This window comes from Haemaphysalis longicornis, unplaced genomic scaffold (assembly GCF_048455015.1).
Source record: "Haemaphysalis longicornis isolate Haplotype H1 unplaced genomic scaffold, Haemaphysalis longicornis Haplotype H1 scaffold_4, whole genome shotgun sequence".
Classification (NCBI taxonomy): Eukaryota; Metazoa; Arthropoda; class Arachnida; order Ixodida; family Ixodidae; genus Haemaphysalis; species Haemaphysalis longicornis.
Window position 1 is genome coordinate 155647141 of NW_027526361.1, and position 143738 is coordinate 155790878.

At 48.5% G+C, this 143738-nt stretch overlaps 4 protein-coding genes and 1 non-coding gene across 5 annotated transcripts; 4 read left to right on the forward strand and 1 right to left on the reverse strand.

Moving 5' to 3' along the window:
- Positions 1–15557: 15557 nt before the first annotated feature.
- Positions 15558–17484, forward strand: LOC144180057 (uncharacterized). The gene is made up of 2 exons (XM_077708465.1): positions 15558–15845; positions 17470–17484. The coding sequence occupies exons 1-2, from the start codon at positions 15558–15560 to the stop codon at positions 17482–17484; spliced, it is 303 nt and encodes a 100-aa protein (XP_077564591.1).
- A 491-nt stretch (positions 17485–17975) lies between these two features.
- LOC144180058 (phospholipid-transporting ATPase ABCA3-like) lies at positions 17976–66680 on the forward strand. Its single transcript, XM_077708466.1, has 11 exons — positions 17976–17981; positions 22402–22644; positions 24121–25129; positions 32983–33283; positions 35455–35892; positions 38474–38807; positions 40084–41338; positions 45335–45463; positions 51914–52367; positions 61026–61463; positions 66068–66680. The coding sequence occupies exons 1-11, from the start codon at positions 17976–17978 to the stop codon at positions 66678–66680; spliced, it is 5220 nt and encodes a 1739-aa protein (XP_077564592.1).
- Positions 66681–84487: 17807 nt separating this feature from the next.
- On the reverse strand, positions 84488–84559 carry Trnam-cau (transfer RNA methionine (anticodon CAU)). The gene has a single exon. It is a non-coding gene; the product is annotated as a tRNA-Met (tRNA).
- A 3942-nt stretch (positions 84560–88501) lies between these two features.
- On the forward strand, positions 88502–109565 carry LOC144179449 (uncharacterized). The gene is made up of 4 exons (XM_077707808.1): positions 88502–88788; positions 93110–93252; positions 105056–105169; positions 108876–109565. The coding sequence occupies exons 1-4, from the start codon at positions 88563–88565 to the stop codon at positions 109413–109415; spliced, it is 1023 nt and encodes a 340-aa protein (XP_077563934.1). The 5' UTR covers positions 88502–88562; the 3' UTR covers positions 109416–109565.
- Positions 109566–112255: 2690 nt separating this feature from the next.
- Positions 112256–141228, forward strand: LOC144179450 (uncharacterized). The gene is made up of 5 exons (XM_077707809.1): positions 112256–112725; positions 112783–112936; positions 121626–121728; positions 125705–125848; positions 135541–141228. Exons 1-5 carry the CDS (start codon positions 112403–112405, stop codon positions 136443–136445), a joined length of 1629 nt encoding a protein of 542 aa, XP_077563935.1. The 5' UTR covers positions 112256–112402; the 3' UTR covers positions 136446–141228.
- The last annotated feature ends 2510 nt before the right edge of the window (positions 141229–143738 follow it).

Below are 143738 nucleotides of genomic sequence, written 5' to 3' on the forward strand. Positions count from 1 at the left end.
TTAGCAGTCCAGCACTCTACCAACTGTGCTATCTCCACACCTTTTTAAAGTGCTCTCTCCCCATGTCTCCACCGTTAGACCAAAAGTTGTCCTTGTGGATCCTTTCTTCGTGGTGCCTACCAGCTTTGTAGATTGGTCAAGAGTCTGGAACTCCGAGGGGATAACATGTCCGCTTCAAACAAATCACCAAGCAGAACGTGACACCAAGTCGGTAACGGAAATGAATCTGCTCGAAGTGATTGCCCCAAAGAACAAAGACATGAAAACAACGGAAGAGAGATCTTGCTGCCACGGGTCTCCTCGTATACGACGTGACCGCATACACCGCGTGGATACATGGGCATGATCATCGTTCCCTCCTTCACCTCTCTGATTGATTGTACGGTTCAACGCGCCGACGCAACGCAGCCAATAAGGCGTGCCTTAGTGGAGCGCTCCGGATTAATTTTAAGCACCTGGGGATATTTACTGTACGGCGAAATATCGTACACACGTGTGTTCCTGCTTTTCGACTCCATCAGGAAAGCGGCAACCGCGGCCGGGAATATAACCCGCGACCTCGTGCTCAGCAGCACACTCCTCCACTTCTTCCGCGAAGCGAACATTTTCATGTTCATTTTTTCAACTTTCGTCTTCATCAATTCATGCCTCCTCATCTATGTTGTTGCAAAATAAACGCTAGAAAAAAAGAAGAAAACACCAGTAAGAGAGCTGTTAATCTCCCAGGGTTTCGCCTCCAAAAAACGTGGGTAGACGAGTGCACCGAGGACTCTTCGTACCGCATTTCAGCACGGCCCGCCCAGACATATTGGTGGGTTGGCATCATGTCGAACACAGCTGCATGCCTTAAAGTGTTCCTTCAGTTGGCTATTAAAAATCCTAATGAAAAAGAAGGACGCTAGCACGGGGCCTGGATCGATGATAAAGGACGCACAAAATTTCTGCCTTAATTATTTTGTCAACTTGTTTCAGCAGCTCCAAGGCACGGCAGGGCTCCTAAGCTCGTTATGTGAGGAGGCGTCATTCGTGAGCGAACGCTGCTTTGCAAAGAAGTGACAAATTTATCCCGGTCTGTTCGAACCCAAACAAGAGTGCTGGAGGACAGTTTTTTGTCAAGGAGAGTGCACGAACTGACTTTTCGTTTTATTTTTTACTGACATGCGTCTAGTTCATTCGCCGTTTTTGAGTTAGATGTTTGGATGCACGTGGGGATGTTGCCAATTTCTTTTGTGAGGCCACTTCCAATAAGCCGAATTTCGGATAAGAACAACAAGTATTCTCATCCTTAATTGCGACTTCTCCGTAAAACTAGTTTACTCAATGCAAGCAGCTAATTAACTTGTTGGGGAGTTGAGAACTGATTTTCTGTGGGTGTCAGACACCCTGTCGACTGGAACAGTTTCGTGTCAGGGGGAATGGGAGAAAAACGTGGAAAAAAAAGAGAAGGAGGAAAAGTAAAATATGCAAGACCGCACCAAACACTTTAAGGCCACCATCATCAGAAACAATTTCGGGCGCACATTGCAAGTGGGATTGCCCACAGGATCTTTTCCCCCCATTCAGCAGCAGTAAGCAGTGGGACGTGGCATTGGATAGCTCAGACCTGGCCACCCAAGAGGGCTTGGTTGAACGAGCTGCTTTAGTCACCACCACCCTGATGGCCCCCCGCCTTCGTAACTGTTGTGTTCATGATGAAGTCTCTCTCTCTCTCTCTCTCTCTCTCTCTCTCTCTCTCTCTCTCTCTCTCTCTCTCTCTCTCTCTCTCTCTCTCTCTCTCTCTCTCTCTCTTTCACTCGCTCTTCCTTGATCTTTCAGAGACAGACGGCTAGAGGAATATCTCCACGAACAAACATTCCTGTAGCTAACAACTTGGGTAGATTGCCCTTCAAGGCATAGACTCGGCGAAACTCGGTGAAGCAATGCTGCCCTTCTTAAAAGAGCTTCTTCCGTAGTTTGCGAGTATTGAACAGTAGCACATGACATGTGCTGCGTAATTATTGATGCAAATATGGAAGATGGGTGAGTTGGTACAGGATCTAAGGTTAAGCGGAGCCACAACTAGAGGGTAGTCTTAGTTTCCATCAGTACCTGATCGGAGATTTCATCTGGATTGTATCTGGCGTGGCACGTTCTTGGGCGTGGGATGACCTTTTTGCTAGGACAATGGCTTTGTCAGTGCCCGCACTGCAGGTGAGCGCAGGAAGTTAGAAAATGAACAAAATTCAGGGAAGCTCGCGCTCCCGCACAAGACTTCAATGGAGAGGCTGTGGTGGGTGAGCATTCCCGGACACATAGTTACGTTTCAGTACAATTGTTTATTTGTACAGTTCCGGTGATAGAAATCGTCGTCATATGCATCAGTCGTCGTGTCCTTCGCGGTGAGTGCAGGATGCAAAGGCATACCCAGCATTGTAGACTTTCACCAGTTCTTCGTCATCGACTCGAGGCAGCGGTGGCGGAATGTGCAAGTGGTCTCGAGAACGATTGGCACACACGTAGCCATGTCTCCAATTATCGATAATGGCTTCCAGAAAAAGCGGCGGCTGCGGTAAGCTCTGCCGAGCAGGCTGCCTTTTCACGTTTAGCATTAGCGCTGGAGGTTTTTTTACATGCCCGGTAGCCCTGGATGACCGCACTGGAGATTCTTTTTTTTCGCTAAAGCCACTGCGTGAGCCGGGGATTCTGCGGTTGCCACGAGGCATGCGCTCACGAGCGCTCGCCATTTTCTTGCTATTTTTTTCTGTAGCGGCAAACTTACGGCCGGTAACAACAGCTCCGCAGGTAAAAAAAACAACTTCGCCAAGCTTCTTCTACAACTATCGTTCAAAGAGGACCAGTGGACTTGATAAAAGGTGCCACCCGCCGCGGTGGCTCAGTGGCTAAGTAATGGCGCTGCGGAGCACGAGGTCGCGGTTTCGATGCCTGGCTGGGCCCGCCGCTTATCTGATGGAGGCGAAAAGCAAAAAAAATTCCCTCGCACTTCCCCGAGGGGGAGAGTGTGTAAGTGCGAATGCACGGTTGTTGATTGCGCGATTACGGTGGATATCGTGATCTTAATGAGTAGTCGAGAGATTACACACACGCACACAACTACAAAGAAAGATATTTCACTCGTTATTGCTGGTACCGTTGCCCGGTCCGCCATCATCGTTATCGAGATGCAGGACCAGCGACCGCTCTCGACGACGGCGCGCGCTCAACTAATACCCTCCCGCGCCACGCGGCCGCTACACGAGCGCCCTCACGCGTCGGAATGCGGAGCGCCCGCTACGCGAGCGAGAGCTCTCCCGCCCGAAGTGGAGAGGAGGCGCCTAACACCCGCAGTCACTGAGCGGAGAGAGGAGGAGGAGAGTAGCGCGCGCCCATCTCCCCCCGTTGCTAGGGAAGACGAGGAGCGCGCGCACCCGCAGCTGTTGCTATGCGGACGACGGCGGCGGACGATTCAGGCTCGCTTAAGAAGTGCATTCGCACTTAAAACGCCCGTGAGTACAAGATTTCGGCGCACGTTAAAGATCCCCATGTGGTCAAAATTAATCCGGAACCCTCCACTACAGCGCGCCTCATCGCCTGCGTTGCGTCGGCGCGTTAAACCCTACAATCAATCAATCGATAAAAGGCGCCTCCCGGGATTCTGCCAAAATTGGAACAGAATATCGCAACCACCGATCTTCCGAGGTACTAATGCGATAGCGTTATTAGGTTCATTTTTTTAATTTCGCCGTGGCTGCTAGACGTCCGCTATCAGCCGTACTCATTAACTGTCCACGGAAATACGTCATCGCTGCCAGCTGGAAGCTATGACTGAAGCAGCAAGATTCGAAGGCTGGCGTTAATCGGGGCAAACGAAGTGTGGAAGGGAGGACAATGATACTATGGCGGAGGCAAAATAAATGACACGCATTTTCAGCAGGTGCCGCGCCTGCGCCGTGAAGGTCGTTCAACGCCAAGTCGGTGGTAGAATACTTGACAGACACGGTCACCAGCCATGCCCGCAACTGACGCCACCACATGGAAGCGTCTTTCCACGGGGAGATAAATACAAAATTCCTGTAATTCATGAGCCGAAGTTACAACTGGGTCGCGAGGCACGTCGTAGTGGAAGTTTCCCGAGTAATTTCAACCACCTGGCGATCTATATCGTGCGCCGAAGAGTCGACGCACGGGCGTTTCAGTTTTCTGCTTCCATGAGAAAGACAGCCGTTGCGGCAGGGAATCGAACCCCTCTCCTAGGGCTCAGCAGCGCGATGCCTTACCCACTGCGCCACCCCCGACGTGTTTTCATCGAGACTCATGCCGGCAACAGCATTGGGTCACCTAACTAAAACAGGGAGGGGGGGGAAAGGATTGACGCCAGTCTCTCAGAATTTACGGAAGGCATTTATTGTGAGTAGAAACGAACTAAAATAAAACTCAAACGTCTAATAACATGGCTTTTCAAACTACGTTGCAACCCTCTCATGGTTCGGTCTCCGCTGCAAGCTCCGTTTGGCAAACGACGGAGGGCACTAAGCGGCCGTGTTAAAAATCACCCTAAAATAGGTACGGATGTCCTCCCGCAGAACAGTAACGTAAGGGTGCTCGGCGTGGCTCTAGAGTAAAGCTGCAGAGCCGACCTCACAATCGCCAAAAAAGAGGAAAATCTGTAAGCAATTGCCTCCCTCATAAAACTCCTAACCAAGAGAAGGCAGGAAAAAAAGGAGAAGGGGTAGCCCTCATTTTCCCGCAGTGCCACAAATTTTCCCGCACCGAAAAAAACGAAAAGAAAACACCATCACCAGGACAGCGTATAAGGCAGTCCTCAACCCTCAGTCCTTAGCACCAAGGGAGCGGCTGGGAAAATAAAATCGGGGCGGGCCATCGTATAGAACACAGGTCACCACTCTGAAAAGAAACGACTGCGGGCCTTGATAGACAGGTCACCGATTCAGCGAACACGCATAAAAACTGTGCTCTACCAAAAACGTGGATCCAAACCTACACAAGAACAGGCATATGGCAGGATCAAGTTCATTTGAGGAGACTTTCAAACTCATGAGACCACAGTATATACCGACTCCGGCATATACCGACTCCGGCAGTTGTCGTAGTTAACTACTTAGGCAATCTGCGATTGCATGGGCCTTCTACCTACAGGAACAAAGAAACAAAGTTGGAGACATCGTCTTGGCAATCCGACTAGCGGAAGTATCGAATAGAAGCGTAAACATTATTACAGCCTCTCAAAGGCCATTAGACTGTTTTGTGCAGTCAGGATACCTAAACGCTTCTGCAAGATACTACCTTCCACAATTTAGAAAATTAATAACGTCACCTGGATGCCCAGACTCAGGGGTCTGGAAGAGAACGACGCACTGACCTACAGGCACGGGTACTCTCATACCGTGCTCGTTGCGACCACGACTACCACGCTCCCCTCCAAAAAACTCCAAGAATGCCTTCTCACCCTACGCCAAGGAACAGAAATTTTCTCTGGCTACAAGGGAGTCCCAATACCGAATAATTGCAAACTCTGTGGAGTTTAAACCAACACAAGTGTCTACGAATCTATGTTGGCGAAGATGTTTGGTGAGAACATCACACATTAACTCTGCTATAATTAGAGAAACGTCCATCTTCTTCCACGCAACCTAGCTATGTCCAAGGGTATGCTCAGGGGAAAACAAGTCAAACATTGCATATTCAACTTCAATAAAAATATTGGAGGCAGCTTTGAGCAGCTCGTTACCTCAAGATCTACGCGAGCTGATGAGAGGGCAAGGGAAGGAGCTGCTGCATCTGGCTCCCTAGACTTCAGGTTCCACCTTTGAGCTCCCTACCATATCTTCACCCCCTTTCCCTAAAGCTCAACTATTTTTTCCTTGAAAAACGATCTTCATACACATACCCTCTCTCTTTCTCTCTCTCTCTTTCTTTCTCTCTCTCTCTCTCTCTCTCTCTCTCTGTCTTTGTCTCTCTCTCTCTTTGCAAAAACAAAAATGTGCATTCCAGCTTCAGCATCGGAGAAAAATTACACCCATGTTCCCGCGAGGGAACCCTGATGTGATGCGACGCATCAGGGGGAGCGTTTGGACTGACGCTGGTATTTGATTGCGTCAGTCCACTCGCTGAAGGGACTGTCGCTTCCATCACGTCTTCATCGGAAGATCTTGCACGGAGGTATCGTCAAGCAAAGTCAAGTCAAGTGCGAGAGCGAGCGCTGGACTGGTCCGGCGCCGTGCGCTCCCCCGCTTATATTCCCGCTTTTGAAAGGAGAGGAGCCTGGGAGAGGCGGGGGAGGGGGGGGGGAGAGTCGCGCGCATGCGCATACATGCGCGCATCCAGAGCAGCGAAGCGCACACACGCAACTGCTGTTATGATAATGAGACGGAGTGAGAGTGTTGCGTACAGCTGTCGGAGAGAAGAACGGAAGAGAATTGCGCATGTGCAGTGAGCGTGGGACAACGCCGCGACAACGACGCTGGAGGGACATACCCGCGAGCAAGAGATGCGTCGCATCTAATAAACACTATGAAACACTGAAACTGACACCTTCACTCTCAAACTGATCAGCATTCAATCCGCAGCCGCAACATTTTACACTTACGTTTTAAGCCACAGAAACGCAGAGGGACTTTGTCTCTCGTGGGCGATGGCGATTAAAAATCCTCGCTGATGGTATCATTCTACGCTGACCTTCAGTGCTCGCAAAGCATAGTCGTAAATACAGTAACTGCGTTCGTAAACGCTCCCTGGCAGTCGAAGTAACGCTATCCCGTCTTACATCTTAAGACTCATACGTAGGTGTCACCTGCAACATTTTTCTCTTGAATTCAATCATACGACACTTCGGCTTACTACAGAAAAACTGAGGTCAAATGTGATGCATCGGGTTCTTTTAAATCATGTTTGCAATGAATAAGCATGCACTGGCTCCTTGTGTTGCTGTTTCACCAAAGTATTAGGTAATAATTTTATTGCCATTCATAAAAACAATACATAAGACATTATGCTATTTTTTGTTATCCCTGGGTTGGAAGGGGCCGAGTGTATATATTTATTTTCCAGTAAAAACTTTTGAACCACGCCTCTTGCGAAACTGCGTCTGTTGCCAATTCACGGGGATTTCACGGTGCCGAAGGTGCGTGAAATGTGTTGTCCGATTTTGAGGTGATGGCAGCCGCCATTTGCAGACTCTTCCATAAAATCGCGAGATTTTTACGCAAGCTGAAGTTGGGAAGTTGTGTGTTGGTACGCGTGCCCGCAAACCGTTTATAAAACGACGTCTTCTCAGCGAATGAAAAGCTGAAATACATTAAAACTGCTACCCGTAAACGTCATGAGAAGCACACACAGCCCCTTTGTCAGCCGAAAGCACCTGAGAAATTACACCATCTTCCCGTAGGGGAACCCTGAGTAGTATGCGAAGCAGCCACGGGGTCGACTGAACTTCCCATTAGTTTTCAGTTTGTCGTTTCTGTTGACGTTCAGCTTCACGTGCCTTCGTTGTATCAGTTGCTTCTTGACGTAGTCTGAATGAGTGAAGGACATAAGGCGTGTTCGTAGCACATGCTCCCGTCTCGGTTTGTAGCACCGTGGGAAGAGCGCCACGTACCTCCCGTTGTGGCCAGAGAGTCGTGGGATCGAAACCGGGCGCCGCCTATTTCTTTTTATAGTGGACTGCGCTGACGGGGCTGAAGAGACGCGCATGCGCAGTAGAGTGCGGACGGCGTACAACGACAATGAGAACGACAACGAGAGAGAGAGAGAGAGAAATGACCTTTACTGATTCGTCCTGCGAGAAAGGTGCGGGTCCGGCCACGCAGGGCTTCGCCGCACGTAGTCTAACTACCTGCTCTAGGTAGCGGGCGGAGCCCGAGGCGTCGTGCCCGGCCGGCCGCGCGGGTTACTCGGATCGCCCGCGCCGTCGCCGTCCGCTCGACCCCCGCGGGGGCCTGGAGGCGAGGGGCGCTGGCTTTCCTTTCGCCGTTGCAGCGCCAGAGCTGCCTCGAGCCGCTGGACGGCCCTGAGCTGGTTGCCGTGCTCCGGGGAGCCGATCAACTCGCGAATGTCCGGTGGGAGGCGGTCGCCTCCGTCGCGCGCGCACTGTTTGTCGCAGCCCCACATGATGTGGGCCAGGTCCGCGGGCACTCGCGCACACACACAGCACTCGCTCCGCTCGTAGAGTTCCGGGCACACGTGGCGCACCAGCGCCGGCGTGAGCACGGTCTCGGTCTGTAACTGCCGCAGGAGCACCGCCTCCTCCCGGGACAGGCCGGGGTGTGGAGGCGGAAAAGTCCCTCTTTCGCGTCTGTACCACCGGAGCACTTCGCCGTAGGCGACGAGGGGCTCCCCTGCGTCTTCGTCGTGGTCGTCGTCTGCTTCCTCCCCGGAGTCTTCCGGGGTTTGGTCGAGGCGGGGGGGGGCGCGGTCCGGCACGTGGCGAGGACTCGGGCCGCGGCGTCCGCCTCTTCGTTGCGGTTGTGGTGGCCGTTGGACAGCTCCCGGCCCGCGTGGGCCGGGAACTACCGTATGCTCGTGCTGTTGGCGGCCCCCTCCCGGATCCGAGAGAGAACGACAACGAGGGAGGGAGGGACACAGCCCCGAGAATGAGATGCTTCGCATCTAAAAACTGAAAGTCAATCAGACAAAGCGCCATGCGCGGACATCGACGCTACCATCCGTCAGAAGGTTCACAGATTCCTGACAGCTCTGAATCCGCTCACATGTTGGTTGGTTGGTTGGTCGTCTCATACCATGGCACATACCCACGCGGCGGATTGGCCAAGAAGCTTTCTACCTAATCAGGATGCGACCTATAATTTTTTAGATCTCAAAATTTAGAAAAGAAAAGACAGAACAGATTTTTTAATATATATAATATGAAAGTAGAGTCAGGAAGAAACACTAAATAAATGTGAAATGACTTGCTGGCTAGCAGAAAAACCGGCCTGTCGCCGCAACGTAAGAGTGAAGGGCAGACACAACACCCCTGTTGCAGACTCCTATAGGGCAGAAGCGCCTAATTATAGCACCTCGCAAGTAGATAGCGGAAGGTGGAGGCGTTTAAAGGTTGATTCCAGATGCGTGCGTCGCATTGTGGAGAAGCTGCGACAGTTAAACAGGAAATGCTCTATATTTTCTTGTTCGTCGCAAAAAGGACATTGCAGAGATGGAGCCAGACCAGATTTATAAAGATCCCACGGGAAACCCGACCTGCACATACCAATTCTGCCGCTTTTTTCCTCTTTTTCTTCTTTCTCAACGCGCTCCGCGCTAAGGAAATAGCCTTTAGCAGTATCATCATCATAACAGCACCGGCTATTACCTCCATCGGCTGCGCTCCACCATCATCATTATACACCGCACTGGTCTCATGAAGTAGACCCATGCTCCGATATTGAAATCACGCACGTGTTGCGTCAAGACGTCTTGTGCCGTCTCTTGCCTGGCATGCGGTCTACAAGGTAAAGGTTGTAGGCGTTTTCAAAGTAAGTAGATAACCAGAAGCCTATGTTCATTATCATCAGCAGCAGCATCAACGTCGTCGTCATCTTCGTCGTCATCTTCATCATCATCGCCTGGCCTCGCGCAACGGTGCGCGTGCTGGCAGAAGAAGAAGCCGAGTGACCGAACAAAGGCTTGATTTCCAGCGCTGCACCAAACAACCACGAAAGCACCTTATCCGAGGTGAGCAGAACTGGTATTCGCCGTCGTTGCTCATCCGAGCGCGGAATGGCTTGGGGACGGTTACACGGGCTCGTACAAAAGCTGGGGAAAGGAGCGGCTTGTGTCAGGGCCCGAAGCGAAACTGGCTACTGCTCTGCGCGGCACAGTCAGAACTGGGGTTGCTTATCCGTGTCCCCACAGCGGGCTGCATACGTGAAAAATCTCTATTTGCGGCAAACATGGGGTCGGGTTACGTTTACGTCTCTTGCGTTCAACATGAACGGGGGGAAGCGCCTAGAGGGGCGGCGGGGGGGAAGGGGGGGGGGGGCGCGTTGGGTGTCTTTCCTGTTGCGCGGCATGGGCGGGATGTCTTTGATCGACACTGCAGCGAAGGGTGCAGATACGCGGCCGATATTTTTGCTGTATGCCTGTCAGGTGGTAGCGACCACGACAGGAAGCCATTTGTATACTTCTTGGACCTGACTCTGGTTCGGCGGTAGTTACACGGTACGCGCACTTGCGTTTCTGCACGAGTCGTTTAGCTCTTTCTGCGCACGCGCTGTGTCGCCGGCCGCGTACCGGGTAGCGTGCCATGACTACACCTCCGCTCTGCGAGAACTCTGTTGTTTTCAGTTCATGCCACGAAAACCTCAGCCAGGTGGAAATAAAGGTAGTGTCTATTATCCCGGCAACCGGGAGAATTGCCGTCAGAAATTTCTCACGGCAGCCGCCTCTCATTGACTAAGCACGCTATACGCGGAGATTTTACGGGATACATATTCCCTAAAATGCCACGCTCGCAGCTGTCCCTGTAGCGCTGTGGTATCCTACTTGGTTTTAAACAAGAAGGCTTAGGTTCGAGTCCCCCCTTGCATTGTTTTTTTTTTTTTAGCTTTCAGAATGTTTCGGTCATCGTAATTTTCTCAATACTTCTTTACCTTGGTTTTTAATATATCAAGAGATCGACGCACAGGACTTGTACAATGGGTTGAATTACGTTTAATATAGGTTGTGTTCTGTGTCGTTGGGCTGGGTTAGATTAGGTTTGTTGCAGTTGGTCTGGATTTGGGTAGGTTATGACGCGTTCGGTTAGGTCACGCTAGGTTCGGTGAGGTTGGGTTATGTTGTTACGTCACGTTGGGACGTAATATAATTCAGCAAGTTTTAGGCCAGCCAGCTTTTATGGAAACCGCCGTGAGAATTTCCCGGAGGTAATTCTCACGGCAGCCGTGAGATTAGACGCAGCCGGAAATAAAACTCCTCCGTTGCGGACTTTAGACCCCATCGTGCGCCATGTGTATTTCAAATTTTCACATCTCAAATGTATTCATTTATGTATTTACACGTCACGTTGCAAGGACAGGGGTCAAAAAGCCAACACAGGCGCTGGCTTGACGAGGACGCTACCCCGTGTACACACGTCGACGGCAGCACAGCACTGCCGTTCTCTAATTACAAATCAAGTGTCATATGTTTAAAAAAATTTTAAAAATGAACAGAAACAAGTCGAACCCCAGTCGACCGACCTCAGTCGACCAAGTGTAGGCCCCCAGCATCGCGACTGCTGCGTCGCCTTCTAGTGCCTTTCCGCGGCGTGTAGGGGCTGAGCGCCGCGTAGCTTATTTGGTCTCATACTGTGTTTTGGCTTTGTCTCGCTTCTCTTTGCTTTTTCCCTCCACTGGAAAACTTGTTGCGGTCTTGAAAAAATAGCTTGTTTAGAGCGCGTCAAAAAGCTTGGTGGAGTGCCCGAACACCAGCAAAAGCTATGCGGAAACGTGGTTCTGCGCGCTCCTGGCCGCTCTTACGAGCGCAAAAACGCTAGCATATCACCACTTTGGGTCAGAATAACATTTTCAACGTGTATATTTTATTTGCTATCGCAAATATAGATCATACATTTATTCTCAATTAAAAGAACACTGCGAGGAGCAGTTGTGCATTGATATTTTGCCTGAAATATGCCTAGTGTTTTCCTTTTTCCCAACAATGTTAACAGGTTATGAAGCATGTTTCAGGGTTCAGTTGTTCTGAAACGTTTTCGCTAAATAAACTTCTCCTTCAAGAGGACTTTACTGTTGACCGGATGGCTGAATCGAGGTACAGACGGCCAGACAGGCGTACTTAGACAGACCAAAAATTTTCCGTTTAAAGTAGCCCAAGAAAGACTATCGGCTTCGAAACGGTCTGGAAACTTGGTGAAGGGACCGTGTAAGCTCGTAGCATTGGGAACGGGTGAAGAACTATGTGGGCGCAGTGCTGATTGACAGTGCTATGTGGGCGCTATGTGGGCGCAGTGCTGTGGTCGCAGTGCTGTGGTCGCAGTGCTGATTGACCAAATGGTGGAAATCAAAACTTTTTAGACACTGCTATTTTGAAAAACAAGAGACCTCTGTGACCGTCGTCTATGGTACTCCCTAAAATAAGCATCATGTTGTTGTTTCATTGCGTCTTTATCGTTCATTAGGTAATGTGACATTGGGATAGTTAAGAAGTCTCCTTTATGGTGCCTCAAAATAATAATTCAAGCGCATTTATCGTAGAATGACCGTGGTTGTTCCTCTTCAGAGGTTGGTACAACCGCTCATATCTAAGCGGGAGAAGGGGGGGGGGGGGCGGGATTTGGGGTGCAGAAAAACGAGGTGAGATGTCGTATCCCGAAGCTCCATGATATCAGGAATGGGCGCCTTCAAAATTTCAAATGACATTTGCGCGTGTGCGGGCGCGTTCCCGGGCCTGTTCTCCTTTCCACATCAGCGGCCAACTAGATAACACGGCCCGATCTCGAGAGCCACTTTTGGAAGGCCTAATGCGGGGTCTTTGTCGTGCATTCGAGTGTATTCTGTACTGCGCCCTTCTATGCAAACCGTACCCGCCTCGTAGCAACCAGCTGATGTGCGTAGAGAGGCCAAAGAAACTGATGAATGCCGGATGATTACAGAGTTTTCGAAGCAGCCGGAATCTCAAGGGTCGGTCGTGAAGTTTTTGTTGAGCTCTGTCTCGCAGGCCACAATTTTCGCCAGGCGTACTGGGGCGCCTTTTTGGTTGGAAAAGTGCATTTCAGATGTTGTCGTAGTTGGCATACCGTCGTCGTGTTTGACAAACCTGGCCTCCCAGACGCACACCCACTAGTTGCCATGGCCTATTTCCTTCATTCATTGATTCATTCATTTATTCATTCATTTGTTGTTCAATTTATATGAACGCTTCCCACACTTGAAGGCTTTACAGAATTAGGAGTCAGTCGCAAACAATAACAAACGTGAGCGATATTATTTTAATGTCGCACGGTTGGTGATGGATGCGATTTCGGTGGTTAGGCCATGCAGTCCTGCCTTGTTGTTTGTTTGAAGCTCGCAGCTCAACAAAAAACATGGATGACCACAAAGTAGTCAGAACTTTCTTATTTTGCACTTTGTGTTCGCATTCCCCGTTCTTAACGGAATAATTAGTAGTGGCTTAGATCTGCTATGCCAGGATATACACAGCGTGAGCTAAGGTTCAGCAATCCAGTCCAATCCAGTCCAGTCCAGTCCAGTCCAATTCAGTCTAATCCAGTTCAGTCCAGTCCAGTCCAGTCAAGTCCTGTTCAGTCACTGCTCCTCACGCATGCTCAGCACGGCTCTTCACGAGCAACGTGAAACGGCCATACGCATACCTGGGAACGCGCCAGCACCAGTGCGTCTGCCACGGCGATGACGCACACAATCCAACACAATCCACTTTAATACAATCCAACCCAAGCCAAGCCAATCCAATCCAATTCAATCCAGTCCATTCCAATCCAATGTCCCTCGCGCTTGCGCAGGAGGGCCCTTCACCGCACACGCGAAACTGCTCAACCTCGGCCGGTGTAGCTCACGCTACAATAATTAGCCCAGCTGGAACTTCAACCAACCAACTAGTGCCATCCTTCCTAGGACCACTCATTCAATTCTATTATTCAACTGCCAATACGACCTCCGCCCGTTGGCCTCTGCGGCGTAAGGGTAGAGTCTCGGGTTTTTACGCTTACAGAAGCCTGAGTTTGAGTCCCGGGTATTCTAAAAATTCTGCAGAAATTCAAAGAACTATATAAACAGATGCGAAGCATTCTTATGCCGCTTGTCTTGAGTGCGCTTTTTCCAAGTTTTTGGTTTTTTGTAAATCCTGCCCTCCAATTATCTCGGAGACATTTACGGTAGTATAAAGATTATAACTGACACATTCGCGAAATCTGCATTATTGTGAAACATTCATGCGCTCTACATTTTGCCATTTTCCTTAATTTTTTTAGTATTTTGTTAATTTCCAGTTCTTCAAATTTTCCTCCCACCAATTATCTCCTTAACGTTGTCATTACGATTACATTCCGAAGTACTCCGGAATGTGCATTATTGTGGAAATGCAGGGTGTTGCACTGTTCACCATTTCCCGAAATTATTGTACATTTTTATTTTTTTTATTTTCTCGAAGTTCTATTCATCCAATTATCTCCATTTACGGTGTTATACCTATTTCAGGTTGGACTTCTGCGAAGTCTGTATATTACCATGGAAATGGCACGCGTTACAGGTTTTGTCCTTTTTCGCAATTTTTAATATTTTTATTATTTGTTAATTTTTTTTATTTCATCCGACCAATCCTCTTCATTTGCGTTAATATTTATTTATTTATTCATTTTTACCCTCAAGGCCAAGGGGGGGCATTACAGAGTGCAGCGGGGAGTCGTGTAGGGGGAGCAATACAACAAAGAAATAAAACGAAGTGCAGCGGCAACAACAATTATACATGTTCACTCAACAGCTGTTACATTGTTAATAATGCAGCACGGAAGCGTTTGTTATCTTGCCTGCCAGCGACTGGTCCGGGAAGATGGTTCTATTCGTTGGATGTACGAGGAATGAATGACTGAAAGCATGTGTTAGGCATCTCATAATGCCTACTTTGTGAAGGTGGTCAGTGCGGGACGAAAGATACGAAAGTGGGGTAGTGAGAGCTGTGTATAAAAAGGAGTTGTGGTAATAAATTTTATGAAACAAGCAAAGCGTATTGCATTTGTGGCGAGTAGCCAGATGAGGTAACTGCAAGGAATTTTTCATGGAGGTAACACAAGCTATCCTGCTGTAATTGTGAAGAATGAAGCGAATGGCGTTGTTCTGGACTAGTTCTAATGATTTAATAAGTTTCAGAGCCGGGGTGCCAAATGGAAGCGGCGATTTAAGGTTTTAACCTAACTAAAGTTAAGTCAGAACGATTACATTCGGAACTTTTCCCCCGAGATCTGCATTATTGTTGAAATGCAGGGCGTAACACAGTTCACCATTTTCCGTAATTATTTTATAGTTTTCTGGTTTTCTTAGTTTTTCGAAATTTCGCTCAGCCATGTATCTCCATTGATGGTATTGCAAACGGTTGGAGGTGGAACTTTCGCGAAATGTATAATATTGTGGAAATTGCACGAGTCATACGTTTTACCATTTTCCGTGATTTTTAATATTTGTCTTATTTTTAATTTTTCAAAATATTGCACGAGGAATTGTCTCCATTTACGTTATTGTAAAGAATACATCTGGAACTTTCCCGAAATCCGCATTATTGTGGAAATGCTGGGCGTTTCACGTTTCGCGATTTTGTAGTTTTCTATTTTTTATTTTTAAAAAATTTCGTGCGACCACTTCTTTACATTTACTGTACTATAGCGATGACATGTGAAACTTCCGCGATATCTGCATCTTTGTGGAAAAGCAGTGCGTCACACCGTCCTGGCTGAGGGGGGGGGGGGGGGGGGGGTACTCGGCAAAGAATGCTACGTATTATGATCTTGGTGGGAAGTCGAGCGATTTGCAGCCTTCTCTCTCGATGACGCTTGCGGCGCGTTGTTCATCGGCGCAGGACCTGCACGCCAGCACCGCGCGGGACAGGAAGGTGCGGCCATGGGCGCCCTCTCGCAGGTGTACGCCATCGTATGGAAGGACGTGTACGTGCAGACCATCCGTCGCCACTACCTGGTGACCGCGTTCGAGGTGGCACTCATCTTCCTCTCGTTCTTCGGCGTCGAGCGGGACCGGCCGCTGGTGGCGCCACCCGCACACTGCAGCCAGCAACCGCCCCCCTGCCTCACGCAGCCCGTGGACTACGCCGAGCGCAACGAGACGGACTTCAGGCCTCCACAGATGGCAAGCACGTCTTCTCAAATTAGAGCGGAAAAGTTTGGAAAGTTGGTACTGGCTTTACGTTTGCACATAAGATTGCTGACAAAACATACGCTAGGCATCAACTGAATATTACAAAGCAACTGTTGAAAGGGCCATGCAGACAGAGTAGAAGTTTGTTTTATTCGTCCAGCGCTTGTCCGGCAGCAAACGATGCTTTTGTCACTAAGAATTAATCAATTTGTGTTAAAATTTTGATTCTCCCGCCAAACCGTGTGTTTCTTGAGGTCGTTTGCGATGAACACAAAAGCAGGTCTTCAAGCGAACCCGAATCCGGCACTACGCTTCCAGAGGACTAAAAAGCAATGTTTAAAGTCAACCCTTCCAGATGGCACCACCATACCATAACTGGCCTTTGCCCGTCTTTTCTTTTGTTTTTGGCCGCGTATTTGCTCTTGGCTCGTTTTTGTTACAGCAGAAAGTACTCGCTATGTGAAACATGGATTATACTCGACAAGCAGAATCCCGTAAGACAATATCGCTTACGCCAATCGGCCGGTGTCGTGTCAGACAAGCCGAAAGCGCCATACTGCTGTACAGCTATAAAAGCCTAGTGTGTGCAGTACCAACAACCGCGCGCTCTGGTACTTCTACCTTTACTTGTACTTTTGTAACTTCTGTTTACCGCACGATTCTTACTTCTTTAATAAGAATACTACATGCATTACATTTAGGCAAAAATAGCTCGTACTGCAAGACTATGAGCCCTGCCTAACTTGCGTTTGCTCTTGCGGCCTCCGCCAATCGCAGTGCTGGCTAGTATGACATCATAAGTTCTGTCGCAGGAAATGAGCTAGCGGGTCGCATGTCCATTCCCTTTTTTCCTAATTAAGTAGCTTATTTGAACGAAGTTCGCGTTAACATCGGTGTCAGTGTGATTCTAACGAGGCAATCTTTCGAATGAACCAAACTTGTGTTTTGTCTTCATGGCCCCTTTAAACCTGTGAAATCACTGGAACCCAAAAACACGTTCCGGCAATTAAATAGGTTTTATTTTTTGTTTTGTATTATTCAGCTGATGTCTAGCATCTCTGCATTTGGCAATCTACATTTGGCAATACATCTAACATTAAGCAGAAAATCATGAGAAATGTACTCCAACCCTTTTACACGTACTTGGATATTGGACAAACTAGGACGAGTAGTCGCCCAGGATGGAGCATAGTTTCTACTGCAGTATTTAGAAGCTGATTTTCTTACAGAAAACTACTCACAACAAATGTATATCGACTTCTTCGAGAGGAGAGGGCTCCGTTGTAAAATCGACAAACCAGCATTACTTCGTTATTTCTAGGGAGGCTCAAAAAGTTCATTACAATTTTTTTTTACTTTTTTTTATAGATTTTTTTCTGTATATGTGGGTCTGATATTTTTCATGAAGCCATAAAAGGCGGGAGCAGAGGCTGTGCCCAGGAGCGTTAAAAAGTTCATTCATTGACGCTAACTCGCCTGTTTCCTCGGACTATTGTAAGAAGAAGGAGGAATAAACATTTATTGAACTGTACGCGTTCCTTTGTGGGAGGCCTCCTTAGTCGAGGAAGCATTGGTCCTTTGATGACCGGCGGGCCCTGTCCACCAGTCGTTGCTGGTCTTGAGGGTGTGAGTTGGTAAACTGGTCCTTCCACTGCTCCAGGGTAAGGTTTGGTAGGGGAATTATAGTTATGTTGACCTTCGGCATTCGCACTGGATATGATAGTATTTGGCGAGTGGTAGTTTTGACAAGTCAATGTGTATGTTGTCGGGTAGATGGCATGGAGCGGTGTTCCGGAAGGTAGTTCACAGCTGCCTCAAGGTAACGGCGTCCTCTCTGGTCATCTCGGAGTGTGGTGGGGGTAAATGCGGAACTTTAGGATCGCGGTTAGGATCGCGGTGTAGTTTAGTTAGTAGATGGCGAGGACGTTGGTGCATCTTGGAATACCGTCGCTTGAGGTCATCCATCGGAGTGTCAACGAGGAGAAGGACCTGAATGTGCGCTCTCGGTCAGTGGCATGAACCGCTTCATTCCCCTTGAAATTATTCTTGGCCTGGGGTCCGGACTACGTATAGTTCCAGGGGGTTTATAGTCTGTCCAGGAGGCGACTGTCTTGAGCAGAAACACAACCTAGTTGGTGATTGAGATAGGCGGTTTTGGAGTCTGAGATGAAGGTGAGGTGTTCTGAGCCCGTGGTGGCAGCGAAGTCGATGGCGATTTCCTCTTCACTCTCTGTCTGGGATTGGGATTGTGGCCGATCTGGTCTCTCCGTCATGATTGCTGACAACGCTGGTGGCATGCGCAGACTTTTGCGAGTACCTGGCAGCATCTGTACCTGGCAGCATCTTTTGGCTCCGTAGGATTTTCTGAGGGCGATGACCCTAGCTGTTCTTCGGTACGCATTGAATACGGAATGCATAGTTCTAGCGATGGGAGGGATGGTGATAAACTGGCGTAGGAAAGGGGGATGCGATGTTGATTGATTGATTGTAGGGTTTAACGCGCCGACGCAACGCAGGCGATGAGGCGCGCCGTAGTGGAGGGCTCCGGATTAACTTTGACCACCTGGGGATCTTTAACGTGCGCCGAAATCTCGTACACACGGGCGTTTTTCCTTTTCGCCTCCATCAGAAAAGCGGCCGCCGTGGCCGGGAATCGAACCCGTGACCTCATGCTCAGCAGCGCAACGCCTTAGCCACTAAGCCACCACGGCGGGTTACTATTCGAGGTCTCCTGTGCGTCGTTCCAAAGGCGACGTAGCGTATGGCGACTCGTGGTTAGTTTGAGTCTTTCGGGCTGTCTGGACTTCTAGGTTTCGAAGTAATGCAGCAAAAAAAAACATTGTTCGCCTCAAGCCGTTGCTAAGTAACATTAAACTGGCGCCGAAGTTCAGAACGGTCGTGTTTTCAAAAAAAAAACGTGTAGTTTATTTTGCCTAACTACATAACGGTCTTGTGGCTGTCGAAGGACATGGTATTACTGGAGTGTAAAGAAATTTTACGTCTCCAATAAGTCGCCCTATCCAGGCAGTAGGAAACTGCGGGCTTCACAAGACTTTGGCATTGGCGGAAGTGTTGGAAAAATTCCATGTTGGTTAAAAGTGTGGGGATCAGCTTAGGATCACATTTGTACGCGTAAATAGTAAACTTTGATTGTGTTTATAAAACTATAACTCAGTTCTTTAAAATACATGATTTCGCGTATTTTTACTTGGGGAGCAATAATGATACTGTAGAAAGCAAGTTTTGGCGGCTGGTCATTTCTTTACAATTTAGTTTTGCGCACTATCTGCCCAAAACATCTTAGTGTGCCATGTATACTGAAGATAACTACCTAAAAAAGGCACACTAACTGCACCAAGATAATGGAATCCCCGACTATATTGTGAAAACCATAAGAAATTTCACTGATCAGCGTATATTGTATAAACTCCCTAAAAAAATGGTGCGCCTGAAGTAATTTCCTGTAACAGCCTACCTTGTCCTCACCCGCGAACACTGTACACCGGAGTCGTGAAGATTAAAGCGGCCTCCATACACGTGCTGTGGTGTGGCTGGACATGCTAATGCACTAAGACATACGGTATCTCAGTTGACACGCCCTGACTGGAGCTTACTTGCTGTAGTCCGGTTTTGTACAGCCATCTCAACCGTCCGTTTTCCCTGCATTTCTTCATCTGTCGGGATGGCCGTCAGGATAATGAAGGTCTCGTGCACTGGAACGTGCCACGAGCCAATAGAATTGCAAACAGCAATGGCATCAACTGCTTTCGAAGGTCCAGCAAGAGAGGGCAACACTGCTGGAAGGATTGCGCCTTTCCCTCCCAATCCGGGGGATCTATGAGCAGTCTACCGATATCGGTACGCGCACGTAAATGTTCCTTAATACGCCGTAGAAATCTTTAAGAGCAGTAGCTTTGAAAACATGACACACTTTGAAAAACTCTCACTTTCGTAGAGCGGCCCTGTATCTTCTTAATGGGCTGAAAACCATGTCGAATGACGACAGCGTTTTGGCTGTCCCTTCCCGAGAACGGCTCCTCTGCTCTCCCCTCTTACCACTCACGCCCTTCGTAAGTTTTTTCTGCCTTCTTCCATCTTGTTATCCAGTCATTGCCTCTCCCTGCTTTTCTCTGCCTCTTCTATTCCCCGTTTATCTTCCCTGCCTCCCTTCCAGTTATCTCCATCCATTTAGCCGCCAACTCCTCTGTCTCCTTGTCCCCTCCCTCCCCTAAGTACCTTCAGCGACGTTTATTCTAATTTATACTCCTCCCCTGAACCTCATTCATCCTACTCACTTTCGGCCTCTCATCATCATCATCATCATCATCACCACCAGCCTATCTTCGCCCACTGCAGGCGAAACGCATCTCCCATTAATCACCAATTACCCCGGTCCTGTGATAACGGTGACTCATTTATTCGCGCAAACGCCTTGATCTCATCCGCCCATCTAATTTTGTGCCGCCCCCTGCCACGCTTGCCTTCTCTAGGGATCTACTCTGTTACCCTTAATGACCAACGGTCATCTTGCCTTCGCATCACATGCCCTGCCACGTCCATTTCTTCTTCTTAATTTCTACTAATATGTCCTTAACACGTGTTTGTTCCCTGACCCACTCCGCTCTTTTCTTGTCCCTTAATGTCACACCTATCATCTACCGCTCCATTGCCCGCTGAGTCTTTCTCAAATTAAGTTGAACCCTCTTGGTGAGCCTCCACGTTTCTGCCCCGTAGGTGAGTTCCGGTAAGATGCAGCTGTCATACACTGTCTTCTTCAGGGACAATGGTTCCCTGCCATTCATTCTCTGAGTATGTCTGCCGTATGCACTCCACCCCATTCTTATTCTCCACCCCATCCTTCTGATTATCTCTGCCTCATGGTTGGCGTCCGGGGTAACAACTTGTCCTAAGTGGATATATTCGCTTACCACTTCCACTACCTCGCCACCTATCTCGAACCGCTGTGCTGTCCCGAGGTTATTGATCATTACTTTAGTTTCCTGCATATTAATTTTCAGGCCGACTGTTCTACTCTGTTCAATGCGGAAAGCATGCTTTGTAGTTCGTCCCCCGAATTACTTAGCAAGGCAACGTCACCAGCAAATCTGAGGTTGCTGAGGTATTCTCTATTAACCCTTAATCCCACCTGTTCCCAATCCAACGTTTTGAATACTTCTTGTAAACATGCTGTGAATAACATTGGAGAGATTGCGTCTCCTTGCCTTACGCCCTTCCTTATAGCTATTTTACTGCTCTCCTTATGGAGGATGATTGTAGCTGTGGACCCATTGTAGATATCCCCTAGTATTCTTACATAATGCTCATCTACACCCTAGTACCGTAATGCCTGAATGACTGCTGAGGTTTCGACCGAGTCAAATGCTTTCTCATAATCTATGAAGGCTATATATAGGGGTTCGGTATACTCAGCGGACTTCTCTATCACCTGATTGATCGTGTGAATATGGTAGACTGTTGAATATCCTTTACGAAACCCTGCCTGTTCTTTAGGTTGACTGAAAACTAAGGTTGCAGAAATTCGGTTAGCGATTACCTTGGTAAGTACCTTGCAGACGACTGACAGTAAGCTGATCGGCCTGTAATTTTTCAAGTCCTTCATGTCACCTTTCTTATGGATTAGGATGATGTTCGCGTTCTTCCAAGATTCTGGTACACTTGCGGTAATTAGGCATTGCGTATACAGGTTTTCCAGTTTTTCAAGTACAATTTCTCCGCCATCCTTCAAGAGGTCTGCTGTTATCTGATCCTCACCAGGTGCTTTGCCCCCTTTCATTTCTTTCAAAGCCTTTCTTACTTCTTCGGTCGTTACTGGTGGGATGTCTATCTCCTCTGAACTACTGTCTCGTTCGGCATTATCCTGGATGTCCCGGCTACTGTACAGGTCCCTATAGAACTCCTCGGCCACTGTGACTATTTTATCCCTATTTGTGATGACATTGATTTGCTTATCTTTAAGTGCATACATCTGATTTTTCCCTGCGCCAAGACGCCTCTTCACTGCTTTCAGGCTACCTCCGTTCTTTACAGCGTATTCGATCCTCTCCATATTATACTTCCGTATGTCAGCTGTCTTACGCTTACTAATTAACTTCGAAAGCTCCGCTAGTTCTATTCTGTCAGCTGCGGTGGAGATTGTCATAGTTTGCCGTTTCCCAATTAGATATTTCGTCTCCTGGCAAAGTTTACCGGTATCCTGTCTAGCCATCGTGCCCCCTAGTTCTACTGTACACTCCGTGATAATGCGTGTAAGGTTATCGCCGGCTTCCTGTGTCGTAAACCCTGCTTCCTCGGTAAGAGCTGAAATAGGTTCTGCAGCGCGATCCTGAATTCTTCTAATTTACGTCTTACTGTTAGCTCATTAATCGGCTTCTTTCGTACTAGCTTGTTACGGTCCTTCCTCAAATGTAGCCTAATTCGATATCTCACCATACGGTGGTCTCTACACCTTACCCTTCCGAGCACTTCCACATCCTTCACGACGCCAGGGTTATCGCATAACATGAAGTCTATTTCATTTTTATGCTCCCCATTCGGGCTCCTCCACGTGCACTTCTGCCTCTCCGGTTTGCAGAAGAAGGTATTCATTATGCCTCCTTCGGCGGGTCGGCCGGGTACGTATGCTGCGGTCGTGATTGCGGCGACTTCCGGGAAGCTGTGCACGGCTGGCAGCGTGCGGGCACGGGACCCAGTACAGGCCGAAGAGCTAGCCATAGCGCTGGCGCTCGCGAACCCCAACTGCACAACGATACTGAGCGACTCGAAAAGCGCGATTATGAACTTTGCCAAAAACAACGTGTCTCCATGCGCGGCCAGGGTGTGCGGGGCCCTCACACAAAGAGCAATGCCGGTGGTGCTTAAATGGTTCCCGGCGCACATGGGACCAATGAATACAGGAGAGAACCGCAACGAAGGGGCAGATCGGGCGGCGCGTGCGCTCACTAGCCGCAGCGCAGACCACAACCCCCAACCCGCGGAGGAAATCAACGACGAAGACATGGAGCCAATTACCTCCTACAAAGACGTGATGAGCTGGTGCCGTGAAGGTAGGCGGAAATACCCGCCGCCTCACAAACAGCTCACCAGGCAAGAGGCAACGATGCTACGGCAACTACAAACTCGCGCAATGTGGACACCTGTAATCGCAAAACATGTGTGCCCGGACTTATACACAAGCGACGTATGTGCGGTGTGCGGTGCCGATCGTGCCACTATGGCGCACATGTTATGGAACTGTGCAGTAGAAAACAGTGCTACGGACGTGCTACCGCCACGCCTAGCAAGTGCTGTAACACATACCGATCTTAACGCACAGCGGGAGGCTGTCCAGTTAGCGCTGGCGGCCCTCAAACGCCAGCAGCCGACGGTGCTGCCCCCTCACCGGGGTTCGGGCGCCTGTAGGTAAAGTGCAGGCCTTAATAAAGTTGTCTCTCTCTCTCTCTCTCTACTCCCTCTTTTTTCCTTTCTCTATAGACCCTACTCTTCTCCCTCATCCTCCTCCTACAACAACAGTCCACTTCACCTCACTATTCTATAATACCATCGCCACAGCTAATTCTCCTTCTACCCCCTCTTTACCACCTACTATCCCCCCTTGCATCTCCATTCACGTAATTTTCCTCCAAGACCTTCTCTCGCGGTTCCTTCCTTTCTCTAATCTTTTTCCGTCTCCTCTCCCCATCTCTCTTCAGCCCGGACCTTTTTCAGCAACATTTTTCCGCCTCTTCCTCGTTTCTTCCCTTCTCTCAATGAATTCAACTCTTCCTCTCCCTTTCTTTCGTTGCACTCACCTTCCCCTTTCCTCTATCTCCATCTCTACTACCCATTCTCTTCTTGCTGCTCTCCCGCTCGTTTGTCTACTCTCACTCCAATCGCACTTGTGCCCTCCCCCCCCCCCCCCCTCCCCAACACACACAATCATTTTCTTCCGAGACGTGTCCTCGACGTCGTCACCTGTTCGCTACTCGCCGCATTCTCTTCCCAGTCCTCTCCTTCGGTTTTATCACTCTCTGTACACCTCTTTCCCTACTTTGCTTCACCTTTACACTACTTTTCCCCTGAACGAACATCCGCTAATTCCATGCGGATCTGTAACGCGCTTACCAGTAACATTCCTGGCTGACACGAGGCACACAGCCAAGCAGGCCTACAGAACTGCGTTAGAACGGTGGTTTGGGCTAGTTCAGTAGGCCGACAGACAGACAGCCGAAGCAAACTTTTGTTGTTTAGGTATCCAAAAAGCTATTCTTAAATGTGCGGTGCAGTGCAGTTACTTAGTGTCATTTTTTTGCAGATCCTGTACACGCCCCAGGCTGGCAACGAGAGATTGGTGAAGGCGGCGTTCGTGTCGAAGGAAGGACGTGGCGTTCGAACCCAGGGTTACAGCTCCGAGGAGAAGATGTTGCGCGCCTTTTACAAACTTTGCCCGATGCCCAATAGTGGGCCTGAGCAGCGGATCATCGCGCTCGTCTTCGGCTCCCCCAACGGCGCCAATGACCTCGAGTTCACGGTGCGGTACTTCGACCAGGCCGAGTACGTTGCGAGGCGCGGCAAGGCTTTTCCCAGCTTCGCAACGCTGCCCAACCCCGTGTCGCAGCGCGAGAGCGTCGCCTACTGTCAGATAGCTCTCGTGCGCGCCAAGACAGCGGAGATCCTCGCCAACGCCACCAGGGAGGGGAAGACCGGCGCACGGCGACGCCAGTACGTCATGACGTCGCGGCGCATGAGCGAAGGCCCGTTGCCCGTGGACGCGGAATCGGAGCGTTGGCTCATGATTGTGCGTCTCGGCATCGGCTACTTGGTGCCCTTCACCGTGCTCGTGACGCGCCTGAGCGCCGAGGCTCAGTCGGGGCTGCGCGAGAAGCTGCGGCTGAGCGGCCTGAACGACGCGGTCTACTGGCTGGGCCACTTCCTGTCAGCCATGTTCATCGGCCTCGTGAGCGTCGCGTTCATCGTGACCTACATGGCGTTCGTGGAGCACCGCGACGGAGACCTGAGCAGCAGCTTCCTGGAGGGCACGGACACTGCGGTGGTGCTGGTGTGCATGCTGCTCTTCAGCCTGCACTACATCACCTCGGCCATGGTGCTCTCCCTGTTCCTGAGGCACGCCGGCCTCTCGGCGCTCTTCTCCATGGCCTACTGGGTGTCGGCCTACGTCGTGCCCTGGCTAGCGCTCGAGGACACTCGGGGCCTGGCGGCGCATTACGTCCGGCTCAGCCGCGCCACCAAGCTGGTCACCTCGCTGCTGCCCTGTGCGGCCCTGCACTGGTGCTTTCGCATCATCGGCTGCGCCAACCTAGTCGGTGAGAGCAGATTTAAATTGATTGATTGATTGTTTGTAGGGTTTAACGCGTCAACGCAACGGAGGCGATGAGGCGCGCCGTAGTGGAGGGCTCCGGATTAGTTTTGACCACCTGGGGATCTTTAACGTGCGCCGAAATCTCGTACACACGGGCGTTTTTGCTTTTGGCCTCTACCAGAAAAGCGGCCGCCACGGCCGGGAATTGAACCCGCGACCTATGTTCTCAGCAGCGCAACGCTTTAGCCACTGAGCCACCACGGCGGGTAGAACAGATGTAAAGCCATGCACGGATACCGCAGGGAGGTGTCTTAACTTTCCTAGGTGCGTTTCTTTAAGGCGATGAGGAAGTGCCATCATCAGAAAAACGGGGCTGCCGATTACGATACTTCCTAATGCAAAATTTGAGCGCAGCTGTTTAGGTGTTTCGACTGTGCAAAATATGTTGAGGCAGTTGAGGCATTTTAGTGTTTTATACTTCACTCCTCATGCCTAACCACTGACTTGGCGCTCTTTGCCCACGTTGGCCTTGCGCCATAATAATCCACCCATCAGGATCATCAGTTGAGGCACACGGACATTTAGGTACGATCAAAGACCACTTTTATTCTTCACACATTTCTTCTTCTTGAGGAAACACTCCTTTTCGAGTGCTTGATTGTTATGAAGGAGGCTTTCCGGCCGGCGAAATGGTTCGACTTGCTGCAGCAAAGCATTGTTCTGAAAGATGAGTTCAATGCAAGTATTTCACGAGGTGGCGACAGCCTTGGAGGCACTACCAGGGAGGGGAACGGGATGTTTTCGAACACAAGTTGTACACAATTCCTGTTTGTCCTGCTATCTACCTTAACGTCTCAGCAACTAACATCGGTGTAGGTCGGTGGGCGGTTATGCGAGGCGCAGGAAATGCACTGTGACTGCTGAGCGCGGTAGGCGAGAAGTAGACAGCGACTACCAGGAAGCCGTTGTCGAACTTTTCAGAAGAAAGATCACCAAGTTTATCAGACGTACCAAAGGTTTCGAAGCGCATTGCTGACGCTCATACGCAAGTAGATAGCCCCTTCCGCCATCATGTTGCGGTCTCTGAGAGACGCATAACTGCTGCTTCAGCGCCGCGTACCTCTGCATTATAGCGTTCGCGGCGCTGAGCGTCTGCTCAGACCGCCGGTTAAGAGCTGCAGACAAAGCATTTCCTTCGTCTCTAAAAAGATAACGCTATAGCGTTATCTCCCAGCGCCTCGCCACCGCCTAGAGTAGAGAGTTTTAGCATAGGGGTCAACGCACGCTCACGCTACGGCGGTGGGTCATGAGGATCCGACTGCTCCTGCCCGCGCAGGGACAGAGAGAAGGTCGCCCCTCACCGGAACGAATGCGCGGGCTCGCCGAGCCATGGGTGCCCGTCCCCGCGGAACGAATCCGCGCCGGCCCAGTCGGGTCCCGCCACACGCAAACGTACAGAGCTTTATTCGACGAGATTTAGGGGAAATACCCAAGGTGGAGTAAGTTTGTGCGAAGGAAAGTTCGACATGCACCTAAATGCAGCCATGCGGCTACATAGAAAAGCTATACAGCTTTCTCAGAAGCTTCGCAGTTGACGAAAAATTTGTCCTGGTCCAGGATCAGGACCAGGACGTATTTTTCTTCAACTGCGAAGTTTCTGAGAAAGCTGAATGGCTTTCCCATGTAGCCGTATGGCTGCATTTAGGTAAATGTCAAACTTTCCTTTGCGTGAAGAGTTTTAGCTGAGCGGCTAGCGTACGCTAACGCCACGGCAGCGGGTTGCCGAGGCCCGGCTTCGCATGCGCGCGAGGGGACGGTGAGGAGGTCGCCCGTCACCCGAATGAATGCACTGGCTTGGCGAGGCATGGGTGCTCGTCCCCGTTGAACGAATGCGCACCTTTCCACTCGGGTCCCGGCACCAGCCGCCGAAGCGTTTGCGTACGCTAGCCGCTATGCTAGAACTCTTAGCGTAGCAGCTATCCTACACAAACTCTACGGCGGCGGCTTACCGGGACCCGACTGCGCATGCGCGCGCGGGGGCGGCGAGGAGGTCGTACTTCACCGCGGAACAAATGCACAGGCTTGGCGAGGCATGGGTGCCCGCCCCCGCGGAACGAATGCGCTCCTGCCCCGTCATGTCCCAGCACCCGCCGCCGTAGCGTTTGCCTACGCTAGCCACTATGCTAAAAAAACGCTTAGCATAGCGGCACTATGTAAGGACCGGGCGGACCTGTCACATATACTGTGGGCTTGTCCTCAGGCGACCCAAGAAGGCCGTAAGATCGTGAATGACGAGCAGTGGGAGACCGTGCTGCTCAGCTCTGACCCAAAAGACCAACTCTGGGCCGTCCAGTTGGCTGAAAACGCCGCCAGGGCCCAAGGGCTGCTGGCCGCCGTTTAGGAAGGAGGCCTCCTTACAAACAACTGGAAAAAAATAAAATTGTCTCTCTCTCTCTCTCTAGCATAGCGGCTAGCCTACACAAACTCTACGGCGGCGGCTTACCGGGACCCGACTGCGCATGCGCGCGCGGGGACGGCGAGGAGGTCGTACATGACAAGAAAGAATACACAGGCTTGGCGAGGCATGGGTGCCCGTCTCCGCAGAACGTAAGCGCACTTTCCCAGTCGGGTCCCGAATCCGCCCCCGTAATGTTAGCGTATGCTAGCCACTACGCGTAGCTTTTTCTCGTGTAGCTTTGTCTCGCGTAGCTTTGTCTCGCGTAGCTTTAGAACACCGCCCTCTACCTCACACCTTCATTATACTTTCATCCTCCGCTTTCCGGGGTCTCTCTGCGGTGTACTGTTCGTTCGCTCGGAGACTACGAGGCCGACAGCGACGCAAAACCACAGCAGCGGTTGCTTAAGACTGGGCACTACAAAAGCTATACTGCTGCGTTCGCCTTGCAGAAAAGTAGGACAAAACCTTTGGTCTGAAAAGATTCTTATAGTAAGAAACGTAAATATCTCAGCAAAACAGACAGGCTTTATTTCCAGGGCCATGCACTGTGCTGGTTTAGCTGCCAGTAATAAAAACACCCCTCTGGTGATACAAAATTTCGGAGTGCACTGAGGACTTTGCAGTCTCTGAATTATCAGTCCTTGTGTACCGCTGCTTTTTTTAAAAACCAGGTGTCCGTTAGGCATGTTGAACCCTCTAACTGAAGTATCCCGGCAAGCGGGCTCATTTACAATAATTGTTACTCTAATTAAACAGTCAGATTCGCAACCTGTACATTATTTTGAGCAAGCAATATATCACTCGTATCTCCAATTCAGAGCGTTTATTCTTTCTCGCCCTTGCCCTAAAGGAACAGCAATGTGCAGTTTGCAGTACCGTGTATACGAAATTTCGAAGAGCAATGAACGTCAGAGACCCTGAATTTTGTTCCTTGTGTACACACCGGACGGCTGAATGTGTGACGTGTAAGTTCGGCATGTTAAACCCCAAAATGGAAATGTCAGCCGTACAGAGGCTACGTGGTAGCTGCTAATGTAGTGCGAGGTACTGCGTCTGCGTTATTTTGTGAGCTCAATACAGAGGTAGTCGCTCGCTTCAACTCGGTGCATTAAATCCTTTTCACAATCACCCAGGAGGAACGCATAACACAACTTTACTAGCATTTGGTCACGTCGGCAGAACCGCAGTCCCAGCTCACCCTCGGTTTTGCCAAGAAATGAAAATCCAAAATCCAACATTAAACAAAACTGATTTGCCTTCAGGTTGCGTAATCGAAATGACGTCTGTGCAGTGTATAGAAATAAAGCGTCCGTATGGCCTGGTTATTGTTTACGCTCCTTTTATGGGACGCGCGAAGGTTTGAAGCAAAATATTATAGCTCTCTATTCCTAATTCTTAGTAGAAACGCAGAGAAAACGCAAAATATAAACAGCAGTAGGCAAGAACTAAGTATATATGAGCGAAAACATAGCAACACTCTCAAGAATACAGCAGAAATTCGCAGAATTGTTTACTAATGCGGAGCATTCTTACGCCGCCTGTTTAGAGGGCGAGTTTTTTAGAGCCACATATGACTATGAGCAGCGAAATATGTTAAATTATATAATTATTTCTAAGTTTCCTTTTTATTTCTTTTCGCCAATGGGGCACATTTACACCGTTCTAGAAATGAGGCGTATTTACTGCGCATTTTTTTTCTTTTTCGAAGATGAAAGGCGTAGTGCGCGGTTGGTCCGTTTTCGCTATTTCTTATTCCTACTTCGAAAGTTTTTTTGCGGACTTTCCTTGTTTAGACTTCGGTTTTCGGGGGAGATGTTTAATATACATATTTTTTGTTCTACCATATTATTTATGTGAACATTTTATTTTTTTTATTGGTTTCCGTAAAAGTCTGTTTGTTCACTTGTCTCCATTTACGCTATTAATCGAATAAAGCGTTACTTCCGTCAAATCTGCATTTTTGTGAAAATGCAGGCCGTTAAACGCTTCACTCATTATCGTTTTTTATCATTATTTCGAACGTTTTTTTCGGAATTTCTTTAGTCTTCGGTTTGGGGGTAGTTGTGTAAAATGCAAATTGTTGATTTTGGAAAATCGTTTGTGAAAAACTTTGCTTTTTCTGTATTTCGTATGTTTTGGTTTTTAAATTTCTCTTCTACGAATTATCTCCGCCTACGCTGTTATAAAGCGTAAAAGTGATACTTCTGCCAAACCTGTATTTTTTGTGCGATTGCAGGGCGTTACACGATCCAGGCTGTTGGGGAGGGGGGTGCTCTGCAAAGAATGTTACACATTACAGCAAAGAAATGGAAAAGCCTTTCAACATCGAGTAGAATTTAAAAACTGTGTACAACGCTTATCGTACACGCGTATATCTGTAATCAAAAACAAACATATCGCACAGGATACACTAGGACTAGAAGAGCACTACAAAATTATCAGATACTAGCGTAGTACCGGGCCATGCCCGTCTGGGATACTATAGCAATTACACCAATAATACTTCAACAATGTAGAAATTTGGGCTGGTTGGCGCATTTTCAAAGACAGCGGAAACAGGGCAATCAACGGGACAAGGAAGAACAAAAGGACGATGCTCTATGTATCGCCTTGTTGTTGCTTGTCCCATCATTTACGCTTTTTCTGCTGTCAGTTGTTAACTCTTACTTGACGTAATTAGGCAGTTGACGATGGGGTTGTGCACAATTAAGAACTCCTGTCTCCTTTCAATACTTGGGCTCCTCCCGGGTGCGTGTAGTAAACGGCTGGAACTCGCGTTTTATTACGTGCGGACTAGCTTAGGACCGCACAATTTCCGTCCGCGTCCGTGCGCATAGCATTTACAATCGCAAAAAATCACACAGGCACCGGCCGGATTCGAGCCTGTGTCCGGTTGACCAGAGAGAGTTGGAGTCCGTCGTCTTACCCATCGGGCTACGACCGTTTTTTTTATTACATTTATTGGGATACGACCGTGAGTTAGTACCCGAGAGTCAAACGGCTCACTTCCTCGCCTGTAACGGTGCGGAGTACCTTAGGACCTCCCAATGTCAGTCCGCGTCCATCCGTGCGCACACCAGCATCAAGCGAAAATCAAGCGAAATTCGATTTGAGCCGTGAGTTGCAGTTTCACTTAGGGAATAATCAAGGTGCAACTCACGGCTCAAATCTAATGACGGTCGGGGCGCAAATCGGATGTCACTCAGGGTGCAACTTAGATGTCGTTTCGAGTCCCCGTACTCCGCGCCCTCGCCATCATCCACGGAGTGGAGATGCTGCCATTTCTGGAACTATCCCGAAGCAGATTGTACCAGGGTGGTTGGCTCAAAAAAGCACTTACTCAAGTATTATTGAGTAGTAGGTGCAAGGACTTCCCATCAGTCACAGTTTTATAATAAATAACATGGGTTGCTACGGAAAGCTTGTGGTTGCCGCAATTCCCAACAGATGGCGACCGCTATGCTGCGCCAAAAAATTTACCTGACGTCTGATTCGAACGAATGGTAATTTTAAAAAATTCTTCTTGTCAAATTATACTCTCCGCTGGTAAAAATCCTCAAACTAGTTTTTGGACAACTTAATATGCAGCTTGCATAGCAAGAACGAATAGGATATATCAAGGGCTGGATAGTAATGTACTCTGCTTATTCTTCCTATTTCACAGCTTTTCTGAAAAAAAAATTGTAAAACAGTTACCTATATGTATCTGCATTGGTTACCTATATGAACAAAAACCTGTTCGATATCTCAATGGGCCTGCGATGAAAACAAAAACTTGTAGAACAACCATTTAGCGCTTCTCACTCTTTCAGAGGTGTAATTGTGGAACAATTCAGCACTACTGAGCTTGTACACCACAACGGAAATGAGTTTCCCGAATTTGCAGTTTGTAGAACCAGCAATTTGGCGTGGCGTTCGCATCAAATGTTAAGCATTTTCAGGTCGTCATTGGTGCAAATTTCGACCATACGATTCGCCCACTTAGCGGCGTTGCAGGGCGGCATCACCACTGGTTTTGGGCATTTCTGTGAGCAACATTTATTCGCATAAGCCATGCGATAAATCAATGAGCTAAACATTTCTTGGAGAATCTTTAACACCCATTGTGTTCCGAAGTGCAGAATCCCTTTAAATATTGTTACAAAATGGAAAATTTCGAGAGTTGGTTCGTATTCGTGATATACTGTAACAGCGCAATAAACGACGAGGGACACTGGAGAAATTCACAAGACGGGGCTTTTGATGAACGGACCACTTTGTTCACCCATGAAGACCAGCTGACACGATAAGTTGTTGAAGATTATCATACCAACAAGAGGCGAACCGGTTGTGTAAGCCAGCCTTCTCTAACGCTGCACGAGGAGGAAAAAGCTTTTTTAGATGCCACCTGACTCCGTGAGTGGTTATGAGGCCTTTACGCGGTTTTATCAGAGGTTTAAAATTTTGTTTGTTTTCACCACATCAGATTGTACGTGTCGGCTATAAATTTGTGTTCCTTTTGAATAAAATACCAGTTGCGAGTAAACAGCGCCCGTCTTGTGAATTGATTCTGTGTTCCTCGTCGTTTATTGCGCTGTGACATTACATCATAAATATTGTTGTTTAGGGCGAAACGTTCAAATCACTTTTGAGATGTTCTTGCAGGCTATCAGCAAAAAGCACTTTGATATGTCAAAAGTTGAGCGAAATAATCCGTGATTGATGGAGTATGGGGCTTAACGCGCCGAAACTACGCAGGTTATGAGGGGAGCCGTAGTGGAGGGCTCCGTATTATTTTTGACCATCTGGGGATCTTTAACGTGCGCCGAAAGCTCGAACACACGGACGTTCTCGCTTTTCGCTTCCATAAAAAAAGCCTCTGGCGCGGCCGGGAATCGAACCCGCGTCCTCGTGCTCAGCCAGCTAGATAATAACGAATTTGCGAAAACATATGTTCCCCCTTTTCCTCGCTTAGAACAATTACAGAAAATCCCGTCTCAGTGAGCCCCTATGCTATGACACAAATGCACTCCCGACATTTCAATTCCAAAGGTATAGCAGTATTGACTGGGCGTTGATGAATCAGTCAGGAAGCCGGTCGGGCCGTTCTCTTTATAGGTACAGATTTGCCGAGCGCGAGAAATGGATCACTAATAAAGTGATACAAAGTTCTTGCGAAAGATTTTAAGATGGGTAATAATTATACACGACGCGTCTAAAGGTTTCGTGGCATAAAACGGATGCGGCATGGCCAGGCATGTAGGCGAAAAGACGCATAGCACGCGGAGGGCAGACAAAATATTAGTATCTGTGGTACCATAACAGTGTGAGAACCTGGGCTGGTTGTACGTGCACTTTTTACAGGTTGTACAGGCTGTTGTGTAACCTGGGTGGCTCGCGGCGACCGTTTCTGAGTGCAGGCGAGCCATACAGCATGTCCTCCGTGACCGGTTACGTTCTGGAGCTGGACAACGTGACCATGCTTGAGGTGTGGGTGGTGATGCTGGCGTACGCCGTGACCATGTGCGTCGCCATCTGGTACCTGGGCAACGTGCTGCCCTGGACGAGGGGCGTGCCGCGGCCGCTGCTGTTCCCGTTCACCGCCAGCTATTGGATGCCCAGCGGCCAGGGAGAGTTCAGAATGCTGAAGCCCGCCATACCTGACGGCGTCCACTTCGAGCCGTACCCGCTGGACAAGCATGAGGCCGTCTTCGTCAACAGGTGACGTCACGAGGAGCGCATGCGCTGTCGAGCGAGCCGAAAGGGGAGGGGCGGGGGGACACATTGAGTAGAGCAAGAGTGCCTTACAACAGCTTGTTCATAATGCCAGCTTCGACAATTTTATGATGTGACGACTCACGGGCTCGTTTGAATGTTGACGAAGGTAGAGGGGAAGGATAAACGGGATATTCAAGGGCGAACTTGTCTCTTCCAATCCACCGGTCCTCCTGTATGGGAGCGAACTAAAGTTACCCGTGTGAAAGGGAAGGGGTTTTATGATAAACCAGCACCCTTATCGATTCGATTTCGTTAACACGGTTCCATGCTTTACAAATGGAAACTAAAATTATTCCACGACCGAGAACTTGCAAAGAGGCTCCCAACAGAAATGATCTGGCAAGCCATGCGCCATAGCAGTTTTATCACTCCCTCCGCACACTCCAACCGCATCGCTAGATTATTTGTGGTCGTGATAAGCTTACAGTTGTGGTCGAGAAGGCTTTGTCCTTAGCTCATTTGCTAAAGCATAGAAACCACCGGCGCGGCTCCTCTGGCGGCCGAATTTTTATTGCAAACGCGACTTTTTCCCGATGACAGTTCGTAATTGTTTGTTTGAAGCCGGCCGCAAAGTACGAAAAGGCTACTGAAAAGGCTGCGCAAGTTAGAACAAGCAAATGTGGAGTTTTTTAACAGGCAATAAACGGCAATTTTTAGTGTATTTTACAGCCGGAGCAATCAAGGCCCGTTGTGACTTTTGAAATATTTCCTTAATACTTCGAGTAACAGTGATAAACTGCTGATTCTTATGCCGCAAATGTATATCCCTTGTGCGCCATTCTTAGCACTATAATTTGGCATCGCGCAATAGCCGCGCTATTCTCTTCACAAACGAAACTCCTGACAAAGGGAACATAAGGGTGGCGTTTCGTTTAGCGATCCCACCGTATTTCAAGCCGCAGGTACGGGTTGACATCGTAAAACCTCAAAGGTAACATTAAGCCTATGCTGCAGCATGTGCCGGGAAGTTGCTGCTCTCATTTTTTCAAGGGGTTACAGTTACACAGGCTCATTGTAACACAGCCTCACTGGAGTACTACTGTACAAGACAAGGCCTTATTGCGAAACATTATACGAAACTCAACCCCAACCGCGACAGGTGCCGCTGTTAGTGTAGCAAAGTTTTTCACGCTCACGGAGTATACAGCACAGAGCCGGAGTAGTTCATTGGGGCTTTATAAATATGGTTTGATGCAGATTGTTTTTCTGGATGAGGAGGGTAAAGTTAACAAGGCGGAGGGGAAGCGAGGCAGGTTTATCAAGGGGCAAAACACACGGTATATTAACGGGACAAATAAAGGTAAACTGCACACATGAAAGCTAGGCTGATATAATAAGAACCGTCTAACAGAGCAATAAGTCCCGTGAGAAAAGTCCCACTGCCACAAGTTCTCGCTCACGTGTGGGTCCCTGTCGGTGAGTGGCTCGGTGCGCAGGGCTCGGTGTGATGGTCGTTGGCGCTGCCGTAGCCGATAGATGCCGTGTCGTGAGAGGCACCGTGCGATGCCGCGACGCTGTTGCCTCCACACTCGCTGTTCACGGAAGTGGGCTGCTGTGAGGCCACCGCAGAGACGGCGTTGCCAGTCCGCAAGGCCAGGAGGGAAATGTGGCTCGGCTCTGAGTCTCCTGGGCGTTCGCGTCCAGCAGAGAACTCGCCGAGAGCCGCGTTCCTCCTGCCTTCAGCTTGTCACCCCCATTCCGCCTCCTCTTCCTCTTCCTTCTTCCCCACGTGATCCTCGTCGGCCACGCCCGAGAGCTGCTTCTTCGTCACTTCCAAGCGCTGCGACAATCGCCTCCTCACACATAGATATGTGATGATTTCAAACGATATTCAATGGAAGCGAGTCCTGGTTGTCACAGCTAAATTGTCTGTGAATTTTTATAGCCATGTATGAACCACATTTGGGGCAAAATATTGTATTGTTTGGTACAACAAATTCACGCTGCCCTGTCTTGTTTCTCAACGTGTGAACACGAGCAGACAGAAGTCGCTCGTGCGCAAACGTGAAACGAAAGCGGGGGTGTAGAGTAGTAATGATCGCAATAGTCCTTAAGCCGTAGGCAAACACAAAAGCAGCCCGCGTTCTCATACGACGATTGACGCTCGGACGCAGGCTGGGGTTTGAGAGGGAGCGCAACCACATTCTCCGGAACACCAGCTTCAAGGCGTACCCCGAAGAGCTGCTCGTGGTGGTTGGCCCGAGCGGGGCTGGCAAGACCTCGTTGGTCCGCACCATGACGGGTATGGACGTCTCCAGCGCAGGCCAGGTCATCGTCGAGGGCTTCGACGTGGGCAGCCAGACGTGGAGTGCCCGCAGGAACATGGGCGTGGTCCTGCAGGAGCCGATGCTCCTGAGTGACATGACCGTGCACGAGCACCTGCTCTTCTTCGGCACCGTAGCGGGCCTCCTGGGAGAGCCACTGGTGAAGCGTGTGCTCGAGGTCGAGGAATTGCTGCACCTGAAAGGCGTGGCTGACACGCAAGCGGCTGACCTGGGCATCCCTGTCAAGAAGAGGCTGGACCTGGCTGTTGCCATTCTGCCGCAACCGAGGTAGGACACTGCGGTTGATTCAACAGTTCAGCACAATGAATGACCTAGACTTGTTTCTGAGTGGGAATTCCGCGTTCACTTGGGGCCTCTGTGAAGAGGTACAAGGGTGATGGTGATAGTGTAAAGACTTTGCTGTAGCGATTAAAACCAATTAGTGAGCCCGTGTGCAGTGCGCTTAAAACGCTGCTCGGCTAGCGCGTAGTTGTGTTCGTTAACGAAACAATGTTCTGTTATCCACTTTGTACATAACGCTGTCTACTCTACAATAAATACAGTTTTCTTTGCTATTTCACCCCTCCGTCGTCGCCTTTTGGTCTTCTCCTCCATCGTCATTATCACCGAAAGCCAAAAGCGAAGGCTTCTTTCGCCGCTAAAACCTTAAACCATCAGCGAGGTTTCAGTGACCTATTCAGTATTTGATGTTTACTGAAGAAATGAACTCTTCAAATTTTCGTGTTTACGAAACAGAAACTAGCTTGTAGGCAAAGAAACACACACTCGCAATCGATAAGCGCAAAATTTTGGATATCAATGTGAGGCTGATTGTGAAGGAGTTTACAGTATGTCGAATTTGTTGATACTACAGTTGCATGCAAGCAGCGCTGTTAGTACACACTAAGGCAATCCCGTAGATATCCTCTACCTCAAATTTCTTGAGAGACCAATTCATGCCGTCACCATAGAAAATTCGGTAAATGACAGAAGCGTACACACCCTTGAACCAAAAATACGATTTGCGCAGTAGCGCTTCGCAATGCAACACGGCGTGCTTGCATGGAGTAATATCACACCGAAAACAGGACTTTTTAGTCAAACAGTGTATTTGAGATCGTCATTTCCCAACATTTTATTGTTGGCCGCACGTATTAGCCAATCAAGTGCATCGTTAGGAAGCTAGACCATGGCATTGCCTTAGATCGAAGGTCTGTGGTTGTCGATAAAAAAGACCCTGCTACCGCTTTCACCCTGTCTGGAAGCACGGCGAAAGCTATTACCGCCTTCACCGGGCAGTACTGCGTCATTTGACCGTAGCGCAGTTTTGCCTTCCAGTTTCGGCTGTTCATTTCTCTGGCATTTCTCTGACCCTGCAACACTTTCGATGAACGCTTTCACTCTTTCCTTCGCGTCTGGACGCACTTCGAAAGCTACCGTTATCGCCAGCACGGAGCGGCACTGCGTGATTTGCTCGTCGCACCTGATACGCCTTCTGTTTCTGCTTTGTTCTTGTGGATTTATTTTTTAAAGTTGCTATCGAAAAGCGTTCATTGCTGCAACTGAAGGACAACCGGCCAATAGCCTCTACATGGCCTCAGTGACGTAATTCGGGCCGTCGAAGAACGTCAAGACCGGAAAAGAGAGAAAAAATTTCTGAGCGAGTTTCCAAGTTATCTGATGAGCACAGAGCAGTACTTTGCGACCCCCTAATCAAAGTACTGGGTGTGTTGGGTGACTACGTTCTTCAAGCATTTAAGTTCTTTGAAAAGTTGAAAGAAGTGTTGCAGGGTCTCTTTAAACTCGCTAGGAGTGCCTCTGTTACAGCACCAGAAAGGAAGCCGTCCATTTGCGATATAGCCTGGGGGACGTCACTCAGGCGGGAAAACAGGGCTAGGACCGGGAGAGAGGGAAATATCTTTTTGGGCGAGTTTATGTTATCTAATGGGCATACGACAGTTAGTTTTGTCCGAGGTTCCCTGTGACCCATTGTTGTACAGTCAGGATCAATTTGAAGGTTATCGCGGGAGCGCCGACCGACGGAGACAAAAGTGCCATTATGTGACACTTTTTAGCATAAGCCACAACAGGATTATGCTAGGTTTGCTTCTGCCTTGGCTGTTCCTTGCAGTGCGCGCACTACCATCAGAAGCGATAACGGCCACGCTGGTTTCTTTTTTTTTTTTATTCGTTCCTCCCGTCATCGATATACTTCCAACTGATACGCAGCCTTCTCAGGGCAACTATGCCGGCATGCCAGAGCATTCTAGTATAAAAAAATGGGTTTTGCTTCCGCAATAGCGCAATGCCTCAAAAAGGAATGAAGAATAAGAATGTGGTAGTCGGCCTTTGCAGAAGGGGGTGAGCGAATTCTATGCAACAGCCAAGGGGTGAGGGAGAGTAGCATAATCTCGTCTTCGCCAATGAAAAAAGTGCCACGGAACGGCGCTGTCGTTTTCCTTGGTCGGTGCTCCCGCCATAACCTTCAAATTGAGCCTGTCTATACGTACTGAATCGGCTCGTTGACTACGTTCTTAAAGCAATCTGGAAGTAGGAAAAAGTTGAAAAAATTGTTGCAGGGCTTGTTTAAATTACACTGCGAAAACACAAGATGGAGAAAGAGCCACAGTATAAATGCTCGCTGTATTTGACTTACTGCAACAAGCTGCAGCCACAGAATTTCAGAAGTGCAAATTTAGTTGGTAGCATCCTGTATTGCTTTTGTTTGCAGAAGGCCTTGTGCCAAAACTTTTTAGCATCCTACTCTGCTTTTGTTTGCAGAAGGCCTTCTGCAAAATCTCGATACGTAGACTACTCTGTCTTCCCAACGATACTGCTGACAGCGCGTCGCATCCTCCTATGCCGGCAGGGTGCTCATCTTGGACGAACCGATGTTGCGCATGGACGTCACGTCCCGATTTATTGTCTGGGAGGTGCTGAAATCCGTGAAGCAGAGAAGCTGCGTGATCATGACGAGCTCGAACATCGATGACGTCCTGGTGCTCGCCGACCGCGTCGCCATCCTTGGCTTCGGAGGCCTCAAGTGCTACGGCACGCTGGCCTTCCTGAGACAGCGCTTCGGCTGCGGCTACAACCTACGCGTGAACAAGCGCCCCGGGTTCCAGACGACACCGTTCATAGCTGCCCTCAGGGAGGTTTCCCAGAAGGCTCGCGTCCTTCAGGCGAGTGTCCGCCTCAAATCGGTACATGCTTGCACTAGGCCCTCTGCCACCTGAAGACAATGCTATACAGTCAAACGCCGCTAAAACGAACGTTTCTACAGCAAAATAGCTTGTACAACGAAGCACGCTAATTTTTTGGCCGCAGTCTTATGTGTTGTGACCGCCACTACAGCGAAGGCTACAAAAGCAAAATGACTGTTTAGCGAATAAATTCATGCGTTTTCAATCACTGTTGTTGGAACTGTTGTTGGATAGCGAACACGCCGAGCCGCACAGTGGTAACGCGCAGCTGATACGTATGCCGACGACCGATACTCCTCCAGTTTGGCCATGGAATTGCAGGAATCGATACGCACGTGCAGTGCGTGTTGCGGCGCATAATCGGTCGTGATGGCCTACGATTACGTCTCGGTGGATGGCCAGGTCCTGGTTTGCTCTGACCTTACAACTGACGACTACGTGGAGGCCATCATAGGGAAAAGGGACGCCACAAACTATTAGGCGAGCAGGGATGCAGAGCTTGATAAGGAGCCAAACCTTATGAATACCCGTGAAGCGGTAGCGACGTTTGATGCGCCCCAGATATGTATATCGTCACTCCATGACCTCGCGCCGCAGTATGATGTGAACCTGTAAAGCATCAGGTCGGCGGTGGTTGCGCATTCAGTACGTCATACTATTGTGCTGAAGAAAATTGCTGACTTTTTTTCGCCTTTTGGAGTTTAAATCTCGGGAATATAAGAATTGTTTCTCTCAGTATGTTTATTTGCTTTATAGTGAGTCAGTGAAACTGGCGATGCATTAAGCAAGTGACATGTATGGCGAAAAATCATCGCTGTCCTACGCGCCTTGTTATACAGGCGTATGACTACATCTAAGCACTCGTAAATCAAAGCTCCTGTACAGATTCTCCCACAGCCACGAATAACCAGGATAATGAATACAAGCCGCGAGGGGTCCCCACCCACTTCCCGCCGATTTCTGTAGGGCGTCACAGAAACTCCTTACAGCGGTATGTAATGTCGCCCCGTAAAAGTAAAAAAGCAAATCATAGTTGACGAAAGATGATGCAAAAGGCTGAGATAAGTATATTAAAAACACTGGCTATCCAATCAGGACACCACGGAGACATGCGTGCTCTTTTCTGATGTTAAAGAGGCCGGAGTATCCTGCCGGGACTGCATATAAAAATGCCACATATAAAACGAAATACGCCAATTCTGAATTAGCGCAATTGCTGTATGCTTTTTGTCACCTTGACCATCCCATTTATTTCTTCTGTTCTTTTTTACCTCAGGACCGCAGGAACATCTGCAATATTGTCCTAGGTGACCGCGCCGAGCACGAGGTCGTTTCGAATGTGCTGCAAACGGTGGAGCTTCGCAAAGCAAAATACTCAATCGCGTCGTACGCGGTGAGCGTCATCACCATCGAGGACATCTTCGTGCGCGTCATTTTTGATATGGACGCCAGCACAATACAGGACAAGCGGCATGCGGCCGAGGACAAGGCCAAGCGGGAGCTGAACAAGCGGTTGGCTGTGACCGGTGCCACGATCGCCGAGGGGTCGGACAACGTCGTCTTGATTGCCACGGCGGCCGTGGGAGGAGTGACGACTTCGCCGGGGGAGCAGTACGAGTCCTCCCTCCAGATCGAGGAGCACGTGCGCGCCCTGTACTACAAGACGGTGGGCAAGCCGAGCACGGGTCAGATCTTTGTCGCAATGCTGAACAAGCGACGCCACTACCTAATTCAGACCATGGCGCCATCGCTGGCGGGCTTCCTCGTACCGACGTTTTTCATGTTCCTCGTCTGCTACTATGAAGCGAGCGCCAGCGAGAAGTTCTTTCTTCACTTCTCTGCCGACCGACTCGTCTACGACCTCAAGGAACTGCACCCGCGCGCCGAGGTTCTGCTCTCGCACGACAGCACATCCGCCCAGCTCGCGAAGTCGTTTGACGACACTGTGTCTGCGTCACACCACGTGCGCGCTGTGCCCAACATGACTGAGTATATGAACCAACTGAAGCGAAACAGGCGTGCTGTCGAGGACGCCCTGGTCGGAGCGCAGTTCGTGGATGACGGCGATCCCAGCAAGCCCGCTCGAGCGATTGCCTGGTACCATGGCGATGCCTACCACACTCAGTCAGCCTCCGCCAACCTTGTGGGCACTGCGCTGCTGCGCTGGGCCTCCAACGATCCGGAGGCATCGATGCTCTCCATGTTGCAACCGATGAGGCGCCAAAACCGCAGCATCTACTCGCGGTCGCTGCGCGGGTACAAGGCGGTCGCCGAGATGCATACCCTCTTGTCCACTCGCCTCATCCGCTTCGTTATGCTGCCAATGGTGACGTCGGTGACAGCGGCCAGCTTGGTGCTTTTCGCCATCGACGACCGCGTCAGCAATTCGAAGGCTATGCAGTTCACATCAGGGGTACCACCGTCCGTTTACTGGATGGCCAACTACGTCTGGGACATCCTGATGTCATTCATCGCTCTCGTTTGCGTTTTCTTCCCGGTCATGATTTGCCATACGTTGTTTTACATGATTGGTAAGCAATACGCATGCTGATAAAGTTGTGTCGAAGGCCAAACATAAAGTTGCCAAGAAGTTCCCGTTTTTAACAATTATAATGTTCGCTAATTAGCCACTTAAGAACAAAGAAGACATAACTGGCCGGACGACTCCCCGCGGTGATTCAGTGCATAGGGCGTCCTTTTGCCTAAAAGCAAAAACGCCGAGCCCTCTGTGAAAGATCTCCAAGTGGCATAAAATACTCTGCAGTCATCTACTCAGCTAAGCTCTTAGCCTAGGTCCTTGGCACGCTTGGCTTTTTAAAGAGACCCTGCAACACTTTTTAATTTTTTTTTAATCCTTAATGCTTGCAGAACCTAGTCAACCAATCCGTCCAGTAGCAGTTACATTAGGGAGTTGCAAAGTGCCTCAGCCAAATATTACTGGTCTTTGCCCATCTTAGAAACTTAGCTACCTAGAAACTTGCTCAATTTTTTTTCTCTGGTCTTCGCGTTTTTCGACCGCTGAAATTACGTCATGACAACGATGTAGCGGCTATTGGTCGGTCTTCCTTAAGTTGGCAGCAATGAACGCATTCGACAGCCTGTTTAAAAAGAATGCCACAAAAGCTTGGCATAAACGGCCGGCTTATCGGCTGCGTCGAGCAAATCGGGCAGTGCCGCTCCGGGCTGCCGATAACTATAGCTTTCGCAGTGCTTCCAGGCGCAAAGGAAAGGGTGAAAGCGTTTATCGCAAGTGTTGCAGAATCTGTTTAAGAATTGAAAGGTATAAATAGCTTATATTAAAAAGGATTATATAAAAAATATTATATTCCAATTCCTGATCACATGAATTACGCTACGCAGAAAAGGGTTCCGCAGATCATGCATTTCGTAAATATTTATCACCGTGTGTATGCCAGAACTATGTCTAACCCCAATACAGTATAAAAGCTCACACAGCATAAAAATATAGGTGCTCTGCTCCGGAGATGTGGCAGACAAAAGTAGGTCTCTAGCAAAGCACATTGTTGGACACGTTGGTACATATTCAACACAAATACAACCCCAAAAAACACCACGCCAAAAAAAATGGTGGCGCAGCAAGCGCTCCCTTACAACTAGAATCTTTTAGGAGCGTCGTCTCAAACCTCTCTTGCGATGTGTGCGTGCAGAATTTAAAAAAAAAAGACACTAATGGAAATGGGGGGGGGGGGGGGGGGCGTATTCAAACTAAACCCTGAAAAAAAGTTCATTTCACTTTCACGCAGAAGCACAGACGTGCCGCTGACCCACTGTCCTCCCTTTTTCGCGGCTGCGTTATCGCTCCGGTTTCTTCTTGAACAGTTCTGCAGTATCTCCTTGAGGCGTTCTCCTTTACACACCGAACTTTACGACAGGATACGTCACTACACCGCACCATAAAAGAGAGTGCCACCACTCCCACAGCACAGCAGGCACGCCTCATCACGTCGCAAGCCCGCGTAATAATGAAGCACGTAAGGTATACGATATGCCACCTACCGAACACGCCCCAAAACACATCACAGTGTGACGCAGAACCATTCCCAGAAGTAAAGCCGACACATCAAAACATTTCATCAAAAAATACACTAAAAGGTACACATAAGAAATGGGAACCCTTTAATCTACCAAGGACGCAGAAAAGCCAGAACCGAGCACTTAAGATGCCATCGCATTAGACGATTATGCGTCTGAAGCCAGCCACCACCTGCGGCAGTCAGTACTTCATAGTTGAACCGCAGCATGTTCAGCCATGTTCCCATACCAACCTCTGTGGAAACCAGGGCTACTGTCGAAATCTCACAGAACCTCCACACTCCAGTGAAACCATTACAATACACACAAACATTTAAGGATCATTTACAGCTATTGGTAGCAATAATCAACGTATTGCTCGACTAAACAGGTGCATACACACCCAACAATCCTCGATTGACCCAAAGACACCAGGGTATGGATGAGAACTACCGAGCAAACGCGGCAGCCCGAGAGTGCAATACGCTGGTCATTCCAATCTGGCTGGGGAATCCAATCCAGGGGTCGCTGGCCAATGCCAGTGACACCCGGGTGACGAGAGGAGTACTGTCACCATGAAATAATTTCCATTTAGATAGCGAAACACGCGGTTCACAATCTCGATAATCGGTGTTAATTTTTCCTTCGAAAAAAGAAATATTCGCTGGTTCGAAATCCTCTAAGTAGCTTTCTAACGTAACAGGTTATAATAAATCGCCATGAAGAGAATTCGAAGGTGGGCGTGTTTTTCGACTACGCGAAACCTTTATGGTCTTGCATCTCACCAGATAAGAATGGCATCAAGATCCATTTATAGTATTGTTAGAATAGAGTCGTCTATATCGCAAAGCTGAGAAAAAAATGGCTGGCGATTACGATACTCCTTAACGCGATATTTTGGCGCAGCAGCAGTGCGCTGGCGTAGCAATCACTCGTGGGTTCTCTTGACGGCAGCGATGATGAGCCGCTGCGTCGGCGGCGCGAAGTGCGTCTGAAGAAGAGACCGCGAACTGCGTCTTAGGAAGCGAACGCACATCATAGTCACGCGCACGCCCCCCTCACGTTTTCCCCGAGCGTCGCGCCGTCGAGCGCTTCGTGCGGCACAGCGTACTGCCCTCTGCCCTCCCCCACCGCACACTTTTGTTGGAGAGCGCTGGCTCGCGCCACCACGGCGAACCGCTCTCCCCTCCCAATTTCCCCGCACTCTCCTCCTCTGTTTTCTTTCATCGTTCGCATTTTCTTTCACTCGTCGCTTTTGCCATCGTTCACTCGGCAACGACGACGGCGACACGGCTCAGCCCAGAGACGGGCGACAAAAGATTGAGCCCTAAAACCGCTTGACGGAGCAGCCGCACCCCCCCCCCCCTTAGCAGCTGTACAGCACTTGCTATAACATACGCTCACCTTCGCTACAGTTAGGCAAACAATATAATAATGACAAGCAACAAACTTCTTCTAAGTGCTTCTAAGCGTGGAATGCCACATCTGCGATTCGACCGCTTCAATAACGTTAACCTATTGATTACACCATACTAGTGACAACGATCACCACAGAGGGTGCCTTGTGTTGTTTTTCTTCATTATGAATTCGAAAAAAAACTTGCAACTTCTGCTCACACTTCATGTCTTTTCACAAGCATAAGTTCTCACAAACGACACCCCGCAATAGATGCTAACTTGATGTTTCTGAGTAGAGCAGAAACTCACATTACGGACTAAATTTCTTGCGTATCGGTTACAGAGCATTTGTTCGCGCATGCTATCTAGCTAGAAGTTCAGAAAAGTGGCATTACTTCCCAGTGATTTTTGTTCACCATTTACGAACGCGGTCTGCTTCTCTCTCGAAAATGCATCATCACGAGTTAGCAAGCGTCATGTTAGGTGAGGCGCTCGTGTTGGAGACAAGGACAACGTGGCGGGAACATACCACGCAGTGCTCGTGGCGGGAATGCGGGCTGCGGGGATTGGGATTGGTGTGGTTGCGCTGAGTGGACAATAAGCGGCAAGCCGTAAGACGGAATGACGTGGGTCAAGAAGAACCGGCCACGTGCAAGTAGCTCGAGGAACCAGTCTGGAAAGAAGAAGAACGCCGGGAGGAGGGGACTGAGCACGTTCGAGGAGCGCGACGTCCAAGTGGAAGATTCGAAGCTCGTCATCTTGGGGCCAAGGCACGACTCCTGACCCGTGCAGGCGCGCAACTCTGACGTGCACCGATCATGGACGAGCTTCGACTCTTCGACTAGATATCTAGTTCAGGATCTTTGAAAATATCATTGCTGCGCGATTATGTGGTCGCAGAGGCATAAGGGCAACAGGTAGCGCTTGTCTTCTTGCCCTCCTGTCTCTGTCCTCTTTAGTCGTGCACTGTCTTTCTATAAAATAGCTAGGACTGTTGGCAGAGAACCATGTGCACGGCGAGGGTGGGTCTGTGCCGTCTATCAATCTTGTTGTTTTCCAGGTTAGAATATCATCTCCTCCTGTTTCCGTTTATGCAGCCCCCATAGTGACGTGCATCTTCTTGGCGTACGTTCACAGCATCATGGCCTTCGTCTACTGGTTCTCCTTCTTTATGGACTCCATGGTGGCCGCTTTCATCCTCGTCACCATCGTCAGCTCCCTAGCTGGTTTGTGCACTATGTCGACTACGCCAGCCGTAAACATCCCAGTCTGAACATTGGCGGGGGAGGGGGTGTCGACCATGGGTGTCGCATCGGAATGTACTCGCTTGAGATGAGCGAAAGAAACCTCGCATTGGTCGTAGGGTTTCTTTTCTCACTCTCAGTGCTGCTGCTTTTCCTTTGGTTGGCTCCTGGTGTTTGCACGCACCGGATTTTGTGTGTGCTAAACTTATGATTATAATATAAAGTTTCACATCACACAAATAGTCTCAAGGAATGCTTCAAAATACGTTTGTTGTGGGGTTATGCATCGCCTTCTTCGCACAATCCCATGAGACGCTCGAGGAGCGAGAGCCGCTGGTAACAGGCGTCTGCTCTGCTTTTAGCAATCTTTCAAACAAACAGAACACTGGAAATGTTGAATTGAACCACCGAGAAAGTGCAGGTACACAATATATGGCAACCCTTTTTTTCTCATTCGCGAGCATAATTAGCAGCCTTTGCGGAGAGATGTTAATTAGTTCATTTGATTTTAAGCCATAACGTCATTTGCATATGTCGGAATACACTAGGGCCGCAAAAATGTGAGTGAAGGTGAACACAATCTTCCACTTCCGGGCACCTGCAGATTTTACAGGAGCCTTATAGACATCATGACTATTGTGAGGTTCACTGTGAACACCTAATTATCGTAATTGAATTATTTTGGGAATATAACGTACCGAAGCTACCTCTGGGCTGCGAGTCGCGCCGCGAGATCTCGGCCACCGGGCGTTGCCGAGATGTCCCATACTAAAAGTACCTAAACTCGGTCTTAGTAAAAGCACCTAAACTCGGTCTTAGCGTTTAATTGACATATTGTAGCATACCCTTTTGAAAGAAGCATCGCAGACGACGAGGAAGAGAAACCTCCGAGCGCGTGCGGTGATCGCTTGTGGACGACGACAAAGAGAAAGCTTTGTGCTCGGCTCGGCCAGCCGTTTTCCGCTGCACTACTTCTCATTGGCTCACCATTTTGTGAATACATTTACATCGTCCCACTACATCTCCGCGTCGCCTTGTAACATTCTTGGTGAGGTGCAGGATAGCGTGGAAGGGGATGTTCGTTGTGGGGACCTGTCGACCTGAACCCTTGTCGGATCGGAGAGCTAATTACGCACACAGGGGAAAGACCCACGTTGTCGATTTTATCGTGGACGGCAGCTTATATGGGGGACACGGTGCCTATCTCTCTCCGATCCGGGAGGGCGGGGAGGGGGGTATGGCACCTCAGTAGAAGGGGCCATAGCCTTCAGTTCTCGGCTCCCAATCTTGGTCATATCACCCCTGAAGATGGAACGGGATGTTGTATGCGTGGAAGACGTGCGCGTAGGCTTGCATCTTCACACGAAGATTTCGCTGCTGTGTGCGGAAGTCAGGTGAAGTAGTAAGCTACAAAGCGTCCTTTGGCCTCCTCGAATGGTCGACATTCCTTAATGATGGAGTCCACAAGGGCACAGTCTTTGCAAATAAGAAAATTCCCTACAATATGTGGGCCACTTTATCGGACTCCGCCATGGGGCTGCCAGCCCTCGAGCAAAGGGCCAAGACGTCCTGGATGTATGCGACGTAATATTCGGTCGAGGCCAGGGCGCGGGGTGCCAGCTCCTTGCGGGCAGCAAGCTGGCAACCAAGTGGCTTTCCGAACTAGTCTCTCAGATTTGTTTTGAACACGTCCCCCAATATCATCTGTTTCGGGATAGTTTCGATAAAACAAGAGTTTCGATAAAAAAAGCTATACTCCGTCCGTGAATGTCAATTGACACCACACGGAAAATCTGTAGCGTTTACAACTATCATGACTAGAGACCGGAACTTTAGGCACGAAGAATCAAGGTTTTAGACGCCTATAATAGGCACTGAAAAGTGCTATTTAGCCATTTACAGGCACCAAATACTGTCGTTTAGGCGCGTATGGGCTCAATTTGTATTTTCTTCGACAGCATATTTTAAGACAATTTTTGTACTTGCAGAAAAACAGCGGAGTTTCGTGAAGTGGTAAAGTAATGTCAATTAGCTTTGTGAAAATTATCCCCTCAAGAGTTATTCTAAGAGAATTGCGTGAAATGCAGGGTGACTCGTAAGAAAAACTTAAAAACCACACCAAACCAGACCCATCTTAATGATTTGCGGCTTCAAGTTCTACCTCATTTTAGTGGATAATTGTGCCCGAAAAATACACGCAACGTTCGCTGAAGTTAGAGAACCGTGCTTGAACTTCGGGACGCTGCATTACCTCATTACATAAGGAATATCACAATATTTGGTTCTCGGTACCCTGGGAAGTGGTTTTAGCACGGGGAATCCAGGCATTGTGTGTCAGACTGAATGGCAGATTGTCAGACAGGAATGGCTCCATCAGCAACCTTTCCTTTAGGGATGGCTGGGCAGGTCATTTAGCACAGGGAATAAAGGAATTGTGTGCCAGACAGAATGGCAGACTGTCACATAGGAATGGCTCTATCAGCAACCTTTACTTTGGGGATGGCTTGGCAGTTCTTCTAGCACAGGAATTTCAGAAATTTTGTGTCAGACAGAATGACAGATTTTCATACAGGAATAGCTCTATCAGCAAACGGTCCTTTTGGGATGGTGGCAGATTAGTCCTGTACCTTCAAAATCAGCTCAGAATTCTTAATCAGAGTGGCGCCCAGACTGTCAGCTGAGCTAATGTTTTCTGCTAAGAGTGTGAAATAAGCACGCAGATATGCCTAGTCACCTTCTAGTGTAGTGTGGTGTAAATTATATTGGCTGCGGAGCTCTTGTAGTACCCACGGCAAATGTTTTTCTCGTAATTTTCAGCACCTAGCAGAGGTTTTGAAAGGTAACAATAGGCTCTAGTTGAAGAGGCACAACTGGTAACTGCTGCTTGAAGACACAACTGCAGACCGAATAAAGATCTTAAGTGCAAATATTTATTCATTGACAGAGCAGAATGACCCCTTGTGCTCTTCACAGCACCGATGAATGCCATATATAGTACTGGGACGGACAATGATTCCGTACAAATTACCAAGCTATTCTGTTCTGCAGAAGCAGATGACTAGGGAAGTGGTGAGAATAATATCATTTTGGAAGTAAGCACTGTATACCGATTATCAATATTCGACAGCACGCATTATTCTTCGCAACTGACTCCCTTATTGAAGGTTTCCAAATGCCCTTGAAGGTCACCTAGCATAGCAAATGACGGCTGTCCCGACTACAGTACTTCAAAAGTGCCGAGATGCTCATTCCCATAATCTCCGTTTCTCGTTCCTTCTGTGTTCTACACGTGCTGCATCTTGCCGTCCGGCGCTGTTCCCGTAATCGGCGAATGACTATGCACGTGAATATTGCGTACCTTTAAACTTCGGCATGTCAGATTTACACGTGGTTTTCCCTTATGAGGCGCCTTTGACCTGAATGACATGTGCGTGGCAGCGTCCGGTTGATATCCTTCATATTTTTTCAGTTAGCAATGAATAGGGCACTTGAACAAAAGTGTTCAACGTTGGTTCGCGGACACTGCGTGTCAGACGGCCAAAACAAAACCGCTCGTGTGGACAGGGGTAACGTTGGTGACGGTGGCCGCGGTGTGGCTGCGTACGGGCTTCTGGCATCTCGGCCGATGTGGCGATGTCGAGGTGGCGGTAGCTCCGGCACGGTTTGCGTTTACCGGCTTGCTTGGCACGGCTAGCGGATTTTTCTTGCAAATAGGGTGCGACAAACACTACATTGCGTGCTTCTGAAGCGTACACAGTCCTCGAAGACCATCGACTCGGAAAACTAAAAAAGTCATATGTAAAACAGAAAAGACATTTTTCGGTGCTAAATAGCCCATATATGCCCATATATTCAAACTGTATGCTTAAAAGCCCGTATACTAAGAATCGCCACTTATAGACAAAATAAACTATTGCTGAAAATGCTCCTCTCCTCTTAGATCATGCTTATATGTTAAGTAGGCTTGATACGGACTCAAGGGGAAAATAGGCATTTTGCCTGAAGTTCCGTTCTGTAATCATGACCAGCAAATGAAACTCTTCCTAATGATAGTCGTCCGAGTGGCCAATGTCAGTATATTGAACCGAATGCTTGTATTGGCGGGCTTCCGCCGTCCGTGGCGTAGGCCTGAAATCCTCCTGTGGATTCTCCTTCTGGGTCGCGGCTGTCGCTCGCCGTTCGCACTTGGCGCGGGAGCGCCCGCAGGAGCGTCGCGCTCTATCACAACCATGATGATGATGGTTTGATGATTATGGCGCAAGGCCAACTGGGGCAAAGAGCGCCAAAACAATAGTCGTATATGAGAGGGGATACCTTAAACGCTAAGTAAAATCAGCAAAAACAAAAGTAAAATCACAAAACGACAATGAGCATGGCTGGTGTATAGGGCCAGATTTCATGATGCGTGATAGGAAATGAGGTTTAAAAACTTGACTTCTGACAAATACTCAAACACACGTTTCACGGAAACAATGGCATCGTCACCTAGAAAAAACGATGGATGTAGGGGAATATGTTGTCTGTAGAATTCTGGAGCCAATCTGGAGCCATCTGGAGCCAATCAGCGTCGTCGCTCGTATCGCGCCACATTGTACGAGAAGTCACTCGCCATAGTTTCTTACAATATACACCTACAGACGAATCTGGCGCTAGCGTCTATGCGGCTCACATCAAGGCCGTCTTTGTCGCCATGGGCCGCCATTACATCATGCGCTCGCCTAAGTTTCATCGTTGGCTTGGATTGAGACGTTTTAGGGACAGCAAATTTAAACAAAGTGCCACAAAACACAAAGAATAGTGTGCAATTATGTAAGTGGTAAATAAAACAGGCTGTTCTAAAACTAAGAAAAAAGCATAAAAAGCATACTTTTGCCGGAACGTTTGTGCCTGCTATTTTTCAGGCCAAGATGTTAATATTTGGGGGTGGAACTTATCAGATATTTTTCGTTTATTAATGTTACCATTATTTCAGATAATGAGTTGTTTGAAGAGTTTGGCAAGTTTTTTGAGCGTGCCTATGAAAACCTCGCCTTCGTGTCAACCGGTGCACCGACCGTCAGCTACAGTTTAACAAGAAAAAAGAAAACGTGGCGTTAAACAATCGTGGACGATGACAAGACAGAACGGATTCAGGCGCCGGTATCTGTCGTATCTTGTCTTAGTCGAAGTACGTTTTGTTTCTTTTTTCGTCGGCTACAAATTTCGCGGCGGCATATTACCCGCTCAGTCATACGTACAGCCGGTAAAACGCTTGTCTATAACAGCGACTTCAACTTCAACAAGCTACATCAGAAAACTTCCAAAACATACTCGTTCCAAACATGTCGGAGGCAAAAGCGAAGGGCTAAGACTTCAAAATTCCGCAGTAGTTTTATTCAAAATCCGCTCCGGCGGGGCAGGATAGGGCTGAGAGTACGAACCCTGTGTTATAGACAAGCCTTTTACCGGCTGTACTTCGACTGCGGCATGGCCAACTTCAAGTGCGGTCAAGCACTGCCCGCGGTTTCGCCGAACACGGCTACCACAGAACAGGAAGGATTTCGGCTTCCTGGTAGCTCGTAAACGTGTTAATGCATTGTGAAGAAGGCAAATCCCCAAAACCCCTTCAGAACCCATTTGTCATGACAAGCCCAAGCCAAATAGCGGGGTCTTCTCATAAACCCCCATGACGACATGGATTACCAGGCGCAGTTTTCTCTCTGGTATACTTATTAAGAAATTCTTATGTCGCTCCCTAGCATCGCCGATGATTCGTCAGGCAGTTTATCTTCTAGCGCTGCATGTTTAGGCGGCGAATGGTTCACTCGGCGAAAGAGCTCGACGCCGTTGAAGAAAATCAACGTTCCCGCTAATCTAAGCAGCATGATCTACAAAGGCCGGTCGCTGCGCTCGCTTGCCGGCGAGCGAGCGCAGGGCTCGCGAACGCGTCCGGACAGGCTGTGGATATACAAAAAAAAACATCTACTAAATTTTCGCGTTCGGGTAAAGCTCAGCGAAACGAAAGAGTTTTTGTTTCGGCCGATCGATGGTTCTGTGTCCTGATCTTGGTCGTTGCACTTCGTTTTTGGGAAAAAAAAAAAATCTTTGTCATCATTGCGTTTTGATTTTGGGCGTTTTGGTTTTCACTGAGGTCAAGCTTCACGTGTTGTTTTCTGAGGGAAGGGACTGGTTAATTTTTAGAGCGAAATTGTGCATAGTTATTTTCCTGTGGTGGTCAGTGTCCATCTGTCTACGCATCCCGCCTCGCGAAAAAAATTTCGTCTGCATTTATTTGCGAAACTCTCTGTAGCTCCTAATGTAATGTGGATGTTTTGAAAAAATATGCCTAAATTAGCGGATAAGAGGAAGCTATCATTACGCCGGGCTTTCTTACTTGCCGTAATTAGTTTGCAGTGAATTTGTAAATGTTACAGAATGTTCGTCTGCTGTCAGGGCATGGCCGCCTGCACGGCCCAGCATACGACATGATCATTATATCACATTGGCCAAGCCATGCCACCAGCACTGTACAGCTTTGGTACTGCTCCCTTCGGACCGCTGCGCTTGCAGGCACAGTTTCCACCCTGGCCTACCAGCTGTTGGTGATCGGCTACGAGCCGGGTACTGAACGGCTGACGACCGACTCTCCGCGGGACCCGCTCGTGTGGGTGCTGTACCTGCTGCCGCCTTTCTCGTACACTTGGGCGCTGGTCAAGACGGCTCAGAAGGGCCCCGAGGACCGCCTCTGCGCCGGGTCACTGGAGGATGTGCGGGATGTGTGCGCTTATCTTCACAACAGTCTCGAGAACAGTGCCTTGCTGCTGCCGAACCTGCGTTACTGCTGCGCCCACTTCTACGCATCCAACATGACGGAGATCCGCTTGCTGTCCTCTTTCTCCTTCCACCGGTAATTGATTGATTGATTGATTGATTGATTGATTGATTGATTGATTGATTGATTGATTGATTGATTGATTGATTGATTGATTGTAGGGTTTAACGCGGTGACGCAACGCAGGTGATGAGGAGCTCTGTAGTGGAGGGTTCCGGATTAATCTGGCTATGTTTATTGTGCACGGAAATCTCGTACACACGGGCGTTTTTTCTTTTCGCCTCCATCAGAAAAGCGGCCACCGCGGCCGGGAAACGAACCCGTGACCTTGTGCTCAGCAGCGCGACGCCTTTGCCACTGTCCACCGGTAATAAACTTCGAAGAGGAGCCCCACTGAGTGCCGAAACTTTGTTTTATCCGGAATCTTCGCGTTCATGTTCTTATAGTGAGTGCACCGCCCATGCTACTCCCGTTATTCGGACCCCTTAAGTACTGCCTGTCACCTGAATCCACACCGTAACTAAATTGTGAGCCTCTGTGTCGGCGCCCTCATTTGCGATCACCGGACAATACATCTGTTCGCTCTCCTGGGTGAAAGGCGAGATGTCTAGCAGCATTCTACTGTTCTTAAGTTCTGAATGCAGGTTTGTCACATCGCTGGTCCCTGGAAATTGCAGTATACAAGTGGGGCATAATAGTTTCAGTGGCACTAAAAACGGAATCCAACGCTTGTTTAGACGAGACGGCACTGACGGAATAGTGCTATAACCCACGGTAATAACAATAACAAGCAGCATGATCTACCACGGCCGGTCGCTGCGCTCGCTTGCCGGCGAGCGAGCGCAGGGTTCGCGAGCGCGTCCAGACCGGCCGTGGATATATAAAACATGTACCAAATTTTCGCGTTCGGGTGAAGCTCAGCGAAATGAAAGAGTTTTTGTTTTGGCCGATCGATGGTTCTGTGTCTTGATCTTGGTCGTTGCGCTTCGTTTTTGGCAAAAGAAATTCTTTGTGGTCATTGCGTTTTGATTTTCGGCGTTTTGGTTTTCACTGAGGTCAAGCTGAGTCAGAAAAAGCTAAAAGTACATCTGAAACAAAAAAAATAGGTTCTCACGACAGTTCTATGGAGGAAACGGATGTCACAAATAGTGCCCCACGTGTACAGTTTTATATGGGAAGTGTACTGAGCAGTTTTCACTACGCCTAAGATTGAATCCGGGCACACCGAGCAGTGGGGGCAATGGTTGATTGATTGATTGATTGTGGGGTTTAACGCACCGACGCAACGCAGGCGATGAGGCGCGCCGTAGTGGAGGGCTCCGGATTAATTTTGACCACCTGGGGATCTTTAACGTGCGCCGAAATCTCGTACAGACGGGCGTTTTTGCTTTTCGCCTCCATAAGAAAAGCGGCCGCCGCGGCCGGGAATCGAACCCGAGTGGGGGCAATGGGGCTGCGGGGTGGAGGGTGGGGGGGCGGGGAGGAGGGGCGGCTTTTGTTTTTCGGCGTCCTCAGAATAGCAGTATTTTCAGACTGGCCGTTTTGCGGGCAGCCCTCCAGGGCCCGCTTCGAATGGGTTATCGCTCTCCGCTCTACTCTTTTCAAATCCTTCTTCCTCATTGAATGGCAATTTGTTAAACCAGCCTTTTTCATAGCCATCTCTCAATAACATCCGCTGCTGCTTTGGAGGTTCTACAAAATCTAAAATTTTGGTACTTGTGACGCTAACATCTGTAAGCAAAACATTTGGATATATCAAAGGGCGTGACACGTATTGCCTTGTCCTTAAAAACAGACAATTTACTCGAAATTCAGACTTTCCTTATTGATTGTTGGTTAGTGCGAAACACCCAAAGCAAGTAAGACCTTGGTATGCGCTCGCTATAATAGCAAACAATAGGAGCACACCGCGGTACCCTTTTTAATGCAAGATATACCATAGCATTAACGACCTATTACCGGACGTCCTAGCTCATTCTCCTTATCCCTTGATTTTGTCTCATTCGTCTCTATGTTGCTGTGACACCAAATAACCGCGTTCGCATTTCTAAGCACAGAGAACGGTTAGGGCGAACACACTTTTATGTTCGTCTAATCGACTTACATAATTATCACGCTAAATTAACTCATGTAGGCTTCAGTAAATGTCTTAATCACGCGACGCACTACTGCAAGGGCTTTTCAGTCAGCTGATGTCACCGAGGGGTAGTGTTAGTGGTGGATATAGTAGTCTCGCAATTCTGCGCTATCTGGTTCGAAACACGCAGACTTACAATGATTAAGTTTGCTTTCAACTTAGTTACCCTTGTTTTTATTGCTTCAACCGTCAGCCGTTTAGTGTGCGCCTCAAAGCCGCATCGATATCTCAGCTGGCAAGGAAGATCATGAGAAATTTCTGGAAAATATTTCTCGCATTCTCTTCACCCTTAGAGTTGCTAAAGCATTAAGTAATGTTGAGCTCTTTAGCTCCTATGCGACGATAGGAACGCCCTGTCAAGACTCCAAGCTTTTAGACCTGGAAGTTACGCTGGAAGCTTGTATCATCCGTTGGGCCTCTGCTAGTGTTTATGTTCTGGACTGCAAAAAGTTACGCTCACCCTTTTAGAGGCCCCTTAGGTATTTAAGGTCAAATATTTGACTTAGTTTTTACGAATTCGTAGCAACATTACTATGCAACAACGGCTTCGATATTTAAAGGGTGGATCGCGCGTAGAAAAATAAAACAAAAAGTCAAGCTTCCCTTCAATCTAGATTCGCTACAAGCGGCAGAACGTTCAGCGCGAAAACTCGAAACTACTTTTTGACATTTCTACGGGTAACATATACTTCTTATAAGCGAAAAGTGTTATATGTCTTACCGCACCTGCCGGATATTCAAGAATTTGCGATAACACAATTTCACCCCTTTGGATTGGTAAGCGTCACGTTTTCAAGAATCACGCTCTGTGAGACCATACGCAATTATAGGAGCGTACTTTCGAAATTCTCGAGGTCCAGCTGTTTGGCTGAGAATTGTTGAGCCATCCGGTATTTCGGTTAGTTCTTGGCTAAAGTAATTGACTTCATAGGTATGAATATTGCAGCATCTCCCGTGGTACAGTGTGAACTTCCCGCCAGGTACATAGTGGTGTACCTTCCCGTTTGTCCGTTAGGCGGTGCTCGAAAGCAAGGAAGAGGATGAGGAGTGCGCGCCGAACGAAGGGAAAGAGGAAGAAGACCGTGGAACGGTTGAGGCTAGCCAGAGTTTGTTGCTTGTGGGCACAAGTTCGCCTTGTCTAATAAACCCAGTTTGCCTTTTTTATTGTAACCATCGTTACAATATAGACTTTCGAGTTAACGTCGAAGATGCCTCATAAGTCTGTTCGGCTACAAATAAATGTCAAATAAACACAAGTGGGTTTATGTATCCGCAAGTTTTTTCTTGCCATTGCAAATACACAACTTAAATGCAATGATGCTACATGAGCAAATAGTTGACTAGGTGGCGCACATTATGAATCTTACAAAAATTTGGGGGTTCAACCTATGGTTCAACTGGCATAACATCGGCCAAGAACAGTTTGCTCGCTTTTGCTTCCGCCACTACCAGGGATTTCCGTGTAATAAACGCTAAAATACATGTTCTAACATTTCACACAGAAGGAACAGAAATGGCCAGTTGGTCAAGAAAGCGCTTGGTGATCAACAATCGATCGTACCAGCTGCACGTTGTGCAGAAGCTAATTCAAGCCCCATAAAATTTGTGGCTTAGTTTAGTGACCATTAGCGCGACCGTTTTGGCCGCGAGGGCCACCACTGGAGAGGGCGGCGCTGCGATCGTTTCGACGTCACTTGTAGGATCCCCGTTCCTACCTTGCCGACCTTGACGCATAGTTGGCTTGCAGCGCGTGACATTTCGTTCAGGACGCGCCTTCTAAGTGTATTTTCGTGTTAATTTTCGGCGTGTGAAGTCAATTGTCAGTCCGTGAAGCGTAGTTTCACCTCCTCAGGACTTTATAACCGTGTCAACCGTGGTGGGCTGCCCGCAAACGACTTTAGCGTGGTGGTGTATGCAGACGTATGCGACCGAAGCCAATGTAAGCATAAGCTGCAGCTCGTTTCCCCGATCAACATTGTAGGCTACGACGATCGCCGACCTGAACTTCTAGATTTCGCTTGTTGTTCGCTAGAAATGGATGAAGCAGGAAATCATGAAGCGTTTACTGCTCACAGAAACGCTCCGCACACACCCCCGCCGTGCTGCAGCAACACCTTGTTGCCACTTTATAAAATCTGACTAATCGCGGATAAGGAGTTCCACATTCGCGAAAGTGGATGTTATTGTGGTGAAAATTTGTGCTAGGTGGTGTCATTAGCTGTGATTTTGAAAGCGATGCTCAAATAACAGCCCGCAGTGCGCGGGCGTCAGTCCCGGCACCACCGGCCTGTTCACGCACGCTGAGGCGAGCGGCCGGAGGGTGGCGACAACTGCGCGCAAAAAACGGCCTAGGCGGTTGCAGGTATTTTGATCCTCGATCGCTTAGATCGCAGTCACCGTGGATACAAACTTCCACATACGAGAAAGGGAGTGATAGCATGGTGAAAAGTTGCGTTAGGGACTGTCATTCCCAACTGTAACGATAGCGGCGATGAAATATATGCCGCGACGCTAAGCCTGTGCGCTGTGCATGCTCCGCATTTGTACACAGCAGTACGCTGTGTACAAATGCGGAGCGAAATCAAGCAATGAACGTTTTAGTAATCACGCACACAAATCTCGCGTTCACTTGCATTTTGTTTTTCAACTTCAACGAACAGCGGATTGTTCGGCTGACGAATTTTTGGAAGAATACAGGATAGGCTAAGGCCCCTAAAATTAGGGACCTTAGGATAGGCAGTTAACAAGCAATGAAACGTGCCGTTGGAAGAGTGGTATGTGATAAGGCCCTCTGATTTCAGTTTCTGCTTTATTCTGCAGGCTCCCTGTGCCATATGACGTATTTCGAAGAAGTGCTTAGTCGCGGACGCCGATTATATTTTAAGCCCGCCTACGCGCTGCTCGCGGAGCATGTACTATTTAGCAGAGTAATGTTTGCGGGCGCTCACTCCACGACAAGACGACTCTTTGTCGTGTGCTTATCCGGGAGTACAATTATGCATTATCCATCGTACTTTCGTTGAATATTCCCGAAGTTAACACACACTGGCTTGTAAATGGTGGGGATCAATATCTGAGGTATGATATTGTCATACGTAACTGGCGTACTGTCCGGTATATGAGTGCTCCGCTGATTATGTAAGCGCACAAAACCGATTTACATAGTAGTGTATAGCCGTAGCATGAACATCTGAGGAAACGGTGGTTACGGAGGCACCGCTAGTAAATTTCAGGGCAGTGTAACTACTATCAGCTCCATGCATACGCCGGTTCCGCGACGCTGGCTTGTGACATACACCTGGCGCTTATACAGACCGAATACACCATACTAAGATCGAGTCAGAAACATTTACACCCTCGTAAACACACCCCATCTGCGAACAGAGTGACTGCTCCACATAAACATAGATTTCAAACGCCCGCAAACGGTAAATCTCAGTCGTGAAGGTGCCGCAAAAGCAGCGGCGACAGTGAAGAGCGGGACGGAGACTCCCGCGGCTGCTTTCGAAACGGGCCGCTAGGGGGATTTCAGTGGCGCCCCTACAGGCCGCGCTCGAGGCGTATAGCGGCACTCGCGATCTTACATTTCGTTCACTACTCGATGGTAGGCTCGTACTTTTGTGATAACGGTAACTTTCCCGACATGAGAATTACTACCTCGGTGAACTATATGGTAGCCAGTAGGTATTCGATACCCATGTTTCGTCAGTAACTTTAATCTGGAATAGTGACGCTGGAACTTCTGAATGTTTCGAAATTGCTATTCATGTGTTTCAACGTATACCGCTAAAAACTTTATGCATATATATCTGCATGGCTGCCCGCATTCAGGCTAAAACTGTTCATGTTCACAGGGTCACCTGTCACGTGGTTTAGGGAAAATCTTCAAAGTGCTACGTATACTCACACATTTCACAAGCATTCGTGACAAACTGCTGTTGTCGGCAGCATAGCGTTATACGTACTTTGGGGAATGGCTGGAACACCCACACGTAGTCACGCATGACTGTTCAAAACGACCCGTGTTTTGAACATTTTCGCTTCGCGTGTTACGAAAGGTTGACGTATCATTGCTAACACGCGTGGTTATCTAACGGATGCTTTTTGGGGAACTGATAAGCATCTCTGCAGATACGCGTAAACATTCCTCCGCGCATCCTAGCTTCAATGGCTCGTGCAATCGGGTATATCGTGCAGCGACGGAATCCTGGTCGAAGTGCTGGTGATGATCATCGAAGGCTGCGTCCTTTTGCTGCTCCTGGTGGGGCATGAAAACGGCTTCCTCCGCCGCTACAGGGCACCCCTAGCTACAGCCGAAGAACAGCCTGCGCGTGGACCACAGGTCTTGCCAGGACAACCTGTCGTGCGCCGAGGGGCAGTCTCTCGGCCCTCAATCGCCTCACTAGGACGTGCAGCGAAATCCCTGCAAAAGATTCCAAGCTCAGTGCATCCAGCCGCGCCACTACAAGCATCCCAGTCCACACGGCTCTCTGTGGCAACTCATTCGGGCACTTCAGGAAAACTGGGTCCTCCACAGGATGTCATCAATGAGGCAAGGTGCGGCGACAGCGCGCGAACGATTACTGAGTGGGCTGTGGCGTTGCTTGAAAGATGGCGACGAGGCGTCCGCAGAATTCGGCTGGGTAACAATACCAGAGTAGATGATACTTCTGACGATCTCGCAGACGATAACCACACGCCACCAACCGATCAAACGAGATCGCTCTCCTGGCTTGCGGGTGTAAGTAAATGTCCATTAAGCTGCGCGCATATGATATTTCGCACATAAGGCATCAAGGAACACCATGTTTTCATAACACCACGTGCATTAAAGCCCGTAAAGATGTCCCTAATTCCGCACAAAACACCCCTGAACAACCTTCCGACAGCTCGATTAAATTGTTTGGCACTTAGATTAAATTGGTTGGCACTTGTATTACATTGGCTGGCGCTTAAATTAAATTGTGTGGCGATTGGACTAAACTGAGAGGGAAAACCTGTAGTTTAAAATACGGGAAATCCGTATTCAATCATATGAATAACATAAACGCCAGGTTTTCTCCTGTAAAGCATACTTCTGAGCATGCTGCGGCGTGTGGCACGAAGACATCTTGCGGCCAGTCTGTCTCATTTAATTGCTTAAACCCGTTTCAACGCAAGAGACGGCGCCACTGCCTCAGAAAGCACGCGATTGCTCGTCCCACTGGCGCTTCTCCGGCGCCCAATCTGCGCGCACCATGTGGCAATTGGGAGACTTACAATCTTTGAATATACTGCATGCTTCACCCCTGGCCAGGTTTCACGTTAGTGGAGATGACCCGGTATTTTCACCGAAAGTCAGGAACCATCTCCTTCGTGCCTTCGGTGCAATTTCAGTTCGGAATATTGGTGTTATCCTTCACGCAGATCCCTTCAAGCGTTTCTAGATTGGCGCACCCACATGCGCGCGTCTGTTGTATGTCTGAATGAGAGAGAGAGAGAGAAAATGACATTTATTGAAAATTTCCGGCGGGGAGGCGGGTCAGGCCACGCAGGGCTTCGCCACCCCCTGTCTATGTACTAAGCAGACCCCGAAGCTATGCCTGGGCACCGGTTCATGCTACTCGGCGAGTCCCCTCCCGAAGGAGGGTCTCCTTTTCGCCTTTGCCGGGCCAGAGCAGCCTCGAGCCGCTGGACTGCCAGCAGTTGCCGCTCGTATTCGGGCGAGCTCACGAGTCCTATAATGTCCGGTGGTAGCTCTTTTGGGCTCCCCACTGCACTGTGTCTTCCACATCCCCACATGATGTGGGCCAGGTCTGCAGTCACCAACGCGCACACACTGCACACTGCACTTTCGTAAGTTCCAGGGCACACGTGGCGCGCGAGCGCTGGAGTCAGCACGGATCCAGTCTGTAGTTGACGGAGGAGGACGGCTTCGCCCCTCTTGAGCCTCGGGTGAGGTGGCGGCAGGGCGCGTCTTCCCGCACGATTCCAGTGAAGGATGTCCCCGTAGTTGGTCAGGGGCTCCATGATCTCCGCCGCAGACGATGGGCAGGGGGGCACCGCACGGTGCGCGAGCTCGCGTGCGATGCGTCCGCCTCCTCGTTGCGGTTGACGGTGCCACCCGCAATGCCCCCCACGTGTGCGGGGAACCAGCGGATGTGCGTTGTAGTCTCCTTGCGTGCTTGAGTGTGTAACCATTGAAGCTACGCAGTATGCTGTTTCATTGGCCATCTTACATCCGCATCAAAGACGCCGTTTGTATGATATGGCTACTCATTTTGTTTGTATTATTTTTGGGGATTCTGTTATAGGGGTTAGATTAGCTGTGTTTGTATGTGCCCATTCTCAGTTCACCAATACTCATAAACTAATGCGTCATTTTAGATCATTTAATGGTTAAGTACAAGAGCATTCAAAATTTCTGCATGTGCTTGATATCAAGCACACCTGCAAACTTCCGTCATTTAGAGCAATATTCACCTCTCCAGTTATTTAGAGTACACCGGGTTAAAATAATTCCTATTAGCGCTCTCCAGGGGCGAATTGATGTTGCAAAGTTTAATACCCTGCCGAACTGCTATTTAAACATAACCGGTTTTCTTGTCCCCTTGCAGGCTAGTGCAGAGTATGGCTCTAAAACCGCGGAACAAGACCCCGCTTGTGGTCGTCGGTTTGAACAAGGAGGTGGGAGGGGTGCCCGTGATTCGGGGCCTCTCCTTCCACGTGAATCCCGGCGAGTCGTTCGCCATTGTCGGCCTGCGCGGCTGCGGAAAGACGACGCTGCTCAGCCTGCTGTCCGGCACTCTGGAACCGACATCGGGGACGGTCGTCAGCGGGGAGACGTCGCTGGACAACGTGGCCGAGTGGCAGAAGCGCATCGGCATCTGCCCCACGCACGACAGCGTGCTGGGACGCCTCACGGTGCGCCAGACGCTGCGGCTGTACGCCAGCATTCGTGGCATCCAGGCCGCGGACGTCGAGCCGCTCCTAGAGCACGTTTCGCTCCTCTTGAACCTCACTCAGAGCATCGACATGAAAGTTGACGCCTGCAGGCGAGTGCGCATGCGCTGCAGGCGCTTGTATGCGTGGTGAACTCGTTTTTTTTTTACACGCTTGCCACACCTTGCTTGTCAAAGAAGGCTGGTGGTACGTTGACTTTTGGATAGTTGTGGAAGAAAGTTGGGGTGATCTTCATTCTCAGCCCACTGAGAGATCAAGTAACGTTTCTTTGAGACACTGGCGTAGTGCATGGTGTGCGAGGAAAAATCAAGAATTGTTGCAAGAAAGCCAGTGAGAGTTAAGTAAGCAAGGTAGCTGGGAAAAAAGCAAGTGAGGAAAGAAACTAGCAAGACACTTAGCTTACGAAGTCGAATACTTTTTAAACCGATCCTTTCTTTGCCTCTCCTCCCCCATTTTGCTGGGGCTGCTGCTGCTGCTGTAATGTTGCTCACACATGTGGCAGGCGCCCTGCCTGAGATAGCGCAAGCCTCCGTGTATCTCGGCCGGTGCCGCTGCACAGCCTTGCATAGTTCGTACCCCCTCACCACCGGGGCATTGCGAGGACCACCATAAAAAGACCCTTTAGAGGTTTTTTTTACAAAAACCACCAGATAATGCAAGCCTGCGCGTATCTCGACCGCCACTGTGCAGCCTTTCACACTTTGTGCGTTGCTGTGCGCTTGGAGCTTTTTCTTTTTTTTTTTTTTTGAAGAGCGCGCTGCCCGTGCGTGCGAAAGGGGCACGTAAACACGCGCCAGCAGACTGTTCCTCTATGCACACGCAGCTGAAAATTGTGGCCAGCCCTATTACGCTCGGTTCAAAACGCCCCATGCCCGCTCAATTCAACCGAAATATGTTACGGCACCTGTTCCGTTATTTCAAACGTGAAACTTCAACTTCCCTGCACAGTTTTTATAACACACGGTTCGAATCTACTACAAGCTTCGCGTCACGCAAATTCCAACGTATGCTTGAAATCCGTAGAGATTTTGTATGTCATCATATGTGAACAGTAGTACTAAAACGACGATTTATATTCGCAAAATAACCAAGAACATGTTCAGCGGTATATAAATTCACCTATAAAAACGGGAAGAGCACGCGAATTAAAAATATACTTCATACCACACCACGATGCACAAATTGAGATGAATTTTTTTTTCGTGACAAACTTGGCTGCCCCGGCTATTTTTATTTGGGTTTCAGGATGTTTGTATCTCGACAGCAGCACACTCATTTGGAATTGACCTAATACTCTTTGGGACTTAAAAACTGATTTGAATTCCACGCGTATTTGCATGCAAGCACACGAAAGCCTGACTCGTGACGGTATTGTATTGGGAAGTGCCATTTTTTCCTATACACAGATGATAGGAATGGATGAGAATACAAGAACTTACCTTACGCTAATAAAAAAATCTATAATATTTATATGGACAACCAAGGCCCGGTTACTAATTCTTCAACGTCTTTCTCCTTTTAATACAATCCGTCTGTTCACGCTGCTTCCTACGTTGCAACGTGACCAACTCGTTCACTTACAAACTTTGCCTAATGACAACTCCACTTAGTGACTTTGCCACTTTGCTTGAACCTTGTAGTGATCCGGTTTCCGTTTAGCCCACACTTCATGTTTTTGCTCTGCTCTAGCTCCCGTGTGCCATAAGTGATCCTGCTTTACGGCAGTTTTAATATTTTAGTGAAGTTCTACATTGAAATTCCTGTAAGCATTTTTTTTTACTGCTCAGATTATGTACTAGTAGCATTGGTGCGCGTTAGAAAACTTTCATTATGTTTTAGGTACTTGACTGCCATTGAGAGAACAAAGTTTAGCTTAGTTCCTCAGTGATAATTTAGCAAAGCAAGAAAGCAAGGAATTTTTTCAACCAGTGCTTATGACCCGTGCTTGTGCTCGATAGAATGAACGACCTCTCGCGTGTACCGTATAAACCGGATTATAGGTCGACCCGGTATATAGGTCGACCCCCTACCTTGAGGTGGGAAAAGTTGACAAAAAAAAATAATTTGGCACAGAAGCGCACTCACAATGTATATATTTATTTTCGACGCCCGTCTGTCACTGCCACTCACTATGCCTGCCGAAGTCACTCGTCCGAGCTCTCAGAGTCGCCCGAGGATGACTGCTTCGCACTGTCATCTTCCATGCCATCAGGCGCGTTGCTGATGGAGCACTTCCTGAACACTCGTGTATCCATGTCGTCGGGCAGCGACTGCCCAGAGAAGGACACCCAGCTTGACACGGTTGCAACCGGCCCGTACAGGTCTTTTTGTTGTCGCCGGCTATCCACTCATTGTACAGTTCGCGGAGCCGGTCCGCGCATGGCCTCCGGAGCGATCGCGAGCGAAGTTCCCGGACGAAGTCCGCCACTTTGTTCTCCAACTCGGGGTGCACCGCTTGACGTCCACAGAACGACCGGTTTCGGGGGTTGCACGCGCACAGCCTAGCTTTCTGGCTCCGCCAGTACCGCACACTTTTCTCTGAAACGCCTAACTGGCGTTACGCCGCCATATTCCCATTCTGCTCGGTGACGCAATCGCCGCCAGCTTAAACGCCGCGGTGAACTGGCGTCGACTGCCGCCACTTATCTCGGAACAGAGACGTACAGAAATGTACGCACGCACGCGTAATAGACGAGTAAAAGACGAAAAACTAGAGAAAAGCGAAATCAAATAAAGGCCTGATAGAGCGAGAGAGCAGTCCGACACGAATGGCGATTGGCGACGGACTACGCTTGCACATTGTTGCCAGACAACGATTTACATTCTGCCAATGACCGCTATATAAGACGAGGGATGACTTTTGTGTGGATTTTTTTGGAAAAAAACTCGACCTATATTCCGGTTTATACGGTGGTATATTATGGTTTGCTGTCATTTTGGTTTTTATTTCTTCATTTTTCTTGTCGGTACACTTAAAAACAGCGTATATTATAGCAAATGAAAACAATTTTATTATACGTACATATATATGGGAATCCGCTTTAATGTAAATACTCGGAAGTGCACTGTTTCTGGCGTGGTTTTTTTGTGTGCACATGTGTGAGACTGCGAGTAAGTGTTTAGTTATTTACAGTATAAAGTAGTTGACCATATCAGCACATAGTTCTGCATAACCAAGCCTTCTGCAGTCTGAAGATGGTCAAACCTCCACAGCAAATTTTCTGTGACCCCTTCACCTTCAGATTAAATAGCGCGCATCTTTTGGGTGCTTTATAATCTTCATTCTATTTAAACAGAGTACACAGCACAAGCGCTGAGTTCCAACTTCAGCGCTTGTATTATGTACTCTCTGCTTCGTTCTGGTCAAAAACATGTGCGTTACTCAATCTTCAGTTTCTAGTCATAAACTAGTCAGCCTAACATGGTATTTGATTAGATTTTCCCAACGTGGGGTATATATGCCTTGCATAAGTGCTCAATTCTCAATTTTAAACAGCCAGGGGGCGTTAAACATTGGGTTAGATAATGGCTTCATTTTGGACATTGTTCTGGTCATTATAGCTAGCAAGTGAAATTTATAAAGTGTACAACGTATCTGCAGTACATCGCCATGCATAGACAGATGAAGGAAAAGGGTTCAGAGGAATCAGCCGTTTATGCACACGCAGAGTCATTTCATGCACTGTTTTAGATGTTAAATTATATATCACATAAGTTACATTTAGAGCCGATGCAACAAATTACGTTGATGCTTGCGTAAGCATTTATAACCTACGAGGGCAATATGTGCATCAGTATGGAACAATGTAGCTCTGTAGTCTTTTTATCACCGCTAAGAGATTCAACCTATCGCTGTATAAATATTCTTTCACTAAATCAAGGGCTGGTTTCATAACAATTTTCTGGCACACATGTAACCCTGCATTAAGGTTTATAATGACCGAGAAGATATGATATGGGCATAGACAGCTATGAATTTATATCATATCCTTATTACATTCTACATGGTTTTTCATTAGGGAACAAACGTAAAAACTCATTGCATCTCCAGCTGCTTATCCTTCTTGCGGGCGTGAGAACTTTGGGTAGCGCATACATTCAGTCGGCGTTGGGTATACGCCTAAACGTTCGGTCGGCGCATACCGGATTCCCCTCCTTTATCGGCAACACCGAACAGTTAGGTTGTTCGCGTAGCAATGGCACCACCGTAACATCGTTGGTAAAAAGCCATGTTTTTTGCGCTACCTAGCTGATTCGGTGCTGCGAACACTGCTGCCAGCTCTTCGCGTCAGTTGCCATTTTATTGTTTTATTAAGAATTATTCCTGATCAAAAATTTACCTTAAAAATTGTCTAATGCTTAGAATTTAGTCTAATGTCAAGAACGGGAATCACGGCACCGTATGGTGATTCACTATCAATTTTTGGCAGGCCATCGGGTGTTACTCACGTGTACGCAATACAAACGAAACAGTGCGCAGCAAATGAAACACTGCATTAGGCACCTATTGTGGCAATTTCTTGGGCTAGGAATGTTCCGGTTCTGCTCATTCAAATCCACGACTGGGCATGTAGCATTTATTCCCACGGCACAAAGCACCCTACCCCATTGTTTATGACATTAGGTCGCATGCACGAGGAGTTTCTCACACTGCGCATGCGCAGCGCGGATGGTAATCGTTCCTTCGCAACCGCAGCGCCGTGACCCGTCGCAAGCTGGCAGTGGCCATCGCCGTCATCGGGCTTTCGCCGCTCGTGCTGCTGGACGACCCGGCCACGGGGCTCGACCTGGAGTCCAAGCGCAAGATCTACCGCACCATCCTGTTGATGCGGCAGCTGGTCAAGACGGCCGTGCTTGTGGTCACGCACAGCGTGAGCGACTGCGTGGTCATGTCCGACCGCCTGGCCGTGATGCGGGACGGACAGTTCCAGTTCTTGGGCAACACCAGCGAGCTGCAGGAGCGGCTCTGCGCCGGCACCGTGCTCCTCGTAGAACTCAAGCTGGCCACTGCCGCCGACGTGGACGTGCTGAAGCGAGTGCATCTGCTCGTGCTCCAGGCGTTTAATACCGCCGCCTACAACGGCCGGCTCGGGCACAAGCTCGAGTACTCGGTCACGCCGTCCGCCCCCTGGAGTCAGCTCGTGCTCAGGGTGCGGGACTTGCGCGATCAGATGGCCGCCTACGCCGACGACGTCTTTCTTACCGAAGTGACGCTCGAGCACGCGCTCCTCAAAATGATTAAGTACCACAGACCCACGGCGAACACGCCTGCAGATGACGTCGTCGCTCTGGGCGGCGCAGTGGCGTGATTACAACCGGCCACTTTATTTATGATAAGTACGATTGTGTAGCTTTCTACGGGAAATGCAGCCGTCTGGGAGGTTTCTTTTGAAGTGCCTTCCAAGCAGCGTAACCTTAGGACTGGTAGCCGGACTTAAGATTTTCGTTCTATTTTCCTGCTAACTTCACACTTGCTTTCAAGCATTTTGGAACAGCACTACTGTGATGTAAACAGCATGAGCAACTTCTATTCGACCTTTTAACGCTATCTATCTACAGCTTTATTGGTTTCTTCGTTTGAAATACTTTTTTGCCGGTAGAACTAAAGAATAGAAATGCATTTACACTGCAAATGTCAATTTACTTGCGTCACCTTTCGTCCTTTGATAGACGTAAATAAACGCCTAAATCAATCGCCTCCTATTTTTTTTCGTAAACATCTAGGTAAGAAATTGCACAACGGATGCTTGATCCACATTTATAACCTATTTGTTATATTCCTCTAACTACGATTCACGTATTACGAGTATTTCGTAATTGCAGCAAAGATTTCATGCATTCATCTGCTTCGCTGGCGGTGAAGATTCGTCTGATAAAGGGCGTGACATCCGTGACGAAGAAAAAAAGGGAAGGACGGCTATTCAGGGTGTTCGAAGTTTCTGTTCTCGGGAGGTGGCGCCGCCATCGGCGAGAAGGTCGTCCTACAGAGGTCGCCACCTATATGTTACCGGGAGAAACGAACAAAAATACATGGGTTTGTGCACAGGGTATGGCGAAGAAGCGGTTTTATTTAAATTATTAAATGGAGCATTAAGAAGGCACAGTAAAAATGAACAGCGCTCATTCCTAGGACTCAATAATGTCGTTTCGAAATGTATAAACTCGTACTCCGCAGTGCGTGTCGGCGTAAGGACGAGAACGGCGCCGTGGCGGATATAAATGAATGGTTTGCATGTTAGCGCAGACTCGTTCACGCGTGAAAATTTACAGGGACTCTAGTTCTAAACATTTGCCGCAGAAAACAACCAGCACGGTGGGAAAAGAAATACAGGACAAGCAACGAACTTTAGCTAAACATCTATTGAAGCGATATGAAAATACATAGCCAGCCGTCGTACCAAAAACAGAAAAATGAACCCTATAAAAGCGCACAGTCTCGCAGGCGCGCGGTCTCAGGTGCCCGTACAATCATCACGGACTCTCAAGAAGCGTACCGATGTTACCAATCGGGATGAGTGGACCCTCTAGCACATAAAATATTATCAAACCGATCCCCCAACCGAAGGGTGCTCACCAAATTTGCCCACCAACAGGCCCGCGTACTGACCATCCAGGCCCTGGAGGGTACGGTAGAGCTTGCCCCACATCACTACATTTCAAGAGATTACTCAGCACTACAGGCTTAGTAGGAGAACATTCGCACTCCCACACCCAAGCCACACAAAGGATCGGGAAACAACTCTATGACTTATCAATCCTGTGTGGCTTTCTGGAAGTCTGCCGCCAGAATAGAAAGAGGCCCACGTCACCCTCATCTCCAAACCCGGCAACCAGCAACTACAACGACAAACCTCCACCCTGTATCGATAACCTCCTGTATTGGAAAATTAATAGAAAAAATGGTTCTCACTCGCCTCGAATGGCATCTAGAGCACGGGAACCACTTCCCCCACACCTTTGTTGGGTTCCGAAAACATGTCAGCACCCAATACAGAGCGCTTCCGTATTAGAGAAGAGATGTTTGAAATCCCAAGCACCGCCCAACTCCGCACTATCGTCGACGTGGATAAGAAAAAGGCTTTCGATAACGTTGCCCATGACGCGATCCTCCAAATCCTTCAGGAAACTGGTCTTTGCACACGCCTTTCCAATTATATCACACTTTCTATCCAATCGCACTGCCCGGATCATTCGACCCGACAACCAACCGTCAGCCTCCTCCTCCATACGCCGTGGTACGCCTCAAGGCTCCATCCTATCGCCCATTCTGTTTAATTTATGAAAAACCTGCCCCCAATTATTTTTGGTTCCTGATCTCCGTCATGCCATTTATGCCGACGATATCACAATTTGGAGCTTGGCAGTCCGGGTTTTCAGGGGCGTACCCTCCAGGATGGCTTGGATATAATTCAAGCTCAAGCAAAATTCGTGGGCTTGGAATGCTCCCCAGAAAAATCAGAATACGACCTTGTTCTTAATCAGACCAATAAACAGACAGACCTCCATTGCTCCCTCATCAGCCTCACTGATTGATTGTAGGGTTTAACACGCCGACGCAAAGCAGGCGATGAGGCGCGCCGTAGTGGAGGGCTCCGGATTAATCTTGACCACCTGGGGATCTTTACGTGCGCCGAAATCTCGTACACACGGGCATTTTTGCTTTCAGCCTCCATCAGAAAAGCGGCCGCCGCGACCGAAAATCGAACCCGCGTCCTCGTGCTCAGCAGCGCAACGCCTTAGCCGCGGAGCCACCGCAGCGGGTTCATCAACCTCACTGTCAACGGCTATCCAATCCCCCGACGTCTACACATTCGCATCCTCGTCTTTAAATGGCAACAAGATGGGAAGAGCACAGTATGGACCAAAAGTAGTATCAATGAGATCAATTTATTCAATAACATGCTTCGTCGAGTCACCCGCCACAACACAGGCCTCAAAGAACACGAGCTTCGCAAGACAGTAAAAGCAACAATCTTTTCCAGAGCCCTTTCCTATGTTAAACTTACGAAAACTGAAAACAAATTGTAGATCGCCATCCGGAAATGCCTACGAAGAGAGCTCGGTGTGCCCATGTACGCCCCAAACGATCTCTTTGCCGACGCGGCCCTCTACAATACTCTTGAGGAAAAAGTATCCATGCACATCACTTGTCAACAGCACAGGCTTACAACGCCAACTCAAGGCCCCGACATCGTGGCTGATATAGGGTTTGCGACATCTCACTTATCTCCTATACCAAAAAAACCTCCGCCTCTCTATTTCGCCTTCAAAATCCGCTCTACTCGTAGTCAGTAACAAGCGTGGAGTAGCCCCGGACCCTCAGGTACAAATTTTTGGCAGCCTTATACCGCACGTTGACACCCTTCGGATTCTCGGTCTCACCTTACATTATGCGGGCAGCTCTGTACCGACTCTGCGCACACTTCACAATCAGATCACTCAGCTATCCCATCTCCTCCGCCGGGTCGCCAACCGAAGAGCTGGACTACACGAGCATCACCTGCTCCGCATCATCGATGCTTTTGTTATGTCCCGTATACTATACACAATTCCGTATTTGCAACCCTCGCCATCTCAGCTCTCGTCCCTCGAGGCCTCCCTCCGCACACTTTACCGTATCGCTGTGGGAGAACCCCCCTACGCCGCCAGCGCCACCCTTCTGGAATTAGGGATATATAATACTCTTGAAGAACGCATTGCGTGCCATCGCCAGGCCCAACTCGAACGCCTGCAGACTTCTGCCCAAGGTCGTGCTATTCTCAATACACTTAACTACCCCACTTCGCAACTACCCCCCATACCACCGGAGCACCCTCCTTGGGCGACTTTCACTAATTTACGGGTTGAGCCTTTGCCCCGCAGCATGAACCCTGATCGACATCCTGCTCGTCATGCACTGCGCGCTCAGGCCCTCTCCAGACGAATTAATTTTCTACTCTCCCATGGTTCCATCGTTTACTTTACTGACGCCAGCGACATCCCCTCAAACTCAACGGGCACGGCTTCATTTCTCCAACTCCCTTCTTTAGACACTGCCACGCTTTCCTTTCTTTCCCCACCGGGTTCGACCTCTCTCGAAGAATACGCCATTGCCCTTGCAATAGAGCACGCTACTCTTACTGTTCCTACCAGCACGCCAGTATATATCTTCTCCGACTGTCAGTCAGCCCTTCGTAATTTCGCTCACCATGAGACTCACCCACACACTACTGAATTCGTCACTCCGATACTTGCACTGAATCCTCGGCCCCGCTTCACACTGGTTTGGGTTCCTGGCCACGCTGGCATGTGCGGAAACGCCTTAGCAAACGCGCTCACCCGAGTACCTTTCCCGGGTCCGCCCATGTCCTGGCCAACCTTGTACCACCCGCCGACGGTTCGTACTCAACACCGCGCTTCCCGCCGTTACCAATTAAATGACCAACGCCTATCACGTACTCTGTACCCACCCCCCAGTTCCCGTCTAACTCGTGAGGCTGCGTGCCTCATTCGGCAGGCTCAAACCTCTTCACTCCCCTCCCATAACATTCTTCAACGCATCTATCGGCGCCCTGGTCATCCTTCCTGTCCCACCTGTTCTTCCTACCCATCCATCCCTCATTCTTATTGGGACTGCACCCCGCCATCACTTGACCCATCCCTCGCCTCCATCACCTTCTGGGAGCTCTGGTTGTCTCCCCCGCCGACAGTAAACATCCAGGCTGCCCAGGAAGCTCTCTACAAACACGTGCACCAGATCCGCACGGACATTCTGGAGTACTACGTGGATCCGGTGAATTGAACTTTGAAATTAGGACCTGGACTTAGGTCCTGCGGAAAATAAAGTTTGTTCTCTCTCTCTCTCCACCATTGGACACACTTCCTAGAATAACGGTCAAGTCCATCCCGCGTAACATGGACCCGTCTTCAGGCTCCGGCAGGCTCGAAGCAGAGCCCTCATCTTTCCAGACCATCATAAGACACACATTACACAGACGCCACATTTACCGACAACATATCCACAACTGTCGCGGTAGGTCCAAGTGAAAATATCATCCATCAACATTGTAACGTACCTTCTTCTACAGCTACTGAAATTCAAGCCATAGCCGATACGATCATGCTGCAAACCCATTCAACTGACCAAATTACCATCCGCAGGGATAGTCAAGTAGCCCTCTGAGAATTCGCAACTAACTCATTACCTGCGCACATTCATCACGAACTGGCATGCTACATGGCAGCCCACAGTCACCTGCACGTCTTTCTAGAATGGGTCCCCAGACACCAGGGAGTTGTAGGTAATGAAAGGGATCATGCCCTTGCTTGTGCGAATCTAAACCCTGCCCTGCGACTACAGCCCTAAAGAAGAACGCGCCGCCCATGCATCGCAGGGTTCAGAGTCAACAGCTGAAGGACCTTGGCAGTTCCCGCCACAATCTTCCTCCTCCCACTTCTGATCTTACACGCCGCGAAGGCACTTACATCCGCCAGACTCAGACTCGCTCCCTCCCTTGTGACCTAATTCTCCACTATATATTGGACCGGGATGGCACTCTCCACTGTCAAGTGTGTGGTGCCTTTCCCGGCGTTAACCACACATACTGGACTTGTCCTCGCGCCACGCGATCACCTCACTTTCTTCATTCACACATTTTACCATCCCACATTCCATACTCATGGGAAAGCTGGGTCGCTCCTCCGCCTGACCTTCGCCCCATCCTTTGGCCTCACCTCGCCCGGCACACTGCCCACGTGCGGGGCCCTGACACCTGCGGAATACCCGCCTGAATGCATTCCAGGCCCACCAGAACCCCATGAAGTTTGATCTCTCTCTACGACTTCTTCAATCAACTACATATCCTCATCACACCCGACTTAACCTAATGTCCCCAAGCCAATATTCAGCCCGATGCAGATTCTGCCAGCAGCTAGGAGCACTCAGGCACATTATTGTAAAATGTAAAGTTATGCCAGAATATTCTGTGGGGTGATAAAGCGACAGACGTTTGAGGAAAATATCTAGCAGACGCCATTGATAGGCTGGACCTCTGTGTTGCAAATGATGGAACGCCAACCTTCTTCAGGCCTCCTAGTGCTACCAGTTCCATTGACTTAACCCTGATTTTCACTGATATTCAGTTAGGATGGAGAGTGGCGCCAGACCAAATGGGTAGTGATCATTACCTTATCTTTATTGACGCAGCAGGATATCGATTACGGGCCTCTCAGATTGTCCAGCTTGTCAACTGGGACAAGTACCGATCGGAATTAGATGCGGCTGCCGGCAACCTATTAGGCACCATGACAGCAAGCAAGAAAGCGGCGACTACGCTGCTCAAGATACCGAAGCACTTCCCGGTCCCTTACTCAAAGCTTAAAAACCTCTGTGCGGCACGAAGAAGGGCGGAGCGTCAGCTCAAGCGGAAGAAAGATTTGGCATTGAAGACGACTTTCAATAGGTTAAATTCAGCCATTCAGCGTTACACAAATAAACTATGGCGAAACCAATGGGCTGCATTTTGCGCAACATTAAGTGTATTTACTCCATCGCCACGTATCTGGGGAATGGTGAACTCCCTTCTTGGCAAAACTCGCCCTGTCAAGCCGTTTCTGGCAATGGCTCTAATCAAAGGCAAGACTTTACCATCTCTGGCTGAGGAGTTCGCTGACGTGTACGCATCTTCGACATCACCATGCGTAACAGATGTGTCACTGCAATTACGCAGTAGTGCATCAACGGCTTGCGCGTACTCCTCAGTTTCAGCAATAGATACCCCATTCACGCTGAGGGAGCTTCCAGCAGTTCTTGCTAGCTTACGGAAACGGTGTGCAGCTGGCCCTGACGGCTTCACGAACCAAATGCTACTTAACATGCCATTGGAGTCCCAGCATAGCTTCCTGGGATTCTTTAACCATATTTGGACGACAGGCGACATTCCGTCATCGTAGAAGCTGGCCCGGGTGGTACCGGTGCCTAAACCTAACAAGGATACAGCAGACCTCTCATCATACAGGCCGGTGTCGCTTACTTCTTGTGTCTCACGGCTCATCGAAAAGCTAGTCTGTGTCAGACTGATGTGGTGGCTAGAGCATCGGAAAAAGCTTCCTGCCTGTATGACCGGCTTCCGTCAGCGGCTGAGCGCCCAAGATCTGTACTGGATTTGGTCCGCCACTTGGAACACACTAAACTTTTTTACACCCTTTTTGGCCCAAAAGGGTGTAAAAATCTTGTCCCATGGCTAACACCCTTAAAAGGTGTTTTGGCAAAAAAAGGGTGTATGGATGAAAAAAGGGTGTTGAGCTCAACACCTTTAAAAAAGGGTGTTGAGGCGCTCAACACCCTAAAAAGAGGGTGTTGAGTCTCACACCCCTTTTTTCTAGGTTATGGCATGCGCAGAGGCAATGTCAAACGGCGGAGCGCGCAGCATTCAACACAAATAGCCAATACGTACAAGTTACAGTTAGAACACGGGATGCAAGCGGTACAGGGAGTGCATACTCACTTAGCAATACATGTGCTGTTCTTGCTTTTATACCCAGCAGAGGAAAGCCCCCAGATGGAGTCGGTGGGCTTGTCGCAAAAAACTGATATTTTAGCGCTTATTTTGGAATTATGGATTTTACTACGAGAATATACAAATAAACACGCGGATTTGCAAAAACTTTTTAATTACGCGGTAGTTTTTCTGATCCGTAACTTATAGAATTTTATTAAATACCATACAAATCTTCCCTGCCACCTCAACACCCTTCAAAAAGGGTGTTCAATATTTCAACACCCTTTGTCCCAGAAGGGTGTAAAGCTACAAATTAGGGTGTTCGAAACTAAGAAAAAGGGCGGAAAGAAAAAAATGTGTAAGAAAAGACCGATAACGAAGAAAAAAGGTGAAGACACCTCCAATTTTGGAGGCATTTTGTACCTGTTTACACGGGTGGACTGAACATTCTCTACAAGCGGGCGGGGGGGGGGGGGTTGTACCTCACGATGTTTCCAGCAATATGAATTGGCATAATTTATTACCACTGAAGCTCTTTAAGCTTCAGGAGGTAGTTTCGGTGGCATTAGCAAAAAAATACAAAGAAAAAGAACTGGGGCACCTGTAAAGGGTGCACCACCGCAGATAGGGTATTATAACAGTGAAGTCGGCTTTCGAGCTTGTTAGAGTGTGAGCACAAGGGGCGTATGCGTATCCGCACCTCTTACTGTACCATTTCAAAGGTACTAGTCTTTTTTTGTATTCTAAAAGGTAAAAAAATTCGCGCAGCTTGTAATAGTGGTGCAAGGCTGGAGAAACAGCAACGCTGGGGGCCGACCTACCTTGTTTCCCTCTTGGATCTCCTGGAAATGGGGAGGGGGGGAAGGGGGGAACACTGGAACAGCCTTGTAAAATCCGGTAAGTTTGGCCTCATCCCTGAGCGGGCATCCTGGCTTAGCAAGAACATTGTAAAGCTTAGCAAACATAACAAAACTTAGCAACACCGGAAGAAACTAGGTCGACCCCCAGCTCCGCTGTTCTTTTTTTGCAACTGAACACCTATTTCACACCGTTTCAACAACCTATAGAAAGCCAAGCGTGTTGCAGTTGGTAAACATCCTTTTCGCCACACGACTACAGTCTTCTTAATTTTTAAGGTTCAAATTGGTGTTTCACGCGCCGAAGCTAAACTTGGGGCATGTGGTGCACCGAATAAGGAAACGAGCGATCATTGGATAGGAGCAATTATTTTTTTTGCGTTTGGAAATTTCTTGCGAGTAGAGGAGTATATGAGAGGATGTCTTCTTCTTTACAGTGCTATTATGCATCCGAACATGGCCTTATTCAATGAACAGCTGAACACCTTTTCCACACCCTTTCAACACCCTAAGAAAAACCAAGGGTGTTGAAGTTGATCAACACCCTTTTTTTCAAACAAAAAGGGCGTACAGCTCGGTAAAGGGTGTTGAGACTCAAGAAAAAGGGTGTAAAGGCCTCCCAACACCTTTTTTCTACTTATTCTACACCCTTTTTGGCTAAAAGGGTGTAAAAAGTTTAGTGTGAGCATATGGCTTGCCCACCGTTGCTGTGTTTCTTGATGTGGCTAAGACATACGACTCTGTCTTGCAGAGAGCTATTTTGAGTCATCTGCAAGAACTCGAGGGGACAGGACACCTACTTCGCCTCATTCGAGTCTTCTTGACCGACCGCTTCATGCAGGGGCGGATAGAGAATGTTTTTAGTTCAAAAAGAACTGTAGTACAAGGCGTATCCCAGGGCAGTGTTCTGTCGCCTATTCTCTTCAATGTAGCCATGGCAGCCCTGCCTTCTACGCTGAAGAATCATCGGTCAAAAGCTCGTATGTCAATATATGCGGATGACATCTGCATCTGGTTCACCGGATACGAGACAAAGCGATTGGTTGTAATAGCACAACATGCTGTTTCGTCTGTTCAAGCGTATCTTTCAACTAGGGCTGGCACTATCACAGGAAAAATGGTGTTTTGTTCTATTTCCTGGTGTACTACGCAGGTCTGCGCGTCTAAGGATACAACTGAATGGCATCCCCATCCGCCAAGCTACTCATGTACAATTTCTAGAATTGTTCTCGACCATAGTTTGAATTGGCGAAAGGCCGTCGACTCTATGGTTTCCTCTGTGGCGCCCAAACTTAATGTACTACGGAGAATTGCCGGTGTGACGTGGGGAATCACCCAGCGTCTATGGTCAAGTTGCACGAAGCCTTGATCTTGAACCGCATGCTCTGTCAGCTGCCTCTGGGATAGTGTTTGGGACGGAGCAAGAAGGACAGTTGTAGGGGTAAGTGGAGGGAGAGATGTAGTGGAGTATCGTGGTGTTGTAGAATGTGTTGGTCTGCAGTCGACGCCAAATGCGAGCCGCCTGTGTGCTGAGGGATGGGTGAGGAGGAGAGTATTAAAGCCGCAGTTGGCGATAATGATATAGGATTTCAGTGTATCGGGGAGGGACCGGGGGATAGATGGAGCGTTCGGAAAGGTCCTCTTCCGTCGACGAAAACGCCCGGAATGTAAGAGCGCGGGCAGCGGCGTGTGCCGCCTCGTTTCCCTCGAGGGAAGAATGGCCTGGTGTCCATACAATTTGGATGTGAGGGGGATCCTTGATTGCGGATAGTATCTTCAGCGCTGAGGGAGAGATGCGGCCTGTACAGTAGTTGCGGCAAGCCTGTTGCGAATCTGTGAGGATTGCCACGTAGTTAGAGGAAGCCGTGGTCGCTGCTAGAGCGATGGCTGTCTCTTCAGCCGTCGTGGTGCTTGCGTGGAGAAGGGAGAGAGAAAACCACTTTATTTTACAGCTGGGATTTGGGGGGGGGGCCGAAGCCCATACGGCTTCGGCGACCGCAAGTGCCCGTGCGGTGAGAGTTTCCTGCACCGCCAGGTCCTAGCTCCCCAAGGCCGGTTCCCTGTGATGGGGTGTGGGGTAGGACCCGCCTTGGTCCCACGAGAGTGTGGATTGTGCATTGAACATCCCTCATATGCGCTCGAAGCGTTGTACACCTATTGCTGAAGCACGATCACTGGTGCTGGAGCATTTGGAACGGGAATACGGGGACTCTCTGCACATATACACTGATGGGTCGGTTGACGCAAAAAGGGGAGTGTGCGCGGCGGCTTTTTTCATACCCAGTTTGAATATTTCGTGGGCTGCCAGGGTGACACCTTTGGTTTCATCTACAGCGATTGAGTGTGTTGCCATAGAAGCTGCGTCGTGCCAACTGCCTCGTTTGAAAGGCAAAAAGTCGCAAAATTCAGTGATTCAAAGTCAGCCCTTCACCTGTTGCAGCGGGGTATACCTGTTGAAATGACCTGTCAGTGATTCCTAGTTCTACTAAAGCGGCTCAAGCATGAAGGCTTTACCGTGCAATTCCAGTGGACCACGTCGCACGTCGGTGTAGCGAGAAACGAACGTGCTGACAGCTTAGCCAAGGACGCTTTATCATCTACAAGAATGGTGCAAACGCGGTGCGATTTCCAACGCATACAGAAACAGACCGTTCGCGAGCACTTCAGGCAGCTGTGGTGACCAGTACATCAACCAGTCGTGACAAAAGGACTGAAAAGAGCCAAAGCCTGTCTGCTCCACCGAGTAAAAACAGACTCAGCCCGTACACCAGCTTGGCTACATAAAATCAACATTGTTTCATCCCCTTTGTGCCCCTCGTCCAGTGTGACATGCTTCCATTGATAACTTCATTATGAACTGCTACAAAACCAACCCTGAGCGGACGAACTTTTTCGTGATCTCCAGAAGTTAGGAGTGCCCCATGCTACATCGGAGGACATTATTTTTCCTAGGCACCAGTGGATTGTGCGAAGAGAGGTGTCTCATCTCCTACCCGGATTCTTGCAGTCCACTGGACTAAGTGAGATGTGGTGACATTGTGTGTCATTGTACTGGGGGCGATTAGGCGGAGCAAGCTATGCAAGGCTAAGTCCGCCTCATTCAGCAATACTTACTACTAGTACTACTACTACTACTACTACTACCCCTAATATCACCCCCCCCCCACCCAAGATCAGTGGGAGATACTGCTGTCTAGCCCCTCCCTCCCGGGCCAGCTCATCCTCGTCGAGAGGGCAGCCGTGGTCAAGACGGTGCATGGAATCCCGTGAATAGGAAACCACTTCCACATGATGTTCTGATCAATGCTCATAATAGAATTTCTCTCTCTCTCTCTCTCTCTCTCTCTCTCTCTCTCTCTCTCTCTGTCTCATGCCACGTTTTTGTCTGTGGTAGGCCTCTATCACCTCCCTGAATCTTTTACCACCGTTAAAACAAGATTGCGGTGTCATTTAAGTCCGCAGCGCCGATCGAGGGAAGGGTATACAGGCTTACCACAGACGAAAACTGACTCGTGCGCTTTCCGTTAGCGCGCTTTCCGTGCCATTCTGGATGTTGAAGCTGTGTATCTTGATGGGTGTGGTGCGTGAGACTTGTGTCACTAGATAAGGTATCAGAGTACCGCTATTGAGGCACGCAAGTGAGCAACGGCGACCATTTTGGCGTTTATCAGTGTTGCGAGAGAGCGGCATCTAAGGCCTCGCCGCCAACTTTGACAGGGTAGTTCGTTAACAACACTGCCGAAGATACACTAAAACGGCATCTTCGGACCACGCTTTGGACACACTTCTGCTGCTGCTGAAATGCTGCTACACGCGTTATTCGCGTTCAAGTGGACGTCAGTCGCGCGCAGCCGCGGAGCAGGGAGGACCAGTTAAGTACATCGGAGTTGACCCACTAAACGCATAAACAAACTGGTGGCATTCATGAACCGTCGCCGTGTAAACTAATGTCACGTGATGCGGACTGAACAATGACCATGGCGGCGGCACGGAACAGTAGGAGAACAGAGGGCCGATACTCCGTAACCTTATCTAGTGACAGTATACGTGAGACCATGCGCCTGCGCAGATTCTTTTTTTTCAGGTTGCATTTTCGCGCGATAGCGTCATCAGGCTCCTTTTTTCAAATTTCTCCGTGAGTGATAAAGGTCTGCTATCAGGCGTGCTCAGCACCCGTACACGGAAGTGCGTCATTGCAACCTGAAACTACAACTGAGGCAGCCAGAAATGAGGGCGCGCCTGAATATGAAATTCGGAGCAGCGAACATCGGAGTGTGGAAAGGTAGGATTGTAGGGGAGACAAAAGAGAGGATACGTGATTTCAGCAGGCGCTGCGCCTATAGGTAGTGAAATTCGTTCTGCACCCTGTCTGTAGTCGCGTGCATGCAAGGTGGACATGGCTTGCACGCGATGCAGCTTCGTGTTGCAGCGAGATTAAGCTGCCATTGACAGCGCAGGTGGATGCACCAAGCTGAAGGAACAGATACAAGCTTTTCATTTCACTTATACCGGGGACAAAGAAATAACAGTGGAAAATTCCCGGGAAATAAATGAGAAACTAAGAGCAAATGATGAAATGTCGCCGCTTCTATACAATCCTCTTTTGCTTGTAAAATACTGGCAGAAAGGGGTTGAGAGGTAAATTCTCCGCGATTGTTTTAGGCAACATGCGTCGGAGCACCATTAAAGCTCTTCGCCTATGCATCCCACTTTCGCGGTGACTCGAGCGTTTACAACGGCCTGGAGAGAAGCAGCTCGCAAAATGCTGAAGCGTCCGATGTACCCGTGATTATCATGCAACGTCCGCTGCCTAAACGACCGTGTATTCGAGATTTCTGTGCGCGTCAAAGAGGTGGTCAAAATTAATCCGGAGCTCTCCACTACGGCGCGCCTCATCGCATGTGTAGCGCCCGCGCATTAAAGGGACACTAAAGTGATTTGCAACCATTGCGGTATTACGAGCGCAAATTGTAGTCTGGAATCTGTATGCCATGTTTCGGCCACTCTCGCTGCGTCTAAGCGAATTCACTCAGTAGAAAAATCGGCCGCGTAGCTTCTCCTTTCGTTGCAAATGCCGACAAAGACGATAGTTTTTCGTGAAAATTTGCAAAGTAAATGCCTCCCTTCGTTTTCCCGCTCACCTCTCATGCTGTTCACTCCCGTCACACTCCTCCCAAGGTAAACACGCTAGAGATTTGCTCAAGCCAATTTAAATTTACCGCGTCCACCGGGTGCCTCGATGCCAGTGCTGCGTACGGCTGAGACCCGCGTGAATCGAGGCGCCCACTTACGTTTATAGAACCACGTTGCCCTACTCCATAGAGTTTCTTCGTAAGCATATAGGGAGGAAACTCCACCTGGTAATTTGATTTCATCACTATGCATTTACACGTCTACAAGCTACGCAGTAGCCGAAATCTTTCCTGCTCTGTGCGGATTCTCACGTCGCCCTTAAAGAATTGAACCAAACATTTTCACCTAATTATACGGCCACGAATATACCACATGTCATACGAGACCTTCAACTGGAAGGCATCGCTATCCGCATCGTCTGGTCCCCGGCACACACGCCTGGGGCACATGGCAACCACGCGGCTCACACCACCGCCCGGGAGAGACTTGACACACCTCCAGTGGTTTCCAGTGCCCCATTGCAACACCTACCACGACCTAACTGGCAACTTCACCTGCGGAAATTCAAGCAGAGAGTCGCAAGAGGCTTCAAGATACCACCCCGGTGGCTGTACTGGGCCCGCTTAAGACGCTAACATGCTCGGGGGAGGTGGTAGCTAATAAGGTTTACGCTAACACGGCCCTAACCCCTCATGTACTACATAAATGGACCCACGGAGCCAGCTCGCACATACAACGCTGCCCGTACTGTGACGAGAAGTGCATCCCTAACCTGTACCATTTTGGTATGGCACGGTGCGCACTTCAGGACCGGTCACGAGCCACTATTGGACCTCGGTTCCCCACCCGGAGATGAAGAAGCGCACCTTCAACGCGTTCGAGGGGACCCCTCAGTGCTTGAGAAAGTTATTGAATGCGCACTAACCAGTGGTCTCTACAAGCTGGTGTAATAGCCTGGACCGACACCTATAAAAATTGTCGCACCTGTCTCTTCACGGTTTTTGCGAACTACATGTTCGCGGTCTTCAAAATGCTATCCACCATTTCAGGAAATTGAAACTTGAACAGCGTTCTTTTTTCGATTATTCCCTCCCTTCCTTCATGTCCCTCTCCTTCCCCAACAGGGCATTCATGCCCCTCTGATAAAAAATTCCCCGCATTTCCCCGAGGGGAAGAATGTGCAAGTGCGAATGCACGAGTTGAATTTGCGCGGTTCGGTAATGTTCGCGAAAGAGGGATCACACACACACACACAACTACAAAGAAAGAAAGATGCATTTATTCACAGACACCTATTTGTGTTGTCGTTGTACTTGATTGCTAGAGCGGATCTCAGCTTTGAAATTTCGTGTCAGTACTCCTTTAAGCGGGTGCATTAGCCCTTCTCACGCCCGATTCTTGGCCAATCCCCCACGTGGGTATGTGCCATGTCAGCGGCCAGGCAGCGCGCGCCCATCTCCCCCCGTTGCCAAGGAAGACGCGGAGATTCCTGGCCAATCCCCCACGTGGGTATGTGCCATGTCAGCGGCCAGGCAGCGCGCGCCCATCTCCCCCCGTTGCCAAGGAAGACGAGGAGCGCGCGCACCCGCAGCTGTTGCTATGCGGACGGCGGCGGACGCTTCAGGCTCGCTTGAGAAGTGCATTCGCACTTCGCACTTAATAAAGGCATTCCTCCTCCTCCTGCTCTGTGGTAGCCGTGAGCCGTGGCAACTGCGTGTTCGGTGAACGAGCAGGCAGCGCGTGATCGTGCCTGACGTTCGTCATGGCAGAGTCGAAGAAACGTATGACTGAGCGGGTAATATGCCGCCGCCGCGAAAGTTATAGCTGACGAAGAAAAGAAACCAAACGTACTTCGACGAACGCAAGATCATACGACAGACACGGAAGCCTGTATCCCTCCTATCTTGTCTTCGTCCACGACTGTCTAACGCCGCGTTTTTTTTTTTTGCTTTGTTTTTCAAGTATGAATCAACTCGCTCAGCAACAAGTTTTGTTAAACAGTAGCTGTCGGTCGGTGCACTGGTTCACCACGAAGGCGGCAAGTCCATAGGCACGCTCAAAAACATTTCCAGGCTCTTCAAACAACTGTTTATTTGAAATAATGATAAAAGTAATAAAATGAGAGTCTCTAATAAGTTTCTCCCAAAATATTGACATTGTTGTTCACTACCATCTTGGTCTGCAGAATGGTAGGAACGACTTTTCCGGCAGAAATACGCTTTGCTTCCATTTTCCTTAGCTTTAAAACAGCTTGCTTTATTTTCCACAGTTATAATAACATACTTTTTTTTCTGTTTTTGTGGCACTGTGTTCAAATATATGGCCGCTAAGACGTTTCAATCCAAGCCAATAACGAAACTGAGGCGAGCGCATGGTATTATTGTAGTGAACTAGTAGTTCACTATAGTTAATGGCGGCCCATGACGACACAGACGGCCTTGATATGAGCCGCATAGACGCTAACGCCAGATTCCTCTCTAGTGTATATTATAAGAAACTCTATGGGTTACAACACCGAGGCAATCGCCGCCTCCAAACTACAGTAACGGCTGACACAGTGCCTGCGCATTAAAATGTTTTAACGGGCAAGGCGCGCAGCATTCCAGGCGCATAGCATTTCCTTTGGGTTCGCAGCGCGGGCGTTGGCTTTAGACTTGGCCGCAGTTCTAGCGCGTGCCAGAACCAGCGGTCTACTTCAGGAGAGACGTGAAAGCCTGCGTACGAAAACGATCCAGGCCGGCCAGTCATGGCAAACTTTCCGCGGCAAATTAAGAAATAGATGTGAGGTGCCGCCAGCCGAGTGTCCGACGAATGGAGAGGGGCCGCCAGCCCTGCTGTTTCTCCACTCTTGCACCATTAGTGCAAGCTGCGGCAATTTTTTAACACGAAAGTGTTTTATGCCTTGATACACCAAGATTTCACCCACTTCATATCCGCCCCGGAAGTGACGCCAGTACAACGAAGCAAGCTGCCTGTAAAGGGTGCACTCCTGCACACAGGGTCTTCTTGCGGGAAAGCAGCCTTTATACTAAAGAGCACGTTATACTTAGGGTTGTTCGCTTTTTTATATTTTAACACGGCAGTGTTGTATGCCGGCATACACCTAGATTTCATGGACGTCACATCCATCACGGAAATGACGCCTGTACACCTTTGCCGAAGCGACACGCCAGCAGGACGTCGCTCGCCAAGCACACCCACAAGACAGCCACCGACCCGCAAGTCATGCTGATTTCGCTGCAGATTTCGCTGCGCATATTACTTTCGTGTTTCACCGATTCCTATGACAGGAATCAACCACAGTTTTTCAATTACACAAGATATATTTCCGAATTACACCGAGATATTCTTTTTTCGTCTAATGGCGCAAGTTCAGAACACGTCTTTTTTTCATTTGAATTGACGTGGTATAATCGAGTTTTGGTTATCTATAAATTGCGCAAGCCTGATGTAATTTTCTTTTTCTCCCAGTCTTTCGAGGACGTAGGGAATAGATACGAATCTATATAATTGCTTAATATATTGCGATCCCCACTTTTGAACAGAATTGTCTGTACCTGCATTTTGACTGAAAACATTGATGTAGGTAACCCATGTTAAACAAGTGGTAAGTATATGTGCAACTGCCGCTTCTATTATATCTGCAACATGTTTCACGGGCCCTACTTGGACGTCGTCAATGTGTAGGCGTCTGCTGTATTGTTTAAGTTTAATGTAACCTACAATATCTTTTCTTGGGTTGTCACGGGCTCGGATGATGTTGTATTCTATTACTGAACACGTATATAATTGCATGCATCCTTCAATGACCCGTCTGTTTCCATATTAGCGAAAAAGTGAATAAAAGCACTAGAGAGCGCTGCTCCAGTTTGTTCTTTGGCATTATTTTCAGTAATAAAACTTGGTTCTGATCACTTACTACGGTGCAGGAAATGATTTAACCGAACCCAATTAAACATTCTTTACGTCTGGAATTCCCAAGCAGCATTCTAATGACGCAGCTTCAACTTGATTCGGAAATTTCAGGTTCCCACTCGAAGGATTATTATCGTATATATTGTCACGGTATATATATATATATATATATATATATATATATATATATATATATAGGAGGTATATATATATATACCTCCTATTTGGATAAATAACTTCCAACTGTAACCACGCCTTTCATTTCTGGTTTTAAACCTACATATACAATTATTTTGGTTGTGATTATATCCACATTTAAGCACCATATATCATGAAACCTGCCGGGACGGGCAGCAGTAATGTATTCGCCTTGGCAATTAAAGCAGCGTATATGTTCCTCTCCATTTTTTCTTTGTTTCTCGTTTCTACGATTTCTAAAAACTGTGTCAATGAGTTCTGATTAATTAGCTCACCTTTTTTTTTTACTTTGTCTAATAATGAGATCTACTGCAACTTCATGGACAGGTACTCGGAGTAACCCGGCGTTAATTCTTACGCGAGTGACGGTTAAATTGCGTGACCGCCAACAGCGAAGTACCATCGATTGTTTCCTTCATGAGAGTTCGCTCCAATTTCTTTAATCCAAAAAAAAAAAAATACCTGAACATGCAAAGAATGAATGTACGTTGTAGCGATCATAACAACCAATCCTGCGGTCGTCCTAAAAAAACGTAGCAGAGCGTGGTTTCGATCCACGGACCTCTGGGTTATGGGCCCAGCACGCTTCCACTGCGCCACTCTGCTGGGCGTTCATAATGGGAAATCAACAGCTGCGCACTCTAACAGCTGCAGCGAAAAATAAAAATTTATATGACCGAATTAAAAAGACGAAACCTAGGTAAAACAGACGGCGGGTTTGAATTTTCGGCCTAGAACACTGCATTGCGGGATATAGTCTACGTATTCTCTGTGCATGTGCTTGCATAGTAGTTGCACTTCCCTTTGTTTGTGAGAATCAGTGGCGTACGCAGGACTTCTTTTTGGGGGTGTCCTTAAACAAAAAAATGGGAACATGAAAATGAGAAAAAGAATGAAAAAAAACGAAATAAAAAACAAGAAATCGATTAAAAATACAAGATCTTGGGAATGCGTTGCATACTTTTCTTAGAAAACCGGGCTAGTTGGTACAGATTCATCTTAGCGCACAAATAACGGGAAAAAAGGGAGGAAAACACGTACTGGACAAGCGCTGATCATTGTCCCATTATTTGGGCGTTGTGAAGATGTATAATCTACTTAGCCGTCCGATCATGTAACGAATTTTCTTTTCAGGGGAGTTTCAAAATGGCTGACCATTGTGTTACAGCGGATGCCGAACAAGTTTATTGGGTGCACATAATTCCAACTGAAAAACAAATAAGATGTTTTTGGATAATCGGCTAATAGACAGTGCTGTTCTTATCTCCCTGTCCCCTGTGAACACCGAAATTTCACGGGGGCCCCCCTTCAATATTCGTTTAAAGGATTTACACCTAGAACGACCGCGGACAGTACAATGGACCTTTTTCCAGTAGTGCTCTGCGCATGCGCTACTCTCTCTCCCAGCGCCTGATCCGCCATTATTGGGGGCAAAATGTAAACAAAACATTAATGCCATATTGGATTAGCCGGTTGCGAACACCGAGCCAGATAAATGTTGCTCTGTTTTGTGAGCCCTGAAAGCGGCCGACAAACAAACAATAACAATAACAAACCAACAATCCCGCCACTCTTTCCAGTGCGTGCTGTCTTCGAATTGGCTGGCGTAACTGATTTTCCACTGTTGCGCGCGTCAACTGCTCTTTTCCGTGCAGCGAAGGCAGTGTCAGTTCACGGTTTTGCCTGCTTTTCCTGCAGTGCGCAAAACTTGCAGACATTTGTCCTGTGCTGGGGCGGTAATCTCGAGTTTGTCCGTCTTGAAAACGTCCGTTTTGCGTCCGTTTTATTGTGACGTACTTCCAGTTGTAGGCGGGCTTTGGGTTGACGTTTGCACAACTGTTCTTGTAAGCACCTTTTGAACGACTAAACCTATTTTATTGTTCCGCCAGCGAACCAGCAACAAGGCGCCGAAAAATCGTCTGCCCCGAGAAGCCGCGGCATTGCTCCGTCGTGCTTGCATGGCGTCACATCTGGGTGTTGGCTTTTAGCCAATCAGGGCTTGCTCAAAACGGACACTTTTGAAACGGACACAACACGGACAAAGCACGAGAACACCGCCCGTGGTTCCCAATGTTTATAGAAGTATCTATAAACGTTGCGGGTTCCAACATCCCGCGTGCACCTCCTCGACTCGACAAGCAGCACTCGCCTAGCGCAGTTCAGGCGCCGTCAGATGCACTGGTGCTGCACTGCCTGAACTGGTTCACGTGGTGCAGTTGAATCGAACGGACCCGTCGTTTCGGGCGGCGGCAGGCATAGAGTTTCTTACAGTATACACTAGAGAGGAATCTGGCGCTAGCGTCTATGCGACTCACATCAAGGTCGTCTGTGTCGTCATGGGCCGCCATTATACATCGCGCTCGCCTTAGTTTCATCATTGGCTTAGATTGAAACGTTTTAGTGACCGCAAATTTAAACAAAGTGCCACAAAAACGCGAAGAATAGTGTTCAATTATGTAAGTTGAAAATAAAAACAGGCTGTTTTAAAACTATGAAATAAAAAAGTAAAGCGTATTTTTGCCGGAACAGTTGTGCCTGCTATTCCGCAGGCCAAGGTTGTAGTTACAAACAATGTTATTATTTGGGGGCTAACTTATTAGAGAATGTGATTTTATTAATTTTACCATTATTTCAAAAAATAAGGTGTTTGAATAGTTCAGGGGTGAGACAGCTGCGCATATTGCGCCTTTATGATACAATTCCATTTTCCTGCGCCGAGCTGCTCCAACAGCATGAAAATTGCGAAAATTGCGCCAAACTGCTCCAGAAGAGCCTGAAAGGCACGGATTTTGATGCTCATGTCAGTTCCGGCGGGGACGAAAGCCTCCCGCATCCCGGTGACCGCTTTATTGTCGGTCAACAAAAATGGCAAACATAAAAAGACTGAAATGAAGCAAACGATAGATTCTAAAACACGACTGGCTTTCTGTCCGGGTTCGCTGAAACGGCCTTCCCGATTAGGCATCGCTGTGGCTACAAACATGGCCGCCGAAGGAGGCTATGGCCTGCTACTGCCTACTTCACGCGCTCACTGCGCATCGCCGATATTTACCCTGGTTTATTTTACGGTATCAGCTGGGTTCCAGTCTATTCATTCTATCAATTGTGGCTCTGAACAGTGACGTTAACGCGGGGATATGGTTTGAGATTGGTGCGATATTACGAGAAGTTGCGCGGCTCGTAAAAAAAGTTTTGAAATGTGGGGCCTACGACTTCGGCGTGGTTTGACCTTGAGTGCGAAATGCGGGTCGTGAATTGAACTTTTTGGCTCGTTGTGGTGTTCTAAAATTCTGAGGTGTTGCTGTGCTTCGAAGCGCGATCGCGAGCCTCGGCCCGGGAGGGAACGGTCGGCACGAAAGCTGCGGGCTGTGCTGCGGCGCCGCAACCTGTCCAGCAGGACTGCATGGTTGCCATAGCACGCGACTAATAACACTTGATGTATGCGAAGTGAAATTTAATTCCCAAATCTAGGTGGCTAAACAGTAACGCTACTCAAATGATCATCGGGTGGACGTGCGCCCCACGGACTGCAACGGGTAGGCTGGGCTATGCGACCGTTATCTCGAAGTTGCTCAACTGTTGCCGCGACTACACTCGTTCATGCAACGCAGCCTGGGATTACAAAAATAATAATTTCAGCATTACAACGGCAAGAAAACACGCCACAATTGCAGTGCCCTTAAATTTGATAATGTTAATGGCAGTTTTGTTGTCAGTGTTCCGTACATCCGCAACACAATATCACTAGTTCGGAAAAAGGTACTGCAGTTAGAACTTTGTGATACTCTTAAAAAATTATTTCGCTTAAGTCTGTTCCAGTGTTCTGGGTATTCAAAACTGATTGGAATGTGTACTGGATTCTTCAAATTGCTGAAATTATGATTTTTTAAGCTCACAAGACGATGTATTAAATGTCCCCCCTACTTGCTCCAAATCAAGATTCTTCTGCTCCAAAATTGAAATTTTGCTGCTCCGAAAACTGCTCCCAAATCTCTTTGGGCTGTCTCACCCCGGATAGTTTCGAAAGTTTTTTGAGCGTGCCTATGAAAACGTTGCCTTCGTGGTGAACCGGTGCACCGCGACCGCCAGCTAGTTCAAGAAAAATGAAAACGCGGCATTAAACAGTCGTGGACGATGACAAGATAGGACGCATACAAGCGCCCGTATCTGCCGTATCTTGTCTTCGTCGAAGTACGTTTTGTTTCTTCTTTTCGTCGGCTACAAATTTCGCGGCGGCATATTACCCGCTCAGTCATATACGTCCTTCGACTGCGGCATGAGCAACGTCAGTTGCGATCACGCATTGCCTGCTGTTTCACTGAACACGGCTACCACAGAAACGGGAGGATTTCGGCTTCCTTGTAGCTCGTAAACGTGTGAATGCATAGTGAAGAAAGCAAATCCCAAAAACCGCTTAAGAATCCAGTTGTCATGCCAAGCCCAAGCCAAAAAGGATGTCTTCCCTTGAACCCCCCCGACGACATGGCTTACGAGGCGCAGTTTCTTCTCTAGTATACTTACTAAGAAACTCTATGGCGGCAGGGCGGCAGCCGCGGCAGCCAGCTTCGCACACTTCGCAGTCGCAGCGGTACAGCAGTAGCTGTAGGAGATGAACAATAATCTTGGGCAAGAGCAATCGTTGGCAAGTGCAGAAGATGATGCCGACGAAGAAGCTGTCATTCGCAAGTACGTCAAGGATCTGGCGGTGGCGGGAGAGTTCTGGGTGGGAAAAATTGACGACGAAGCGGCTTTGGAATCGCTCGAGCGGGAGCTCATGACTTTAGGCGTCTCGTTCAAAACGCAGGCGTCCTACCGGAATGCGACAGACAATTCGGGTAAGTATGACTTCTTTTTGAAGCGGGGAGACCGGTTGACGAATGCAACAGGTACGGTGGAACTGCCTGTAGGGCTGACTTGTCGCGTGCAACGAGACAGCAAAGAAAATGAATGATTTTTGGTAGGTGCATAGTGTGTTTGCGTCCTGAGACGGGTTCGTTAGAATTCGTCACAGTGTTGCGCACACCTGCACATTAACATCCCCGTTCCTTTTGTAGCTACTATATTGTAAAGCTCCAACTTGTTGCCCTAGCTTATTGAGAATATTGGCTGTAAAGGTTGCTATTTTTTTCTTTCGAGGGAGAGCTAAAAGACCTTCTCAAAGTGCATACAAGCAATGCACATTTGGGATGTTGTGCTAAACCAGTGTATTGAGCAGTTATAAAACTTCTCCTCGAATAAATCTTGAGGCTGCATTCCTGGCGCTTCAGTTGTTGAAAAGCTTATGCAAGGGTCTTCTAATTTTGCTTTTGCATTGCTTTTTCAACATAACAGATAGCAAATTGTGAACCTTAGACCGTCCTCATAAAAATGAAGGCTGCCAAAATTCTGCGTCAAGAAGAATTGGCTTAGAAACATAGAATATGAGGGCATGTGATGGGTATGTTAATAAAAACGCAGTTGACACGCACCTTGTGACGTGACATGACCGCACAAGGGAACATGACTTGTCACTAAAAAACAGCGATGGGTTCCTTTTGTCTACCCATTGTAATAGCTACAGAGGCGCTGAAAGGAGTTGTTTGTTTGAGGCCAAGGCGCAGTTTAGGCAGCCTGGCTGAGCATGCATCTCTGTACGGTCATAGAACGGATGTGTGTGAACTGTGGTGGTTTTATGTTCACTCTCACGCGTGAACTATGGTGTCTGAGTCTCGTGCCACGGACATTATTGTAAAGGACTTTCGGTGCGGTGTACTAGTTGTTTTGTGAACTTGTATGATCTTCACTTCCTTTCATCGGTGGCACATTGCGTGAATCCTGTGCTCTGTAACTTGTGTTGAATAAATTCTCTTTAAGCTACAGAGGCGCTGTGTTCTTTGAGGGGATGACCATTGTAGGCAGAATCCATGACTAAACTGAGCGTGACAATTTGTAGGCGTGCCATATCAGGAAAGCAGGTGACAAGTGGGCCAGTGATGCATCCCCTATGTTTGCGTGGCAATGGGGAAATATTTTTGAATCTCTTTTAGCAAAAGCTCGTTAATTCGAACTCGAAGGGGGCCACAAAATTGTTCGAATTAGCGGGTGGGCGCTAGGATGAATGAAAATCGCGCCACACTGCGCAGGCAGAAGACAAAGAAGCCACCTCTGGACTCGTTATCACAAATTAGGCGCTACCACACGTTTGTGGCAAGTGATTTCGTAAATTATGTTCGTGGAGCTCGAACAGCAAACAAAATTAATCGATCTAATGTCGAAATAACGACACTGTTTATACTTGAAAACACATTTATTTACATGACATGACAGGGTCGACGCAGTCAAAATTCAATATACTCGGTTGATTACTTCTATTTTGGCCTGACTCTAGAGTCGACTTCTTCTGCGAGGAGTGAAGTAAACCAGAGGATCCCAGTTGGAAGTAATCGTTCTGGATACCAATGCTTTCGAATTATTGGGAGTTTTCTCCCATTGAAATATACAGGACTGTGCTTGGACCAGGGTGCCAGTTCTAATTAACCGAGTTCGAATGAACGAGATTTTACTGTAATAAGTTAATTTTATAAAAACCATGAAATTTCCTGCAAAATACGGTAAACACAAGTGCCAGTCCCGCCTATTCTTCCCAAGCCCGCTGTCAATTTTGGGCTCTCATTTGTTCCTATAGAAACATGGTGCTACACATCTGGGGGGATCTTCAAAATTGTAAACAATCAAAACTTCGAGTATGGGTGGAATAGCTCTTATTGTTGGATTAATATTCTATCGGAGATTCTGATACTCAGTGAAATATTGAGTTTTGTCCGAATACTCGGGCGTGTTACAAATACTTGGGTTTCCATCAACTGCCTTACAAAAAGTAGGGTTGACTAGCACTTTCACCAACACTGATGTTGGCTGTCGTGCTCGTGAAGCTGAACACTGCTAATGAGGCTAAGTAGTATAAAGTTATAAATAAAAACAGAAATTGTGAGCAGTATAAATTTAGAAACCAGATAGCCAACAACGACTAAAAGAAAAATAGCAATAACCAGATTTCACTTTTCCACCACTGATGTGCTACTACTCACATTCACGTTAGTGAAATGGTTTTCAGTTTTTAAGCTGAAACTGTTTTGTGCTAGGTTCTGACCAAAATTGCAGGCATCTACCGAGTTCTGTCGGCAGGGGTTCACATGTGCTCGCTTGACAGCTAGTGTAAGATGCTCTGCAGGTCTCAGTATAATGTGGGCGTCTTGCGAGCGAAAAACACTGACATCGCCAGCTAGGATGACTCTTTTGTTATGCCATATTTCATTTGCTACTCACAATTAGTTCGCAGTGAAGTCGAAAACGCTACGGCATTCCCGTCTGCTGTGAATACATAGTTGTCTACAGGGGCGTAGGGCTATAGAAAATGGCTGTAACTCTTGATTTGCTGGAACAATGTTGAGACAGGCTATATGAAACTTAGAAATAATTCAAAGGATATATTCAAAGGAAGTCTAACTAAAGTATGAACTTCAGACAGTTGGTTCTGCATCACATGGCGAAAAAACAGTGCTTGTGCTGCGCTCATGTCATCATATTCTCTCCTTAGCCATTTTTTAGCGCTGTTTTTTTTTTTTTTTTTGTCAGAGGAAGTGATGTGTATGTCTTCATTCGATCAATATAGTAAGCCAGCATACATAACTTAATACTTATCCAACAATACGCTCATCTTCCATCTTCACTTTAGTGGAAGGGCTCTAAATTTATTTTTTCTGTTTCCATTTACAGCTGTTTGAAAGTGCCCACATTCGTGTGCAGCGTTGAATGTTTTAAATAAATATGAAATAAGGTATCCTGCTTAGTAGCACTGCAGAGGAGATTTGCAGAAGGAGGAGGAGACAGGTGATCCTCAATTTTGTCTGCACCGTTTGAAACAGGGGCAAGCACTGTTTTTTATCGACGCTTAATCTTGGGCGAGTTGGTGATTCACTCTTAGGTGAAAGACAATCTGGACATGAAAACAAGAAAAAAACAGGACATTACGTTGCCATGTCTTGTTTAACCCTCAACTCGGTGAACCTCATTCCAGCCGCAAAATACGTTTTCAAACTGAACAAAAGCGGGAGATACTGACAAACCTTCAAATTTTGCGCTACAGTGGCCATGCAGACAAAACACAAGTTTGGTTCACTCGAAAGGTTGCCTCGTTAGAATTATACTGGCACCACCTTTAACGCACACTTCGTCTAACTAAGCTATATAATGAGTTAAAAAGGGAATGGCCTTGCGACCCACTAGCTCATTTCCCGCAACAGAACCGATAATGCGATACGCGCCAGCTCTGTGATTGACTGAGGCTGGCAAAATGAAACGCAAATTTTGCAAAGCTTATTTGCCCAACGAGCTATCTGTGCCTAAATTTAGGGCCCGTTCTTTTTATAGCAGTAAAAATTGGGTGAACAACTAAAGTTACGAACGAAAACGTGAACACCAAAGTGGTTAGTGTGGCACTTCACCAGCTGCCACTGCCTAACACAGCTGTCGGGCGCGCTTGACTTGTCTGACGCAACACTGACCAACTGACATAAGCAGCCCGGTCATTTAACTCACCATGTTTGTCGAGCCATAGTTTAGGTTTCAGAAAACAATTTCTATGAACCCTAATAAAAATACGGCAGTTGTAGAATCCAGCCAGAAGCAAAGTGCAAACACTGGCACTTCAGCAGTATGGCAGTACCGTCTATGAAAGAGGGCGATCAACAAGATAACCAAACGGCTGTCTGTGAGATGGTAGCAGCCCAGGTCAGCAGGCTATCTCAAGTTTTAAGTCCTTGCTCTGGATACGTCATTGTCGACATCACGGAAATGCATGATTTAGTGGAAAAATTGAAATTTTGGCTTAAAATGTTTAATTTCTCGGTGAATAAAGCATCGTTTGCTGCTGGACAAGCGCTGAGGGCACTATAAAACACCAAATCTTCCGTACTTTGTCTGCATGAGCCATTTAATGAGTGAAACTTGCATTCATTCTGTCTTCACGGCCTCTTGTAAGTGTTTCGAATACGTGTCCCTAATCAGCCCTGCGCACAACTCCTCGTGTTCAGAAAGTCGTTTCCAACGATGGCCATGCAAAACGGCAGAGTTTCTCTCGGTGCAGGCAAAACAGTCATAGGGCCCCCCTTTGCCCAGGTCGGTGGTTCTTCTCCATGGATCAGGGCGTTGTGCCCATTCACCTGGACATGCCGTTCAGGGTCGTTTCCAAGATCATCAAGGGCTGCCTCTTCGGCAGGGACCGCCACAAGACCGTGGCCAGGAGGGCCGAAGCCTTGGCGGTCAGTATCGCCCTCCACTCAGCTTGTGAGCTACCAGCTGCGAGTGAACTAGTGTGTATGTCTCAGCCTTTTCTCACGACAGAAATGCACCTATATTTGTATACGACATTTCTTCTACCTCTTTCTTGATGCTTGTATTATTTTTGCCTCAGTGCGAGACTGGTGCTTTTGTTTTTGGACTGAATAGTCCACAAACAGCGCCCTCTCGGCAAATGTAGTAACCTGAATAAAATAAAATAAAATTGAACACTTTCACTAGAAACACTTATGAAGGCAAAATACAATTTCATTAAGTTTCATTGAACTAGCCAGTTGTAACTTGCCCAGTGCCCTTCGAGCTGCCGAAGATGTTTTTTTTTTTTACTTTAAAAAAATGCAAGAAATATTGCAGAACATTTAAATTTTGCACTGGAATGTCGAAATGTGGGTCAGCTCTAAAATTGCAGTTGTCAATGTGTCAACTGCACATTAGCGTTCAAGTGATACGATGAAATGGAACCGGGGGCCCTGCTACAATCACCCAGTCATGTTTCCAGACAGTGGGTGCAGTCTCATAAAAAAAAGGTTCCGTGACGTTGTAGTGACATCGCCGGAAAGTCGCCACTGCTACATATGTTTCCTTTGAGATCTAGATCAGGGCTCTCCCCACGGTGGGTGACAGTGGAGATGCTGCCCACTGCTCTGCTTCACTGCCCACTGCCTTTGGTAGGTTGCCCACCATTCCCACTGGACAGTTTCAAATGCACGCCTGAGGATCCAGAAATGCCCGCTAAGAACAGCAGCAGCGGGTCGCACCTCCCACCTCCTGGTTACGTGGAAAGGAGTCTGAACAAGTGGCTTTGAAGTCTCCGATTGCCAGCTGCATGCAAGTCTTGATGGAGTCGGCAGAGTTTGCTGCTTCCTTATTTTGTTTAGGAGCTTCCACTTTTACCACGCTGTGGCACCACAATGCCCGGTATTTAACCAGTGTTGCTCAATTTTTGTGATGAAAATTTGAAATCCTTAAATTTCTGCTTTCCTCTTCTCCATTCTCAATATGTCCACCTCTCAAAAATTACTGGGGAGAACCCTGATCTAGATTATTTGGTAGAAGTTTGCTATAAACTTCACATCATTGTTATTTGATAAAACAGTCATTTTAATTAACATAACTCTTATTTTGTTTTCATGACCGCTTTAACGGAAGAATTTTGACATAAGGTTAAGTGCATCTTCACTTCACAGTTGTATTCCAGTATACGCATCACATCGGTTCAATCCTCGAATCCACTTGACAAATCAGCATGTGTGCGTTTTTGCGGCTTCGATCTACGCACCATTTCACGCTACTCCGTCCAAGAATGAAGTCGGAAATACATAGCTTAGGGGTGACGAAGGGCTTAATACTTAACCCGGGTGCTGTGGGCAGACTCGCGCTGTTTTTAAATGTTTTTGTTAGTGTAAAATACAGTGAAGAAATTCACTTCTCGAAGAGGAAATCCTGCTGAAAATTTTTACTGAGGTAAAACCCCTTAGTGCCCTGTTCTACGGAAACTCATTGTAGTAGTAGTAGTTAGTTGTTGTCCGGACCAGTAAATGGCAGCCGCCTTAAAGAGCAAGTAAAAAGTTTGGTGGCTACAAGGGGGACGTCTGACGGTACAGTATTCGCGCCAAGAGAGAGGAGTGCGCGAAATGCGATGAAAATTTTTGCGCTGCTAGGGGCGCTGCAGTGTACAGAGGTGAGCTCTGATGAAAGAGCCAAGTAGGTTCTGAACCATTGGGAATGCTTTGAATAAAGCCTGTGCTTGGAGTATTTTTTTGACCTGCCGTGGTGGCTCAGTGGCTAAGGCATTGCGCTGCTGAGCACGAGGACGCGGGTTCGATTCCCGGCCACGGCGGCCGCTTTTCTGATGGAGGTGAAAAGCAAAAACGCCCATATGTACGAGATTTCGGCGTGCGTTAAATATCCCCAGGTGGTCCAAATTAATCCGGAGCCCTCCACTACGGCACGCCTCATCGCCTGCGTTGCGTTGGCGCGTTAAACCCTACAATCAATCAATCAGTATTTTGTTTGTTTTCGCCTAGGTTCATTTTACCGAATAGCGTACAACAAGGTTGATGGCACGCAAGTGTTTATTGTTACATCAGCTATATTGTTGTGTAGCCAGTACTGTTGTGACTAGTTGGTTGGACTATGCTTGTTCAAGTGGTGGTTTCATTGAGCACTGTGTATACATTGCTTTGCATATGTACAGGTTTTATAACAGTGCAAATGAGTCTACAATACCCAAATTCAAACACTTTTCAGGATACCTACCAGGCCCCTGTTAGCAGTGAAACATTTTTTTGTCAATGAAAATTTGCTAAATGAACGTAAGCTGTCGATGGTTCAACCCTTAGCAGTTCAGAACTTTTACCCACATTCTGGCCGTTCCGAACTGCAGCCATTTTGGCAGTTTCTGGTGCCATGAAAAAAACACAAACTGTGCAAGAAAAACTCGCAGGATAACTAAATGATGGTTCGATTGCTTCTACGATGTTTTGATGCGCCGATGTCGTTGCGTGTAGAGAAGCCTTCTTGATGATCTACGTTGGTGCCTTGATGTTTGCGGCACTGATGGTACGACAACCATCTTTTAAAAGGGTTTTCCAACTGTATATTTAAACAGATGAGACGTGCAGAATATTTACTGACTGAAGTTGAAGTTAACGAAGTAGGAGGTAAAGGGAGAGTCTTAGCCAGCTACAACTTTGGGCACGCGGCACCCCCGTCAGTGACGGACCCGGGCCTATGGGAGACCCTCGTTAGGTGAATCTGGCTTGCTCGGCCATACGCTGACCGTGCATAGCGTATTAAACCCTGTAGGATCTGACCCTGAGAGGTTGTCTCACGGTTTTGATGGGTCACTTGGGCTCCGCCAGGCGTGTAGCCGTTGGGGGAAGGGTGCCTAGGCCTCCCTCCCGAAATTTTTATGGTTGGGGGGGGAGTTCTCGAGCAGTAGGGCTTTTGCCACCCCACTTTCCAAGAAGCTTGTCAACAGCAGATGACCATGTGCAAAACTGAGATCTTTCCCTGCCCTGCTCCGACGGCACTGAGTACATAGTCTGAACGGGCCGCCGTGTAAGCGGCGCATCACAAAAGTGCACAGGAAGCCGCACGCGACAGTCGGCGCCCAATAAACAGAGGACGGCGGCTGGGCTCCCGACTTTGCTGCCACTGCGGCTCTTCCGCTCGGACCACCCACACCTTTCAGCTCCCAAACATGCCCTGCCTGCGATGCCCTCGACAAGCACTATCACTCTCTGTGCGAGTGCCCGGCACACCCCTTCCCTCCCAATCCCTCTGGGAGCAGGCACCGCACGACCTGGAAGCATCGAGCCAAGTCTAGGTGATGTCACGTAAGCTGTCTTAGCCGACCTGGGGTTGACCACCCAAGCCTGCCGTCAACCGAGTGCTCCCTCCCCTCACCACCCTCAGCGACGAGGAATGTCCTGGCGTCTACACAATGATGCATCGACGACCCGTGCCGCTGCTGGACATAATTCGCTTTTAGGTGCAAAGTACCTTAGCACCGCACAATGTCCGTCCACGTCCGTGCGCACAGCATATAAAATCTAAAAAATTCGCACGGGCACCGGCAGGATTCAAGCCTGTGTCTGGTAGACCAGACAGAGTTAGTGTCAATCGTCTGACCCATTGGGCTACGACCGTGAGTTAGCACCGGAGAGTCAAACGGCTTATTCCCTCGCCTGTAACGGTGCGCAGTACCTTAGGACCTTCCAATGTCCGTCTGCGTCCATCCGTGCGCACACCACCAACAAGCGAAAATCAAGCGAAATTCGATTTGAGCCGTGAGTTGCAGTTTCATTTAATTTATGGAATAATCAAGGTGCAACTCACGGCTCAAACCATATGACGGTTGGGGCGCAAATGGGATGTCACTCGGGGCGCAACTTGGATGTCATTTCGAGTCCCCGTACTCCGCACCCTCGCCATCATCCACGGAGTGGAGATGCTGCCATTTTTGGCAACATCTCGGCCACCCAAGCGCCCGCGAATGCCGCCTTAATGACCCGAAACATTCCAAAGAGCTGGTGACAAAGTCCTCTCACGGCGCCTTCCTCTTGGCAGCAGGCTTGATGTTCCTATCTGCTTCTTTGGGGACGTACCATGCATCGTTCTCCTGCGCTTTGCGGTGTGGTGGATAACAGCGGTGTGGTGGTTCAATAGGACGCCACTGCAAGAATACCAGAAGGGATTCCAAATGTCCTCCCAGTGCTTTAACATCGGTGGTCCAAAGGGCTTCGACCCTAGGCAAATTGCCTCACCCTGAGTCAACCTGTCGTTCACCTGCCCGAGAGGGAAACATGCCCTCTCTGAGTGAGTGCGTGAGTGTCAGTATGAGCGCCATGGATTTTTGTGATTGGTGCGTTCCTGACAACAGCGGGAGAAAGTGGACAGAACTACGCGCTCTGCCTGTTCACTCTGATCAAGGATGTGAATACCGTGGAATCTCGTTAAGCCATACCCGCATAAGCCATAGTTTCTTTCTGTATGTAATTAATTAAGCCAAATTCCCGACTCTGTTTCCCTTTAACCTAATGCATTTGGATACACCTTAGTGCTGGTTAGTACGTACTTTCTTCCCGTCCCTGTCAGGTAAAGTTAAGGAGGTTTGACTATCCTTGTATACATTTTTTTTTTCTTTCTTGTGCAACTTGGTCCTCATGACTGCCCCGGCATGATGCCAACCACGGTCCATTTTGACCACGCTTCCCCGGTTCGCAACAGTGACCACACAAACCCTGGCAGTTGCGGCAGCCTTCTGGCCCGCCCCTCTCCCTTCCCCTGATTCCCGAGCTTAAACAATGCTCTCTCTCTCTCTCTCTCTCTCTCTCTCTCTCTCTCTCTCTCTCTCTCTCTCTCTCTCTCTCTCTCTCTCTCTCTCTATCTATCTATCTCTCTCTCTCTTTCTCTCTGACTCTATCTCTCTCCCCCCCTCCCCACCTTCACCAAGCAAAATATGCCACACGGCGTGACAAAGGGCGCCACTGGTTCAAATTCAGTGACGAGGTCTATCACAGTGCAGGCCAAGACGCACTGCCATTCAGCCCGTGCTTGGGCTGGAATATGTTGCGTGTTTGCCCTCTTGTGTGTGGTGTTCTCTGCGTTCATCATTATGAGCACGAAAAAAAAGCAACAAGGTTCAATGCTGACACGCTACTTCAACAAGCTTCCGAAGGCAAGCTTTGTAGATTAGTGCAATTTTCCATAAGTGCGAAAGCGTAATAGAATGCGTCTACAACCGCATCAACATTACTTATGTAGAGTTTGCTTCCTGAAGCAGCAGGCAGTTTAGGTTTTAGACGTATAATTTGAGGAGGACTTGAGCTGCTTACTTGTTACTTACGAACGGTAATATTTTTTAGCATGCAGTGCCTCGGCGGTCGTGCGAAGAGAACGAGACGGCTACCAATCCGACAGCTGCGGTCGTCCACAACAAAAAAGTCGCTGGACCGTCGTCTTCAGAAAGGCTGCCCGTGAAGCTGAATGAACCGCCTAATGAAAATGATATTGGAATATACGTAGGCTGCCCGACCCTTCCCGAAGACACGAAAGAATGTGTCTACACGAGCATGTGGACACCGCGTTCTAGGCACGATTTCGAGGTGTCTGTGTCAAAGGACGGAAAAAGACTAAAATTCCAGCTGAACTGGCTGCAACGTTTCCAGTGGCTTGCCTACTCATGTGTCCAAAAAGGCGCCTTCTGTAAGGTCTGCGTCCTATTTTCTATAAAAACTGGAACAGGAAAAGGTTCCCATGAAACTGCGCAGAGCCTCATCATCTCACCCTTCTTGAAGTGGAAAAATGCCCTTGAAGTATTCGAAAACCACATGAAAACAGAGTACCACAACGATGCAATGATCGCTGCACGGTCATTTTTGGAAGTGGCTCATGGAAAAATGTACGACATTTATCTGCAGCTACACAAGCAAGCAAAAATCAAATAAAAAAAAAAAGGCAATGCTGCAAACAGTCATTGAAACGGTACTTTTTTGTGGCTGGAATGAAATCGTGCTTAGGGGAGACAGAAATTCTGGCAGACTTGCACTAGAAGAACCCGCAAAAAACGATGGAAACTTCAGAGCACTGCTACGCTACAGGGCGAGGGGAGGCAATCAGATTCTTGCTGAGCACATAAAAATGTCTGATGGAAATTTCCTCTGCACAAGCCCAACAATTAAAAATGAGCTGATTGCGATAATCGGCAAGCAAATTCAAGATCGAGTCGTTCAAGCTGTGAACAAGTCTGGATTTTTTTGCGTTCTCGCCAATGGCACAACTGATGGGACACAAACTGAACAGTTCTCCCTGTGTGTACAGTATGTGGAGCATGAAACGATGAACATCAAAGACGGTTTTCTCACTTTCGTACCAGTTTCAGATCTCAGTGGATCAGGTCTGGTGGAAACGTTAGAGGCTGAGCTTGTTCGCCTCGGTTTAGACCTTCATAGCATGAGAGGTCAAGGTTATGATGGAGCCGCTGTCATGAGTGGCTCATTTCGTGGAGTGCAGGCCCGGACTCGCGAAGTGTATCCTTTAGCAGTGTACTTGCGTTGCTATTTGTATTCACTGTACCTTTGCTTGAACGATGCATCTAAGGTAAGCGACATCTGAAGCGCTTTCGCAACGATTGGTGAAATTCGTACGTATTTCAGAAGCCCCTCAAAAAGAATTGATGTTCTCAAGAAGCACCTTAAGTATTCGTCGCGTGCATTTTCGTGCCTTCATAAGTACTGCGAGACTAGATGGGTTGAGCAGTATGAAGCCGTGATTCTCTTCTGAGATGAGCTGCCTGCCTTTTTAGAGTTGCTGGGAGTACTTATGGAAAGGGAAACGGAGAAATGTGACGGCTTCTGCACTCCGCACTCATCTGTGCAGCCCTCAACTTTTCAATCTCCCTCGCAGTGAGCGAAAGGCTTTTGAGTCTTACGTTTCATTTGCAAGGCAATTTTGTCGACCTTAGCATCGCCCTCGAGCATATCGACTTGGTGCTGAAACAGCTTACTGACATCAGAAAGGTTCCGATGATCAGTTTTTTGAAGCAGATGAAGCAGATTTTTTATTTATGTGAAGCAATGCCGAGAGGACTCGGCGTTCAGCCAGAGATTCCCAGAAAAATCGGTTCACAGAAGTACAGAGAAAACCTTGCTTCCTCTTCTCCTGAAGAATATTACAGACAGACTGTTTTTTGTCTGGTATTTGGACGATCTGCGGTCTGCATTGACTGAGCACTTTACTGGTCACAGGGCGATGTTGAGCAGTTTTCAACTCGTGATGCTCGCGGCGGCCGCTTTTCTGATGGAGGCGAAAAGCAAAAACGCCCGTGTGTACGAGATTTCGGCGCACGTTAAAGATCCCCAGGTGGTCTAAATTAATCCGGAGCCCTCCACTACAGCGCGCCTCATCGCCTGCGTTGCGTCGGCGCGTTAAACCCCACAATCAATCAATCAACTCGTGATGCTGAATTATACCGCCAACAGCAGCTTTGAGTCGCTACCGTCGGGAGTAGCCATGTACCTACATGGCACGGGAAATCTCGGAGATCAAGGTGGAGTGGAAGATATGGAAGCAGAAGCGGCAAGCAACACCTCCAGAAGAGCTGCCAGGGTATGCGACTGAGGCCATCAAGCAGTGCAACGCCAGCTTGTTTCCAAATATCGGCACTCTAGTCAAGATACTTGCCACACCTGCTGTCACCACAGCGGCAGCTGAGAGAAGCTTTTCGATGCTGAAGTGCCTCAAGGCCTATGTTTGCAACAGCTTTGTTGAGCAATGGTTGAATGGGTTGGCTGTGATGTCGCTCCACAGGAAGTCCATTGACATGAGAAATGTAATTGCATCGTTTATGATGAAGGCACGGAGATTTGTGTTTTAGGCTCCAGATCTGAAGGTGCCAGAGGAGCACTACATAGCATTCAACGTCAGACGTTGGGTGCAGCTCTCGAGTATGCTTTAATAAAATGCAAACTATAGCCTACCGCCCAGTGCACTCCGGAGTGTAGAGGCGGTACTTCTTTGTCGAGCCCAGACTGGTCAACAACTCTCGCCAGCACTGTTGCACATCATTAACCCACACCCATATATTTCCCCACAGCCATACCGCGTACCGCACATTGTATATGGGTCGTATACGACCCATACGACCCATCATGCCCTGCAAGAGGCACAACTGAGCACCTCCTGTGGAGTTGCCACACTTTTACAACGCTTCACGACAGAGCACTTCAGTGCCTCGGTGGACATCGACCTCGCACTTTACAAGAGTGGATCGATCCGCCATCGCACATCGGCCCATCGGGCACACTTTGGCTCCGGCATGCCTTTCTTCAGTACTTTAAAAAAGAAGAAGGACCTGGCCGTTTCTTCGCAGAGTCGGCCTCGAGACCACCCCATCTCAAAGAAGTGGACACCTGTTCCCCTCTTGCACCACCTTTAACCCACCTTATTTCTGCCACAGTGGTTTTAACCTGTTATAGGCAGAAATAAAAATGTACAAAAAAAAAATATTTTGGCTATTTGTCATTTTTTTTTTGGCTCTGAGTAACGTAGTTTTATTTTTATTACCGGAATTTGCTGAGACATATAGTCTGTATAAAAACATTGTACTATTAGGAAGATCCCTTTCTAAACTAAAGACGTAAAACAATAAAATAGTTCTTAAAAGCTCGTATAGTTTATATACTGTGATTTTTATGCAAAATAATTACTGAAAAATGGGTGCATTCCTCAAATAGTCAAGGCCTTCAGCGAGTGGGCCCCCCTGAAAAATGTTCTTGGCTGTGGGCCTGGGTAATAGCTAGTCTTGGGTAGTAGCTAGTTACTAGTAACGCGTTACCGGTAACTGGTTACTTTTTTCAGTAACTTGTAACTAACTAGTTACGTTTAAGTTACAGGAACTTGTAACTTACACTGTTGCTTTTTTACAAAGTAACTGTAACAGGAAATACTGTTACAGTTACTAGCTTTTTTTATAGAAAACTATCCAATAGCAAGACTCGTTAAAGGCATACGTACAGTTTGTGTTTTTATTTTTTTCTGATTTTTTTCTCTACTCTTTTACCCTTCTGCAACATGGATCTCGTCGTAGTTTAGGAGAGGAGGTCATTAAGAGGATGGATTATTTTTCGTGCAGAAGACCGAGGTTGGAGGTCGGTGTTAGTGGTGTCTTAAACTAATCCGTCTTCTTGAGCGAACAGAAACAAGACAAAAAATAGAAAATAAACCTCCGCAAACAGTGAAGCTCTCGGATGTCAACTATGTTCAAAGTTATAATGAGTATTGCAAATAAATTCCCCGATGCCACGAGTGCATCAACAAAAAGGTTCATGCAAGGATATGAGGTGTACACAACGATTGTTGGTGTTATGCCTGAGTGCGTCTTTTTTAGGTTCCCCTCGTCTAGAGTTTACCACGTGAATTTCGACTACCCGCACGCCTTCGTGCATCTATACTAAACTCTGTCATTTGGTTTCTCATCTACTACTTACATTTATTTCTTACTAGCATGACTGCAATGAAGTCCAGTGTCAACCTGCTCTTATTACAGACTCCTCGCAAAATTTCTCGCCTGAGCTTATTCCACAAACTGTACCATCATAATGAACTACGCGATGAATCAACTCCCTCTCGGTCATATCTTTCCCATCGCATTGATTACGCTTATAAAGTAGGTTTCAATTCATGTTTTACCAAAGTGTTCATGCAATCATTCATACCACGTACATGACAAGGGTGGAACCGCCTTACAGCAGAAGTTGTATCAATTACTGATAACCGTATTTTTCCCGATGCCGTAGCTAACATTGTATGATAAGGCGAAGTTATCTTTCTACAAATAACTGACTACCCTATAGTGTTTGTATTGCAATTACCTACTTTATTGTGTTTGTACACTAAAATTGTAAACACTCGCCTCTAATGCGTTCTTGCCCTGAGGGTAAATAAATAAAAATAAAGTGATGGAAAAGTAACGACGTTACTTTTTCTCAGTAACTGTAACAAGTTACTTTTAAAAATTCTGTAAACTGTAACAGAGTTACTTTTTTGGCTTCGGTAACTGTAACTTAATTTTTACTGGTAATGTGCCCATGACGCACATGCCAATCAGCATCGAGTGGCAGTCTGATTCGTTGCACTGCCACGTCCATGCGTAAACTGTGGCGGGCAGTGCCCCCATAACCCTGAAACGGTGCTCGCGCTCCCACCACCAAAAAAAGAAAAAAAGGAAAAGAGAAAAAGTGACAAGTGCAACACAGCACTGAGAACCCCGTGAGAACATGTGCAAGCGTCTGGGGCGAGCTTTGACGTACGTGTCCCGCAAAGCCTGTTCCCACATCCGTCACTATGCGCGCAATGTCTCGTCCGAGACAGGACCACCACCATAAACCAGCGGTCACCCATAACCACCCTAATGAACATGACGTGCCTTCTAGGCTACCCGCCAGGGACAGGCAGTCCCTGGCAGAAACCACACAGGACGCGCGACCGCGACAGGCGTCGCATTCCCTGCTCACCCCGGCTGCCACTGGAACATCTTCGCACCTCCTTACTGTGCGCATTGACGGTCCAACAAAGACAGACCCACCACCCTAAACAGGCCGCCGTCCAAGCACAGTTGACAGTTCCATGCTCCCGTGTTTTCAGTAGCACGACAACCTACTTCGTTTTACAAGTGTCCCGCCGGCTAAACCCACACGCAGGCAGCATGACCCAGACGCCGCTTGCCCGTCACATGCTGGCTGGCATAGAGTCATCTATTCATTGATTCCCCATTCAGGGAACCGCCACTTCGCAAGCGTCCGACACTCGCAGCATCGCTGGTGCCTGAAACCTTACAGGATATTTATTGTTCCTCTTGCATTCTGCTTGAAACTCCTTTATTGGTATTTGAGCAGCGTGTGAAACCTCTCAAAGCGTTCTCAGCGGTGCAGGCCTGGGTTTTTTGTTACTGCAGGTTTTGCAGAATATTACAGTTTCCCTCCTGCCTCCTTTTGTTTTTCTATCGCTGCAAACAGCACAGTCCTCACTGCTTTGGCATAGGAGCTCGTAGATAAAACGGTGTGTCCCATTTAGCCATTACTCATGCTCTGTACATGCAGACAGGCTGCGCTTTTTGGCTCGAGCCCTCAGGTCACCCACCAGCTGTTGGATGAGGTTGTGGCGGTACTGCAGTTTTTCTTGCTCTTTCTCGCTATGATTTCTGCAGCTGTGTGCGCCTCCAAATAAAACTATTGACAATGGAAACTTACAGATGCCAGGAAGAAAGGCTTTCACCACCTATTCACCATCTTTCGACAAAACGCATAGCTCACAGAGTAATGATCCACACGGTGCTGTCTCCACTACCGTCGTGGTCTTCGTCACTCGCTTCTGTTGAATCACTGTCATCACTAACCGATGGAGGCATGCAATTCTCTTCCTCGCGGAAGTCATCGGTTTTGCTAAGTGCAGCACTGTAGAATGCATGTGATGGGAAAGCAGCCATGCTTCTCAGCAAACAGCGTGCACGTAAAAATGCTCTGAAATCCAGAAAGCTCATGCTGAACATAGTGCTTTACCCTGGGCCAAAAAGAATAAAACTTCAGCAAAGCTCACTTATCTCTCAAGAGATGGCGAATCATCTACTATACGAAAATTGCAGGCGCATTACGGTGAGAAGGACCACAAAATTTAACCTTGAACACCCAAGTCGTGCGAGGCCTGACAGCGGACCGCAAAGGTTTGAACGTGCTTTTTTCTTTTTCTCGTCTTTTTTTGCAGAATGGGGTCGACGAGAGCCTCCACAAAAAGAAAACAAAGCCGTACGGAACCAAGAAAATAGGCTGCACGGCAAAGTTGCACCTGAAGGTCATCGACACGTATCCCGATTTCACGGCAAGTCGCACTGAAGGAATCCTCTCCTTGCTGTTGTCTTTCTCCTTGAAACACGGCTGTTGTCTCGGTGGCACGTGCCGGTGGCATCATCTGGTTTGCAGTTTATTTTTGGTTTCCAACAAAAGCTTGTGAAAAGGTGTGTCTATTTTAACCTTCTAGGACCAGTTGTCGCGTTTTCGCATCACACCAATTGTAAGCCGCGCAACCAGAAGAAAGAATCGGTGGCTGCAACGAAATCTACACAATGATGGCAACATATGAAACAAGTGGCATCATGTACCTAACTTTCAGTAAAGTGCTGACTCCTCCTATTATTCCGGTTTATGCCAATGATCACAGTTCCTCTGTGGCCATCCATTTACAGTTGTATTTGCTAGAGGAATGTAAGTATTTTGATTGCAATAAAAATGTCGTCACATTAGGTGCTTTGTTGAAAAACACCCGGAGTTGCCGTTAATAATTTGTTTCTGAAGAAATTTATCTTGTACTGGTCTATTATGACCTCTTGTTTTGTTTTTGTGCCATAGCCGTAAGTTTCTTGTGAAAACCCAAGCATGTGTAAAAGTTCTGTGGATTCCTCATAAGCAGACCAGCAAAAGCGGTAGCAAAAATATTTTTTCACGCCTTATAGAAAATTCAGGCTAGAAGAAGTTAGATTTGTCATCTTTAGGCTTTTAATGTGAACACTGGAGTTGTATTTTTAAGGCGGCCATGAAGAAAAAATACAGTTCTGTTCACGTTGAAGCAACTAGTCCTTGGTAAATCATTCAGTTCCATTGCAGCCACGAAAGATGTTTTTTAACTGAAAAAAAGAAAAATTTGCATGAAATATTCAAAAGCTTAGTTACAGTTGAACCTTGTTACAAGAGATGCTTGGTTTTAACAGACATTTGAAAATGGTTTCGTTAGTTTTCTTTGTCCACCATGCTAGCAACATCACATACAAAAGACATGGTTACAAGAGACACTCTGTGACTAAGGGCAACTTTTTTGGGTCCCTGGAGTAAATTCTCCAACTATTTAAAAGAGGCACAAAGAAAGGGGGGGGTCCTTATATAAAGGACCTGGAAAATTGCCCTGAAGATGAAGCTTAGGCCTGCATCCAAGAGACCGCAGAGACTCCAGAAACGTCTGAGGAGTTTGTGCTTGCAAATGTGGATTGCATTTTACTAGTGAAAACCAGACGCGGACGAAGAAGTACATGGGACACTCGCTAGTCTGGGTACGCCAGCTTTATGCTATAGCGTGAATTTTTGAACGCACAATGGAGAACGTACCTGTACGTCAGTGACACTGCATAGGGGAAATGCGAAAACATACCGGTACGTCAGCGACAGCGAAAGGGTTATTTCTGCCTGGCAGGGGTAATTTTTAACTGTGGATGGAGTGAAACAGCACAAAGTCAGCTTTTAGGAATGCTGCCACATGGCTGGAGGTTGTTTTGTAGTGCGAAGCACTTTAGGAGCCCGTCTTGACGTCGTAGCTCGTTCGGGGTCACGGTATCTAGCCACCACAGTCACGTAGCATACTGCACCCAAACAGGGGCTTCGAAAAAATAATCGCTTTCCCTGGTTGTGATCGAACCTTGGTCCGTTGCATTACGAAAACGATGTCAATCCCATTGTGTCACACAGGCACACGTTCTTCACAACGATGCGACGGGCTCATAATAGGCGCTAATAACGGCCAGAGATAGGAAATGAAGACGCGAACGTCGTGTACTGCAAGACAGCTGATTGCATGGCCAGCCAGTTGGAGCTTTGCATTCATTTAGTTCAACTGAATTACACAAACAGTTACTGGAGTGCCTGCACCATGAAGACCTACATGCTTTGCTGTAGTTAAAGGGCAAAACATAACAGGCACTCGCGTTATGGCTCTCAGAACGAAGATGAGAAGCAGCTTGTAGGCAGCTGTTTAGTGGAAGCAGTGAAAGTAGATTGTATAGTATGTGTGACAGATATGGCTTGTGTGTATGTATATAATCATTGTCTTTCAAGAAATATGACTTTGTAGTGGCGCTGTGTCATATTACGATGATTTGTCGCCACTTGTGAACGTTTTAACGAGTTGCTTTCACAGCTTAAGAGATGGCGCTAGGTATAACTGCTTGGTTTGTCCTCGATCAACGCTCCGTGCCGGTGCGCACCGTCGTGGCGCACTGTGCACCGCACCGGTTTTGGGGGCAACCCCGGTGCATGTTTATCGAGGACACTATTAAAGTTAATAGCGGATTTTCGCAGTGCCGGCACCCAATATGCTTTTTGTTTGCTTATTTTGGCAAGAAAACTACTACCGTATTTACTCGCGTAATCCTCGCACTCGCGTAATCCTCGCACCCCTAATGTGAGCCACCAAAAATTGGATTTTTTGGTTCCTCGCATAATCCTCGCACCCCCAACTTTGCAGCGGCGAAAGTTGCCTGCTCGCGAAACCCGCATGGTGCACGCGCTCTCCAACGCGCGCCCTCCCCTGCCGCCTCTCCATTCGGCGGAGAGCGCTGTGTATCCAAGGCCATCCAGGCACCCTAACAGCCTGCATGGCTACTCCCTAACAGAGTATTAACGGCATTAACTCTATGCTAACACGCTACTCACACTGTCCTTGAGCCGGTTTCGCGTGCGCGCAACTAGACGGCGTTCACGCAGCCCGAGATATCCGAGATATCCGCGGGAAAACATATCCCAAAGCCATGTCACCTCACTGTCATAAATCCGCTGTCGTGTCACCGTCGTGGTCCCGTCATAGAGAACAGCCGCTTTCAAATTGAAAGCGATAGAGTACGCGATCGAACAGGGCAACCGCGCCACAGGCAGGCACTTCGGCGTCACCGACTTGAACGTGCGTTACTGGCGTTACTGGAGTAGGGCACGCACATGACAACGACGAGATAGGGCGCGCGCCAGAAAGCAAAGGCGGTACTAATTTCATGATCGCTGATCGACGGGAGACTGTTTACGTTGTAAATAATAAAATAAAAAGAACTAGCTGCTGTTGGCAACACTGAGCTTACATATACAAAAAACGACCGCTACATTTAGCGGGACTGGCAAAAGCCAAATTGGCAACACTGTGCACCGGATTTTTTTTTTCCCCGCATAATTCTCGCACCCCTACCTTCGCATTGACTTTTCCGAAAAAAAGTGCGAGGATTATGCGAGTAAATACGGGTATGTCTGGCAACAATTTCGGCATAGAAAGGGTCGTTGGAGCAGCCAAGTCAGTGCTGGTGGCTTTTTTTTGTGTGTGTGACAAGCGCAGAGTAGCTTATTTCGCTGTCGGATAAACTAAGCATAACTAACACTCTCAAGCATGGCGAAAAACTGGCTGACATTGCGAAAGAATGGGCCTGTCTGAGTAGATGGTCTGGTTGACTGTCGAGAACAATGAAGTGCTAGACACATGTACGACGGGCGCACGTGATTTGCCTGCGACTGATCGTTACGACTTATTGTTAGGACCGGTTTTGGCGGATCCTAACAAAAAGTCGTAACGATCAGTCGCATGCGAATCGCCTGTGCCATCGTACATGTGTCTAGCGCTTGACACTGCCAAACACGCGACTCCGGTGAGATTGAACAGCGCTTTCAAAGAAGCCAATTGACGCACTCGGCAGCCAAGTCTGGCCCCATCACAGTATTTTATGTAATAAAGAACTCAGGTTCAGTGAAGTTCGGCATTTATTTATGGACTCCACCTTTCGCAGGTCCAGTGCGAAGGCGTGCCACTGTACCAGTTCAAGATCTCCAAAGCTGCCGCCGTGTCGTGTCTCACTCGCGCCCTCTCTTCGGGTCAAGAGGTGCGCTGTCAGAGGCTCATCTACCTGGCCATGTCGCGGAGGTCATGCCACAGCGGGCACGGATTCGACGACCTACTCAACAAGAAAGTCCGACGGAAAAGAAGATCCTCCTCGACCCCGCTCAGCCTGACCCAAGCCAGGGAATTCTTGGAGGAGAGTGTGGATAAAGTCAAGGCGATGTGCACGCAATGCACGGATGTCGAAAAGATCGAGGCAGCAACCGGGCTCTTGGTCGAGGCACAGAAACTTCTCGCGGAAGGGACACCAGCTTCAACGTGCGAAGACCTGCAAAACTCGCCGACCAACGAACAATTCTCAGGGAAGGGAAAAGGACAGCCGGCTGGGTGTGCGCGTTTGTGTCCTCTCTCGCCGGTTGAGAAGCAAGTGCCGGAAACTATCGCAAGTGGTGGGGAAGTGACGATATTGCTTCAAAGTTTGACGAGTTGAAAATGGATTCAGTGTGGACCTCCAATTTGCACGTCCAGCATGGTTCAAGTGTTGGCTGAAGGAGAGAAGAAAAATGCAGAGGGCGTGTGTTGTATATAAGCAGGCAGAAACAAAACGACAATGCAAGATATAAAATGAGTCACTAAAATTGTGATGGCATCATTTGTTGTAATAATATCGTACACAGACATTTATTTGAAGGCACGCATCAATTTCGTGTGCTCTGAACAGTACAGGCAGGCTTGTTGTGCCGTGAATGTTGAAATTTGGGTGCTAGGTGTTGTCTGGCAGTGACAGCAAGGCTTCTGACTTGAGACAGTTGAAATACGTATTGCAGGCTAATGCAACATAGGCTCAATCAAGACTGCAACATATTTCATCGGCACTGACAATGGCACCCCATATTGTGAGAATTTTGTGCCCTGCCCGTGCATTTTTCAGATCCTTTGCTTTTGTGCGTGATGGTACAGCAAGGTTTCGCATGAAACCAGAATTTGGGGTTTATACTACCTTTTGCAATGAAGTGGAAACCTAGTGGCTGGTCGTTTGTCAAGGTTGTTCTCGCAGTGTATAGGCAGTCGTGATTTTAAAACGAACCGTTCTTAATCTCGCGGTGTTGGTAACAAAAATGCATTGCAGAAAAGCCAACTTTACACAATGGATTTGCACAAAAGGATAATGATGATGAAGCATGAAGCACATTGAGTAAAAAACGCTTCCCGGGGTCTGAATCAAACGGGTCCGCCGTGTTACGAAGCCAACGTCTATTTTGTAGGGCTATTGTGACACAGTCAACGCTGGGCGGAGGGGGTGTTACTCAGCTTTCTTTAGAGGAATTCGTTTGCTTTTGTCTGAGTTTGGGCTTTAACTCGCAGGCGGGTGCACTTTTATCATTAACGCTTTGACTTTGATTGCAGCGGCCTTGACTTTGAGACTTGGCCATTTGATTTTCGCCCTCAAGAGCGCTTCGTGTTTCAACCATCGTCATTGTTGGGCGCAGATTCGAACTTTATATTGCCGAGCTTGCTTAGCCTACTGCGCATGTCCACCAATTTTCACCGCGGTGAGAGCAAGTGTGTTCGCAAAGTGTTCCACAATTTAGGTGGAATGTTCTGTGTAAGGCTGAGTGTTTCATTTCGGTGTTGAGGACAGGTGGTGGTGCTGTTCCATGGCATTTGTTGACCCACTGTTGTGGCCAGGTCTGGGAGGCTGAATTGTTTTTATTTGTCAATGACCAGGTAAGTACGGTCGCTGAATTCGGTGCCACACATATTGAACCCTAAAATGCTATGTTCATAAAATATAAGCATAAAATGAGTCGGCAATTTCCTTTAATACAGGGTTCTAATGCAGCTCAGTGATAGTTGAAGTACCTTGCGAAACTATATGTTCTCCTCCGGTCTTTGGGCTGCTTGCGGTGAAATTGAAACAATTGAACACTTTTTCTTATACTGCCGCGGTTTTTCTTTCATTCGGAAACTGTATCTGGCCGCCTTCCTCTGTCGATGCCTGTGCTCCTTTCGTTCGGGCACCCATCCCTGGGGCGGCCACGTGTATATCGGAGACAAGACGCATGTCCTGCTAACCTGGTCAAAATTTTTTTAGCCTTTTCTCCCAAAAATGGCATCAATCACCGATTCTTCCCTAGATATATTATACAGTGTGTTGCGACGATAACTGGAACACTTTAAAAAATTTTCCTGAGCGATCCGCCGCTCTGTTCACGCTCAAACTTCACACAAAGGTCGCATTTTGTGGTCTATTTTGTTTGACATCGGGAACAACAACGGTAGTTACCTGTTTATTCTGAAAATAAATAAAAACGATTTTCGCCTATGGGAAAATGGCGGCGATTTGGACGTGCGAGCCCGAAAACCGGGTTTTCTGATCGTCTGTTAGCTCATTTCTAGGTGCATTTTCTGATCGTCTGCTGCACCATTTGGCTCCGTACGTGAATCCCAAACATGCGTTTCACCCTGCAGGTGGTTCTGTCGTTCCAACATCAACTTGCGCTGGCTCGCACGTCCAAATCAGCGGCCATTTTTCCATAGGCGAAAATCGTTTTTATTTATTTTCAGAATAAACAGGTAAGTACCGTTGTTCCCGGTGTCAAACAAAATAGACCACAAAATGCGACCTTTGTGTGAAGTTTGAGCGTGAACAGAGCGGCGGATCGCTCAGGAAATTTTTTTAAAGTGTTCCAGTTATCGTCGCAACACCCTGTATAATTCGGCAGCCGTTTACCCAATCCCTACAAGCTGATTGTGTAGGGCTGTGAGGTGGGCGTTTTAGCCCCCAGAAAGCCACCCCGTTTTTTGGCCAATCCCCCACGTGGGTATGTGCCAACAAGAGGAACAACAGCAGCACCTAGATTCCTAAGCCGGATGTATGAAGAGAAATGAAATTAGCACCTCACTGTCCAAGAAAACATAACCTGTAACTTTAAATAGACGCGGCCATTTACGCTTCACACATTGAGCCAAATAAAAAAAAAGCGGGAATTGATCTACCACCTAACGAGTTATCTCGTCGCCTGACAACCAAATGCGACCCTATTTCAAGGCATGCGCATTTCTTGTAATGTAAAATATATGACCCACCATACACATATTCTTCGTGCGATGTATGGGAGGCCATGGAGTTAATACTACTGGGAGGGAGAGAAAGGGGCCATTTCCCGACGAGTTTTTGTAGAATTCCTGATATCAAAATTAGCCGCTTTGATGCGACACCGCAAAGCAAAAGGACAGACACTACTTCCAAAGTTTGATATTTATTTATGTAAATGTTGTACTCGTTTTTTCTGTTGCGTTTTCGGGGTTGTGCCACGCAACGTCTGTTGCGATCAGTTTCGAAAGGCATAACCGTCATCGTCATCACCACGCCGTTGTCTGCTTCGAGTCGCACGCCAAATGATTGTTGTCGTCCTGCATTGCTCTTAAAAGAAAAAAAATAAGACCGCTCGCATCCACACATCACGCACAGCGATGAAGGAGAAAAAGAAAAAGGAGGACGACAGTCGTGGGAGCACAACGTCGTCGAGCGTGCGACGACAGCGCGGGCCATACGGGCCGAGATGCAGCCCGAAACAGTGGCAGGCTATCCTCGACTTCATTTCGGACGAGCCTGCGATGGGCAAACAGTACAGCGAGCTCAAACCAGACCTGAGGGCGAAGCTTTGGCAGAGGCTGGCCGAAGTGGTGAACGACATCGGGCCGGCCAGACGGTCGGTCGAGGACTGGAGGCGGCTGTGGTACAATCGAGTGGCGACCGCCCGCCTGAGGGTCGCCGAAGCGTTCGCGCAGCACAGGTAAGCTTTCGCACCTATATCGGGGTGCGGCCTCTAAACTCGAAATGCCTACGACAGGCTGACGGGCGGCAAGCCAGCGGACGCGCCGGCGGTGCTGGCTGACTCGGACGTCCGTATTACCAACATCATCGGCGTCGACTCTCTCATTGGCGACTTCGAAGTGCCCGTGACGAAACACCGTCCCATTGCCCCCGCACCCCCCGCTGCCAAGGTGAGCCCTTCGAGTACAGCGTACGCGCGTGCTGGGTCACGTGGCCATTTTGCATCGCTTAATTGTGAGTGCGTGCCAACGTTTTTAGATTAGGTCGGTGCGTGCGTTTGCTGCCACACGCTCGCCGAGCAGCGGAGCCCTCAAATAATAGCTACCCATCTCAAACGTGCACTTCCTCTTGCTGCGTTGCAAAATTCTTGTCGCCAACCCTGCGACCAAAATGGGATCCAAGTGCATGTTTCGATTTCCCACTGCACAATGTGTTGTGCGACTTAAAAGGAGCAGCTAATACGGATTTCTCATTGATTTTTTTTTTTTTTCAGCGGTGAAGTTTGAATTCATACCTGCAGGCTTAATTCTGTGTAAAGCCCGCATTCCTACTCTGCAGTGCCATTTCAGCGGCCACTTATTATGTCAAGTAACTTCTGAGTGGCTTTCGGTCTTTGTTCGTGACAGTTCACATTTTCGGAAGTCGGGGAATTAAACCGACCAATTCGCTTATTTTAGCTCTGTAGCAGGGCGCTTTCATGCTGTCGCAAGAAGCAGAAATATTTTCACAAGAACTTCGAACAAGCTTTGTTGATGGTTGTAATTCGAGAAAGACAACATGCTACCTTTCTTTGTTGCACAGGTTTTTTTTGGGTGAAAGCGCTCGGACCTCCTCGGTATGCAGAGAGTCCACACACATGGGTTGTCACCTTAATTTTGAACGTTGCCACCTGGTCGGCCACAGTATGTCCATAGTGTTGTCCTTATGACGCACACCACATACGCCTGTTCAGACAGCGATGCTTTAATAAGTGAATTAGGAACGGTCCACTGTGGACTAAGCTGCAACGAGTATCCTAAATGCCTTATCTGCAAAACGGAGCCGATATTGCAGCCAAGAACACAGAACAGCTAGGCATTCCTTGCACGCACAGCTGTCTTCTATATTCCCCCAAACCTGCAAAGTGCTATCATGCGCATTTTCGAAATACGACACGTGCATTGCCCACATTCAGACCAGCCAGCCACGGAATGAGCTCATGAATGTGAAAGACAAGTTGCTGTTTGACTTGTTCCTACTAGTCGTGTACAGAACACCATGCCATCAAAACGCCGTTGCAAAACAGATACAAAAGAAAAATTAAAGCCGTTCCACTCAATGTGAAAGCTGCCGGAAGTGCAGAGCAGTGATTCGTCATAATGGGCTGCAGCGCTGTTATCCGCTCACTGCTGCCACCCCATGCAATTCGAATTTCCTGCCTTCGCAGTGCTCGCGCGCCCCCTGTCTGAAACTGCGTCAGTGGGAGTGATTCTGTTCTCTTTGTGCATTTCTCCCTGCACGTGCCAGCGTTGCACTGCCACATTTTGTTAATACTATCATAAAAACCAACCCAACGGACGTCCTTAACTAAAGGAATGCGGCGCTGCCGGTTAATTACGTATATTTTTCCTCAAATGTACCTATAGTTTTTTTTGCACTGACCAACGGGAAGATGTATGACAAGCGCCAGCTTTTCACCGAGTTTCGAACGCTTCTGACTATATAAACCGCTTGGCTTTCGAAGCCTCTGGGGTACGCCGCGAACAACAGCAACAGCGTTACTCCGGGACGCCGCCTTGGTGCTCTGTATACTTGGGTCGAGAGAGCGAGCTAGGACGACAAGGTGAGCGCCTAAAGTGCCCTGCACTTAAAACACCATTGCCATCAGTTAAACATTGGCGAAATAGGGAACTTTTCAAAACAGACCAAGGAATACCAATGTGGTGTTAGAAATAAGTTCATACGACAAACGCCGTCGCCGAGCATGCACATGCATGGTCTCACGATATTGTTGTGGACGGCGCCTCTATTTTAGTTTTGGGAAAAATTGGCCGTGATGCGCTTGCTCCCCTGTGAGTGTCATCAAAAGACAATAGTCCTCTAAATCCCCTGTCACGCCACTCCTACTCCGCTCCCACCACTTCCCCTCAGCTCTCTCGCTCCTCTAGTGAGCAATTGGATGGGATTTGTTCGATGCAATTCAATTTTCCTCGCTCTCACATTGCTCACAAGCTGTCGTGTTGGGGGAAAACGCATCTTTTCCTTTATTTTTTGTTTCTTCTTATGCCTTGAACAGAACAAGTGGGAAATCTGGCATTTTTTTGGGCGCTTGCTTTTTTTTTGTTTCATACGAGCTGGAATCTCTCTGTGTCATTTTCAACGCGTTTTATCTTCTTTGCTATCGCAAGAACCAACCCAACTTGTATTCTGATCAAAAAGAGTGTCTTTCTTTATGGTTAAGTACTCAACGTTGTGGGGAGCGCCTTGGCGCACCTTCTAGCCTAGAGGGTGTTGCCCGGAGCCCCTCGTCGCGAGCTTCCCTCCCTTGCCCTCCTCGTCGGTGCCCGAGGGATGGCGAGTGGACGGGTAGGAACGGGCGGTGGTGCTGAAGAGCTGCGCGCAGGGACTCGAACTCGGGACGCGGAGTGTTCTTGGTTGGCGTGTCTGTGTGTGTATGCCCGGACGGGTGACAGCGCGTTGGAAGATGTAAGTAAAGAGTTCTTTCACGCAACCGCAGTGTGCCTCATTCCTTGGCATGCCGTAGAGAGCAGGCCCACATCTGGCGCCCGAACGTGGGGCTGATGTCAAGCCCACCCGTGGACATTTGCTCTCTGCGGCTGCCGGGAAGGGGCCCACTGCGGTTTGGGACGGCATTCCTTTGTTCCGGGAAGGAAGCGCCATTTTGGCAGTGGGAGACCAGGGCTTTGAGCCGTGTAGATACATGTTTGCAAATTAGTTTTGAGGCCAGTGTTTTAGTTTGCTTAGGTGTTACGATGGCTGTAGATGCCTGAAGTTTTTCTTGCGTTCTTTTTCTCTGTTGTTTGGGTAACGGCCTGAGTGGTTACATTGCGAGTGTATTTAGCGTTTGTAGGGATATTAGTCGCTTGTGTATTTTGACGTGGCCCTACTGTGGTTTTTTTGTATTTTAATGTGGCTGTAGTTCAGCCCCGTTGGTCGAATGTATTGTCTTGACGTTCGTTTTTTGCTTCCATTATAGATTTGTGTGTGGAGTGTGTTTGTCGCGTTGCGTATGCAGTTAGCGCGGCTTCCTCTGTATTTCGCGTCTACAGTTTGGCGTGGTTGAGCCAGCTTTTTGTTGGGTAGTTCGCTGGAAATGGCTCCTACCACAAGGAGAGAGACGGGAGAGAAGGAGGAGCCGCAGGGCTCGGGGGGAGACTCAGCGGCCGCTGCGCAGGAGGCTGCTGGTCAGTTGCAGCCCGCAGATCTCGCCTCAATGATGAGGCAGATGACCGGGATGTTCGCGGAGATGACCCGAATGCTCGGTTCGGCGCTAGCTGCTCCCACCGCGGGTCCTGTAGTGCCGGTCTCGAAGCTGCGTTTGAATATCGAGGTTCCCTCCTATTCCGGCTACGGAGACGTGAAATCCGTTTGCGAATACCTGCAGCAACTAGATTCGTATCAGACTGCGGTAGGCGCATCGGATGATGACGTGTTGAGGCAGGTCTTGCCCGTGGCACTGGTAGGAAGCGCTGCGCGTTGGAGGCGCTGCCAACCGGCTTTCGAGTCGATGGCAGATTTTAAGGAGCGCTTCCGCGCTGAATTCCTGCCACCCGATTACGAACACCGTATGAGGGACGAGCTTGCCCTTCGCACGCAGCACCCTGAGGAGAGTCTCCTCGAGTACGTGCGGGCAATGCAGGAGCTGTACGAACGGGCCGACCCCGAGGCAGACGACGCGGTCAAGGTAGCGCGCGTGTGCAGGCAATGCCACCCGCGTTTCAGACCGTACCTGCGAGGCCGGAGTTTTCGCAACTTGGAGGCCCTCGCACAAGAAGCCCGGGTAATTCAGGCGGATTTACTCGCCGAGCTTCACTACAGGTTGCCGCCGAGACCCGAGGAATCGCTCGAACCGGGTTGCGCCTGGTCGGGAGGGGGAGCGGATAACGGCCCCACAAACTCCTCGGTCGGAAGCAACGCAGGCGACGGAAGAGGGAGGCAGGACGAAGCAGCCCGCTTGTGCTGGTTTTGTCGCAAGCCTGGCCACTTCTCCCGTCAATGCCCCGAGAAAATGCGTAGCACGCAGGGAAACTCGGATCGCCGGCGACGGTGAAGGACGGTGGCTCGTCGTCGCCAGCGGGAAGCGAGAAGAGGGGGCCAGACAGGGGGGGCGCGAGGGAGCCCCCAGGGCACCCAGAAGCTGGCGTCGACGGGCAACTGGCCCCCTTCGCATGCAGGGCGCAGGAAGACCCCTCTTCGGCTGCCCCATTCATGCGAGTGCAATTAGTCGGTCAAGAACTTTTTGCACTGGTCGACACGGGCTCGACGGTTTCTCTCATCGGGGACGAAATCTTCGAAGCCTGCCGGAAAAGAAGAATCCGGGTCAGGCCCGCCGAGACACCCTTGAGCTTAGCAGCGGGTTCGGCAAAAGCAGACGGAGCTGTGAGACTCACGCTCGGTTTTGATAGCAGAAAGCGCAGACAGCGTTTTGTTTGCTTGCCTGGTTTGTCTGTTCCAGTCATACTGGGCAGAGATTTCCTCTCGAGGGAGGGTGTTGTGCTCGACATGGGGAGGAACGGCTACCAGTACGGGCCGCAACCCCCTTTCTTTCCTTTCGCGAACGCGCCGATGCACGGTTTACACCCGCACGGGGCAAATAGACTCTACTGCGCTGCGGAAGGCCAGGGAGAGGCGTCAGGAAAGAGGAGCACTGATGTAGAAGCGATCGTCGCATCTTTTTCAGGATCCGATGATCAGCGCCGAATGTTGGCGGAAAGTTTGCTCCCCTTATCGGAAGGGGGTGGCGGAAGCGCGCGCGCCGAGTGCAGTGGTTTCATGGGCGGCGCGGGCCACCCCGAGAGGGGGAAGAAAGGGCCGGACGGAGGAGTCGAGGCCGGCCGCAAAGGGAAAGCGGAGCGGCATCTCGCAGCGGCGCTTTCTCGCCCCCCGAGAACAGAGGCAGAAAGGAATCTGTCTTGGGGGGAGGTAGTGAGTAAGGAAGAGCTCATTGAGGCCCAGAAAGCAGACGGTCTGTGCCAGCGGGTGCTGAAAAGGCTAGCGGGAGGCGTAGCTTGCACCGGTAACGCTGAGGGGTTTGACGCGTATCTGCTGGGCGACAATGGCTTATTACTTCGCTACTTTCCCCAACTGGACGACGAAGAGGCGGTTTCATCCCCCTTTCGAGTCGTGGTCCCGAGGAAGTTGCGGAAACGGTTCATGCGGTACTTTCACGACTCAGCGCTGGCAGGACATGGCAGCGGCAGTAAGACTTACGACAAGTTATGCCGTGTCGCGACCTGGCCAGGCATGAGGAGAGACGTAATGAGCTATTCCCGCGCTTGCCCTCTTTGCCAGGTAGCGAAGCCGCGCGCTGGGAAACCTGTGGGTTTCATGAAGCCGGTGGAAAGCAGCTACCCGTGGCAGATTGTAGCGTGTGACGTAATGGGACCCCTCCCAAGATCCGCGCGAGGAAACCAGTTCATTCTGGTTATAACGGACCACTTTTCTAAGTGGGTGGAGTTGTTTCCCCTTAGAAAGCTAGCGTCGGAGCGGATCGTAGAGAAGCTGGTGGAGACATTCACTCGTTTCGGCTTCCCCTCCGACCTGATCACTGACAATGCTTCGTATTTCACAAGCAAAGTCTTTTCAGACTGTTGTCGAGCGCTGCACATTCGGCACAGGAAAACGAGTCCTTATCATGCTCAGAGCAACATCACTGAGAGGGTGAACAGGAACCTGAAGTGCATGCTGGTTGCGACAACCAAGGAGCATAAGGACTGGGACGCGCGTTTGCCTGAGCTGGCTTTCGCGACTAGGACTACCGTAAATAGGTCAACGGGTTTGACACCAGGTTACCTAAACTTCGGTAGAGAGATCGCTTTTCCAATGGAAAATGCACTGCAGTACGCGGCGGCGGGTAACGCCCCTTCTCTGTCGCAGTACGCGGCTAGGCTCCGGGAACGCCTTTTGACAGCGCAACGCACGGCTCGGAAGAATCTCGACGTGGCGCGCATGGAGCAAGCCGAGCAGTATAACAAAGGCCGTCGTCACCTTGTGTACAACATCGGTGACCTAGTGCTAAGGAGAACACACCCACTCAGCAACGCTGCACGCGGCTTCACTGCAGCGCTCGCACACAAATGGCAAGGGCCATACAGAATTACGGCGCAGACGACTCTGCTCACGTATGAGATGCAGTCGCTTGAAAGCGACGAGTTGGTGGGTCCTGTGCACGTTAGCGATCTCAAGGCCTATCATGTTCGCACTGGCGATGACGAACAGGTGGTAGCGGAACCAGAAGGTGGGAGTCCCGCTTCTAATGACAGAACGGCCGGCGATAGGGTTCGCACCCATCGTTACGACCTGAGGGTGCGGTAGTGTCTACCCCCCACGGGTCCGGGTCTCACGTGGTTCTACCACGGAGCAACCCGCAGCGAAGTCACCGCTTCAAGCTTCATCGCGCCACCTGTGCGGTGGTGCGAGGCGTGGTTTTGTGTCTGGCCGTTACGATGCCAGCCTGGGCCTGCCGACGGCGGGCCCTCCCGGTGCGACCCGGGAGCTTCGTGCCACCGGCCTGGTGGTGCGGTGCGAAACGTTCGTGCCTGGGCGTTGCGAGTCTGGCCTGGGCCTGCCGACAGCGGGCCCTCCCGGTGCGACCCGGGAGCTTCGCGCCACCGGCCTGGTGGTGCGGGGCGATACGTTCCTGCCTGGGCATTGCGAGTCCGGCCCGGGCCTGCCGAGCAGAGGGCATTCCTGGTGCGACCCAGGAGCTGTTGCCACGGTCCGGGTGGTCCCGCCGCCCTTCGGAGATGCGAGGCGGCTGCGTTTCGCCTCCTGGTCGACGGCGGAGTCCTCTTCATGGGTTGGAGGCCTGCTGAGCTCCTCGCGGAGCTGTAACCCGGGCGTGGAGGCGAAAGTTGGCGCAAAGCCTACAGCTCGTTCGGGGGCTTCGAGCCTCTACGAGCGCCCGTCAACCGGGTTTGCCCCGGGCTCATCACGGCGCCTCCGGTTCCGGCGCCGAGCAGCGGAGATCGGGACGCCGGGGCGCTGTCGAGAGGAGCCTGGCCGTTCGGTGGAATCCTGCGCCGGGCAGCCGAGAATGCGCTCCTGCGGACGCCTACGTGGTGACGATGGCGACAGAGCGCCATGCTGCCACACTTCGGCGGGTGCCGGCCCACCCACAGGTGCACAGGGCGGCCCCGGGCGCCGACCAGCGGTTCCACGTGCGCTAGGAACCCGAGGACGATCTTAATTGACGGACCCGTACCCCGTGTTTGAGGGGGGGAGAGATGTGGGGAGCGCCTTGGCGCACCTTCTAGCCTAGAGGGTGTTGCCCGGAGCCCCTCGTCGCGAGCTTCCCTCCCTTGCCCTCCTCGTCGGTGCCCGAGGGATGGCGAGTGGACGGGTAGGAACGGGCGGTGGTGCTGAAGAGCTGCGCGCGGGGACTGGAACTCGGGACGCGGAGTGTTGTTGGTTGGCGTGTCTGTGTGTGTATGCCCGGACGGGTGACAGCGCGTTGGAAGATGTAAGTAAAGAGTTCTTTCACGCAACCGCAGTGTGCCTCATTCCTTGGCATGCCGTAGAGAGCAGGCCCACAACGTTTCGTTTCAGATGGGCCTGAGGTTTCTCTTGCCCTAAGCAATGGAGACACAGATGACTTGAGCCATCCATTTTGGTAGTTTAGAACAATTGCGCCCATATATATATCCTTTTTTGATGAATTGTTTTAACTGTTGGCTGTTAGGCTCAATCGAGGGACAGACAGACAGACCGAAATTTTTGTGTTTCAGCAGCCCAAGAAAGACTGTCGTCTTTCAAGAACATACCATCCCTGTGGCTGTTAGAATCCCTTTTCATTCAGTCAACTCTGGCTACAATGAACCAGGCAGAAGGGGCTATAGGATCAAGACAGGTCTATCCATCGTCAAGACCTATCTTGTCAGCCTCAGTAGACAAGGTGCCCGTATGCGATTCCGAAGCATCGAATAAATTTTCATACTTGATTAATGTTCGTGATGTTTTTCTTAATGGTTGAAACAAGCAGAGCTGCTCATTGTTGTCTCTTTGAACTGAAGCGAACTAAAAAGGGCGGTCTAAAAGAGTTGCGTGTACATTGCAAGTCAGCTAGGTAGTACCATAGTCCTGCAATGCTTCTCTGGTCATGAAACTCCCGGCCAAGTTTCGTACGGGGACAAAGGCTACCGCGAGGGGTGCAACCGCAGATCGGAGGGCATCGGTCGGCCGCTGCTGCTCTGCAGCCAGACCGGCAGGCAGGAACACGGTAGCAGCATGGCCATTCGCACCAAATTTTTTCGCCACTCACGAAATGATAAGTCCATTTGAGTGGCCCACAACACGTAAAGCGAAAGCGCACTGCTGATAAGGTGGCGAACGTCTGTTTTATCTTACTGCGTGGTTCGTTCCCTGCCATACGCGCTCTGACCACGCCTCTGGCTGCCCTCCGATCAACACCAGAGCCGCGGCGCGGCAGCATACGAAGCTGTCCCATAGCGTGATGGCGAAGTTTCATGACCAGAAAAGCATTTAAGGACTCTGGTAGTACATTGATTGGGAAATTGACTTTGCAAAGAGAAGTGGGGTCGGAAACTAAGATGGGGAAACGGGGAGACCACCACTGCAGTGTTGTGGCTCCACTACATGACGGTCAGTGACTAGATCCGTGGTTCTTTGTTTCCCAACCAGCCGGTGACTGAAGCGCCAAGCCAGACGGACGGACCGCACCAGCGGTACTTCGTGTTGCTGAACAACGGCCTTGTGGCAGAAGCCACTGCTGACGCGTCACTTGGTGAGCTTTGTAATACATTGTGTACCTGCTTTCCAATTGCTGGATTTTTATAATTGAGAAAATACTCCCTCAGATTAGCTCTACACATTCTTTTTGTAAGTAAGGGTGATTGAATACCTTTTAGGTCGGTTGAAATGCAGAGCGAAGCCTGTCACCCCGTTTAATTTTAGTTCTGTGTCACACTAGAAGGGCCCGACCTGCAGCGGAAAATTTGAAATGGAATGACGTGGTTTTCTGCGCTGCCTGTGTGCAAGCGAAAACTCGCGCACTGTTACACAGCGACAAAGCAGCGCCTCAGTGTTCTCAATGCTCTAACGTTACACATTACCGTAGACTGGCCAATGCTCTAACGTTACACATTACCTGCATTACACATTACCGCAGGCACCTGTGTTAAGAAATGCTCGCAGCTTGATAAGACTGAGGATCTGCGATTTACAAATTTTTTTTTACAGTCTTTTACCCTGAAAATTGGTTTTTCTTCAAACAAAGAAAATTGACTTCTAGCTCCATTCAGTTATTTTATATTGGCTTTAAACCTGCTGTAGCCTTGCTGGAGCAAGTACTGTTCCCCACTTCATTTTTGTTTTTTTGACAGAGTTTTTTGAAAGGCTTTTGAATTTACATTCTTGGACTCATCGTGGATAGGCCGTGGGTAGTCCTCGTACGAGTCTACATAAAAAGCCAATGTTGGATCGCTTCTCAGGAAATCCACAGTGATTCCAGGAATGATAATCGAAGGGCCCAAGTGAGTTTGATGTTGCTTAGGACGTTACGCCCAACGTCAGGGCAGCCTAGGGTAGTAAAGTCTAACTAAGGATACATAGCGCATATGCGCAGGGATGGACAGGCTAACGTTTGCTCTTGGGATTTCTTGTTTCGTTGGATTTTTAGCCTTACAAAGTGTTGTCCGTTCACATGGAAGCACACATAACTGTGGTCGCGTATTGGCCAATAGTTTCCCCGGTAACTTTAGTTTTGTACGAAGTCCCAAAATCCACACAATATGACCAACACAACACTACGCACAAACGCTCACCGTTGCTGGAGCCAGAGACCAATGTCGCAGACCGTGCACAACTCTGGGGGTGTCAACACCAGTGAAGGGATGCTAATCTTTGCAGTCTACCTACATCACCCTTGGGAAATTCAAAACAGACACTGGCACCGTCATGTACGGGCGCTTGGCACAGCTCAGACCAGAACGAGATGCAACATTGCAAACTGCGACAAGAAGGACTGGCTTTTGTCTTGGAAAAACTTTGAACTTGCCTGCTACGATGACCCCGATTGACCAACGACACCATACATATGCTGTTCCGATTTGGTCTTGGCAACGCGTCATGCCACTATCATCGCTCAAAAGCAATGAAGCACTGCATATTCCAATGAGCAGGTGTGTAGTGGCTTTGCAACAGCTTCCTTATACGCCAACTTTCACGGGATGTGGAGTGTGGTGTATGAACATAGTAGCGCGAAAGCTTTATTACCATATTTTTGCGCACATAACCCGCACCAAAAATGGGAAAATTTCAATGGCAAAGTAGGGGTGCGGATAATACGTGGTGTTTTTCTCTTAATGTAGCTTCACGGCAATGAGCATTGTGCCGTGAAGCTCCTACACTGTAACACTGACTAAGCCTTCCGTGGCAGCGATTGCGCAAAACGTGCGAGGACGAGCGCACTCTAACAACTGAATTTTATTAGTGAATGGGGACTTTCGCCTTGCAGTCAGTGTATTGTACTTGCTAAATTACGCTTTTTCTGTCTACATAGTATGTGATGTGTTGCTTGAGCAGCATCTTTGGTGTAGCCTTTCCGGTATCAAATGTGCGGGCAATCCACGAGGATTTTTCTTTTCTTTTCCGGCGGGCTGCAAGTGGGGGTGCCGATTCTACATACGCAAACTCACTGGCCGTTAATTCGGCAACGGCATCTCTGGGAATTCTGACAACTCGCTCCACACTTCGGCGACGCCGGTGGTGACGGCTTCCAGCTTCATTGCACTCCTCAGGATTTTCAGTCATATCTGGCATGCACAAGTGGCAGATTTTAAGAAAGTTTCGTGCGGTTTCTTCAGTAGCCTTCGCCCAGTACCTATTTCGAGAAGGTTAATCTAAGCTCCCTGTTTCCATTGATTGTGCTGGGGGTGTCCTTGGGATTCTCGTGCACCGCAGGGACGTCCGGCTCTCACCGCGTTTGACTCGATTTATCATTGCCAGCTTCACACAGCGAAAGGCAAATTCGACCGCTTTGTACCAGCTAGACCCGTCAAGTAGGCCTTTATTTAGTGACACTAGCACCAGCCACAACTACTACACTTCGGAATAAAGCCCGCAAAGTGCAAACGATGCGAACACAAATAATGAAAAAAAAAAAAAAAGAAAGGTTGGTGGGTGGGCCAGGATCATTTTGTGTGGGGGGTGCTGACGGCTCGCCCTACACAGCATGGTGGTGCAGTCATGATAGAAAGAGCGAGGGAAAGGACCCGCCTGCTGGCCTTGAACGACCAGGCTAAATCGCTTTTAGGGCCGTGCTGAGAGAATTTCTCCTCCGCCGAGTGGGAAAGCCAACTTGGGGGGGAGGGGATATATATATATATATATATATATATATATATATATATATATATATATAGAGAGAGAGAGAGAGAGAGAGAGAGAGCGAGAGGGGGGGTGCTGCGGCACTTCGGCAGCATTTGGCATTCGATATATCGGGGTCGGATCGGGAACAGGTGGACGTCAAGGTTAATGGAAAGTACCACAGTAACAGCAGATTTGCTGATGACGTTGCTTTGCTAAGTTACCGGGGGAAGAATTGCAAAGCATGCTTACCGCACTGGACAAGCAGAGTAGAACCGTGGGCCTGAAAAATATTATGCTGAAGTGCATACGGCAGACATTCTAAGATAATGAGTGGCAGCCTGCCATTGCCCCTGAAGAAGTAAGTGCATGACGGCTGCATCTTACCGGTACTCACCTACGGGGCAGAAACTTGGAGGCTCACTAAGAGGGTTCAACTTAAATTGAGAACGACTCTGCGGGCAATGGAGCGGAAAATGATAGGTGTAACATTAAGGGACAAGAAAGAAGAGAGCGGAGTGGGTCAGGTAGCAAACTGGTGTTAAAGACATATTAGTAGAAATTAAGAAGAAGAAATGGACGTGGGCAGGGCATTTAATGCGAAGGCAAGATAACCGCTGGTCATTAAGGGCAACAGAGTGGATCCCCAGAGAAGGCAAGCGTTGCAGGGGGCGGCAGAAAGTTAGATGGGCAGATGGAATCAAGAAGTTTGTGGGGATAAATTGGTCGCAGTTAGCACAGGACCGGGGTAATTGGAGATCCAATGGGAGAGGCCTTTGTCCTGCTGTGGACGTAGATATGCTGATGATATTGGGAGTTACTGTTATTTTTGTTCAATATAGGCATAATTTTTGCTATATATTCTCCCTCCAAATATACGGCGACCAGAAATAGTTTGATATACAGGATAATTTGGTGTAAACAGGTTCAAAATAGTCAGATTCGACTGTGAACTTTCTGAAGCCTGAAAGGTGTCACCATGCAGTGTCTAAACATTACACTACTGTTCATCTACAAACCGCTCTATTGGTGTCAGTGCGTGATTAAAAAACTGCATACATAAAGGAGTAGAAAGGGCTACATTTGATTATTCTTTTAGCTGGGTTCTTAAACGTCTCTTTGCATCTAACGTACCGTTCAAAGCATGTTGCGACGTGGCTTACTGTTATGCTTGCCAGTATTCCTTCTGGCCGCTTATTTAATTACTGGCAGATGGCAAAGTTCCTCCTTCAAAGGTTCTAGGGCCCCGTGAGGAAAACCGTTTCAGTTCAAGGTGTTTTAATTGATGCCCTTTCATCTGTGATGGAAAGCACATTGTCTGCGAAAATGACTCATCCTTTTAAATGCATTCATTCATCCACGGTGAACTTCTCTTTCGCCAACTTTCCCTGCAGCCCCTCAGCTGAGCACCGTGCCACCCCCGCTGCCACCGCCGTCACCACCCCGGGTGCTCCGGCAAGCTGAGCGTTACCAGGCAGCGTGGGACCACAATTACGGAGCCGATGCAGCTGTCGTGGTATCGCCAGCAGTGCAGCCAGGTTTGTGACGTTGACGTACTTGTGCGTTGTCAAAGATTAACCTGCGTTTGTGATGCAAAACCCTTTGGGGAAGGGGGGGGGGGGGGGGGGGGGTGAAGACAAAAGTCAACTTTGTTCAGGTTTCAAGGAACTAGGACTTGGTAGCTCATTCAGCTCCATTCTGGTCAGGAAAGACGTTTTTGCGTGACTGAAAGAACGCAAGAAGTGTTGAAAATCTTCCAAATGTTGCAGTACAGGGACGTAGTATGGGCAAGCAACATAGTTACCAGTGTGTTAACTCCACGTTTGGGTTCAAGTGATACGATGAGAGGGAATTAGAGGAGGGCCCGCTACAATCTCCCAGTCATGTTTCTTGGTCGCAACAAGCGGTAGCTTGCCGATTTGTTCCTCACAGCACGGAAAATTTGAACCACAGCGCCACGACCACCGCACTTCATTTGACATGAAAAACGTCAGAGATTCGCTCGCTTCTTCTTCTGCTTCACAAAGTTCACCAGACTGTCTTCAAGCTTACTAACCCCGTCCAAATGAGAAAATCCCGCTTTGTACATTGTGCCACAACAGTGGCGAATCTGTACACGGACGCAAGCTCGGCTGCAGCAGGTGATTGGGAACGTTGTCAGGGCCGCTAGTAGGGTTCGGTTCTTCGGCATCGGGGATGTCCGCCACAGACCGCACATCGTCGTCAGCTCTTACGAACCCGTGTCCCACTGTGCCATTTGAAATGGCACATTGGAATGCTGACAGCTCTCTAAATTCACTTTAGGTGCTTTCAGCACTGTCGTCTTTGGTATGAGAACATTTCTCGGTGGGTCCTCTCGTCTGGAGCTGCGCAACAAAGCCGCCTTTACGTCACGTTTGATTCGCAGTATCGCACTCAAAAATGTGGCGAGAAATGAAGCCGACATCGTTTCAACCGCCTGTACCCGTTGAATAATGTCCGCTTCCGTCGCTAAATCCGAATTCTTCCGTTTTTCCGTGACTATGGCGTCGAAACGCGTGCCACGGACAAAGCAAGCATGCACCACGCCACATAGGTCCCCCAGTGGGAGGCACCACTGATAACCACTCCAGCACGCAGAAAAACTCGAGAAACCGAGCGCTTCCACTGGGTTTCTCCTACTCCTGGTTGCCTTTTGCACTTAATCACTTCCTGCGTTCTCGCTACCATGCGGCTGTCCTCCGTGCTAGCGTGTAAGCAGGTGTTGAAGGCCATCGGAGTGTTGCGATGACGCCTCCTCTTCACCGAGCGCGGCAGCGCCCATGACAAGTCATCATCATCGCATAACCCCCATCAACAGAAGCGCACTTGCAGGGGCGCTTGTGGCGCAACGTTCGATATATCGAATGTCCTCGTGATTGGGAGTTCAAAACTCGCGTACAACAGCGCCATACTTTTCCATGAGATTTCCAAGGGGATGTTCTGACTGTTCGATATAGACCATGCTTCGATGTATCCGTGTTAGACGGTATTATTGTTATTGGGACAGAGCAGTCTTGTCAATGGACCAAACTTGGATTTTGTTTCCGTGGCACCATCAAGTACCCTATTCTGTGAAAGACCGCTGTTGTCGGTCTTGTCTTGTACAGAAAATGGCCACAGCTGAAAGGAGCAGGAAAATGTGTAGGCGTCTGGGCTTGTGCCAAAGTGCGTATGTGGCTTAATTTTGATAAAGTTAACGTACTTCAGTCTACGCCCCTTACAACAGACGCGCTTAATCAGGACGCAAGTGTCCACCTGCTGTATCTGAAATATGCAGTATCCAAACGGGGAGGGGGTATGAGCATAAAGTGGGAACTTCGACCAGTATTGGATTGCATGCTACAGACAATTTTGTTATTTCTGCACGCTTGCAGCATCTCTGCACTGTATTCATGCGGTCAGAAAGAGTTGCGTAACGCTGTTTACGAGGCTTAGCACGGCCACTTGGAAAAGGCTTGGCACATGCGGTCGAGAGCGTTGAGACATGATCTAAGCTGAGCAAATAAAGCAACTATCTAACTGGGAGAAATTGCTGACCAGCTACAAAAACCAGTCATGGCCAGCAGAATTTTCTAGGCTCTTTCCAAACCGTTCATGATGAGGCAGGTTTACTTGAAACCATTCGTGCAACAATTCAGATTGCTACCAGACGTTTCCCCGAGGCAGCTTCCGGATTTTTCGTTATCTTAGCCTGGTCAGTAAAACAGCTGATATGAAATAATTTGTTGAAGGACAGCTGTGAAATCGAAAGTTCGACCAGTTGAACTCCACATGGCCAATGGCAGATTGCATGCAATGGATGGGAGCCATCCCTCTGCTTGAGGCATTTCTTGCCTAATTCATCGAATGGAACGGGGACGATGCATGCGTGGGAATAATAAATGCGGAACTTCACTGAACCTGCGTTCTTTATTACATAAAGGCCTGTGACAAGGGCAGACTCAACTTCTGGCTGTGGCATATTCAAGAGCGCTGTTCTCCTATCTCACCGGAGTTGTGTTTTAACGGCGAAGCTAGTTAGCAATTCATTGATTCCAGTGCTTCACTGAACTCAGTTTAATGGTATAAAGAAAAGGAATCACCGGCACCGGCAGAGTCTGAACCCGTGTCTGGCAGATCAACGGAGTTAGGAATCAGTTGTCTTGCCCACTCGGCTACGACTGCGAGTTAGTACCGGAGAGTCAAACGGCTTACTCACTCGGCTGTGACTTTGGGGAGAGGAGTTACACCACCTGCCCGACACAGAACTGTGCATGTTCTGTTTGTTTGTTCTGCAGCTTCGATTTGCTTCTTTTTCGCCGTCATAGCAACAGTGGTGGAGTGAAGGTCGTTGCGGCAGCGAAGAACAACAAATCGGCTGCAATCGTGGACTTAAACCATCGTGATGGTCGGGAAGGTTGCGTACAGCTTCACTACCTCCAAGTCTTACGCGTCAGTGTGAGGTTACTACATTTTTTTTGGCAGCATCCTTGTTCTTGACGGTCGAGCGGATCGTCTGCTTAAACAGGCCTATATTTCTGTCTATGTCAGCCTGTTTTAGATGCGACGCATCTTTTGCTCTGAGGCATGTCCCTCCTGCGACGGCGGCGTCGCACCGTCCGTCCGCATGCCTCCTCCGTTCTTCTCTCCGACCGCTCCGACAGCTGTGTGCAACACTCTCACTCCGGCTCATTATCATAACAACAGCTGCTGCGCTTGTTTTTGCGCGCGCTTCGCTGCGTTAACAACTGCTTCGGCGCGTGCGGTGTGCACAAGTGCGCGCATGCGCGCCTCTCCTCCGCTGTCTCCTCTCCTTCAGGCGCTGTGAATATAAAGCGGGTAGCGCGCTGCGGCGGTTCAGTCAGCGCTCGCTCTCGTTCGACTCCGCGTGACTTTGCTTGACGACTTCGTGCTTGACTTGATTGTTCCAATGAAGACGTGATGGAAGCGACGGTCCCCTCAGCGAGTGGGCTGGCACAATCCAATACCAGCGTCAGCGCAAACGCTCAAGGCAACGTTACGACCAATTGAACCCCCCGATGCGACGAATCACATCAGGGTTCCCTCGCGGGAAGATGGGCGTAATTTTTCGCTATGTTCGACAGCGTTAGTTATGCTTAGTTTATCCAATAGTAAAATCAGCTACCCTGCCACTGATCGCACAAAAAAAGAAAGAAAGGAAGGCCGCTAACACTAGCTTGGCTTGGCTGCGCTGTTGTGAGCCAGGGTAGCGTGGTTGAAGTGGACCGTGGTTGGTGTCGTGCTGGGGCAGTCATGATGAGGAAGTTGAAGGAGAAGATACCTTTATGTACAAATATTTACATCTCGGTATCAGAGAACAGGCAGTGTGCTCCTGCGCACGAGAGGTTAAATGGGCATGTTGGATCCGTTCCCTTTCACCCCTTTTCTCGGCTGACGTCAGGGCGCACCAACCAAAAATATTCATGGCGCTGATAGTAGCGTCCCCACGCACATACACACCAAGAGAGGTGCTTCTTGCACAGGGGAGTTTAAAGTTGCCTCCGCTGGGGCAATCCGCCTGAGGTCGGAGCCCTCTTTGTCCTTTCGAAGTCGACGCTTCGGGAAGACGTCTGTCGGGTGGCTTGTTGAACACATAGCTAGTGTCTTCAGACACACCACAGCGAGGCCGCTGAAAGGGGTATTGTTCAGGCCGCATAGTTCACCGCGACGGAGCCAAAAAGCACATCCCATTGCACGTATGGAGTGCGAGTAACGGCTAAACGGGACAAGCCATTTTATCTACGAGCTCCGTTGCTGAAGCAGCAGTGATTGTGCTCTTTGTAGCGACAGAAAAAGAAAAAGAGGCAGAAGGGAAAGGGCGTTTTTTTGCAAAACCTGCAGTAACAAAAAACCCTGGCCTCCACCCATGAGAATGCTTCGACCAGTTTCACATGCTGCTGAAATTGGTAAAGGAGTTGCAAGCACAATACAAAAGAGAAGAACATCCTGTGAGTTTTTCTTGCACCGTTTGCGTTTGTCTTTGCGGTGCTAGAAGCTCGCAAAGTAGCTGCGGACCGGAATGGCTGGACTGCAGATGGTTAAAGGTAAGAAAGGTGCAGCATGGGCCAGCGCTAAAGGCATAGTTGTGGGTGTGTCGACTGCACGTGAGCATTCAGACGATGTGGTTAAATGGAACTGGAAGCCCCACTAAAATTGCCTGCTCATGTTTTTTGGCAGTGGCTTGGGTTGCCGACCGCCAATCGCATACACAAGATTGTGGGTGACCTCGTAGAGGAATCGCCGGAAAGTGGCTGGGCCACTGCTTCATATGTTTCCTGTAAAGGCCAACTGCACTCAACTATCAGCTCTGCCAAATTCACTTTGAATGTACAGTACGTAGTTGAACCCGTTTATAAGAGACACGTACCGGGGAGCAGTTTCTGTTTCTTATACAAGATGTCTCTTATAAGCAGGGTACCGTGTTTTCACTTACTAATCAGACCCTAGTTCAATGTGGGTGCCGTATGACTAAAATAAGTTCAAAATAACGCTACAGCATGTTGCGACAGATTTATTCTAATTTATGTTTGGCCCCCAGAATTTATGAAACAGTTTTGAATCTTTGTTTGCTTCTTGACTGTATTTACATTGCTTTTTACAACCGATTCTACAAGCTTTCTTTCCTTTCACTGTTTGTGGAAGATGAATCGTAGATGTTGAGTTCACAAGCCTGATGAATAGCCAGGGTGCACAGCTTCTTCTGCTGTGTGCTGAGGCTATTCATTACGCTTGCAAGACTCAACATCTGCAATGCTTCTTGATTGGGAGCTACACGAGTGCGAGAGCCCGCATGTGCGGTCACACTCCAATGGATGGCAGTAAGCTTCAACCACTTCTGCAAGTTGCATTTCCATTGGCAGGGCTTCTCATTGTCGTTTCATAGCTGACTGAACCACTTTGTGTTTGCTGAAGTTATAATAAATTGCGACTGCAGGCGTCCGTCGCCCACCTGTGTTTCCACAATGGAAGCAACTGCAATTAGTGACTGGTGGCACTGCATCTGAAGTTAAAATGTCTGTTACAAGCGAGATTATCCATTAAAGTTCAAGGATGACTTGTCCCTTATAACCAACTGTCTTCTGCATCCGATGTCTGTTGTAAAAGAGGTCAATTTAATGGGAAAGATAGGGCAGCCAACCATATGGGTGAATAGTGTCTCTGATACCCATTTGTCTCTTACATCCATGTCTCTTATAACGAGGTCCAACTGTACCCCCAAACCAACTGGGACATGAGTGGCAGTCTCGTGAAATGCGTTGTTAATTAGTTAGAAGCGTTCAAAATAGCTCCGTCACAGGCGACGCTGCGCCTGCCAGCAAATTTCGCAAACAGCCTTGAAGCAGAAGTGACACTGTGGCCGGCCTTGCGCTTTTTCCTACAGCCAGCCAGGAGAACCGGTTGAGTGAGCTCTACTGGGTGCGCTTCTCCTTGGGCTGTGGTGAGGGTGGAGCGTTGCGCGCAGTTTTTCTCCAGCCGGCCATGAGCGGCTGCTCGCTCGTCAGCTGGGCTGGCTGGAACGTTGCTTCATCCTGGCTGTAGTGGCCACGCTCCCCTCATTTTCGCTATCAGAATCTCCGATTCTTTATGTTCATTTGCGCCATTGATGCATACATTTCAGCTGTCATGTTTTGTATCTTTCTGTCTTTTTAGGCAGACTATACGAAAATAAGGTTTTAAAGAGGTCCAAATTTTGAGTGTAGTTTTCCTTTAATGTCTCAATTGTTTGCTTGCAGTATGGGATAACATTTGCATAATTTAAATCAGTATTGGGCAGTCTTTTTAATGAACTAAACTTGTGTTTAGTCTTCGTGGCCCTTTTAACAACCATGCAGCTGGAAAGACTGCCTTCCTGAAGTTAGGTCGTCTTGTTGCTGCTGCTGTTGTTGGAATACAAACGTACAGCCGCTGCAACTTGTGAAGAGGCATATCAGAGCTGACTACCGTTAGGGGCTGAAATCGCCCACCATAGTCATGACTTTTTCGAAATGCTGGTTCTTCAGGGTCAAGGCACTGTGCCTTATACCCCTGTCACACGGCAGATCTAATGACATTTAGAGCAAATGTCATTCGCTCTAAATGTCCTTAATTCGGTGCTACATGGGAATACCAAATGACATTTGAGGTGAATGACATCTAACGGCTAACTGAGGTCCCGGACCTCAGTTAGCCGTTACTAGCCTCTACAACAGTAACGTGTCCCTAGACAGAAAAATTCAGTAATAAACAAAGCAGTACTGTTTCTAAAAACTGTCAGTAAACTTGTATTTTCTGCTTTGTGTTGTTGTTCAAATAATGAAAGACAAACAAGTACTAACAAAAAAGAAAATCTCTTCCCCAGTGCGCGCGCTACGCGAATGCGGATTTTTTGCAGACTTGTCTCGGCTTGTGATGTCTATTGATGCCACCTACATCGGTGGTTTTCTTGTTTTTATTTTAAAAAAATAATCCTTTGGTATGTTTTTTTTTTTAAATATTACGTGTGCAAACATTCTACATGCGCTTGTAATGTAATTCTGTGGTTTTGCGAGCTCGCTAATCTTCACCGCTATCACAATCAAATGACGCTAGTTTCGCCGTGTAGACCCGCACGGCCGAGCCAAATGTCATTAACAGCTAATATCATTCAGTTTTAATGACATTAGATTTGCCGTGTGACAGGGGTATTAGTCTGCACAAGTGGGAGGACTACATGTGAGCTTTTGAGCAATGATTTTTCAATTTCTTTAACACAAATTAAAAATGTAACACATAACCCTTTCACCTGATTTTTTTTTTTTTGCTATGTTGAAAGACTAAATTGTTTCAGAGCTTTATTGCATATTACCCCTAACAACACGTAAAAGTTTAGGCCTTCTTAGTTTAACGGGGTTTTTTTTTTTTTTTTCATTGTAAAATCTCGAAGTTGTAGCAGCTCTCATATGCTCTTTCTGAACAGCACCAAACAGGCGGAAGTACTTTTCAGGGGGCACAGGCAAGAATATGGGGTTCAAAATTTGGGCACTTCACACCATATCACGGCAACGTCATCAAAACGTTTTGTGAGCACAGTACTTCTTTAAGCTGCATCACCTACCTGTAATGACCCGCCGCGGTGGCTCAGTGGCTAAGGCGTTGCGCTGCTGAGCACGAGGTCGCGGGTTCGATTCCCGGCCGCGGCGGCCGCTTCTCTGATGGAGGCGAAAAGCAAAAACGCCCGTGTGTACGAGATTTCGGCGCACGTTAAAGATCCCCAGGTGGTCAAAATTCATCCGGAGCCCTCCACTACGGCGCGCCTCATGGCCCAAATGTAGCTTCAGCTTATCAGACATCAAGCCTCAATAAAACGATGTTGGGTACCTAATTGTCTTTTTCCCATTTCTCGGCCGCCAGGTTAGGGGTGTTAACCTATACTTATACTTTGCTACGACTTATACCTGTGCTGCACGAGCATTTGAAAGGACATTTCAGCCAAATTGCCTTCGAAATTTCGAGTGCCCTTCAGACTGGAAGAAGTTCTTCCAGTCTACACGATAATTCTCAAAGGCAGTTGAAAGTTTCCGCGTTCACCCGCCTTGTTTTGGTGTCGCCACTGTTGCCCTTTTATTATTAACAAAAATTTAATTTTAGAGCTATAATGAGCAAATAACCAGTTATTAGCGATCAAATTGATAGTAATTACAAGCGCACAGAAAACATGTGCTGACAGCCAGTTCTTTTTTCTTTTTCTTTTTTTGCAGAACTGGTGTTGAGAGTACCAAGTTACCTTGTGATCGTAAAGCGAGTGATAGAAAGCAAGAACAAGTGAGAAATTATGAACATTGTGCACTTTAAACACCAATTTTTACTTGTAAATAATTGTCTTTGTAATTACGGCATGCAGAAACTGCTCCTGAGAGTACAACTATTCGCATTTCGAAGGCCTTTCAGAACCTCGAAGATCGTTGGTGGTGCTCCTTTGACTCAAATGACATTTCCACCAAAGGCCTTTGAAAAACGTTGTGTAGCAGCTCAAAGGTGTCATTTGACTCAAATGACATTCAACTCAAAGGCCTTCGAAATGCATGGGTATTATGCGGTGTTCTGGGTGTTGCCAACAAATGCGTTTTCTCACTGGCACGGCATTCTTGCCCTCCATCACCTCAGCTGCGGGGATTCACATTGGGACAGAATGATGCCTAGTAATGCTCCTGTCTTGTTGCTGAACGCCGCTCGTCTATGCGAGCTCTTACACCCGCAATGAGAATCTAAGATGAGGGTGTGCATCCTTACCGCACTTCCCTCAAAATGGCAATTTTCCAAAAAAACACGTATATAAGTAGCACTGGTGTATAAGACGCACCGATGTACAAAATGCACTTGTTAATCAGGTAAACTCGTGGAGGATCAGTTCGTTAGAAAATGCAGCGAAAGTACACGGTTGCGGCGGCAGCCGCCTCTGAATGCATCCCCCGGTAAGCAGTGCTAGACACGTGGATCTACCGCCCAAAGTCTACTCAAAAATAATTCATTAATACACACTGATGCCATGTACTTGCAGTCGGCGTTTAGGTAAAACCATTGAAGCCTTCTTCCACCGACTCGCTAACAAATAATTAATTCATTTAGACAATAGAGCTGTGTCTCTTAATGTGCACTGACATCACGGAGCACACAGGCACCTTTTCGAGCGCGGACCACGTGCCGCCGCCTTGTACCAAATTTATTTCATACATAAGTCGCACCGGGGGATAAGACGCACCAACGAAAATTTCAGAAAAAAAAACCATGACTTATACACTGGAAAATACGGTACTGGTAAGGTTCATTCACGTTGCACATCTGCAGTGAATGCCAGAAATCACAAAAAACAAAAATCTTGGCAAAAGTGGGGCCATTGGAACAGCGAGGGGTACTTCTTGGTATAGTAATACTTCTGGTGAGGTCTGGTTGTCTTGCCTGCAGAGCAGCATATAGTTTTCCCGTTAGTGTAGTTTGCCTCCTTGCATTCGCTGTTTTATTGGGCAGGACAGTGTAGTCTTTACCGTGCAGAGGAGCTGGGCATATTCTTGATTCCACTGCATGTGGATGTCGCAGTACGTTCCACCTCTGGTAAACCCGCGAGTCGAGATTTTGAAACGATGGTTGAAACGATTAATCCGGAGCCCTCCACTGCGGTGTGCCTCATATCCCATGTGTAACTTTGGCACGTTAAAGCCCCACAATCAATCAATATGTTCCACTTCCCTCACAGCTGCAGAGAACGGGCACGAAACCGCCGAGGAAGCGACCACTCAGCCCATCTTGGTCGCAGCGCAGCCCGGCCACAAAAACCGCACAGAAGGCACTGAGGAGGACGACTACCAGGTCATCGTGCCGCAGCTGCCCACCGGTGACCTCGTCCGAAACACGGTCTTCCTGCACGGCGACCCCAAGGCGCGACCGTACCACGTTGAGGACTTCCGCGACATGCTGGGGCGCGCGGGCATGCTTCCAGAAGTGACCGGTCTCGGCGCCTACCAGCTGAACCACGTCTGGGCAGTCACTTTCCAAAATGCCGAGGGAGCGCGGAAGATGCTGGCGGGCGGCGACCAGCGGGTGAAGGGGCACCGGTGCCTGGTCATCGATCCGAAAGTCCAGCGGGTGAAGCTCAAACTCCACGGGCTGCTGCCGACGGTGCCGGATGCGGATGTGTTGGAAGTGCTCGCCGCATACGGGACTGTGACGGAGATCGCCAGGGACTACTGGAAGGTGCTCGGGGTGCGTGGGAAGGACTCGACCTCTCGGACAGTCCAGCTCAAGCTCAAGTCTGGACTCAAGGTGGCAGACTTGCCGCACGAAATAAGAGTGAGGGGTGAACTGGCTTTGGTGGTTGTGGCGGGAAGGCCTGTGCTGTGCCTTCGCTGTGGCAACTCCGGACATGCCCGCCGCGACTGCACCGTTCCACGATGCTCGTGGTGTCGCCGTTTCGGCCATGCAGCGGCGCAGTGTGTCCGGCCACGCGCCGGTGCCCTCGAAGTTCCGGAAGCAGAGGAGGACAGTGTTCAGGGGCATCTCATGGATGCAAGTGAAGCTGAAGAAGCAGCTAGGGGGGCCGGGGATGAGCCATCTTCTGTGGTTGTGACAGTGAGCGCGCCTCTCCAAGATGCCACTTGTTAACTGCACGTTTCTGACTCCAGTGCCGAATGGTAGCCCTGAGGGCTGCCAATCAACTGAAGCTTATTGATGGATGACTTCTGTGCTTAACAATAACCTTGAGAGTGGCCAATTGACCGAGGCTCCAGGTGGTGGTTAGAAGCTGGAGAGCGTTGTTATGTGGGGAATGAGTTGTCCGTGATAAGCTCTGAGTAGCAAAAAGGCTTAACGAGTGAAAGTGGTTTTTCTCTGTGTTCGGCCGTCACTGAGGTGGTGCTGTCATTTCAGTTGTCTCAAGAAGTGCATGGCTGTTGTGCAATATTTGGAAGTAATCAGGCTTCTCGTCTCTGGGATGGTGGTACCAAATAGCTCTGAAAGTGGTTGTTGCAAGAGTACTTTGCGGTCAGATTGTCAGTTTTTGTAGGCAGTTCATGACTGGGGCATAACGAGATGAGACTGGTGGAACAAGTCTAGACGAGAAGGGGCTGATTTCGTACCTGCTGAGATGTGAAATCGGCATCTAAGTTTGTCTATAACTGGCTCTGCTCTCATTTGAAACCATCTTTTTTTTTAGTTCATGTTTTTAGTTGTCGCACTAAAAAGGTTTTGTCAGTGCAACCATCAAACGGACAAAAGAAAAGGTCACGGGCTGGCTTCCAGTAGAAATGAGAGCCTGGGTTTTAGCCTTTGACGCCCTATGTGTTCACTGCAGGGCAAAGCAAGTTTGGTAAACCTTTGTACACTCCAGTGCTGCTTCTGTGTCAGTGAAGCCGTCAGACATTTCTGTGCACTTCATTGAAAGGTTTCGATGCCTAATCACGGAAAGTGTGTTGGCACACAACATTTTGTCCAGTTCATCAGCTAATAATCGGCTCCTGCGCATCAGATTCTGCCGACAAAAGCAAAAAATTTGCAAAGCAGTTGGCACCATGCTAAAGAAGTACTGGCAGTTACATTAGACTTTAGCGGAGTAATTTGATGTGGTGACGAGACAGGCAACAGTGTGCAAAAAAATAGCAGCACTATTTTGATGCCTAAAACAGCATATTAGTGTAGTTTAGGCATTGTTGCTCCTACTACTTGTTTTTGAGTTATGTCTTGAGGTTCAAAAGGAAGAGAGCTTGTGATTGAGGACAATTTTGCTTGGTTCTTTCTGAATCACGAGGTCATAAGAACGAGAGAAGGGTGCCTAGAATTGAAGGCTGAGCGAAGCTGTATTAACAGAATAAAATCGGTGAGTATCCATAGCCAGTTACGGCTTAGTGACTAGAGAGAGAGCACGAAATCTGGAGTGCGTACATTTTTACTGGTACAAGCATGTACACACAGATAAACTATGTGTGCCAACAGGATTCTTGCCGATTTGTCAAAATTACCCTATTTAGATGACTAGGTGGACTTGAACATGAATTAGCCCCCGAAAATCGTACGCCCAAAAGAAAAGGCATACTGGGGAATGTGTTTGAAGTTTCAAAGGGAAAATTTATTGCCTGGTGGTGGTGCTTTCGTCATTGCTGCTGTGGTTCCACAGCAAACCGTCCTGGTTTGCGGACGTAGAGAAAAGCCATAAATATTTGTAAATTTTGATGCCCAAGCCCTGCTGGCTTTGGAATCGGTTCTGGGTATGCCGGCTTCTGCTGCGAATATGCAGGCTTGTTAAGTGAACACTTTGCATGTCACTGGAAGAGACTGATTGCATATGTCAGCGACATAAACTGCGAGCTTGGCCTACAGCTCTCGAAAGCGTCCTGACTTTGGTCCACAGAAGCCTTCTTGTTCGGCGTCAAAGTTGAAAATTTTGTCTCGCTTCTACTGCCACTTTTGTATCATCCGTTCAGATCTTTTCCACTTTCCACAGTCCCTCGTAAAGCCTCAGCAATTGGAATTGTGGTCAGGAGCCATTGGTGCGGTGAATTTAGAAAAATTACAGAAAAAAAATTCCGAAGAAGTCCATGGAATAGTAGTTTAATGCTATGCAAACACAAACTTGAAATGCCGGTGTCACAGCCCCCGATAAAATGTTTGTCATGGTCTGATTGGCGGTGCCGTGCTTTGGTTTTGATTGGTTGTCGACCTGCAACATTGCATCCTCGAATTTGAAAAACGCATCGACTTGCCACTGTGTGAATGCAGTATAAGGGGGGTATTGTGTTGTCGAGGTTAGTTCAAGGTAAATTTGGGCGCTGGTATTTGTCGTAGACGTCCAAGTGTTTTCAAGACTTAATTATGCGACTCAGATTAATTAGAGGTAGTCTATTCAGCTCTTTTCTCCGAGCAACAGTCTTCTTAATGAAAGAAACAAGAATCAGCTTTGAGAAATCGTTGTGAGACAATGCCGAATTTGACAAAAGAAGCATGATTTGCAATGCTTTCATCCGGAGCAATACACAACATTGAAAGCGCTTTTTCAGGTGCCCATTTTAGATACCTTACGTAAAAAGCCAGCAGCACATGTTGTTTTAACAAAGTGCCAGTCCAGCACATGCGTATGTTAGAAAGGCACCCGTTCACCCATTAACAGTTGTCTAACAAGTCAGGATATCGTGTGCCCGGACATTTGAGGATTTCACCACAGAGGTGTAGTGCTGTGGAGAAAAATACTCCACAACAAACATGTCTTTTGAATCTCGCACCCAGGTAAGGGCAGCAGCAATTTACTGATAAACTGTGGATGAAATCCGTGAATAAAAGCTTGTCAATTGGGTATCATCGGCCTCACATTGCATGGAGTAGAGGTAAGCAGTAGAGCAGCGACTGTCTTCTAAAAATGTGCCACGGTTGTCCATAATCGGGCCTTCACTGCAGCAGAGGAGACCTGTTTGAGCTACTTCTGCTATACTGATTTTCAACGGCACTACTTTGCAGTGCGACAACTGAGCTAAGCAGAGCTACCTGCAGCTTTATCTTCCTGATAGTCGTCTTGCTTGGTGTAAGATTTGCTCCCGCTTCCACGTGCACGGTGGCTCGCCTGTTTCAATGTGTGTGGCTAATCGCAGGGGCTTAAAGGGCAGCAATCTTGGTAGTACATTCGATTTAAGCAAGGAAGAAAAGCTGACCCACTTGTGCCCCCCCCAAAAGCAGAAACGGCAAGTAATACCAAAGTTGCTTCAAATCAACGTGAATCAGAAAAAAATGTTGCTGCCGCATGCTGCTTTTTCTTTTCTGTATTTCTCAAAGTTACCCTTACATATTAAAATACAGTTAGCAAAGCCATAAAAAGGGGCTTGTTTGTAAGTTGATGTGCTGAATTCACCAAGTGGGAGACATGAACGGAATAGCTATATGGAAGTCTTTTTTATAGCAGGTGCATTGGACCACACTTGCATCAAGTAAATAATTGATTGTGTGGATTGTAGTGGCAGATGCAAAGGGTAAAATGGGCATTTCCTCTCCCCCATGTGTAGCCAGAATCCAGAAAGTAGCACTACCAATCTACACAGCATCTCGTTTCTCCATTTTGGCAATGCTTCATGGTACCCTATCTTACTTTTTCCCACACGGGGTGACTCTAAAACATTTTCACCCTGTAAAATTGTCTCTATTTCGTGTTGCATTGTAGTCGCCTGTTTAGTGCATTCAGCATGTCAATTACAGAACACTTTGGAGAAAGTGTTGGACGCTGTCTGCACAATCTAGGACTGAAGTCTATGAGCTTTTAAGGTGAAGCATTTTACTTTTGTAACGAAAAAAGAAAAAGCCAGGGGGAGAGGATACCAAAACAGCAAAAAAAGTAAATAAAAACATGCATGCAATGCACTCAAAGTAGAGTTTTTGGAAGGTCCAGATGCATAACGTAACAAAAAAAATGTACAAAAGGGTTTGGTATTTTTTAGTAATGATGTTGTGCTTTAAAAAAAAAAACAGCTGATTGAAGAGCCTGCTAGTCTTCTAAAACGCCTGTTTACATAAGATCCGAGTGACATGCAGACTGACATTAGCTGCTATATGGGTGTGTGTGTGGATGCAATGCTTTGCTGGGGTTGTCTAGCTTCACTTAGAGAAGGTCTTTGGCTGTATTTGTGCACAGTTTGCATTGGGTTTGTTTTGTTATCAGGACAGGTGTGGCCCTTCCTATACTGAAAATGGAACTGTGTAACTGAAACGAACGGGGGAATTTCTGAGAAATGTGTGATGTTTAATGTCTGGTACAACCCCAGAACTTATCCTCCCTCTCCCTCTGAGCATCATCGTAGAGATGACGCTGACCAAGTGTGTTCAAATTGAAGCTTCTGGTATGTGCTGGTGACGTTACTGTGTTCAGTTTTCACAGAGGTAACGTAAACTTTTTTTTTTTTTGACAATGAAAAGTGCAAAACGGTTCAGTTGCATCAAAGGTGGCATGTCTAATTGATAAAAGTGTCCGTGGCCTGTCAGCTTGTTCATGAGTGCCAGCTTCACTCAGTAAACCGGACCATGTGCCCCACTTGTGTTCAGATAAGGGTAGGAGCGCTGCCCGAGTGGCTGGGAAACGGAGCTGATTGTCAAAGGCTCGAACAAAGCAAAGGAGTCAAGTTGTGTGTTGAGTTTAGCTGCACTGTGTACCTGAAGCGCAATAAACCAGGTGCCTGCAATGCTTCCGTTTAATTTTTGCATAAAATTTGCGCTCCACTTGCTGTGTCCCAGTCCTAAAGGACTGGAGGACTAGGATTAGTGCAGTGATTGCAAGAGGAATTTTGGGTGGTTGATAAGAACTATAAATTTTGTATGTGTGACCACTGACTGGCTAACAAGATGTGTGGGGCGCCTCTTTCGGGCACTGTATGCCAAATCTGGCTTGTGTTCTCGTTCATGAATGATTTGGAAAGAGAAACCTCTGCTGCGTGTTCATTTCTCACGTGCCTGTTTCTTTTGAATACTTGAACGCTGTTGCATGTCAAGTACTGTGCAAAAACTTCAGCGCCGTTCCACTCTGGACAGGTGGATCATGACCTGCACCGTAGCTGTGTATGGGTTATTGGGTTGCCACGAACTCCTGCACAAACTGCGCCGCCACTTCTAGGAAGAATTCAGTAGGATTGTAGCCTCACCGGCACCTTGTTTGTTACCCCTCACGGTGTTTGGAGTCCCGACGGCAGCGCGCTTGCGCTTTCGGCCTGAGCGTCGTAGGTGGCCTTTCCCGCCATGTTTGCGGCCGTACTTTATTTCGAGTAAGCTTCACTGCGCAACACACGCTGTGGGGAAGCCAGCGAACAAAAACCAAGCGAGAACACCGATCTCTCTAAAGCCCAGATTCACTTCCAGACACAAATTCATTCCTGGGAAGACATTTTTTTCTGGGGCAATCAATATACACCATCAAGATATCAAGAGTTGGAGGTGAACACAAGGCAAAGTGATCATATTCCGGGTCCCTCGTAGCGACGTGATCATATCATATGGCGTCTGTGGTGGGGTGTGTGGGCTGGGCTTTTAGCGTACACTGCTTATAAGTACTCCACACAGAAAGGTAGCCGCTGAGCTGTCCTTGGGCCTCTCGGAACGGCATTAGCAGCTAATGGACGGGTCATAAAATTTGAAACGATCGAACTTTTTAAAATCGCGCCCTTGTGCCTGCATGCATATGCTCGCGTGCATCTGAGATGAGTAAAAAAGAAGTGAGAAATCTCAATATTTTTATCCAACGAACTCTTATTGCGTGTTTATGTGATATTATTGACTATGAGAAGGTGATATCAACGCAGAAGTTTTAAGAACAAACATGACACAGTGGGTCACTTAGCTTTCATAATATTTTCTGCTTGGGTTTTAATGCGATAGCTGCTTTTCAGCATTTAGCAGCACACTTGCGTTCATCTGCAATGTGCTTCATCTTGTATATAGTTTGAAAATGACATGCTTTCTTGGTGAAACCGATTGTCCTGAGCGCTGCTGTCAAAAGTTTAGTGCGTGTGTTCTCTGAAACTTTCCATCTTTTAAGTGCGAATGCACTTTATAAGCGACCCCAAACCATCCACCGCCGCCGGCGGCGGCGGCGTCGGCGTCCGCAGTGCTCCTCTATATTTAAAAAAGAAACAGCATCCGGCGCCAGGTTTCGATCCGAGGACTTTGCGGCCGCAGCGCGACGCTCTACCGACCAAGCCACGGACGCGACGCTGACATCAGTGTTAGTGACGCGCCTTATATCTTTAACGCATTCAAACTACGTCGTCAGCGGCGTGCGTTGGCGACTCAGCGGCGTTATAGCGGCTTGATAACTGCGTGGTGTACACGTGATACTACAAACCCGATGGAAGAGATGGAAGAGAAGGCGGCGAGGCGGTGGGCTGCGGGGGCCGAGCGCAAGCGCCGCAAGCGGGCCGACAACCGTGCATTCGCACTTTCACATTCTCCCCCTCGGGGAAATGCGGGGGAATTTTTTTGTTCCTTGCACTCATTCCTTTGTTTACAGTTTGTTTTCATTATGAGATGGCAGGCCAGGTACGTGTCGTCTAGAATCCCTAGGGTAAGGTGGCTAGAATATTCTAGCCACCTTACCTAGGGGAGCGGAGTTGCGCGTCCATCCGCCATCTTGAGTTGCAGGTCGTGCGGGAAAGCCACCCGTCTCGCATGTGGGAGCTGCCGCCGGGCCGCCGCGCCAGCGGCAGCGTTGAGGAGGAGTGGCGAGGAGCAGCGCGGGCATAAACGCGCGCCGGCTGCTTATCAACTGACCGGCGGCCGCGGCCGCCGCTTCCGCAACGGCGGATGGCTCGGTGGAGCAGAACTGACTGAATACGGGGTCTTGTGCGCAGCACTGAAAGCGGGCTTTCCTGTCGAACTGGAACCCGCGGCGTGAGGCAATCAGACGCGCAACTCTTGCGCTAAGCGATATACAGGAACTCCCGTGCACTGCTGCCCCCCCCCCCCCCCTCTCCGATGAGGCTCTTTGGGGCACAGTGGCTTATCTCGGGTGATAGCATTCACTGGAGCAACGCCGCCTGTATTAACATTGCCTGACGCGTCGCGCGCTTTTCAATGGGAAGGGTAGGAACGCTTAGTTCAGGCACTGATCCGCTATGTGGCGCGTGCCAGCGGACATCTCGCCTTACGTCACTGCTCGCGAGTCGCGAACGCTGCACCCGCTTCTACGACGTGTGTCTGTCAGATTGCCTGTTGGGCTTCAAGGGCCGTTTCGCTTACATCTTAGCCACGACGGGGCGCTAGTTCTGTGGCGCACTGGGGATCTCGTTCAACGTGTCGCTCGCTTCATACTTGCTGCATTTTTCCAAAGATAAAGACGGAGGCGGACTGAAATAGTGTAAAATCATACTGATTGTCGGGTAGACATATAGCTAACAGAAAAAGGATATTTTCGGATGGGGCAGCCATTATTTTACTGAT

Coding starts and splice junctions, on each gene's coding strand:
- LOC144179450 (XM_077707809.1), top strand. CDS start 112,403: ATGAAGGAGAAAAAGAAAAAGGAGGACGACAGTCGTGGGAGCACAACG. Junction 112,937..121,625: donor CCGCACCCCCCGCTGCCAAG/GTGAGCCCTTCG, acceptor TTTCCCAACCAG/CCGGTGACTGAAGCGCCAAG. Junction 121,729..125,704: donor CACTGCTGACGCGTCACTTG/GTGAGCTTTGTA, acceptor CTTTCCCTGCAG/CCCCTCAGCTGAGCACCGTG.
- LOC144180057 (XM_077708465.1), top strand. CDS start 15,558: ATGGGCGCCCTCTCGCAGGTGTACGCCATCGTATGGAAGGACGTGTAC.
- LOC144179449 (XM_077707808.1), top strand. CDS start 88,563: ATGAACAATAATCTTGGGCAAGAGCAATCGTTGGCAAGTGCAGAAGAT. Junction 88,789..93,109: donor GAATGCGACAGACAATTCGG/GTAAGTATGACT, acceptor CCCTTTGCCCAG/GTCGGTGGTTCTTCTCCATG. Junction 105,170..108,875: donor ACACGTATCCCGATTTCACG/GCAAGTCGCACT, acceptor CACCTTTCGCAG/GTCCAGTGCGAAGGCGTGCC.
- LOC144180058 (XM_077708466.1), top strand. Junction 22,645..24,120: donor TGTCTCCATGCGCGGCCAGG/GTGTGCGGGGCC, acceptor ATTTTTTTGCAG/ATCCTGTACACGCCCCAGGC. Junction 25,130..32,982: donor CGGCTGCGCCAACCTAGTCG/GTGAGAGCAGAT, acceptor TTCTGAGTGCAG/GCGAGCCATACAGCATGTCC.